Genomic DNA, 144,179 nt, shown 5'->3' with positions numbered 1-144,179 from the left:
GAAACATGAGGAAGGGGGAGGATTAAAACAACCTATTGAGGCTAAGGAAGGAAAATGAAAAGGAAAAGAATCAATTGTTGTCAAGCCCAAGGGAACAAAGAAGATGAAGGTAATAATTGGTGTTCCTAAGGTAAAATATGATCTTAGTAGAGATGTGAACAAGGTTCTCACACCTTTGAAGTGAAAAGTGAAAATCATAACAACATCAAAGAGAGCCTAGCCCCCAACTATGAAAGTCAAAGGAAGTCCATCAAAGAAGAGACTGGTTAGGTCACCACAAAAGATTGTACAAGCAAGGCCAAGGAGAAAAGTAATCATTACACAGGAGGAAAAAGATGATGAAGCGATCAAGTTTGATGAATGAAGAAAATTGAAAATTGTAATGAGACTCCTTCTAATTACTATAGATTAGGTATGTGAAAAGATAAGAGAACCAAAAAAAATTTAGGATTCAAAGATATTAATTATGATTATTTGAATTATGATGATCAAGTTAAAATATAAGAAGCTATGATTGATAATGATGGATAATGATGGTTAGAATTAGATGTACACCCCTTGGAATTAGGAGAGGGATTCCTAATAATTTGTAAAAATGGACAGATTCCAAATGGAAGTTGGCACTATCCACTAAAAAACAAATAAGAGAGGCTATATAGGCACAAGCTATTGAAATCAATTATTCAATTGTATGATTGTCATTGATGTTACACAAATGTCACATTGTAACTGACCTTAGAAGACTCCAATGTCAACCAACCAAAAGTCCAAAGTAAGTCAAGTTCAATAACTTTGTGTAAACTGAGTCACATTGGTTACCAAAGGAGTTCAATGTAAACCAAGTCTAATTAATTACCAAAGGACCTCAGTGGTAACTAAATGACTCAATTTTAGTTGAAGCTGAGTGGCAACATAATATTTTTTTTTTATGTTAGCCAACTTAGTGGATGTTAATTTCTTATTTTCATGTGTATTCAAGCTGACTTGACATTTAATTTCATATATATGAAAGGTCAAGTTTTGGAAGAAGATAAGATGTGAATAAAGAAAGATTTTTGATTAAGGGAAGAATATCCAATGAGATGCAAAGAACATTCTGATCAAGGAGGATCTAGAGGATAAAATAAAATAGAGATATGAATTGGCAAATCAAGTGCTTCATCAATTAGGCTACTCATTGTTACTTTGACAATTGTAGTAGTGAATAATTCTCTTAACAGAGTTGACTTAATAGTCACTTTTTAAATCCTTTAAAAAGGTGACATTTCTAGATTGAAGTGTCCTAAGACCTCTAACAAGGCCACTCCTAATAGGGTGATTCAAATCCTTTAACAAGGTCACATCTAATAGGATGATTCAAATCCTTTAACAAGGTCACACCTAAGAGTGTGTTTTGTAACCTTTAACAAGATTGGCCCCTAACATGGCTCACTTTAGAAGAGTGAAAAATTGTAAGTAGTTGCATTGGTGGTTTTCCCAAATTGGGTTTCCATGTTAAATATTAGTGGCTCTTGTTTTCTTGTTATTTTTTACCAATTTATCTTTTTGCAACTAAGTTATTAAAGGTTAATACACATTTATATCTCAAGATTGGTCTGTAAACTAATATATAACGATTATCTTGTTCTAATCAAATTGTGAAAGGATTTGAGTTAATGAGAAATTTGTATTGACATCTAAGGTATCTAGAATTGTTTTAGTGGTAATTGATTCACCCCTCCCCTCTCAGTTACTCCTCTTATATTTCCAAAAATTAGTATTAGAGTTGTTGGTGCTTGCAAATAAGGATTCAAGGACCTAAGCTAAAGATCAAGATGTCTTACAAAAAAGAGACACATAAGTTGAACACATATAACATCAAAGTATGGAAGGAACCCATGAAGCTTCATTTGGGAACCATTAGAGATACATGCCTATACTTCTTATAGAATAGATATGCAGAAGCTCCTAATGATTTGACTATGGATCGGATGGTGGATAAGAATAATCACAACACAATGATGATTGACATTGCTACCTCTCTCAATTATTCATTATTTTATGAAGTCAAAGACTATCCTACTACCCATGGAATATGGAACAAACTGGAAAAGATCTATGGAGGAGATGAAAATGTGAAAAAAGCCAAAGTAGAGAGTCTAAGAGGCTAGTTTGATTAGATGAAGATGAGAGAAGATCAGAACATTAATAAATATAGTGAAAGAATCAAAACAATTGTGAGTGCAATCAAAGTTGCAAGAGGATCAATAGATGATGTGATAGTAGTTATCAAGGTACTAAGAACTCTTCTTCCTATTTATATGATTAGAGTTTTAGCTATTCATAAGATGAGATGTGATCCCAAGAATGATATAACTTTGGATACACTAGTGGGAAGATTAATAGCTTTTAAGTTGGATAATTTTGATAACTATCTTCCTATGTCTCACAACATAGAATCAGCATTCAAAGAAACACCTACTCTTGAAAAAGGAAGAGGAAACCCAAAAGGAAAATAGTCTAATAGTGAAGAAGAAGAAGAATTAGATGATGACCTTGAATTTATTGAACCCATACTTGCAAGAAGGTTACCAAAAGGAAAAGCTAAATATAAAGGAAAAAATCAATTGATTTATTTTTCTTGTGAAGAAGTAGGTCACATTATAGCAAGGTGTCCAAATAAAGAAAAGAAAGATGGTAGAAAATCCAACAAGTTCAAAGGCAATAAAGATTTCAAGAGCTAAAAAGACTACAAAGACAAAGGTAAGAAATCATGTTGTATTGCTAAAGACTCTGATAGTGATGATGAAGATGAAATGGTATATATTGCTATTAAAAATGATGAGGATGATGAGGATAATGAGAATATGGCACTTATTTCTCATGTTAGCTAGAATGACACATGGATTATAGATAGTGGTTGTTCTCATCACATGACTGGTGATAAAAAAAAGTTTGAACACTTGGAGCATTACGATGGTGGAAGTGTTAAATTTGAACACAATGAACCATGTTATGTAAAGGGAAAAGGATGCATTGCATTGACCAATGAACTCAAATCTAATAATGCCTACTAGGTTGAATGAATGAGACACAATATTCTAAGTGTGGCACAATTGAACAATATTGGATATAAGGTAAAATTCATGAATGGGAAGGCCAGGATGTTGGATGGTAAAGGAAACCTAGCTAGAATTGGAAATTAGACTAAAGGTAATATATTCTAACTTGATCTCACTAAAATTTCATGCTTTTGATACAAGTAGAGGAAATTTGGCTATGGAATAAGAAAATGTGTCCTACAAACTTTGATAATATGGTTACTATAATTAAGAATAGAAGAGTTAGATGTATCCCAAATCTAAAGAAACCTAAAATAACCATATGCAAACAATGTCAAATTGGAAAGATGGGTAAGACTAGCTTCAAAAGTAAGAATTATAATATAGAAGAGGTCTTGGAATTAGTTCATATAGATCTATGTGGACCAATAGGTATTGAAAGCTATGATGGACACAAACATTTCATTTTGTTTTTTGATGATTATTCTAGGATGATGATTATAATGTGCTTGAAAGACAAATCTGAAGCTTTTCAAAATTTCAAATGGTATCTGGCTAGATTTGAAAAAGAAACATGGAAGAAATTTAAAATGCCTAAAGTTAGATAGAGGAGGAGAATTAGTCTCTAATGAATTCAATGAATTTTGAAATAAAAGAGGAATCAAAAGACAAGTATGTGCTCCTAGTATACCTCAATAGAATGGTATAGAAAAAGTAGGAATAGAGACATCATGGATTGTACAAAAACATTGTTGATAGAGAAAAATGTTGCATCCAAATACTAGAAAGAAGAAATTAGTACAATAGTTCATATCTTGAACCAAGTTCAACTGAAGAAAGGAAAAAATAAAACTCCTTATGAATTATGGTATGACTATAAACCTAATGTCTGTTGTTTTAGCGTATTTGGAAGAAAATGTTATGTTTTTAAAGAGACAAGGAAAGGAAAGTTTGATGTAAAATGTGATGAAGGAATATTCCTAGGGTACTCTAACAAGAGAAAAGCATACAAATGTTTGAATCTTGCTCCTAACAAGTTTATAAAAAGCGTACATGTAAAAGTGGATGAATTTGCAGAAAAGAGTGAAGAATAAAGTAGTAAGGAACCTAAAGACCAAAGAAACTTTGTTTACTATGAGCCTGACACCTCACCAAAGGATCAAACAAATGTGATTGGAAAACAATAGATTGCTCCACCCCAACAGATTATACTATCCCAATCACCTAAATCTATAGTGCAACTTGAGTTGTAGTCAGTGCAAGATGAGTTGTAGCTAGAGTAACCTAAGTAAGAGATAGTGGGACTAAATCTTAGATAGAGGAACCCAAGTTAGAGACTATGGGACCCAAGTAGATCTCAAAAAATTGTAGAAATTTGGAACATGGTGAACCAAGTGAATCTTGTCTAGAATATAGAAGAAAAGTACTTGCACTTGCTAATATGTCAGAAGGCATCATGCAACTAAGAAAATAATTAGAGATTAGAAATGAGACATCTAATGAAAGTTGGATAGAGCCAATGAATGAAAAATTTGAACAGATTGAAAGGAAAAAAAATTTGGACTCTTGTTCCTAAACATAAGGATAAAAATGTAATTGGTAGAAAATGGGTATTTAGAAATAAATTGAATGAAAATGGGGAAGTCAAGAAATATGGAAAGGGTAGTATGTAAATGATATGCTCAAGAAGAATGAATAGAATATGGAGGAAAAAATTCTTAATTCTATTGCTAGATCTGAAAGAGTTAGAACACTACTTGCATATGGTACATTTAAAGGATTCAAAGTATATCAAATGGATGTAAAATTAACTTTCTTGAATGGAATCCTAGAGGAAGAGGTTTACATTGATCAATCTAAAGGTTCATTGATCCAAACAAAAGAAACATTTTCTACAAATTACATAAAGCTTTCTATGGTCTCAAACAAGCTCCTAGAGCATGGTATAAGAGGCTACATGGATATCTAATAAAGAATGGTTTTCAAAGAATCAATGATAATAATAGTCTGTGCATCAAAGAAGGACCTCAAAATAAGATATTATTAGAAGAAATATTTGTGGATGATATATTATTCATAGGAGATGACAACTTATCTAAATCATTTGCTGAAGAAATGAGGAAAGAATTTGAAATATCATTTTTTGGAGAAATAAAATTCTTTGTTACTTTATAAGCTCATCAAGTGAATGATGGAATCTACATTACTTAATAAAAATACATCAAGGAGATATTGAGGAGATTTGGAATGGGAAACTCCAAACCATTTTGTACACCTATGTCTATAGAATATAAGCTATGCAAGAATGATGATTTAAAAGAGGTAAATAAGACTACCTACAATTCTATGATTGGGAAACTTTAGTATGTTGTTCACCCAAAACCTGATATAGCATTAGTAGTTGGTATAGTTGCAAGGTTATTTGTGAATCCTTGAGAAAATCATATGATGGCAATCAAGAGAATTATGAGATATTTAAAAGATACACAAGACTATGGTGTATGGTACATGAAAGGAGGAAATTTTGAGTTGAAATCCTTTACTGATGTTGACTAGGTTAGAAGCATTGATGATAGAAAGAACACCAATGGAGGAAAAATCATTCTTGGAAAGAGGTTAATATCATGGAAAAGAAAAAAGCATAATTGCATCTCTCAATCAACCATAGAGGTACAATATGTGGTTACAATAGTTAATTATTCCAACAATCTGGATCAAGAAACTATTATCAAGAATCAAGAAAGAAATTAAGGATCCTGTGGTCATCTATTGTGATAATACAAGTGCAATCAATATATCCAAAAATCCAGTGATGCACACAAAGACAAAACACATTGCAATCAAATATCACTTTTTGAGAGAATTAGTTCAAGGAAAACAGGTAAGATTGGAATATGTTAACACAAAAGAGTAGGTTACTGAAATATTCGCCAAGCCATTACCTAAGGATGCATTCTTGTATATAAGAGGTAATTTAGAGGTTATTCCCTTATATAATGCTCACTAGAGTAAATACTAGTGATGCATCAACCATTCTACATTGAAGATCTATCAAGTTGATGCAGAGTTAACCTCGAATCATTACACATGAATTAGTACATCAAGTACATTGGAAACATCATTGTATAAAGTCTTGGTAATTGATGTCAAAGAGGGAGAGATTGAATATGTGATATCAAAAGAATAATTGAGGTGGAGTTGGCAGAGCTTGATTAATATAGGGAAAGATTGAATTTGTATAGTAGCAAGAGGAAGAACTTGATCAAAGCGAGTCTAGAAATAAGATGTCAGAGGGAGAATCTTATAGGGAGTTCTCATGGATGAAGAATCAAAATTAAACTAAGGATACTTTAATTCTTTCTAATTTCTCTAAGATTTATTTGTTTATGATATGTTGTATTTCCATTAATGTCAAAGAGGGAGATTGTTGAAATCAATTATTCAATTATATTATTATCATTGATGTTACACAAATATCACATTGTAACCAAGCTTAGAAGACTCTAGTGTTAACCAAGTGTAAGTCTAGAGCTATTCAAGTTTAGTAATCTTGTATAAATTGAGTTAGGTTAGTTACCAAAGGATTTTAATGTAAACTAAGTTAGGTCAGTTACCAAAGGAACTCAGTGGTAACCGAGTGACCCAATTTTAGCTAAAGCCAACTAACAAAAAATAGTTTTTTTTTTTTTTTTAAATGTTAGCTGAATTAGTGGATGTTAATTTTTTCAATTTTCAAGTGTATCCAAGCTGACTTGACATTTTATTTCATATATATGAAAGGTCAATTTTTGGATTGAAATATATACAAGTTGTGTAAGAAGATGTGAATAAGGAAGGATTTTTTATTAAGGGCAGAATATCCAAGGAGTTGCAAAGAACATTCTAATCAAGGAGGATCTAGAGGATAAATAAGAATAGAGATTTGAATCTACAAATTAGTTGCTTCATCAATAAAGTCAATCACTATTACTCTCTAATAATTGTAGTAGTGAATAAATGTCATAACAAAGTTGACTTAATAGTCATTTTGTAAATCCTCTAACAAGTTGGCATTTCTAGATTTAAGTGTTCGTAGACCTCTAACAAGGCCACTCTTAATAGGGTGATTCAAATCCTTTAATAGAGTCACACATAACAATGTATTTTGTAATCTTTAACAATGTTGGCTCCTAATAAGGATCACTTCAAAAGAGTGAAAAGTTGTAACTAGTCACATTGGTTCCCAAATTAGGTTTCCAGATTAAATATTGATGTCTCTTGTTTCATGTTATTTGATTACAACTTTATCTTTCTACAACTAAGTTATTAATGGTTAATACACATCAATATCTCAAGATTGCTTTATAAATCAAGTTATAATGATTATCTAATTCTAACTGAGTTGTGAAAGGATTTGAGTTAATGAGATATTTGTATTGACATCTAAGGGATCTAGAATTATTTTAGTGGTAACTGATTTACCCCTCCCCTCTTATATTTCCAATAGAAGCTATGTCAGATTTAGGGAAGACTCATATGTTTATAGCCCTTAAACATTATATAAAGAAATTATGCCAAGAGATAAGGCATACAAAAATTTTAAGAATAAGGCTCATGAAGTTGAGTAGGACAATATTTAGATGTGTAAGGAATTATTTGGAGTGATAACTCCAACTATAGAGATTAGTGAAGGAAGATATGCAATTCAATTAGAGGATGCATATAAAGAAGAAGTTTCTAAATTAATTGAAGAAATCAAGAAACTAGTGCATCAATGTGAACTTCAAGAGGTTGTTACTATAAAAGACATATCTAACACACCTGCTAACTGTGGAAGATATGTAGGTAAAAGTGAAAATTCATGTCACCTTTCGAGTTGACTTATTAGAACAACTAAATTTGAGTATTTCTATCTAAAAATCCATTTTTTTCAAGCATATGATCTATACATAAATTTGTTCTAGCTAAGTTATATATGATCTCACACTTTTCCAATTGAAAATGTCAATTAAATCCATGTTTTATGCTAGTTTGTATCCAATTACTAAAGAACTAGAATTATTTCAGAAAATTGACATTTCAATAACTCTTACTATTTTTAATAGGCAAGAGCCTACAACACAATAGTAACTTGTGAGCCTCTCATGTGGGAGCTCTTGGGTTTGAATTTGGTTAATACATAAGAATAATTAATTACCATAAATAAAAATAATTAATCTAGGCTTCAGTTGTTTACCAATAAAAAAAAAAACTCTTACTATTTTTAATAAAAAAATTAAATATAATATAAAAATCATTTTACAAAGCAAGAATATTCTCATATAGAGTTTATAGTGTTTTAATTAGATATAGTATGTTGTAATTAAAATATTCTACAACCATATATTTTAACACTAAAAAATATGTCAATTTTGAGAAGAAAAAATATTAAATCATATCAAAAAAATTCAAAAATTATATGAAGTTCTAGAGTAGAGAGTCCTCTTCCAAAATGTATAATTTTTCTTTTGGTTAGAATAAATTTGTTTTAAAAAAGGTGGTGGGAGATGAAAACTATCGATTTTAGGTGAGTTAAAATTTGAATCATTATAAAAGCAAAAATATAGGTCTAGAGCTGATTTTTATTTTTGATTGTTCTAGTTATATAGGTTACCTATAACATAGCCTAAGATCAAAGGGAAATAATTTTATTTCCATATAGTTGTGTAGTGGGAACTAGACCCTTAATTTTTAGCATTTTTAGCAACCAAAAATTATTTATAAAAATTAGAAAAATATATCAATTTTATTCCAAATAATTATTAAAAATGATAATATTAAACTTCATCCATTTCTATACATTTCATTAGTTTACTTCATTTTCAAATTCTAAACAATAATACTAGTTTTGTGTAGTTAAAAGGGAACAATTATACTTTTGTTAGCCTTTTCCTTTATGAAAGGGTGACATGGGTTTGTGTTTTTACCCATGTAGGATCTCATGTTAGACACAACTCTACCTTGTACAAATCTAGTTTTATTTTAAGTTGTAGATTATCCAAATATTAAGATTGCAAAGACTGACAAAATAGAGCCTACATCAATTCAAGGGGATACAAGTGTCGAGAAACATGGAAAAGCTATAATTGTGTTTACACATTTAACTTATATGCCTATTCCTCAAACAAAAGAGAAGAAAGAAGAGGATAAAAGCATAGAAATGATAGAATTTTAGGTAACCCCAAAGGAGCAATAGACTTTAGTAGCTCTTGTATAGTTGCTAAGTTCAAAGCCTGCATAATCAATTATTGGAACAGTTGACCAACAAGTTACACCTACTCAAAGGAGACAACAATAGGCAATGGAATCAAGAGAGAAGGGGAAATAATTGTAACTATCACTACCCCATGATACAACTCCCAGATCTCAAGTTTTGACTTAGTCAGATGAATGGGATGATGATTCAATAAGTCTAGATGGGGTAATTACATTACCCATAAATGACTTGAAAATTTTGAAACTTGAGAAGATGTAGGAACAATAAACCTTGTTGAGCCACAAGGAAAAGCAAGAAAAACTAAGAAGAGAGCATAAGAAGAAACATGTACTACACAGTATTAGAGACATTTTGTCAATGCATTTGGCATAAATGACTTAGATGGTCAACATCCAATTTTGGATGAACTAGTGTATATAGTTGACAAAATTTAGGCTGATGACATAAAGACTAATGATAAATTAATTTTGTGGTCTGAAAGAATATATGAACATAAATTTTTTGTGAAAGTCTCTCATGAACTTGTAAATATATATGAAAAGATTTCAAAATTAGTCATAGAATTAGAAACAATTTTGGAGACCATGCATTCATTGTGCATGAAGTTGAGTGATGTTGAGGTTTTTACACTATAGAATCAATTTTCCATTGATTTATAAAATTATAATATGAGGGAAAGTACTATTTCATTGGGAAAGAATGCAATTTCAAGATCACTCTCATATAATAATTTGACAACTAGTCAAAAAAAGTTAACCAAGCTCACAACTAGGGACATTGAGATCATAATTAAATTGATAGCTATCCAATTACTATCCCATTTAGAAATTATTCAGAAAGAAGTGTCTTTTGCACAAGATACTTTTAAGGACACACATTTTGCACACATTGAAGTTATAATTCATCTAGCTACCAAGCTATAAATTAAGTTTCAAGTTTTAGAGAAAATAAGGGAACAATGGAATAAAGGCTACATAGACATTCTAGCAAGCCACAAACAATTTTTTGATAAGCACAAACTACTCCCAGCAACCCCAAGTCATCAATGACAAAAACAAGGGGGAAAGAAGAAGAAAAGGATGAAATATATTGGTGTGATTAAAATAAGGAGGAAATAAGGGAAAGGATAAAATAAAAGTAGAAGTCAAAGACATTAGATGTTACAACATCAAGATTTTATAGATTCAAATTATAATCTCAAGGGAGTATTTGTTAATGCAATGACTATGCATGATAAAGGGTTTTTCCATTAATTTCAAAGGGGGAGACTTTTGATCTCTAAGCCTATGTTGTCTATTAGCATCCAAACACTTAATCATTTACTAAGAAATGATGAATGATCAGCACTGCGACCAAGTCATCTAGTAAAGGTTGAGCATATATAAGAACTTTTTTATTTTGCATCACATGTTGAACAAGTTAGTGATTGTTGAGCATCCTAGTTGGGGGATTTAGTGTATATGAAACCAAGTTATTTGAGTGGAGTCCATGTAAATTGGAAAGACATTTTTTGTTGAGAAAGTTGAGAGCATATGTATATAGAAGTTGAGTGCTAGTACAAATGTCAACAATGACCGAGTGTCAACATATTTAGATACCAAGCAGTTGAGATTTGTCATATGAGTTTCTAATTCTACAAACAACTATGTAAAATGTTTTGGCTGAATTCCATATTATACTTAATATTTGTAGAGATAGTTAAGATTGAGATTACACATCATTACAAAGGTAATGTTCCCAAGGAATACAAATCAACCAATCAAAAAATAAGGAAAAAATGACAAAAGATGATGAATTATAGACTATCAATTGAGATCTATAACTTTCATAGAATAATTATTTGAGGATTCTAACCCTAGAATCATATAGAGAGAGAGTATGTATGTGTAAACAAATGTACCAGTGAAGAAGTGAACAAGGACAAAATATAGCAAGAAAAGCTAGGTCTAGAACCAAATCAAACAAGGGCAACTGAAGTAGTGAAGAAGTGAAAGGAGATATCAAATTGAGAGATCAAATTAGACATTGTACATAGGAGATCCAAAATCATCTTCCTAAACTGAGGGTCAAAAACTAAATCAATTTTGAATTAGGGAAAATCTCTTAACCAAGTGATCCTAATAGGTCTATGCAAACTTCCTAACATAGTCCTTACTTAATTGTAAGTATGAAATCCTTTAACAAGATAGGACTTAGCAATCTTCAAAGTTTTAATAGTGTAGACCCCTCATAGGGTAGATCATATATTATCATCAAACATTGTAACCCTAATAGGTTAACTTTATTGTTGCAACAATGAAGATTTGTTGGTTTCATCCCCACCCTAGTTTTACTTTCATACTTAATTGTTTTTTGGTTACCAAATCATTTGTGTTATGTGTTCAATCTTTTGTGAATGTGATGTATTTTATTTATTATTCAGCATTAAATTTTTAATGTTAGATCTAAGATATAAGATGAATTAGTTATGAATTTAGCAATTTAGTTTTGCAAGAAAAAGATTAAGATCCTGATTCACACACACACACACACACCTCTCCCCCTTAGTATCTTGTTTCCCAATGATTCTTCCAACACATGAGTTAAGACAAGAAGAAATTTAAGGAATGATACATGTCTACTATGTGATTTTGAGTCTAAAATAGTTAAAGATGCATTGGATAATGAATATTGGATCAAACAATGAATGCGGAGATTGATCATATTGAGAAACAAAAAAAATACACACTGGTACCTAGACCAAATGACAAGAATGTAATTAGAACAAAGTGGATATTTAAAAATAAGTTGAATGAGAAAGGTGAAGTCATAAGGAAAAAATCAAGATTTGTTTGTAATGAATGTATACAAGAAGAATCAATTGAGTATGGAGAGATATTTTCCCTAGTTAGAAGATTAGGAGTAAGAACTTTGTTTGCATATGATATTTTTAAAGGATTCAAAGTATAACAAATGAATGTCAAATCTACATTGAGAAATGTGAAGGTTTTTTTGACCCTAGAAAGAAGAACATGGTTATTAAGTTGCATAATGAACTGTATGCTTTGAAAATAAGTTTCTAGAGAATGGTATGAGAGGTTACTTACATATTTCATGAAAATTGGTTTTACAATATCTAATGATAACAATAATATATGTTTGAAGAATGAATCTAAAAAATGAATATTATCTACCAAAATATATGTTGATAATTTGAAATGTCAATTTTTGGAGAGATAGAACTCTTTTTTGGTTTGCAAGTCTATCAAATCAAGAAAGACATGTTGGAATATACAAATGGGAAGATTTCTTTTGAGAGGGGGGGATCAATGAGAAGTAACACACTTTAACCATAAATTTTTTTAACTAAAAATAAATTATATGCATGTAAACATATCAAGTAAACATAAAGTAAATACATGCATCAAGACACATAACACCAGATTTTGTTCACCTAGAAACCCTCCAAAATGAGAAGGGAAAATTGGGGTGGCAATGATACCCGCAAATTATCACTACAACAATATATGTTTGACCACTTCCAATGGTCTGCCCTATGAGATGCCTACCTTGTTAAAGGCTTTACACTCTGTCGAAAGTGGCCTATTCAAAGGATTTACGAACAATTACTTGAAGTGTTACCCTATTAAAGGACTTTTCACCTTGTTAACGCTTCTACAACATATCTATTAAGCTAACCTGTCAATATAGGATTTTCCTTTCTAATACAATTGCTAGAGAGTATTAGATTGAATTGACCTGATAGCTTACAATCCTTTATTGCTGATTTTAGGCTCTTGATCTGCTCACTTTGTTCTGATCTTCTGTTATCTGATGTCAACGCATAACCCTTATGCTCTGTTCTAACCAACTATATTCTACAATGCTAATTAGCTCTCTAAGTCTTGACACCCCTACAATGCTCTATTTTGTAATTTTCTATCTTCAAATTCTCAACCACTCAAAAACTTTCAATCATGGGATCTTTTCCTTCTTATAAAGGCTTTGAAGACTTGGGGTTAGGTTTGAATCCATGAACTTATTTTTCTACTCAAATCCTTGCACTTTTCCTATAGGTTGCATGTATTCTCCATTTTTCTAATTGGTTGCACGTAGATTACATAGGTAATGTAAAATAGTTGATCTTATCTCTAAAATATTTCATGATTCACCTTGAAAATGGTTTACATCTGAGTTTGTAAAGGCACAAACTCATATGCTAATTCTATGTTACTTGACACATACTAATTACTGATGCTCACCACATATAGGAATTCTAGCTTACTCAACTTCTATAGTAACTCTTGCTTGCTCAGCATCCATTCACTAGTTGGCACCAATTTTGACTCAGCGCATATAGATAACTTGGCACCGAAAGTCACTTAACACCTATTAGATTTTTGGCTTGGCACATACTGTAGCTCAGCATGTATAGTATACTCATCTTCAACTTGAAAATTGTTTAAGTGTGTTGACAATCAATTGTCAAAACCAATATGAGACCAATACTCTCCCCTTTTGACATGAGTGTCAAAAAACTTAACTAAGAATTATATATCTGATCTTATGAGTACAATATACATCTTCTATGGCATATGTAAAAAACTACAAAAACTTGTTCAAAATTTTGTATAAGACAATATACCTCAAAATCTTGTAACTCCCCATGAGTTGATGTGCCACTTCTTTATCCAAAAATTTGATACACTTTTTGTTGGATCTATCTCATGCTGATACATCTTTTCCTTGTCTTTTTGTGCCTTGAACAACCTTCTATTTTTTCCTATTCTGCACTTGTTTTATTCAATCTCCCCCTTTTGGCTATCATAGGGTATGTACAATCTTCCCCTTTAGTTATTCTTCCTTAAGTTAATTTCTCTCTTTAAGTTATTCTCCCCCTCTGTTTATTCTCCCCCTATTTGACACTTATGTCAAAGGGTCCTAGGGATGAATTGAGTACTTAGAAAAAATGTTTTATCTACCTTCAAAATAATCTTCAGAGCAGCATCCCAATTGTCTAATGCAATTTGTATAGTTTGAGCTAGATAGATATCTTTGCTACAAGGTAAACAAGGCCATCTAGTGTTGAAAGATTTGGATCTTTCTACAAAACATTCTTAGCATAGGCTTATTCCTCATGGAGTACTTCCATGTGGAGAGTGATAGCTAAATGAATTTATATAAATTTGGCCTTTATGTTATCCTCTTCTATTGTTAATACAACTAATTCCCTCTACATGTGAAGCAATGTTGCAAAATGCTTCTCACTCTGAGCTAGATCTTTAGGTAGCTAGGAGCTAGATACCTTTAAGTTTCCTTCCAAACTCAATATCTTGTGGCTTCTTTCCTATGTGAAATATGATGAGTCACATAATTAGGAGTACAATTAGAAAATGTTCTCAAATACTGTCTTGACCTTTTCAACTTTCTTTACTAGTTTGAATTGGGTTAGTGCTATTTCATTAGATATATTTCATTAACCTTCATTTGATATATCCTCTCAGAGAAATATAATAGTTTGAATCTATTTCAAGGTCTTCATCTTGTATCCGGTCCACTATATTGGACAAATGCTCCATAATGGGCTTGGTTTCATCAAGTACTTGTAGGCTGAAGGCATCAAGAAATATGTCTTTGATTTCCACTAGTGCTTATCTTTGCCTATACTCATTTCTAAGTATCTCCTACTTCTTTCTCTTCTCTAGTGCCTTTTGCACTTCATAAATCTATTCTAAATTTAGTATCTTTGAGGCATAGCTTGGTATGACTATTTCTTCATCCAATTTTGGGTCTCCATTATGAAGTGTCCTTCCTACCTTAGTGGAGCTCAAGCCTAGTGCTAAAATCTATAGTGGTTCTACATTAGTGCTCAACTATTTGGTAAGAGTCCTTGAGGTAGGCAAGTTTTCCAATGTCTATATTGCCTCCTACTCTCTTTCTTTAGGGGTTTTCTCCTCTTCCTTTTGTTCTTCTCTACTTCCTTGATCAATTATAATAACTTGAGGAGGTGCACCTTGAATTTTTGTAGCAAGGACATCTTCTCATATTTATTCCTTTGCTAGCTCCTTGACAGTTATTGTTGTTGTGATTCTATGATCAACCTTAGTAGTTGTATCCTCTTCTTCTTACTCTTTAGGTTAATCTATTGTAGTTGTGGGAGGTTATGAAGGTGGTTCTTATGTGTTCACCTTCTCCCTATTAATTTTTCTACAACCTTTTGCAACTCTTCCATACTCACCAAAACAAGATTTGTGCAAAGTTGTGATTGTAATGTGGTTTGGTGAAGGATTTTTTTGAGATCCTCTATAGTCAATGGATTAATATTCTTACCTAAAGTGTCAAGAACATCCTTCATAGTTATTGTCTTTGTAGGTGTAGAAGTGACATGTGGAGGACTTGGTGGTGGCAATTGGGTGTCTTGGAAACTTTATTCTTCTTGCTACTCTTTAGTTGTTGCTTCTTCACCTTGTTGTGTCTTCTCCATTGTTTCCTCTTGTTTTTCTTTCTCTTTTTCTTCTTCTTATTCTTTCTCTCTTTCTTCTTTTTATTTCTCTTCCTTGTCTTCCTTTCCCTCCATTTCATCATTTCTTCCTTCAAAAATATCTTCCTCTCCTTCTTTCATTGTTTTCAATCCATATATAACTTTCCACATAACTATGGATTTCCACATGACATCTTCAATTTGATTTTGCAGAATTTTAAATACCCTGTATTTGGGTGCAAATTTTCTCCCATGTTTCTTATTTTCTTTGGTTATTTGACCTTTACTAATTTTGGCATTACACTATCCAATGTTGAATCCCTTATTTCCTTTTCCATATTAAGGTAGTAATGTCATTTATTTTCTACAATGGAGTTTAGTTCCTTAGGCATTGAGTTGTCTAGTTCAAGTCGAGTGGTCTTGAACTTAGCCATCATAGTGTAGATGGACTCTTCCACTATGTTTTTTTCTTCCCTTGAAAAATTATTAAAATCAATAGTCTTTAATCTATTTAAATCAATATTATCTCTAATGTTATTATAAACATTTTCCAATTTAGATTTGGTAGAACGTCTTACCAATCTATATTGTTCATTATCAGACTCTGTCTTTTCTTTGTTTGACTTTGGAGGTAAAATATATTTTCTTCTCTTATTTTGATATATAGGACCTCCTTGCTTTTTTTCCTTTTGTTTCCCCTGTTCTTTTGCTACTTGGGTAGTTTTCCTAGTATCTGCTCTTGTATTTAGCTTGGCTTGGCACGGCTTTGTTGATTTCTTCTTTTCATTGGGTTGTATAGCTGGTTGTTTTGTTTTCCCTTCTCTTCTTTGGCTCAACCATGGGTGCTTCTTTCTTGGCACCTTCCTCTTCTTCCACACCCTCCCCCATGCCTTGGGTTAATGCAAGCATTTTGTATCCTTGTTCCTCTTCATCACCTTTTGCTTCTTCTTCTTCTTCTTCTTCTGTTATGCCCTCTCCAAATTTGGCTTAAGTTTCTTTACTAGTCTATATTCTCTTTTTATTATGGAAATTTTCTTCAATTTTATATCAACTTTGGACCTCACCACATCATAGGTTCCAAAATGTGGTGCACTTTTATCTATTTATTCTACAAGAAAGGCTATGATTATTGTAGATGCCTCATCTATGTCTCTCATAGCCAAGGGGCCTCAACAATTTGATCCTTGGAATAGCTTCCTATTTATAAGTATAATCTATATCTACAAGGAAACATATATCATCCACATGCTTTTTTACTAAGGAAACCAATATTCTTAGCCTTTTCTTCATTGTCTTCTTGAAGTCTTCAAAAGAGCTAATCATAAGGGTTTCAAAATTAGCTCCCATTTGTTCAATATATTCATTAACTTGAGCTATGATTGACCTATTTTCTTCACACACAACTTTACCAAAATAAGGAAACTCATTCTGTACATAGAAGAAAATGCAAATCAAAATAGTACCAAACTTGCATTGTGCTCAATTTGTCCTTTTTATTGCTGCTAAATTCTCATTAATTTGTTGTAGTTGTAGTTCTGCAAGATCATAGGTATGATCCATTTTTACCAATTTGTAGCCTGCATCCACTACAGTGCAAGGCACATTGTTAAGTCTATTGGATTGGTAGAACTTATATGCAATGAATCTAACAAAAAAATCATCTAGAGGATCTTGAATGGAGTCAATTGTCATTCCTCTCTTCTTCTACTTGGCACCAGTATTCTTTTCAATTGTTTCTTTGGCATCACTTCTAAGGGTCTTGGGCTAATCTAGGGTTGGGTGCCCTATCACTCAATGTACAATTCTCTTTTTGATTCTCACTAAACCATCCTCCAACCATAAGCTTCCACAATGTATTATGCTAAGCACTAGCCTAATTCATTCAATCTTGAAAATTGTAGGGAATTCTAGGGCGTGCATTAAACCCTTCCTCTCAACAATCCTATATTCTTCCTTCAACACTCCATTTTCACACATTTTATCATAAGCTTCCCACATTTCCATATCTTCTATGGCACCAATCTTGCAATTGTAACATCTCCTAACATCTTGAACCATAACTACCTTAGGGGGTATGATAGATAGGGCTCTAGTTGGGTCATTTTTATATGCTACCTCTAAAATTGGGCAAAAATTAGGTTGTTTCACTTCATTGGACACTAGCTTGACCTCAAATGGCTCCTTCTCCTGAGTTTTCCTAGAACTAGAAGCCATTTGTGCAATCTAGGGTTTGAACATGAAGAAAATATGAAACTATGTGGCTCAGCACAAATGTAAATACCTCAAAATTGATGAAATCATGTTGAATTGCTTAAACACTAGATTCTCTGTTGTGAAGTCACTTTGCACTTCTTTGTCATCTTTTCTCTTCATTCACGATGAGTAAAAATGATTGAAAACAAGATAATATACCTATTTTTATTGCATTTAATGGTTAGTGCTTTTATAGCTATCCACTCAACTTCTAAAGGATTTCTACATCACTCAGCTTCCACAAAAGTATCCTTCACTCAGCTTCCACTACCAACTCAGTTGCAACTAATCATTCAGCTTCAACTATTTTTGATAGTCAACTCAGCATGCACTAGGATTTTACTTAGGATCTAAGGTCAACTCATAAACACTTCTGAGAACTTGAGTTTTTAACTTTGCATGTTTACTTATGTTAATTTCTCCTTTCTAGTACTTGCTTGTCTTGGAACTAATGTATGATATAGCTTTTTATATTAGTCCCATACACCTTCTCTTACTTAGTTAGATGAAGTGTGATCACTTGACTTCTTGGGCGAATTGATCCCTCCATTGGATGTGCTGCCTCCATCTCTCTTTTTCAATGTTTTGTTCACCTCTCCTTTGATATGTTCAACATCAACTTTTTCTTTTCCTTTGTTAAACTTAGAGTTGGGTGCCTTGGACTTGGTTGGACAAAACTTTTTGATGTGTCCTATCTTTATACAACTAAAGCATGTGGTTTGACTCAACCATCTATTATATTTGATACTAAAATATGTTATTATGCAATTCTCAGGAATGTGCCCATACTACTAACAATAGTGATAGCTTTGCCTAGTACTGTAGTCCCAAGTGTAGTGGTGTCCATGGCTTTTAGTCTTTGTTGGTTGGTTTGGTGTTCACATAGGCTTTGATCTACACTCAAAGATCTATGACCATACTTCTTGCAATTGTAATAGTGACCATCAAATCTTGTTGTCCTTATAGTTTTGGTCTTGGAATCTTGAGTGTAGTGTCCTTGCTTATTGCATTTATGACAATGACCCTTGTTTTTGGGTTTGTCCTACTAATTGGCTTTCTTACTCTTGCATACTTTAGAGGTGTTTCCCTTCTTACCACAAAAATGACAAGTGGGTTTAGTTTTCTTACCTTTGTCACTTCTTTCTTCTACACTCTTTGATGACTTTCCTTCTTCAGTGCTAGTGAATCCTAGTCTAGAAGTTTCATTGTTGGATCTTAGTGATTTCAATAGTTGTTCAAAGTGCTTGATGGCTTCACTTGATTTATTGAATCTATTTTTTATCTTCTTCTCTCTTCTCAAATCATTATGTAGCTATTCATTTTGAATTTTTGGTGTGGAGATCTCAATGTCCTTGACATTTAGCTCATGATGAGCATTCATCATTTGGCTAATGGTGTCTAGCTACATGTTGGAAACTCTTGCAAGATCTATTGACTTCTCTTCCAATCTACTAGAAAGGTTTCTTTTGTCATCTTCAATCATTGTCTTATCTTCATTGGCTCTTTTTTTCTATTCACTTATCTCACAAAGCATCATGGCCTATGATTCTTGCTCAATTTTGAGAGAGCTAATCTCTTCTTCTTGAACTCTATTCTTCTCCATCAAGTCTATTACTATTGGATCAAAATCTTGGGTATCTCCATTGGAAAAAAATTTTGTGGTGTCAATTTCCTTGTATTGTGTGTCATTTTCAGCTATGGCAATATCTCTTCTTCTCTTTAAGGATTTTCTCAACTCTTCTCTAGCTTCTTCCAAGTTGTGTAGAGCGAGGTGAATGTTAATCATCTGGTTCTCTATGACCTTCCCAAGTTTTTAGACTTTCATCTTTAGATCTTTTCTCTAATTTTTAAAGCTTCTCCTTGTGAGAACCTTGCTCTAATACCAATTGTTGAAATATACAAATGGGAAGATTACTTCTAAGGTTTGGGGGGGAGGGGGGGTGTTTGAATTAGAAGTAACACACTTTAACCATAAAATCTTTTAACTAAAAATAAATTTTATGCATGTAAACATATCAAGTAAACATAAATTAGAGACATGCATCAAGATGCATAACACCAAATTTTGGTCACTGAGAAACCCTCCAAAATGAGAAGGTAAAACTGGGGTGGGGATGATACCCACAAATTATCATTGCAGCAATATATGGTTCACCACTTCCAATGGTGTACCCTATGAGAGGCCTACCTTGTTAAAGGATTTGTACTCTATCAAAAGTGACTCATTCAGAGGATTTACAAACACTTACTTGAAGTGTTACCCTATCAAAGGATTTTCCACCTTGTTAAAGATCCTACAACATAGTTGTTAAGCTAAGCTATTAATATAAGATTTTCCTTTCTAATAAAATTGCTAGAGAGTATTAGATTGAATTTACTTGATAGCTTACAATCCTTTATTTCTGATTTTAAAATCTTGATCTGCTCACTCTATTTTGATCTGATGTTAGTGCATAATGCTTATGCTCTATTCTGACCAACAGTATTCTACAATGTTGATCAGCTCTCTAAGTCTTGACACCCCTACTAATGCTCTATTCTACAATTTACTCTCTTCAACTAGGTTATTTTCCTTCTTATAAAGGCTTCAAAGACTTAGGGTTAGGTTTAAATCCACAAACTTATTTTCCCACCCAAATCCTTGCATTCTCCATTTTCTCTGATTGGTTGCATGTAGATTACATAGATAAAGTAAAAGATTCAATCTTATCTCTAAAATCATTCATGATTCACCTAAAAAATTGTTTACATCTGAGTTTGGAAAGGCACAAACTCATATGTTGTTGATTTTGTGTTGCTCGGCACATACTAATTGCTAATGCTTGGTACATATAGGATTTCTAGCTTGCTCAGCTCCTATAGTAACTCTGGCTTGCTCAACATCCATTCATTTCTTGGCACCAATTGTGACTTGGTAGATATAGATCACTTGGCACCTAAAGTTACTTAGCACCTTTTAGATTTCTACCTCAGCACATACTATATTTTGGCATGTATAGTGTACTCAGCCTCAACTTGAAAATTGGTTAAGTGTGTTGACACTCAATTATCAAAACTAATCTAAGACCAATAAGGCATATAGATTACACAATCAAAATGGATAAAGAAAATACTTAAGACCTTTGGAATGGAAGACTCAAGACTAGATGGAACACCTATGGCCATTAGACATAAACTTTCAAAGAGTGATGATTTTGTTGAAGTAAATTAGATATTGTATAGATCAATGATTGGAAAATTGTATATGTAGTTCTTAGAAGAATTGACATTGCATTATTTGTTGGGATCATTGCTAGATTTTATGCTAATCCTAAGAATCACATGATAGTAATAAAAAGGATATTGAGATACCTAGAAGGGATAAAAGACTACGAATTATATTACAAGAAGAGTGATAAGTTTGAAATGAAAGTATATGCAGATACTGATTGGGATAGAAATTTTGATAATAGAAAGAGTACAAGTGGAGGCATTTTCTTTCTATCAAAGAGACCAATTTCATGGATAAGTAAGAAGAGAAGCTATATTTTTTGATCCACAATAGAGGATGAGAATGTTTATATAGTATTTAATTGTCCAAATTTATTATGAAACAAGTAATTGTTAAAAGGTATGAAGGAAGAGAACAATGAACTATGGTGATATATTGCGATAACACAAGTGCTATAAACATATCTATGAATCATATGATGCACACGAAGATAAAACACATTGCAATCAAGTATCATTGCAATCAAGAAAAAGAAATGAGATTGGATTATGTAAATACAAAGAAACAAATAGATGATATATTCACTAAGGAACTAGCTATGGATGCATATGATTATTGAAGAGGTAATTTAGGGGTCATTCCCATAGCCGAGGTAAGTTGATCAGAGATGCATCATTGCATATTTATTTTTGAATATAATGTCTTACAAATTGATGCAAGAGATCACACTTTAGGATATGCCTAAAGTTATGAAAAGAAGAGAGAAGGTAAGAAGCATGAATTGATAGAGTTACAAAGACACATGATGATACAATTATGAGAAAAGATGATACAAGGAGAAATTAATTTAGAAAGCTAAGAAGAAGACATTTACATGATAAAGGAGATGTGTGAGATTTTTTTTGGTATTGTCATCAAAGAGGGAGATAGTTATGTACCAAGTCACCATTTCATATTTGTAGAGAGAGATGTCTATGATATATCATAGTGGGAGTCACCAAAATTGTTATCTATAGTTAGTATTAGATAAAGAAATAACATATTAGAGATCCAAAGATGAGAATCAAAATGAAACTAAGAAGATGATATTAGGGATATCATTGGATACTGAGATGAGAATTAGACTAAACCTAAGGATATTAATCCTTGATCTAAGCTTAGTATAACTAGAGGTGTTGTGATAGTAAGTTGACACTGTTGGATTGCATGGTAACTAGAGGTGTTTCTATCAATACTAAAGAGGGATATTGTTGAAAACTACAATTTGAACAAATTTTATGTTGTCATTGATGTGAAACCTTATTGGTAAGACATTTTATAACAAGTAGAGTGACATGTCAATTGATTGATGTAGAAGATTTGAAAAGGAAGCTAACAAGATGACCTAATGAAATCACTTAGTTGTGATGAGTAAGTATGATGTAACTACAATGGGAATTTGATCAATTGGTATTTAACAAGATGATTTATTATTTCATTATAAATTGAAGTGGAGAAGAAAGATGAGTTGAAGTATGGAAGTGATGGTGAATGAAAGATGAGACGTTAAGTATCCATAAGCTTGACCAAGTCACAAAGAATTGCCAAATAGAAGACTAGGAAACTTAAAGAATAAGCCAAGAAAAATACTATATCTCAAGTGTCAATTATGACCAAGCATTAGTTAAAGATTGAGAACGATAGTGTAAGCCAAGAAAGGAACAACAATAGAGACAAAGCTACCAAATGATGATCAAGACCAAAGAACACAATGATGACTGCGTTTCATCTTTCTTATAGTTTGAGAAGGAATGAGGATTCATGGTTGATTTTGTTGAATTTATGACTCAATCAAAGCACACTTTGAAGATATGGATTGATGAACTAGCATATTTAATGCATGAATTGAGCATGTTGAACATTCTAAGGCATGGATTCAATGAGAAGTTCCTAAAGAAGTAGGGAAAAGATAAATGACAGATAGATTTAATGAATTTGATCAAACCCTAAGATTGATGATTAAGCAGAAAAAGATCAAACCTACCTATTTAAGGAGGCACAAGGGATGTTTAACAAGGTTGGTTTAATTTTTGATTGGTGAATTCATAGAGAACCTATGAAGAATGGAGTAGCAGAGGAAAATTGAGGAGATTGGTGTAGTGTGATTGCTTGAAGGGTTGCCAAGCTAATCATAGATGGAGATTATGATGAAGTCTAGTTAATAAACTATCAAATGAGCTGAATTATGATCTATAATTTACAAAGGGAGTTGTGTTTTATCAAATCAATCTATTTTTTACTCTCTAACCATTGTTGTAGTCAAAATCCTTTAATCAAGGTTGAAACTATAATGTGATTTTCTAAAGTCCACTAACAAGACCACTCCTAATAGGGTGATTAAATCCTCTAACAAGGTCACACCTAATAGTATAAAATGAAAGGATTCATCTATTTCGACATAAAATATGACAAGGTACATATATATAAGATAAGCATGACACTATAAAATAATAGGTATCAAACATTCATTCATAGAGAAATGTTGGATCTTTAGGACCTCTATAAAATGGATACCTTTCTTTTAAGAAACTTTAGAGTTGGAAACCCTATAAATAAATATCAACAACTAAAAATATCTACTCTTGAAATGAGCCATATATTATGATGCAAAAAAATGACATGGTGCATGAAAACTAGGCAAACACACCAAAAATAATATGCTTTTTATGAAAGATATGTTCATAGAGAAATGTTCAATCTTGAAATGCTATATTATAGAACTAAAAACATGATTTTAAGAAACTATAAAATTTGAAATCCTCCAAATAGAGCTTGAAAATGAAAATTCCCTTCTCTCATGGCTATTTTGATTCATTCTCTTAATTTGTTATTTTAACATTATAAAGCACTAAAAAACATTCTTGAGGTCATATCAATTATCTACTATTCTCTATCCCTTGTTAGCCACACACCAATCTTCAACAACCAATCATCATTGTCTCTCCAAACCCCTTGAAACACAAAAAGGAGGCAACATAGCATTCCTTATTGTCTTTGGATAGTATAGACCTATTCTTGTAACTAGACATATTTGTTTCTCACAACTTTCCGTGTGTTATCTTCTTATGTCTCGTCAAAATTATGAAATGAAAGGCTAATCCATCACAATGTTTCATTTATTAGTTCCTATCTTCTATATGATAGAGAAGTAATGTTCTTGTCAGTCTCCTCTTATTAATATTTCTAGAAATTTTTTTCTTGAAGCTAAGGTTCCATACGAAGTATTTTAAAATTCATATTCAATATACAAAAATATTATTTTTGATTGATCCATGACTGATTTTCTTGGAAATTTAATAATTTTGGAAAGTGAAAAATGTAGAAAAAGAAATAATTTATTAAATGATTTACATGATCCCTTTAATATTTATCAGGAAACATCTCTATGACATTAATATCTAAAACCTTCAAGATAAAGAGAATTTTTGTTTCTTGTTTGGTGGGATTTGCCTTAGTCAAACAAAAATTTAAGAATTAACATTGAATTGAAATGACTGAAAAAATAATTTTAAAAGTAGTAGTCATAGATCTAACGTTAATGTAAATTTATGAATATTCTCTTGAATTGGGAATGTAATAAGGTTTCTAGGTGCAATAGCTTTGACTCAACTTCAAAAACCATAGAAAGAAAATACAAGTGAAACCAAAACCTTCTTCAATGTATGTGCTTGAAATATTTCTTTATAGAGCATATAGAAGATGCAACAAAGGACCTTGAATATATGAAGGAAGATCTTGAACGTAGAAAATGCAATGGAAGATCTAGCATAAAATCATAAATTGTCTTGAATGCATAAATCTTAATCTTCAATTAAGGATACCTAGAATGCCTTGAATCTTTGTAGAGAGCTTGAAATCTTGAATGCTTGGAAGCAAGATTTTGAAATGTGACATCAAAATATGAGTGTTGTAATGCCCTACCTTGAGATCCCTGGAATTATGATAAATAAAAATCCAATATTATTTTTTTATAAGTAATAAACATGGATTCAAACAACATCAACATGTAACCAATCAAAGATCATAATGGAAGACTTAACCAAACTATCCAAGAAACCAATGATCTCGAAGCATCACTACTTACCAATGCATTGATTAAACAACTATGAAAGTTAAAATAATGATGATATACTTAATCTTTGAATTATCAAGACCTAGGAAGGTGTGAATCCCAATAGGGTATCCAAAACACCCAAACTTGTTTCCTGAAGGTGCACGAAAAGGCTCCCTATCTTCCATGTTAGAAAGTACAAAAATTTAGACTCGTACAAGTGAACGCGTGCAAGGAAAAACCTTAATCATGAGCCAATGCCTTCTTGCATGAGTAAATTCCAGGTCATGCACAAGAGTGCAACTCTTGAGTGAGAATCTACAACAGCCCACGTGAGAGAATGGTTTACTTGCATGTGGAAACACATCTCTAATGCAAAAATAGCTTATAAAAAATATAAAATGTGTAATGGAATTATGGTAAGAATAAATCCTCCACATTCAGGAGTACCAAAAACACATAAATTGAGGCTCAAACACTCAAAAAAATAGAAATAAAAATGATGCGTAAATAAAGGAGAATCAAACATCTAACCATCTACTCCATAGAATCTAATGTAATCATGTGGAAAAGAAACATTGCAGTGAACATACATGTATATAAATAAACTATTTAAATAAAGTGAAATAACATAAATTACATGAAAAGTATACTCTAGAAACATACAGAGAGATAAGTGAGCATCCAACCCCAGAACTAAACATGGAGGAAGGTTAACTTTATACATTGGTCCCCAATAGTATTATAGGTAGCTATGACACTGAACCACATGGAACTTATAGGCCCACTCCCATTGTGTTGATGGATATAGTGATCCAATCACAAGCACATGCAATATAGTCATTCATGGATAACACTAATGCCAACTAGTACAAAGGACTAAGAACAAGATCATGAGACAATGCAATCTAATAGGTCCTAGTTAGACACTCTATGGGCCTACTACATAGGGACTCTAGTGTAGATTAGATCACCTAAGACTCCCAAGCTAAACATTGTGTAGAAATGCTCCCTTGGGAGGCCATCATACTGTTTCCTCGATAAACCCATATAAACACTCACCCTCAAAAACATCATACAAGCACATACCCTTGGATCAACCCTTCTAGGTATTCTCTTTTAGTATCTTATTTTTATTACCCATTAACTCATTTAGTTATCACTTATTAGAAAAATCTTCATGTCAACCTTTTTAGGAACATGACTCGATTTTATGAGAGAAGCCCCTCCATTTATCTACTCTACATACCCATGCTCACCACATGATAAGTTCCTTTAGGCAATGAAGTTTCCCAACTCAAACCCAATGAACATAAATCAAATAGAAGCAATTAGGAGTTTAGGTCTCACAAGGACCCAACAAGTGCACACTCACATTCTCATGTGTGGGCATGCACCAACTACATGAAGATCATAAACAACAGAGTTTGGATGAGAAACAATGAAATAATCAAGTATGAATCACTCCATTGAGCACATTGTCAAGAGTACATATTTAACAAAAATGCCAAAGTAATAAGAATACATCTATAGTTATATTGGATTCCTTATAGATAATTTGATTCTATGACCAATTTTAGTACCAAGAAACACCCAAGAAAAATAGGTAACACATAAATTGAGGTGAAGTCAAAATGCCCAAAAACCAACATTAAAAAAAATCAATAAAATTGAAACCCTAATTCCAATTGGGTATAAAAAAACCCCAACAAATAAAATTTTGGTTTAGAGTCTTTATGCAAAAAAGGCCATAATAATAGTCTAAAACTCCCAAACCCCTCACCAAAAGAAACAAATGCTCATACCTATTCATTCGGCTAAAGTCAACATACGAGAATGGAAGGGAACACTAGTTATATGCCTCCTCACATATTAGTACTAGAAATAGACTAAAAATAGAGCTAAAACACAAAAATGGAAGAGCCCTACCTCAAAAACAAAAGGGAAAAAATAGGAATGCTCGCAATAAAATAATTCCTCCCCAAAAACTACCTAAAGTCTCAAAAAATTGAGGTCTCTTTGAGCCAGATCCAATGAGATCAATCTCACAATGATCCCATGCCTATAGGTCTCACAATGAGTAAAAAGACAATACCTCCTTAAGAGGATTGGGATTTTTTCTCTCCAAATTTCTAGTTTGAAAATGGGAACTTCATAATAACTTAGTTTTGAGGATATATATTCCCTTTAAAAGTGAAATATTAAAATAGGAAAATAAATGGCTCACTAAAATAAATCCCTCCTTAACCTAGACAAAATTGGGTAGTTCCAATTAAATGGAATTCAACTATGGAAAAGTTGCTTGTAAATAAAATAGCAAGATCAAAAATCAAAATGCCCTCAAAACATTAAATCATAGTATTCATTAATAATTTTTTTGATAAATGTGGATATCAAAATGCACAAAGACAATGTTGGTCTCGTGACAAATGCAAATGAATCCAAATTTATTAAATCACCAAGGGGTTTAATTAAAAATTAAACAAGATAGGTTGCACATATAGGGATGACATTTTCTAGATATAAATAGTCAAATCACTAACTAAATGTGTCACTACTGGGGATATAAATCCTCCACACTAAACAACATGATCAAGTGCAATTGCATATAATAATATAGCCAAAGTGATAAATGCATTAAATCATGTGATTAACCATTTATTTAATTACATTGAAATAATCTATTTACATCACTTACTGTATCATAAAACATCTCTAAACAAGAATAAAGTAAATATATGTTGCATCAAATCATAGTATCCTAAATCTAATAAGTACACCATATAATCATAAATAGAGTATATGTCTGAATACATAATAATTAGATACCATCATCATGTAGATATGATCAAACTTAACAACATAGTATCTATTAGTTATGATATTGGCATTCAAAACATAGTATCTGACCATCAGGTCATCTTGAATGTCATCCAATATGAGTATCAAAATATCTCTCAAATCTAAAATATAATAAGGTATAGAATGCAAACATGAGAGGCACTATATCCTCCCCCACTAGATCCTAGAAGCCTACAAAAGGATAAGGGTGCAAATCTCTCAACCATATAACATCCTCCCAAGTAGCACAAGTTTCATCATTTGGGTCCAATTGGCCCCTTACCTACTGTAAATCTCAACCTCTAAGGATTAACCTCTAGCGTTGAAGGACACGAATGGGATCCAAAGAAAGTTACCCATCCTCCAACTATAAAGAATCCTATACAAGTACATGGATCACATCAGGAATATACTACCACAAAATAGAAACATGAAAAACATCATGGATGTGTGATATGCTAGGTGGCAACACTAGTCGATAATAAATAGGATTGATCCTCTCAAGGATCTCAAATAGTCTAACAAAACATGGCACCAACTTAGAGTCTTTCCCATAATTGATGGGGCTCTTCCATGGATGCACTCTAAAAAACACCTGGTCACAAATTGAAAAGTGACAATCCAACCTATGGGAATCATTATACTTCTTTTGTCTATCCTAGGTAGTAACAAAATTCTTCTAATATGAAGAACTTGTTTCTCCATATCCTAAAGCATCTCTCGACCTAAAATTTCTCAATCCTCTAAACAATCCAAACTTAAAGAGGTACAACATGGTCTACCATACAAGGCCTAAAAAGGTGACATGCCAAGAGAATTGTGGTACCCATTGTTATAAGAAAACTCAACAAGGTACAAATAGTCCTCCCACTTCACCTACCTATATCTAACATAATTTGATGAGGGATTCCATGCAATCAAACAATGTCCTCCAAGAAAACATGTGCTATAGATGAAGTTATGTAGGGTGTTCTCATGCAAATAAAATGTGTTATCTTGGATAGCTTGTCCATTGTCACCATGATACAATCATGTCATCATGATGACATAGGCAACCCTGTGATAAAATAAATGGATATAGTATCCCACTTCCACTCTAGAATTGTATGCAAATGCAAAAGGCCCACTAGATTTTGATGCTTTTCCTTCACTCTTTGACACTCAAGACATCAAGCAACTAAATCAACAACATCATGCCTCATCCCTGCCCAAAACTATAACTATCTAAGGTTAGCATGCATCATCATGAAACCAGGATGTATGGAATATGGTGTATGATGTGCTTCCAAAAAAATCAAGGTATTAATATCACCTAATGTTAGCACATAAATGCACCCCAAGTATCTCAATAGTCCATTGGACTCTAGGGAATAACTTTAAAATGTCCCCTCAAGGGTATGTCTTGACTCAATCTCTAAACTCACCTCTTGATACCATGTGTTACTAGGTAAGACCTCTAAGATACGGCCTCATAATTCCACTCCTAATGAAAAAAGTGATATTTGATTCCATCTCCTACTCAAGGTATCCAAGAAAACATTTTATTTCCCTTTTATGTAGAGAAAATCAAAATCATACTCACACAAAAAATCCATATGACATTTTTGTGCATTCAAGTTTGGCTGAGTAAAGATATATTGCAAGCTATGATGATCACTATGAAGCTCAAACATGTGCCCCAAAAGGAATTGTCTCTAGTGTAAAAGTGCATCTACAACTACTGCAAGCTCCAAATCATGAGTGGGTAGTTAAGCTCATGGTCTTTAAGCTTTCTAAATTCATATGCAATCACATGACCATCCTGCAACACTACAACCACACCCTCCATTGACAAATATATGTAAACCATAAAATTTCCTTTAGGATTACATACAATAGGGGTTTGTGCACTGGTCAATTACTCCTTTAGAGCCTCAAATGTTGACTCCTACTGATCTGACCAAAGATACTTCTTTCCTTTCTGCTAAAGAGAAGTGGTAGGATGAGCCATTAGTGAGAAATCCTTCATAAACCGATAGTAGTAACTAGCCAATCTCATGAAACTACAAACCTCAAAAACACTAGTCAATGCCAGCCAATCCATGATAGCTTGAATTTTCTTTAGATCCACTACAATACCATCACTTGTGATGATATGCCCTAAATACATCACTTTGGACTAGAAGAATCCACATTTCCCTAGGTTTTCATACAAATGATGGACTCATAAGTATTGCATCACCCAGGATAAATGGATCTTGTTCTCTTAAATAGTATTTGAACAAATTAATATGTTATCTAAGAAAATAAGGACACACTAATTGAGGTACATGTGAAATACTCTATTCATCAAACTCATAAACAACAATGGCTCATTGGTTAACCCAAAGGGTACAATTGTAAACTTGTAATGCCCATAATGTATACAAAAAAGTTGTCTAATCAACGTCAGCCTCATAAATCTAAAGTTGATGTTATCCCAACTTAAGATCAATCTTTGAGAACACTCTTGGTTACTTCATCTAATCATGCAAGTTATCAATCCTTGGCAAGGAATGTTAGTTCTTCACTCTCACCTTATTCAGTTGCTAGTAATCAATGCATAAATGCAATGACCCATCTTTTTTCATCACAAAGATGACTGGTGCACTCTATGGGGATACACTATGATGAACATGGCCCTTGGTCAATAATTCATCGAACTACAATCTAAGATCACTCAACTCCTAAGTAGTCATATGATAGGAAGCTCATGAAATAGGCCCAACTCCTAAAATTAGATCAATACAAAAATCAATGTCACACTCTGGTAACGTACCTAGTATCTCATTAGGGAATACGTCTATATAGTCACAAAGGAGTGGGTGATCATCCAAAGTTACCTCATAGCTCTCAAGCTCCTCAAGGTCATAGATATAGACTACAAAAATCTAACATCCATATCTCAGACTCTACTTCAACTACTTAGCTAAGATTATCTAAAGTGAGAGTGACCTCTAGACCACTACACGCTCCACCTTCTCACTTGTGTCATCCACACACTACACCAACTTACTTTGGCAATCTATATTCACCTGATGGGCTACAAACCAATCCATAACCAACATAATGTCATAAAATCCTAAGGGTATGAGACAAATATCAACTATGGTGATGAAGGTTCCCATGTCCAACAGACAACCACTGACTATGGAATCCATAGTCACCTTAGAACCTATCGTGCAACCACTAGCCCACATTGTTGAACAAGGGATGGTGAAATAAAATAATTTGAAGCACCTAGATCAATTAATAATATAGAAGAATTACAATGCAACATACCTATAGTCTCAACTAAAGTACCATAGTGCTCAACTTGGTGATTTTTAATTGCTACAAAAGCTCTATGGGATCTACTTGCATCACCCACGATAGGCTCAAACATTTCTACACCACTATTTGGTCTTGAAGATGTCTTTAGAGTTCACTCCACTAATCTATGGATGAGTTTACCACATGAAAAACATGCTCCTCTAAAACTAGAACCAAATCCACATCCACCCTGGGGAGCACTAGAATATGGTGCAATCCATCTACTAGAGTCCTATTGATTATCCTTAGATGGATAACTCTACTGGGACTATTGACCTCAAATTTGAGCACCCCCCTTCCCTCCTGTAGCACTAGAATCTTTCCTACCCTTATGTTAATACTAATGCTATAATCAATCCTAACAACCATGACCGCCTCATAAGGATGTTGACTGGGCTTGGCCCTATCATGTGAAATGTGTCTGAGGAGGTGGTACACTTTTCCCTATGGATCATGTATTATGGCTCTGAAATTCTAGTCTAACATTGAACCCCCTTGCCAAATTACTCTCATCAATTCTTTCCTTCTTTGTGGAAAATGCAAGTGTCCTAGGGTGGTGAAAACGGATATCGCTAATGATAGAGTCTTTAATACCCTTGACAAAATGTTGTGCAAGGAGTACCTCATCATAAAGATAGCTTGAATATTATCTCAACCCAAGAAACTGCCTCTCATACTGATCTACTAACATGTTCTCCTATTTGAGCTCACAGAACTCATCAGCATGGGCTTCTCGATGTTGTGGAGGCACACATTTTTCCCTAAACCTCTTCTCAAAGATCTTCCAAGTGAGATCCATTATACTAATCAGGAGCATCTTGCTCTCTATATCCCACCAGAAAGATACATGGTCTCTCAACTATGTAACAACATAATGGGCTTCAAGTTGCTTCCATAAGCATGGAAGGAAAAGCAACATCCCATATCTAGTAACCCATGTCTCAGCCTTGAGACCACCTCCAAGGCCATCAAACAGTGGTGGTTTAGACTTATGAAGGTCTCTCATAATATCCATTCAAATGTAATCTCTATCAACCCAACAATGGCCTCTCCTATGATAATCACCACCACTAGGTGGTGTGTGAGAACACTCATGTTTGTGCCCACATTCTTCTCCCCTTCATACCTTGATATGTGGGAGTCTCCATGGTCAGATACCTCTTCTTGGCCATGATCATGTCAGTTTTTCTCAACTTAAGCTCTAAACTAACCTATAATATCCTCTAACAAAGGTATCAATGCCTTAGTAATAACTTGATTATTATTAGCCCATCCTCCCACATCATCTTGACACTCCTCCTCATGATGTTCTTCTTCATCATTATTCTATCAATTATTCCTTTGAACACCAATCCTACATGTAAGAGGCATCTATAAGGGAGAATGAAGATAAGGGTTAGAGTCATACACAAAAAACATAAGTATCATAGCATAAGCCAAAATAAGATACTATTATGTATAACTAAAATGATTTCATAGTGGGAGCATAACACAGAGATCCCGATGTTGCAACATGGGCTTTGATACCATATGTAATGCCCCATATGAAGATCCTTGGAACAAGGATAAATAAAAAGCCAATTTTTTTTTAATAGGTAACAAGCATGGATTCAAACAACATCAACTTGCAACCGATCAAAGAACACAATAGAAGACTTAACCAAACTATCCAAGCAACCAATGATTTCCAAGCATGACTACTTACCAATAGATTCCTTAACCAACTATAAAATTTTAAAAAACAATAATATACTTAATCTCCAAAATAGCAAGAACTAGGAAGGTCTCCATCCCAATTGGGTATCCAAGACACCCAAACTCACTTTCTAAAGGTGTATGAGAAGGATCCCTATATTCCATGCAAGGAAGTACAAAAAGCTAGACTCGTGCAAGTGAACAAATGCTCACACAATAAAGTATCATGCATCACATGAGGAATTGCTCTGCTACACAAGTAAATAATCAATCGCATGAGAGAACACTTCATCGTGTGAGGAAACACCTTAAGTGTGAGCTAGTACTTTCTTACACAAGTAAATTATAGGCTATGTGCAAGAATGTGCACTCTCACATGAGCATATACCATGGCCCATATGAGAGAATGCTTTCCTCATGTAAGGAAACACATCTCTAATGCTAAAATAACTAACATCAAATATAAAATGTGTAAATGTAAGCATGGTAAGAATAAATCCTTCAAACTCAAGAGTACTAGAAATACATAAATTGAGGCTCAAACACTCAAAAACATGGAAAAGAAAATGACATGTAAATTAAGGAGAATCAAACCATCTACTCCATAGTATCTAATGTAATCTTGTAGAAAAGAAAAATCATAATGAACATACATGTGCATAAATCAACTATCTCAATAAACTAAAATAACATAGATCACATGGAAAACATACTCCAAAAAGATACAGAGAACCATGTGAGCATCCAGCTCTGAAACTAAATATGGAGGAAGGCCAATTGTGTATGTTGGTCCTCAACAGTGGTATAGGTAGATATGCCTACCAATGTCATGGAACTAGTAGGCCTACTCTTGTGATGCTGATGGAGATAGTGATCTAACCACAAAAATACACAATATAGTCTTCCATGGCTAACACTCATGCCAAATAGTGAAAATGACTAAAACCAAGCTCATGAGACAATGCAATGCAATAGGTCTTGGTAAGATGCTCTATGGCTCTACTACATAGGGACTCTAGTGGAGTGTAGATCACTTGGGACTCCCAAGCTAAATATTGTGTGGAAACTCTCCCTCGAGAAATCGTCACACTGTGTCCTTGGTAAACCTATATAGACACACCCTCAGATCAACCCATACATGTATTCCCTTTTATTATCTTATTTTTATCACCAATTAATTCATTAAGTTATCACTTATTAGAAACTTCTTCATGTCAACCTTTTCAAGAACATGACCCAAGGTTATGAGAGAAGCCCCTCCACTTGTCTACCTTACATACCCGTGCACATTGTCGATGAGTACCTATAGGAAATATAGTTTCCCAACCAACCCTAGTGAACATAACTCAAATGGAATTAATTGGGAGTTTAAGTCTTGTAAGGACTCGATAAGTGCAAGCTCATGTATTCATGTGTGGACACACCAACTACATGAAAATAATAAACAACAAGGGTTGGATGAGAAACAATCAAATAATCAAATATAAAATCATTCCATTGAGCACATTGTTGGGAGTATGAATTTCACATGAATCCCAATGTAAGAAGAATACATCCATAGTCAGATTAGATTCCTTATAGATAATTCGAGTCCACAACTAATGCCAATGCCAAGAAACACCCAAGAAAAATAGGTGGCTCGCAAATCAAGGTGAAGTAAAAAATGCCCAAAAAGTAATGTTGATGAAAACCAATGAAATTGAAACCATAGTTCTAATCAAGTATAAAAACCCCATATATAAAATAAAAGTTGGGTTTAGAGTTTGTATGCAAAAATGACCAGCATAATGGTCCAAAACCCCACACCAAAAGCAAAAAATGCTCATGCCCACACAACCGAGTAGAGACAAAATATAGGAATGAAGGGGAACACTAGTTCTTTACCTCCTAACATGTTATTACCATAAAGAGACTCAAAAACAAGGCTAAAAAACAAAAATGAAAGAGCCCTACCTTACAACCAAAAAGGAAAAACTAGGAATGCTTGCAATAAAATAATCACTCCCCAAAAATTTCCAAAAGTCTAAAAAAATTGAGGTCTCCCTGAGTTGGATCCAACGAGATCAATTAGACAATGATCCCACACCCACAGCTCCCATAATAAGTAAAACAAAAATACCTCTTTAAAAAGATTTGGGATTTTTTCTCTCCAAATTCCCAATTCAAAAGTGAGTAGTCCATAATAACTCACTTTTTGGGATATATATTCACTTTAGGAATGAAATATTAAAATAGGAAAATAATTGGTTCACTAAAATAAATCCCTCTTTAACCTAGACAAAATTAGGTAATTCCAATTAATGGAATTCAACTATGGAAAAGCTATTGATAATTAGAATAATAAGATCAAAAACCAAAATACCCTTAAAAGATTGAATTGCAATATTCCTTAATAATTTTTGTGGCAAAATGTGGATATCTAAATGCACAAACACAATACTAGTCTTGTCATAAATGCAAATGAATCTAGATATTTTAAATAACTAGGGGGTTTAATTAGCAATTAAAAAAGATAGGTCACCCATACAAGGATAAATTTGCTAGGTATAAATAGTTGAATCGGTATCTCCATGTGCCACTAATGGGGATATAAGTCTTACACACTAAACAACACGATCAAGAGAAATTACATATAATAATATAGTCGAAGTGATAACTATATTAAATCACATAACTGATCATTTATTTAATTACATTAAAATAATCTATTTACATCACTCACTGCATTAGAAAACATCTCCAAAAAAGAACAAATTAAATATATGTAGCATCAAATCATAGTATCCAGAATCCAATAAGTCCACAATATAATCATAAATAGAGTGTATATTCAAATACAAAATAACCAAATATCATCATAGAGAATCATGCCACATCAATAAGTATCATCATGAAAATATGATTAGATTGAATAACATAGTATCTATCATCTATGATATCGAAATATATTATATGACCATCAAATCATCTTGAATATCATCCAATAGGGGTGTCAAAATGTCTCTCAAATCCAAAATATAACAGGGTATAGAATGCAAACATAAGAGGCACAACAAGTGTGGATGAGAAATGGAGAAAATGGAGGGGCTAATATAGACATTAGAATTTATTAAATCTCATAGGTTGGTTGTCTTAGGTGTTAACACACAATTATCTGAAACATAGAATCCAAAGAGAAAGGGCTAAAATAGGGCTTCATCAACGGTGCATTGTGCCCCTAATTGGTCCATCATGGGTGCAATGTGTCCTTGATGCATTAACAACACAATTCACCTCTAATTATAGGTGCACAAACCCCAAGCATAATCTAAGTACCCCAAAATAGGTTTCAAAACCTATAAATCATGTTCAAATTCCAAGGAAACCCTATTTCAATGCCACGAGAAGATTCCAAGTTGAAAGATGTATGTAATGGAAGGGCCTACAAGAAATAGATCATACCTTATGTTTATCACCATGGAAATAGGAGTTTTAAAGAGGATCTATTTGGTTTTACCCTAATTCTATCTAGGAGAAAGGATACAAAATGGAAAAAGAAATTAAAGAGAGGGAAAATGGTGATCTTTCATTAAAAAGGTGTTAAATGCTCATTAAATTAGAGTGCTTCCAACTTAAGATGATACAAATACCTCAAAATAAGTTAAACATTAATGACATCCAAGACCTTTCAAGCTATTATAATTTGATGAGTTTATATCTCAAAATACATTAGATATAGAAATGGATTAATAGATTGAACTCCATCATAACCATTTACAAGTTTTGATACCCTCCAAGGAAGAAGTCTTGGATAAGTTTAAATGTGTTCTATGATATCAAACTCGAATGAAGTAGAACTACGGATAAAGGAGAATATAGAAAAGGGATAAAGATTGTCGATTAACTATATACAAGTTTAGGTTTTTAGATTTTTCCCTCTTTAATATGTCATCATGAAAAAAAGTGGAATAACATATTAAATATTATTATTGGTTCAATGAGAGAAAACTAGTAGCATGATTATCCAGTCATTGGAGAGATATGATTCATTAAATATGATATTGAGAGGAGATAAAATCATGTCCCCTTAATAGGATGAATGAGTTCAAAGAATGTGGGTGTCATCTAGAAATCGATAAAAGGTTAGATCATGGATATATGAGACACATGTAATTGATAAGAAGGTGGTGAGAGAGATGGAGGGAGAGTCATCTTGTAGTGGTATGATAAACCATAAATTGGTATTATACTTGATGTTATGGACAAATTTATAAGGAACTAGGCTTACAATATACCAAGTTGGTGCCAAAAGGTCAAGTGAAAATGTGATCCTTCTAAATTTATAATATAGTCTACCATGATGACCTTATCATGATATTGTAGAAGGATCTTTATAAATACACATAATAAAACTACACATAAGAAAGCATATAGAATAAAGTAAAAATAAACCAAGATTTAACCCCTAATCAACCTAAATATTATTTGACTATCAAGATGATGAAGATATAAATTTTAATAATAATAAAAATCACATATCTAAAATTATTTTTTTCTCTACAATAATGAGTATGTATCAAGAATGAAAATGATATGTCTATATTTTTATAATTGGATTAATCATGATCAATGGATTGTCAACAATTGTTAGAAAGAGGGATTACTAGTGGGGGGGGGGAGGTGGTGAATCAATATTCTACAAACTTTTGTCGCCAACTAGATATTATTAATTACTTTGAATCATGCATAGAAAAGTAAACAAGTAATGTTGAATAGTAATAATAACCATACATAAACCATATTTTTTTAACTAAGAAAACCCTAACCAAGGAAAAACCTCGGTGGGGATGACACCCACTAGATGATACACTAATGTATATGTTCCTTGTTAGAGGATGGACCCTGTTAAATGAGAAAATTCAATGTAAAGAGTCCATGTTAGGAGACTTTGAATCCCTATTAGGAGATTCCAACACTATTAGGAGTTGTAGTACAATAGATAAAAGAAGAGCTTACTGCCCAAAAAAGTAACTAAACTTTAAGTTCCTCAAATACAAATGTATAGATGCTATAATTTCTTCTAGGATGATCTCTAACCTTAGTTCAATCTAAAATTACAAAATTAGGTTCTCAAAAACTTTTTATATATCGCTTCACAAAATGTTCATATATCACTTTTTATATCACAACAGCATACATCAAAAGCATACTTAATCTCGCAAGATGTCCTTTGCATAAATACCATACCTTTTTACAAATTATTGAAGGGTTAGCTAAGACCATAATATATATACCAACTTAGAGTAAACATTTAGGATGTCAACCCTAATTGGTCAAGTAATTATTTTGTAAACAAAATAATTCATTTACCTATAATTACATTGTTATGTTTTACTAGTAAATCATGAGTATCTCTTTTTTGTACTATCTGTACTAATGTATGAGATTATAAACATCATCATCAACATGTATACTATCTCCATCTAACTTCACTAGTCATAAAATAATGTCAAAAATATTTTACATATAAAATAATTTATTGTTGTTATACATGGTGTAAATGTGTATTCATGAAACCTTGGTGTAGAATGCAAATGGATTAATGAAAAACTAAACTAAACCCAAGATATCATCGTTAGAATGTAATCTCTATGAGTGTCTCATGTTTCCATAACTAAAACTGCTAAAATAGCTCTCATACCAGCATCTTAGTGATAGTTCTAGAATGGGAGAATGCTTAAAATGCAGATTTACAATGGATACGTGCAAGATCTATGATTGAAATGTAGATTATATTCTATTAGGATGAATATGCAATGAACTAACAAGTAATAAACAATGCTAAATAACACAAAATAATTCTTAAATGCTATGAAAATGCTAAAATGATAAATCAAAATGTGCCTATAGTGCCGATGCCTAAGACTTGGGTCCTTTGCTTCTTGGATTTCCTTCTTATTTATAGGATCTTAGAAAGTGTTGGGGTAAGAATCATGATTTTCACCTTTGACTGGGGTGAAAGTAAAACTAAAAATATCTCATAAGAGACTAGGTGGAAGAGTCCAACAAACTTGGTTTTGAGGATAATTGAGGATATCTTTAATTCTTTTAAAATTAAAAAGGGAGATTTTCCTTTTTGTGAGGATAAATGATTTTGTTGATTTAATAAATGTGTAATTTACTTTCAACACTTTGTCTTTTCTTCCTCCTTTTTTGAATTTCATTTTAATGAATTTGAATTATTTTTCTCCTATTTTAAAGTTAATTTAGGTCTTGTGAATTTGATAGGTGATTAATGACCTGATGTGATTTTTGATTTGAAAGTTTATTGTGTCTTTTCTAATTTTTCTCTTTAATTTGCACTGATTAATCAAAACTACATGATTTAAGTCTTTGTCAATTTTTGGCTATCTACAAATGCCCCTCTTTAAGTTAATATGTGAAGCATATTAGTTCAAAGACCATCTTGATTTTCAAAATTTAGGTCTAATTCTAAGGATTGGATGTCTATTTGTTGATGATATGATGTCTGATCATTGACAATTGGATGTTTTGATTGTCATTGATTTGATGATTTGATGGTGATGTTGATTTAATGATTGCAATGGTTTTGGTGGGCTTGATGTTTTAAAAAAAAAATGTAGCTGGTCTAGGACATTTTTTATATTTTCCAAAAAAATTGATGCCCCAGTTTGGTATAGATATATTGCCCCCTCAGAAATAAAATTGGAAGAAAATATGGAATTGCAAAAGTTGAGTAGGTTCTAATTTTATTTCTGCAATGTTGATGAGAATAGTTGGTAGGGAATATGTAGTCACAAAGTGATGAGTAGAATCAATCAAGTAATGTTGATATATAGAAAAAGTACCCCCCTCAGGATAAAGAGTAGGGAAAACTAACATGCCCATCTCAAGCTATAGAGTAGGAAAAATAACTGGGTCAAGATAGAACCATTAGCTAAATAGCTAGATGTTGGGATTTGATTGATGTAGAATGATCACTTGTGATAAAAAATTGATGTAATTGTTTGGTGTTCAGTTGTTCAAGATGAGATGGGTACCCCTAGTAAGTAGAGACCTTCGAATTAGTCATAGAGAGATGATGTATGTGGTGTGACATAGGGTTGATTTCTAGAGCTTAATTTTATTGGCTTATCATGTATGTCATTTATGATGAGGATCCTTTTGTGTTGAGATCTTCTAATGTTGATGATTCAATCTTTTTGATATATAAGATAGTTGAGCTTTTTGATGTTTGGACTTGTGCATTTGATATATCATGGACTTATGTATGCATGTGATGGTCCGATTTGATGATTATGGTGGTAGTGGATGCATTTAGCTACTATAGGTCTATGTCATTTCATAAGTCTTTAGGAGAAATAAGGGTAAAATCTGCTTAATAGATTCAGGGATATGTTTGCACTAGTATGGTATCAATTGAATCTAAGGTCTACTTGCCTAGGTTTAATAGAGCCTAAAGTAGAAGAAGGATCATGCCTTATAGTTGGCCCGATGTCTAAAATAGCATGTTGAAAATGGGAGTTAACTGCCCTTAGATGTGTTATATTCTCATTGGGATAATTGAAAACCCTCCAGCATTTTCAAACACCAACAAGATGGTGACTCCGCTAGGGAGATAAGATGGGCAATAAATCTTGTTAAAAGGACAAGAGTCTCTGGAGTTCATTGAAAATTTCAGTCCTACTCTCAATTGGGTTTCTCCCATCCGAGTCACCAACAAGATGGTGACTCTATTGGGGACTGCATATAGAAGAAGCTAAAATCTCTGGCATGAAACAGATTAGATACAAAAAATATATAGCAAGAGGTGTTTCTTATTTCCTTGCTGAAGTTTCATGCACCCTAGTAAGTTTTAATCCATTTACAGTAGTAATTTCAAGGTTGAATATAGATTATGTTAGTAAGTTTTATTTCCAATCAATTCAACCAGTTGTGGATTTCATAGTACTACTATAATTTTAGAGTCAAAATTTTTTTAAAGTGGTTTCTCTCTTCAAGGTGTTTAAAGTTTTACAAAGTTCTACAAAGTGAATTTCTAGTTCAGATCTATCATGTATGATTTATATTAAATCTTTCTCACAATCGTGAGTGGCAACTCTCTCTAAAGGATCTATGTACCAGTATAGATCGGTTACCTATAATTTTTTTCAAGAGTTTTCAGTTGACCTAGGTAGATTTGAAAGTTGTGTCAAATTTTTAAAACAAGAAGAGAGATATATATGAATTTCTAACTAATAAGTTTAGAAGTGTTGTTTGATCTGTTGTCATAAGTTTTGAAATGATAAAAAATGAACCAGAGTTGTGATTTCATTTAATTCCCCTCAAGGAGATGGTGACTCTACAAAGGATATGATCAGTGGTGTGAGGAATTGAGATCAACACCAGGCCAATCAGCAGATCAAATTTTCATATAGAAACACTTGAGGTATTTCATTTTCATGATGTTTTTTTTGTCATGAAAGAAAGTAGGTTTTACACATGTGTTCTCCATCAAGTGAGTTTCAACACTAAGAAGAGGACAATAGTTGTAAGGTTTCATACACTTCATTGATTAAGCTTCAGCTATTGTATTTAAGTTTTTGAAGTGTACTTGAAGAAAGTTATTTAGGCAAGATTTTTCGTATTGAAAGTTTGGTTCAAAATTTACAAGTGGTAAAATAATTTCAAAATATTTCTCATGAAGTGTAAGTGGTGACTCTTCAAAATCTCTGTGCCAGTGCATGTTTTGTTTTAATTTCAGAGGCTTTCAGTATTTGTGGGTAGATCTAGTTTGTTGGGAAAGAGAAAGTATATGTTTCTTGATTAATGGTTTATGTGGTTGCTTGTATCTGCTAAAGAAATTCATTTCAAAGGGTGAATCACTGCTGTGATTTCATTTTCCTCTTCAAGGAGGTGGCGACTCTACAAAAGATTTTATCTATGGTGTGAAGGATTTCATATTTACACCTATGCCAGTCAGCAGATTTGAGATTTCAGAAAGCAACACATAAAGGTATTTTTAGTTTTCATGTATGTACATTTTGTGAAAATTGAATGGTAAAAATGGATGCCTCCATCTAGTGTTTCAGCACTAAGAAAATAGAGGTAGGAGTTTTTGAAACAAAGAGATGGATTCTGCGTCTAGGTCTGAAAATAATGTGCCAACCCCTAAAAGTGTTCGTGCAAATATTGCTAGATTGAAAAGAAGGATTCATGATAAGATTGTTTTAATGTTAAGAAGTACAATTGGTGATATTAAGGGTCTTAGTGGATTTCAAATTCACATGAAATTCAAATCAGTAGTTATGAATCTTGATGAGTTTTTTACACCTGGGGGGTCTTCCTGGCTAGTGGTACTCTTAGAAGTTTTTATGCCATGTTTAGTTGATTGGCCAACCAAGATAAGATTAGATAAGATGTGTGGAATCCAAGATTTTATCATGGAGGTTGAAAATGTTTTGAAAGCTAATGAGTCTAATGTTAACGAATGTAATGAATCCTTTGAAGATGATATGGAAAATGAAGAGTCTCGATTTTATGAATCAGAGAATAGTAATCAGCAATTTGATAATAGCCATAATGGGGGTTCATCTTCTTATGATAATGAATATAAAAAAGAGGAACAGTCTTACAGTAGTAATAGTCTTCCTTCTAGTGATGAATGTGATTGTTTTAGGATGTCGGTTGTTGAGGTGTTGTCAAAAGAAGAAGATCTATGGGATAATCAAAATTCTAATTTTTCAAAATATGTTACTAATAAGTCTACTATTGTAATTTTGCCAAGCCATCCAAATAATAATCATAGCCAAGGAGAAGAAACTAAGGATGGAGTCTTGTTAAGCGTTGATGAGATTTCTGATTTGTTGGCTCATGATTTTGAAAGGTATGCTATTCTATCTAAGGATGCTTGTGTTTTACCACATTTTGCATTTCCATACAATGAATTCATTTCCCCTAAATTTTATGCTGAAGAGGATATAGTTTCAGAATATGCTATGTCAAGTTTGGGAGGTGTATGTGATGGTAATTCATGCATCAATACACATGACGACTTCTATGTTGAAAATGAAAATGTAGAGATAAGGTCTATTGTTGATTCATTTTCTTCTTGTTTTCATGAGGCCAAGATACATTCAGATTACTCATGTGATGAGAAAAGTAGTACTAATGAAGTGGTTTATCCTAGTGAGTTATTCGAGAGGAAATTTGATATGGATCAACATATTTTTAGAAGAAAATTTCATGATATTTCTTGTGATTTGGGATCTAATCATTTATTTGAGTGTGAATAAAATGTAGCATATGTTTAGTCTAATTTGTGGAGTTGTAATGACCCTAGCTATAAAGGTCAGTAAATCCCAATAATGTACTGTGGCAATTCATCAAATAGTTTGCAATAGGCTCTGATACCACTGTAATGACCCTGACCAAAATACTAAACTTTGTCAATGTGTTTATGCTTGCCTAGGAAGCATTGTATGTGATTCCTCCAGGAAACTCGCCACGTGAGAGGCCACCAATGGATGAAATATTAATAATTGAACCTCCTTGTCCTGTATCACGCATGTGTCTTCCCATAGCCTTAGATACCAACCAAGCTCCTCTCAAATTTGTTGTAACAACTTTGTTCCATTCATCCTCTGATAAATCTATAGACTCATGTACATCACCTTTGCCCACCAAAGCTTAATCTCCACACACTTCCATGAAATATTTAAGAAATACTCCGAACACTGCTCTAGGTAATGCAAAAGCCGCCAACAAAAATATGAAACCCGCATGAAACTCGCAGTCGCGGGCAGTGGGCTTGTATTGCTGAGACAGCGGTTACTTACTGACGAATGCTGGCGTGATGGCCTAAACTCGCACAAGTCTCTAACACTTCCGTGAACTTAATGCCCTTCAAAATGGTGTCCCTGTAATCTTGTGAAGAGAGATCGACCCATTTGCAGAGAGCACAATATTTATGTTGACAGCACAATTGTAGAGGAAATCGCACTCCAATCTCAAGTATCTATAGTCGTGCATTCACTCAATTTATTTGAGTAAAAACTTGACTGTTCACAGAAATCGCACTTCCCGCGTGTTGTCTGTTGCTAATGGAAAATGGAGGGTAGGACGGCCTAGAATCTGCCCGCGATCTGTTCCTATCAGCCCACTCTGAGTCTTTGGAACTATATTATTGATGGAAACGGATCAGAGAGATGGGTCTGGACCCGACTCTGCTTGGAATGACAATAAGATATGCTACGATCTGCGATGCATTTATTACTCCCTACTCCACGCTATTAGTCTTATACGAAATCGCTGCTGTAATGACGGAGGGAAAGATGGGTTTATCGATCTTGTTCACATGTAAGACCCAATGTTTCCTTGCCCGCGTGATCCTGTTCTTTCAACTTGTGCTCTTGGGTTCCAAGCTTCTTTACATTCGATTTCAGAACGGTGGCATCCACCAAAAAGTGCGTTTTAAATAATTATCAAATGACTCTCATGAATCTGAGTTGGTTCCGTAATCGTTGGAACGCGCTCATGGAATCTCTTTCAAAGCTGGAATTTGGAATCTGTGCAGACTTGGCAGCCACGGGACATGAATCTCATGTTTATTGTATTTATCGTTATTAATCAAAAGGTCGCTTGCTCCCTTAACTCCATCATCGCCTAGATTCCATCTTGGTCTTCAATCTGTTTATCTGAACATTCAGAACCGATGGATCTGAATCAAATCATTCAATGAACAAAACTACAAATTGGCCTTAAGCCGCAATTAATCACCTTGATGAAATGACTGTATCGTCACCTCCAATCTGCTATAATTCAGATGATATTTCACACCCTCAAAATTGCATACCAATTGAGAGTTATCGTTCTCAATGGCCAGTTGTGACAATTGTAGAAACCCTAGGTTCCACAATGCACCCGTGATTGAATGACAATCTGAAAACAAGAGAGATAAAACAACTGCCTGATTCGAATGGAGCCCCGGGGTGCCTATTTATTCTTTTTTCTCCATCCTCTCCAGAGACTTCTAGAACATTTTTGATCTTATCCCTCAAGTGACTTTATTAAATATTTTCCAAGTCACTTTATTAAATACAAGGTCATCTTTTAATATTTATTTATTTAATTAAAATAACTAATTAGTCGTCCTTGGACAACCATTAATTAAATTAATTAAATTGAACTGTCACCAAAAATTGGGGACATGACAGTCCGCCCTTCCTGAAATTGCTTGTCCCCAAGCAATGGCTAAACCATGAACCAATCAGTCTGCCTGGATCCCAAATGTAAACCTGTGTATCATCCCAATCCGCATCATACTCCCGTGGAGAAATCATCAATACCTGTAGCTGAGAAACTATGCTCAATATCCAAACAACTAACAACTCTAAGGGAATCATCTGAAAACCAACTCTAGATGCCTGTAGAAGAAAACATTCTGCGGAACTCAAGCCAACTGAAACATCAAATCTATCAAAACTCAAGCCCCCGTCAGAATGACACTTGCACCCAACTGCACTGTAGATATGACAATAGCTATAGGTACCTGAATTACTGCCAGCAAATCCAATCTCTGAAAAACTACTCCGAGCGTGTCGATGCGGCAAGCCGAGTAACTTGCTACTACCAGTTTTATCTTCAAAAGATGGTGCCAATCTATCCCCTAATGGATGATAAGAAACTGGAGCCAATCTACATCTGCATGAAATAAAATCTTCTACCTCTGTGTCAAAAGAGAAACGATGAGCGTACCCTACCGTATAATGCCGGTAAGAACCTCCAAATTCTGCTGCTAGCTCATCATCACTGAACTGGTAATCAACATATGGCTCCATTTTCTGACTCCGAGTGACTGTACGCTGGATAGGATCCTGTGCATTCCGCTCAACAAACCCTTCCTCGAGATCCTTGTGAGGTAGCATAGTAGAAAGGACCTCTATAATCTTCTCAACCAATCTGCAAATAACACTAGTATCATGGATGAGCACACCTTCTGTCACTTCATGCGAGTCCAAATGAACACATGCACTGTCGAGCAAATACTCCATGAACGGTTCAGTGCAGTAAAAATTATATGAGGAAACATTAACATACTCTCCTTTACACCACAACTGGTCCTCCTAAAAGGGTGGCATACTCAGCTGTACCACACTATCAACTATCTGAGTAGAACCAATCTGGAAACTGGACTCTACCGGTATCCCAAACTCATTAAGACCAACTTCCTCCAAACCCTGAACATGTGTGTCAGTCTCAACAATAAGCTCCTCAAAAGCAACTATAGGAGTGTACTTACCATCATCTACCTCAATAGTCAAATGAACTGGGTCTGGGGCTGGTTTTGACCGCAAATGCTCCAATTCCACGGTCACCTCCTTCAACTGAAACTGCGACTTTTGTAGATCCTGCCGTGTGTCCTCTAAAGCCTCAGTAGTCACTATGAGCTCTTGGGAAAGCTCACTCACTCCTCTTCACGATCCAAGAGTGCCTCATATGCTGTACTTCCCCATTCAACCAAGTGATCACGGTCGGCTACCAATTGTAAATAATCCTGCTTCAAAATCCGAACAGCTTCACGCAAGGCATGAATCTCTGCCAAAGAAAAGTAACCACTGTTGGACTCATCTGTCATAGAAGTACCCCAACTAGTAACAGCCAACAACTAACGAACAGTATCAAAATGCTCACAAGCGATAGCAATGTCTCGCTCACTAACTTTCAATTGGCTAATCACATGATGGCTCTGGCTAGACCGTCTTTTATAAATTCCCTCTGACACATTGTCTAGAGGAGTGTGTTGAAAGATACTGGTCTCTGGATTATTATCATCCATATTTTTTGAATCAACTTTAAAAATCATATCAACATCCAGAGTGTCAAAATCTGTAGTCCTGCTGTCAAGCTCTTCTGTACCTAAAGAAACTGTCAAGGAAGCGAAATCTTCAAAACTGTTCACTTCATTCTCCCGGATGTCATCAAGGTCAAAACGATCCTGTGACTCATCTGTACATGCTTCCAAATATGAAAAACCTTCAACACCTTTCAGCAAGGATGGTCGACTGGAAATATGAACCAAACCCAAAAACGGTGCATAAAAACTAATACCAACATCGGATGTTCTGCTGGCACAAGGAAAGATAACACTGTATATTCTGCTAATCAAATCCATGATAGTACTCAAACAATCATGGCTATCATAAAGTGCTAAAGATCTTCGGTTGACTAAATCCCAAATGATGTTGAAACATTCCCGAATCCATATGCAAGAAACAACTGGTAACTCAAGCAAACTACTTACCTGAGTAATGTGACCAATACCAGCTAACTTCACATACCTGTCTGCCATTGTCCTTGTATCCTGGATGTGAATGCAAGATGAACTCGTAGCATTATCAGCTACCATATATGATCCGTCAAATGTAGAAAGCTGAGTGCAAGATGAACTCAGCTCCATGTCGTGTTTATTCCCATGTCTCTCCCAGTCCTGTAATGCCAAAGTTGCTCGAGTGTCCTCAAGCTCGCAAGAAAGCTTGACAACTTCCTCCTCCTTCCTCCTCAAGGCATCTGAATAATCTTTGGTAAGGCTAAGAAGATAGTCACGGTCTGATAGAAGATGCAAATAGCTCAACTTTGTCGTTCCCATTCCTTCACCAATTGCATGTAAGTCACAACAAGAAGATTTTTCTTGAACTCCCTTATGTCTTCCTTGTAACTGAATCATCTGGATGTGTTCTTCTAACATCTCCCGCATCCTGTCATGATGAGATAAAGAAGCCATAATACTATCTTTGCTCACCTTCAGCTGGCTGGACCAATCATGTGAAGTACCACCAATTTCATCCTCATGTGACGAAGCATCTAACTGAGCCTGGTACTCTTTGTCAGCAAAATCATAAATGCTCGATGTCTACTCATTTTCACCAAGTATCTCATCATCATGCACAATGACATCTTCATCATCATCTGAACTCACTTTACTGAAATCATTGCTTGTCGGAAGAGTACATGAGACATCACCCTTGGAAAGCTCGTATTCAACTGTCTTAACTTGAGTGTCAAGTTGACAGTTACTATCCATCAACATAATGTCCTTCACCGCTTCTTCCTGTGACCGAACTGAAACCTCTGACCGGTTGTACACTTGTTTCTCGAACTCCTCATTAAGGTTCCCAGTAACATCTCTCATTGTATCAGTCAATGCTTTGTGAGAAGATGTGCCAAAATGAAATCCAGTTGATTTATTCACCTTAGCTGGGACGGACAGCCTGTCAAGCATACGGTGGTGTTTAACCAACAGTTCAGACATGTTATGTTTGATTTTTCTGAGCTCATCCTGAATGTCTGAATAGTCCTCCTTTCCACAATTCCGACTCTAAATACTGCGTCTATTACTTGTCCGAGATTGTGTCCTTGGAGACTTGGTGTTGTACCTATCCATCTTGGTTGAAGTAGAGTGCTGATCACTCATGTAATTCGGTTCTCACCCCACAGGATGGCAAGAAAACGGCTCTGATACCACTGTAATGACCCTAGCTATAAAGGTCAGTAAATCCCAATAATGTACTGTGGCAATTCGTCAAATAGTTTGCAACAGGCTCTAATACCACTGTAATGACCCTGACCAAAATACTAAACTTTGTCAATGTGTTTATGCCTGCCTTGGAAGCATTGTATGTGATTCCTCCAAGCAACTCGCCACGTGAGAGGCCACCAATGGATGAAATATTAATAATTGAACCTCCTTGTCCTGTATCATGCATGCGTCTTCCCATAGCCTTAGATACCAACCAAGCTCCTCTCAAATTTGTTGTAACAACTTTGTTCCATTCATCCTCTGATAAATCTATAGACTCATGTACATCACCTCTGCCCACCAAAGCTTAATCTCCACACACTTCCATGAAATATTTAAGAAATACTCCTAACACTGCTCTAGGTAATGCGAAAGCCGCCAACGAAAATATGAAACCCGCGTGAAACTCGCAGTCGCGGGCAGTGGGCTTGTATTGCTGAGACAGCGGTTACTTACTGACGAATGCTGGCATGATGGCCTGAACTCGCACAAGTCTCTAACACTTCCGTGAACTTAATGCCCTTCAAAATGGTGTCCCTGTAATCTTGTGAAGAGAGATCGACCCGTTTGCAGAGAGCACAATATTTATGTTGACAGCACAATTGTAGAGGAAATCGCACTCCAATCTCAAGTATCTATAGTCATGCATTCACTCAATTTATTTGAGTAAAAACTTGACTGTTCACAGAAATCGCACTTCCCGCGTGTTGTCCGTTGCTAATGGAAAATGGAGGGTAGGACGGCCTGGAATCTGCCCGCGATCTGTTCCTATCAGCCCGCTCTGAGTCTTTGGAACTATATTATTGATGGAAACGGATCGGAGAGATGGGTCTGGACCCGACTCTGCCTGGAATGACAATAAGATATGCTACGATCTGCGATGCATTTATTACTCCCTACTCCATGCTATTAGTCTTATACAAAATCGCTGCTGTAATGACGGAGGGAAAGATGGGTTTATCGATCTTGTTCACATGTAAGACCCAATGTTTCCTTGCCCGCGCGATCCTGTTCTTTCAACTTGTGCTCTTGGGTTCCAAGCTTCTTTATATTCAATTTCAAAATGGTGGCGTCCACCAAAAAGCGCGTTTTAAATAATTATCAAATGACTCTCATGAATCTGAGTTGGTTCCGTAATCGTTGGAACGCGCTCATGGAATCTCTTTCAAAGCTGGAATTTGGAATCTGTGCAGACTTGGCAGCCACGGGACATGAATCCCGTGTTTATTGTATTTATCGTTATTAATCAAAAGGTCGCTTGCTCCCTTAACTCCATCATCGCCTAGCTTCCATCTTGGTCTTCAATCTGTTTATCTGAACATTCAGAATCGATGGATCTGAATCAAATCATTCAATGAACAAAACTACAAATTGGCCTTAAGCCGCAATTAATCACCCTGATGAAATGACTGTATCGTCACCTCTAATCTGCAATAATTCAGATGATATTTCACACCCTCAAAATTGCGTACCAATTGAGAGTTATCATTCTCAATGGCCAGTTGTGACAATTGTAGAAACCCTAGGTTCCACAATGCACCTGTGATTGAATCACAATCTGAAAACAAGAGAGATAAAACAACTGCCTGATTCGAATGGAGCCCCGGGGTGCCTATTTATTCTTTTTTCTCCATCCTCTCCAGAGACTTCTAGAACATTTTTGATCTTATCCCTCAAGTGACTTTATTAAATATTTTCCAAGTCACTTTATTAAATACAAGGTCATCTTTTAATATTTATTTATTTAATTAAAATAACTAATTAGTCGTCCTTGGACAACCATTAATTAAATTAATTAAATCGAACTGTCACCAAAAATTGGGGACATGATAGGAGTACTAATAATACAGACAAGGAGAAATCAAATTTTACATTCTCTTCACACCCAGAGACACAAGGTGAGTTACAATTTGATTCATATAACTCATTGAATGAAGTAGAGTACCAAGCTTTTGTGTTTCTAGTTGAAGGAATCCATGATTCAGCCAGTGGTGATCAGTTTCAATTTGATGTTAGTTTTTATGATCATGTTGAATCATTTTTTCATAGTGAGAAAGATGAGGAAAATATGTCTGATTTTTATATGCACTATGGAAGTAGTGATATTAGTTTTGTTTTGCCTAATGAGCTGATTGCAAATGTTGATATGTTTGGTGAAACAAAAAAGAATGAGAATTTTAGTTTATCTCAAGAAGATGTAAATGAAAATTAAGTGCATGACAGAGGTAAGGATTTCTGAAACTTTTTGGTGGCCCAAGGCCATCACTTGTACATAGTAGAGGCAGTTGTTTTTGCTTTCAATAAAGCTGTTCGAGAGAGCTTTTGTTGTTCAGGTGTGTGGTCTGCTTCTCCTAGAGATCTAAAATCTTACCATGCCCACAAGGGGCATGCATCCAAAGACAGAGCCACTTTTGGGACTCAAAATTGCATTCTCATTTTGACCGTCCATTTTGAAAATTTTGAGAAATCAAGCCCCGTAACTACTTTTGATGAGATTGTACCTGGCTGTCAGTATGAGGCCTAAGTGGTGTTTAATTTTTCTAACACCCTTTATTCAATGCATCTAAGTGTTCTTTGAAGTGAAATTGACATTCTGAGTCATTTGGCGAAGTCCTGTTTTGAGCTAGTTTCAAATCTATAGTTTCACCCCAATTGTCAAACAACGAAAGGAGGTTGTGTTTGCACCTGAATATCTCACACCCAAAATTATATCATGACCTGATCCTTTGAGAGTATCTAATAAAAATACTTGAGAGCCTATGTTTCATATTTTGAGTCACTTTGAGTTCATTTTCCTAGGTTGTGAGTCCCTCAAAGTTGGTCAGTTACTGTTTTCCTGCATTTTACACTTTGCACCTAATTCTGGGAAGCCCTGTTTGATGTGCTATAACTTTTGACCAGTTGACCCAAATGCTAAAATTCCTTTTGAATTCCTTTTTAGATGTCAAAGACTTGTTGTGTTTCAAGTTTCAGCTTATGAAAAATCTATTTGATCAATTTTCAAATGCGATTCCAAATGCAATTTCTATCTTTTTACTAGTGTTAGCATTTGCAAATTTGTCAAGACCCCTGTTCAAGATGTTATAACTTGAGATCTGTGATTTTTTAGATTGAATGGATTGTACCACTATTTTTCCCTATTAAAATACTCCAACTGTGTCAGTTTTTAAGTCTTGATGAATCCATATGCACACTTTTCCAAGTCAATTCCATTTTCAAAAAATGTTTTCTGTCAGTGTTTCTAGTTTACAGATTCCAAGTAGCTCACTTTGACCACTGGCCATTTGTGTCCTGTTATTTTTCATGAGCCCAAATCATAGATCCATATTCTCCTCATGACAAAGAACCAGTGCCCCAATTTTTGTCTTCCCAAGTTTCAGTTTACCAATTTTTGAAGCCAATTCCGAACCCGGTTTATTGTTTTCTGACATGTTCTCTTGTAGGCAATTCTGAGTGAGTAAATTTAATAGCAAATATCTTTTGACTCTGAATTTTTCATAAGACAAGATCTGACAAGGTGAAAGTATGTAGAGCAAAGATTCAATGTGCCAGTTTTTAGGGCCTGGTCAGTTGTCTGGGTTAGTTTTTAAGGCTAGTCAATTGACCTCTTGACATGAAATTCATAGTTTGCAGATCAATGGTAAAATGGGTTCTAGTTTATTAATCAGTGGTTGAACTTGGTTTTAATTAGTCTAAGATGTTTAGTTGGTCAGTTTGGAGTATCAGTTGTCTGAAAATGAAAAAAAAATTAGCCAAACCCACTTTGGGGCCTGACTGATTCCATCAGATCGATAAGGCATTGGGAGATTTTTGAGATAATGTGGAAAGGGATTAAAATTTCATAGTCAAATAATGATGTAAATGGTGTTGATAAGATTTTGGGAGAAGATTTATACCAAAACTACTCTATTAGAAATGTGATTAGGTATTAAAGTTGTACCAATTCTTGAACAGATAGAGGAGCTGAATCTAGTGATAAAAACTAGTAGAGTAGTGAAGGCTTAGCTAGTAATTGGACCAAGAGCCAAGTTTAGCACCAAGCATAATGGTCACTGGTCTAGAACTCCTAGTGATAGTGGGAAATTTGGACTCAACATCAATAAACTTGTTCAAGTTTTGCACAAGCTCAGAAAAGAAAACATATTGCAATGCTTGCAATTGCTTCATTTTCACATTGGTTCTCAGATATAATCTATCTCAACTATAAAAGATGTCATAAATGAAGTAGGAGCCAAGAAAATAAAGAAACACAGGCAAAATATGCAGGTATAGTGAGCAAAGTCCTCCATACAAGAGCCCACAGCTTGAGACAAAGCAGACCATCATCTAAAACAGAGGAAGGCATCAGAGTTTGAGGATGCCATCAGAGCAGTCCCATGCAAAAGTCAATAACACATAGTTCATGTTGAAGACTACTCCCAGGTAATGAAGGAGGTGTCCATCACTAGAGGCTAAAAAAAAAAAGGGAGATGCTGCTTTATATAAAGCATGTAGCAGTCAATTAGAAGAGGAGACTCATGCATTAGAAGTCTACGCCAACCAAGAACGCATCCATGCCAGTACAGAGGAACCAACCATGGAGAGAGAACACCAACAAGGAGTACCCATGATGAGAGAAGAGGTTGCAAGGTAGTGACGGAGAGCAAGTCCGATGGGGTTTTGTTGCTTTATCCCACATTGTGGATGTGGCAGTTTAATAGAATATTGAAAAGATTCAAAGCTCAAACATAATGTGTCTTAAGGCACATAATGCTTAAGGAAGCCATTGCTAACATATTGGGGCCTGCTTGCGGCCAGCCTGGCAAGTACCAAGCATTTTGTTTGAGTTTCAACGCCAACAGGATTTCCACATGGAGTAATTCAAAGGTGCTCAACGTATGTTCAGGAGCTATTTTCAAAGACCTTACATTGCTACGATTACCCCATAGGAATGTAAGGAAAATTTTCAACCATAGGAATGTGAGGCAATTTTCAAAGGCTCACGCACTTACAATAAAGGTAAGCCCATGTGGGTGTAAAGCAATTTCCAAAGCTCTCTGATGGTACACGAGTTGACGACCCCGTAGGCTAGAGAAATAAATTTTGAGCTTCTTTGATGCTACGCGCATGAATGTAAAGATGTAAAGGCAACATTCAGTGGATGAGTGTAAATGAAGATGTTAAGGGTTCCGAATTTACATGATTAACTGTAAGAACATAAAGGGGTTTGAATTCTCAAAAAGCCCATGTGAGAGAAGAGATAAAATGAAAGCCTTCCGGGGCTACATAAGGGGAGGATTAATTGATGAATTAATTGATTAATTAATTAATTAATTAATTAATATTTCAAATTGATGGCCTAATGAAAGATTGACATGTAGCGATGGAAAATTGAAGGAGAGTATAAACATCAAATGAAAATTGAGAGGATCAACACATGAATGGATTAAAATGAAAAATGAAAATATTCTGAATTTTTATATAGTCCAAACTATATACTTTTTTTAAAATTTTCATTTTTAATGCAAAGCCACAGTCTAGGCCAGGTCTAAATTTTTCAAATGGTCATATCAGGGGCATTTTTTGTTTGAAATAAGCCTTATAATATACCATAGGAATCGGGAAGAAGCGAATTTTCCAAATTTGGGGTCAGATTTTGCACAGCTATCCACCAGTTTAATCTATAAGAAGATTTTTAATTTATGGGGCATTCTTAGTAAAAATGAGTAGAATTCATCGTGGGATGTTAAAATCAGTTTAAATGCATATATAAAGGTTTTTTGAAATCTAAATGTGAAAAAAATCAATTTCAAAGGGTTTCTTGGCTTTTAGAAGTCATTTTTAACTGATTTTCACTTTTACTTTGGGTAAAGTTTAGGAATCAAAATTAGTTATTCTCCAAATATCTGAGATATTTTTGCACTTGTAGAAGCCTAATGATGCATATTTGATTCACTAGTTGAGGGGAGAGATTACAGAGTATTTTTTAACCTGTTGAGAAGGTTTTCCAAGTGGACAGATGTCATGTTTTGATCAGATCCAAGAATAAACTCTTCTCATATATCTTTCTTTCTCTTATGTATTGTAAGGGTTCCAATTTTTTCACTGTGAGACCATTGTTGGTAGGAAAGTGTTAGTCATTATGTGAGACCACTTCTTTGGATTCAGAACTGTGATTCCACCTTCATTCTTTCAGCATATTCTCTTTTGTATGAACAACAATAGGAAGATTAACACAAATAGTTTAGATCTATTATGTTGTTTCATGTCTTTCATTTCATGCATATGACTGTATAATTTCAAGGAAATAATACAACTTAGAGCAGTAGATGATTGAGTTTCAATTGAATCTTGTCTCCATTCTCAGTGAGTTGTAATATTTTATGACCTTTGAACAAAGAGCCTAGGTCATAGTTGTAGTCCCTTAAGGTTGTATCTTGTTTCATTGTTGCTGATAATTCAAGGAATTGTGTAAATGCTTCATAGAAATCAACAAGGTTGCAGATTTATTCAAGAGGATATCAGGTAAGAATGGGATTTAAACTAAAAATAGATGTTTATTTACAAGTTGAATAGATAGATCAGATATCTAAAGATGCACATATGTCTCAAATATTTATATGTATGTTTGTGATTCATGGGAATGTCCAATGGTTAAGGCACTGATCAGTTACAGGATCATTAGGTCTTATTACTGCATATCTAAGGTTTTGTTGAAATCAACATTATTAATCAAAAGTGTTTTCACCTTTCATGTTGAAGGACCTAAATGTTTACCCCTCACTCAGCTTATGAGGTTCATAGCTTTGCATTTAGCTACTGTAGGTCTATGTCATTTCATAAGTCTTTAGGAGAAATAAGGGTAAAATAAACTTAATAGATTTAGGGATATGTTTGCACTGGTATGGTATCAATTGAATCTAAGGTCTAACCACCTATGTTTAGTAGAGCTTGAAGTAGAAGAAGGTTCGTGCCTTATAGTTGGCCCAGTGTCTAAAATAGCATGTTGAAAATGGGAGTTAGCTACCCCTAGATGTGTTATATTCTCATTGGGATAATTGAAAACCCTCCAGCGTTTTCAAACACCAACATTAGCTATAAAGAGTGCAAGCAGAGAATGCCAAACAGGAGGTCACCTTTTTGCTGAGATTGATGGAGAATGTGTGAGAGGATGGGGCAAAAATAGAGGTAAGACATCTACAAGTAGTGGTGGATGTAGAACATGCATGAGCATAGTCACTAGAGATAGAGTTGCATATGGAGCATTCACGGGTAGAGGGAAATAATGTAGGGATGTGGGTGGAATGGTCATGAGCTCAGTAGTTATAGGAATCACTGAAGATGGAACAAGTGGGTTTAGAGAGTGCTTAGAATGAACTAGTGTTATTGTAGTAATAGTTAGAGTCCTTTAGAGAAGTGATTGTGAAGGAAAATTCTTTAGCGTTGAAGTTACAGGAGCAATTAGCATTGAGTGAGGGGAAGGTGAGGCAATTGCAACAACATTTGAGTGAGACAAAAATGCATGTGGAATGATGGAAAATAATGAATAATCAAATGCAATAAGAGTAGAATGTGGCCCAATAAGTGATCACTATATGGGGGTAAGCAAGTTGGAGGAGAATGTATTCATGGAAATGTGTTAGACCAAAAAGGTACACCAAGAAGCTGCTTATTTGATGTGACATTATTATCAAGTATTTCCAAATGAGGACTAGTGAGAGATATAGTTCATAGATAGGGAATTTACACATCTGCTAAAAATGCAATTACATGGTGGGAGGTTTTCAATTCCCATGGATGTAGTGTGGGCACAGAGGGGGTTGACACCAGGGGTTTCTTCGTCTGGAGCTACACCAAAAGAAACACCATTGATTGGACACCCTATTGTGCCACCTTATCCAAGGAGCCTAGAATAAATAAGCCACTAGACACTAGTTAAATGTAATGTTTTCATTGTTGTTGTGGGAGAATAAAAATTTTGTGCTTGTTATTTTGGCAACAAAAGGGACAACCAATTGTGATCATAATGTTGTGTCATGCTTATTTTTGGTATTTTGTGGAATATATAAATATTTTTGTGTTTTGTGGAATATGTAAATGTTTTTGGAATTTTTGATAGATATGTGAATGCTTTTGTATTTTTGTGATAAATAGTGGAATGGTTTGACTCTTATAAAAGTGGGAACAATACAATCCATAAAGTAAGGGTAACCATGATTGGTAGGTAAGAATGTCTGTGTATATATTAATAACTATGATAGATAATAATAAGGCCAATGTGGGGACTTCTCTCTAAGTGTATGATGAGATGGACATTTTTGAGGCCAATGAAAAGGTGTTTGGGGCCCAAAAGAGGACACTTGGGTCTCAAGAAAGTGAAATAGGGCCTTGAAAAAGGTGCTTTTACCTAGAAAAGGAATGTTGGGGAGCCCAAAGGATGTTGAGGCTTTTGAAAAAGGTGAAACAGGGCCTTGAAAAAAGGTGCTTGAGGGGCCTAAAAAGGTGCTTCAATGGAGGGGTCCAGAAAGGATGCTTGGGCCTTGAAAAAGGTGCTTGAGAGGCCAAAAAAAATGCTTTGGGCTAAAAAAGGCACTAGAGGGGCTTGAAAAGGACATTTGGGCCTTGAAAAATGCCCTTAAGGACTTAAAAATGTAGGGGCTCGAAAAGGACACTTGGGCCTTCAAAAAGGTGCATGAGGCCTGAAAAATGTGTTTTGGGCCTAAAAAGGCACTAGAGGGGCCCGAAAAGGATAATTGGGCCTTGAAAAAGGTGCTTGAGGCCTAAAAAAAGGCATTTTGGGTCTAAAAAGGCATTGGAGGGGTCCAAAAAGGACACTTGGGCCTTGAAAAAGGTGCTTGAGGCCTGGAAAAGAATGTTTGGGCCTTGAAAAAGGCACTTGAGGGAGGAGGGGGGTGGACTCATACTCTTACACTTTCTTATTCTATGCCCCTAGTTGAGTGAGGATAAAAGAGTCCAATGGATATCTAGGCTTTTGGGATAGCATTGATATATTTGTTGAAGGGGGCTAGACCAATCATGGCCATGCAACATAAATAAGACTAATCATCCATTGGGAATTGTTGTTCCTTACAAGAGGGGGAAAGAAGGCGCCACCAATGCCTTTTGCACTATTTGCATTGTGCTAGATTTTTCAAAGCCTAATTAAATGTTTTAGGACATTACTACTACTTCTTAATACCATTGAGGTTTTTCATATGTCGTATACCCTATTTGAGCTAAAGTGAACCTAGAATTGATAGGAATTTTAGGGTGTTGTTAATTTTTTGAGATCTTACAACCATGTTTGGCAATTATGAACTTATTCGAATGTTTTTGGAAAATGTGGCAATTTTTTAACTCGTTTTAATAATTTTAGACAAGTTTTGAAAGCTTTTGGTTAGTTTCGGCAATTTTTGGATTTTTTTGATATTTTTGGAGGACTTTTAAGTTTTTTTGATAATTTTTGGATTTTTTGATATTTGTGGAGGACTTTTGAATTTTTTTTTTTAAAATTTATTTTGTGCTAATTTTTTAGTAATTTTTGGATTTTTTTTTATATTTTTGGAGGATTTTTGAATTTTTGGGGAATGGAGTGAGGATGTGAGTGAGATTTGTTGGAATACGAGGGGTAACTAGGACAATGTGAGGCACCTAAAGAGGTAAGGAGACCAAAATGGGCCCAAAAGGTTGAAGCATGGGCATGAATGGCTATGTTTGGGATGCAGGGGGAGTGTTGGATATCAAATGAGTCAAAGGAGGGCCAAAATAAATAGTGGCGAGCATTGGTCAAGGTGGATAGCTAAGATGTGCATTGATTTTTCTACAAGTCGTGTCTATGGTAGCTCAATACATAACCTGACTCCTTATTGCCCTCCATTTTTTTACTATTGTCATGTTGGCTATGTCTATTGTTGTGAACTATATTTGATGCCAAAGAACCATAGAGCCATAACCCACAAGTGTGTCTCAATATCTACTACTCATACTTCTAGTTCTAGTTTAGTCTTTGCTACTTTGCATGGACAGGGGTTTTTGCATGAACATAAAGAGTTGTGGATGTACATTCAATCAAGCAAAAGAGCTTTGATTTGCTCTTGATATTGTTATTGTTATTGCTCTTATAGGCTCTGTTTTCCTTGCTCTACTAGTACTATCATACTATTTGTTTCTACTACTATGAACCACATTTGATGGAAAAAGACCCTAAAACAATAACCCGCAAGTTTTTCTCAATTGGGTATGTGTGAAATTAACTCGACAGTGCTTGAAACAAGCAAAATTTGTCCATAGACAATTGCTTGAGGGTTTGTTGTGACTTTTTTTAGCATTGAAGGACTTGTGTTGTGAAGGGAAGTCCAAAGGTGTTGTCTCTTGCCCCTTTTGGAAGCCAAATGTGGCATCCTCTATTTTATTTTTAGTATTTTTTATTTTATTTTTCTATTTTTGATGTGTTTTCTCAAAGCTTTAGATAGAAAATTGTTTGAGATGGATGTTGTTGATGGGTTCTACTAGGTCTGTGCCATCACAATCTAAAAGTCTATAGGTACCAGTCACAAAGGACTCTGTGATAATATAGGAACCAATCCAATTGGCTTCCCATTTTCCTTTCTTTTCCCTTGCTGCTTGGTTTTTAGCGTTCTCTCTGAGCACAAGGTCACCAATCTAAATCAACATAGGTTTTTACCTTTTTGTTGTAATGTCTTGATAGCTTATTTTGATACACTTTGAGGTAGTCATGTGTTTCACATTGATGTCCTTCTAACAATTCTTTTTCTATATGGGCCACTCTATAATCCTCATCTGATAGGACATCTTGAAGAGTAACTCTTAAGAATGGGATCTCAACCTCTAAAGGAAAAATAGATTTACAACCATAAACCAAGAAGAAGGGTATCATGCCCACAGGTGTTCTAACACTCATCCCATAGGCCCAGAGGGTGGGGTTCAATTGTAAATGCCAATCTTGACCAATGCTATTGATAGTTTTCTTGAGGATGTTGATAATGATTTTATTGGTGGCCTCTACTTGGCCATTGCCTTGGGGATGATAAATTTATGAGAGTGGTGTATAATGGAAAATTTTTCACATAATTCATCAATTATTTGATTTTTAAAGTACAAGGCATTATTCATAGAATGGCATGGGGTATGCCAAACTGACAAATGACATGGTTTAGGATGAAGGATGAAATTTTTTTTCCCATATAGTTAGCAAGTGGCACTACTTTGACCCACTTGGTGAAGTATTCAATAGTGGTGATAATCCATATATGTCCACTGGAGGAAGGCAAATGGATGACTCCAATCAAATCAAAACCCCACTATTAAAAAGGACATGGTGTGGACAAAAGGTTGAGTTCTTGGGTTGGTGCATGAACAAGATTACCATGGATTTGACATTTTTTGCATGTTTTTATGTAGTTGATAGAATCCTTTTCCATGTTTGGCCAAAAATAGCCCATTCCAAGAATCTTCTTTGCTAATGTGAACCCACTGGAGTGTGACCCAAAAATCCCTGCATGGACTTCCTATAGAGTGACTCTAGACTCATGCTTTTAAGGATATCTAAAGAAAGTATAGTCAAGACCCTTCCTATACAACATATCAGCCACCAAGGAGTAGCATGAGGTTTGTCAAATGAAATTTTGCTTTTGGTTACGTGAAAGTTTATATGGGATGGTGTTATCACAAAGATGGGTAATGTTGGGGTTATACCAAAGGGAGTGAGGAGCATCTAAGTGGAAAATGATAAGGGAGTCAAGTTGAGTAAACATGGGTTGAACCACCTCTTCTACTAAGAACTCATATTGCTCGTGTTGCTCCAAGAGTTGGAGTAAAGAGGCCAAAGTGGCCATAGCATCTACTACTCTATTCTTCTCTTTCAAAATTTGCTCAAAAGTAATGTGAACAAAACACACCTTAAGTGTTTCAACCATATGTTTATAAGGCAATAATTTTTCATCCTTGGTCTAGTATGTCTTTATAAGGCAATAATTTTTCATCCTTGGTCTAGTATGTCTCCATGACCTGATTGATGACCAACTAGGAGGCTCCATAAACCTCTAGTGCTATTAATTTCTATTCTAAAGCAAGCTTGAGACCTAAGACCAGAGCTTCATATTCTACCACCAGTACAAGGGAAGAGTAGTTTGTAACATGTAGAGATGGTGACACTGAGTAGTGTGATGAAAAAAATATCGGCACCTGATCCAAGGTGTTTGTAGGAACCATCAATAAAATTTCCATGTTACTAGCTCTATCTAGAGAATGTGCATATTTGGAAAGTCAAATAGGATAGGATTGGTACTTTCTATAGGTGCATCTACCAACTAATTGACAATGGCTTATCCTTTTATTGCCTTCCTATCAACATATTCAATGTCAAATTTTCTTAGAATCATCACCCATTTGACCAGTCTACCTATTAATGTTGTCTTACTGAGAAGATATTTGCAAGTATCAATTTTGGAGATGAGCTTGAATTTTTGTGTTAGAAGATAATGACATAGTTTTTGGGAAGCAAAAACTATGGCTAGGAAAGCCTTTTCAATGAAAGAGTGGTTAAGCTCATACTTGACAAAGGTACGACTCATGAAAAAAATAACTCATTCTTTTCTTTGGTCATTTTCTTATGCTAGGAGAGCTCTGATGGATTTATCCATTAGAGAAATGTACAATTGTAATGGTTTGTGTGATACTAGAGGTACCAACATGGGTGAATTCATCAAATAGGTTTTATAGTGTTTCAAATGCCTTCTGACACTAATCATCCCACTTAAAATTTATGTCTTTATGTAGCAAGTGTGTGAAAGGTATACACTTTTCCACCAACTAAGAAATGAACTAATTGAAGCCTACCTTGAAGTGAGCGTAACTAACTTGGGTGCTTTGGAGGTTGCATACTAATTATGGCTTGTATCTTTTTAGGATCAAGTTCTATCCCTTTGGCTGAGACAATGTATCCTAGAAGCTTGCTTGATTTGATGCCGAAAGTGCATTTCTTGGGTTTGAGCCTGACTTTGAATGCTTCTAGATGGGTGAATATCTTGGACAATATAGGGTGACGTTCTTTGCAGCTATGGGATTTGGGGAGAATGTCATCCACATAATCTTCCATAAAGATATGCATCATATCATGAAAGATGGTGGTCATAGCCCACTGATAGGTGGCCCCAACAATTTTTAAATGAAAGCACATCATATTCCAGCAAAATGTGCTCCATTCACAAGTAAAATTAGTTTTCTCCTAATCTTGTGGTGCTATCTTGATCTGATTATACCCTGAAAAATCATCTATGGGTGAAAACATGGAATGACCTATTGTGAGATCAACAATGGTGTCGATATTGAGGAGGGGAAAGTCATCTTTGGGACATGATTTGTTTAAATCCTAGAAGTTGATACAAATGTGTATGTTACCATTCTTTTTGGATATGGGGAAAATGTTGGATATCCATGATACATACGCTAGGGGCCGGATGAAATTGATGCTGATTAATTTTTCCAATTCTACTTTGACTAATAGAGCTATATGGGGATACATCTTTCTATGTTTTTGTTTTATTGGCTTGACCTTCAAGGAAATGTTAAGATGTTGGAGGACTAAGATTGGGTCTAAGCCGAGCATGGCTGCATAAGACCATGCAAAGTTTATCTATCTTTCTTTGAAGAAGTCAATGAATGCCTTCCTTTCTTTTGTACTCAAGGACTGTGCCAAATAAATGACCTTTGGTTCTCGTTCTATGCCAATGTTGACCGGTTCTATCAATTTGATCAAAAAAGAAGATCTCTCTTTGGAATGTTCATGTACACAATCCGTAGATGCCACAATTGAGTTTTCACCTTGGGATGCATCACTTCTCTTTATTTCCATATTTTTGTCAAGATTAGCCACAACTTGGTGGCGGTCACTTAGGTTGTGCGATGCTTGCCCTGCTCTAGTGTTATTGAGGTGATTGATACTAGACCTAACTATATCCTCTTCTTTTGTTCATCATTGATGAGATGGTTTGACCATGTTAAGGTAGATGAAAACATCATGTTCAATGTCAAAATTAGGGAGGTGGTGAGGCTCGGTTGTATCCCAGTTAATGAGTTTGAGATTAACTAGGGAAAGTGATTTATAGCATGGGAAAGGTTCAGCAAGGTCTCAAGACATAATTTCATTGGATGGCTCATATGTTGTATCCATTAGATCTATGACATGGACTTCTTCTACAGTATCAAGAAAAGTAGAGCTTGTGAGAGGCTCATAGTAATCATCTTCAACTTCTACTAGGAAGAAGTCAAGGAATAAGGTTTGAAATTGAAATCCTTTAATGTGTTCAGCATCTTCTAAGCCATCGTGATGTACTCTATTTCTTGGTGAAGTGGATCTTGAACTATGAGTTGTTCTTTGTGTAGCCAAACTGTCAGGCATGGGTATGTGGACAACATCACATTCTTTATTATGGAGAGACTTCTTAGATAGTGACTCAAATTCCCATTTAGAAAAATCGTCATTGTTTTTGTTATTAGAGGTATTGATGGGTGGTTCCTCTGTAGAATGTGAACTTGAGAGGGAAAAATTCACATTTATGATGTCAATTTTTGTCGGGATATAACTTTTTTTTTTGTTTAGGTGCCCAAACCAAGGTAGAAGAGGAAGGATCATTATTCTTTGGCTGAGCTTTGAAAGAAGTTTGTACCTTCTCCTATCTACCATACTCTACCCCTGTTCTAGACTTGTTGGACCTAAACTATGCCATTAGAGGTTCGATGATGCCTATCCCTTTCTCTAAGGGACCATCTCTTGTGTATCCCATCTTTTTCATTAGGTCAAAGCCTTTCTCGTGTAGGTGGGAGGAAATGTCAATATTCTATTGACTAATGTCTTCCACTGAGTTTGGAAGTGTGTCACTTTGATAAAATGTGCATGATATGGCTTGGTGGATAATGGTTTTCCATGAGACCTTAGAGAAAGTGGAGATCAAATAGGGAGACTGAGTACTTGCCTACCCCTTTACGGTGCAACTTACACTTTATATCAAATTATTTCATTAGTTTATCCATTTCTTCATAATGTGATTGTTTAGGATCTATTGATGATGCGGGTGGTGAAGGAGTGGAAGGACCCAAAAAAACCACTTTCTCTTTACCCTTAGTTTATGTTGATGAGTGGTTGCTCATTTGATTAGTAGAGTGTGAAGTGTTTGTAGCTATTGACTAGTTATGTCATCTACTAGTGTGGCAGTTTCTTCCCTGTTATGAGGGACAAGTGAGTTATAATAATAGGAAAAGTGTTGATCTCCAAGTATGGTCACCTCTTGACCCATGTAAGAAAATTTAAGGCACTAGTGGTAGGTGGAGGGAATGGCTTGCATGTCATGAATACATGGTCTTCTCATTAGGATGTTATAAGTCAATTGTAGGTCTAAGACCTAATAGACAGTCTCTTTTACAACTAGTCCTACTCTGATTAGTAATATAACCATGCCCTTGGAGGGTCTTTCTTCATCACCATAAGCTTTGATGGTAATTTTTTTCTTGGGTCAACAAAATCCTCTATGTACCCTAGGCCTTTTACTAAATTAAGTGTGCAAATATTGAGACCAGCACTACCATCAACCAATGCTCTCTTAACTCAATTCCTATGGATGAATACTTCAATATGCAAAGGAGAATGATGGGGACACAACCCAAGCACAGAATGGACACAACAGAAAAAGGGAAATTGTATTAACTATGAAAATAAGCTAGTACATTTAGTACAGAGAAAATAGACTTCAAAACATGCCCTAAGGGCTTACAATAGCACAAAACTGGAGATAATTATTCCTTTTGGTACCTCCTCTCAAACTCCACTCCAAACTGCCTTTTACAATGCCAGTAATGTCCTTAAATAGACCTTGGAGGGTTAAGGACTAGGAGTGCATTCTAGAAAGTGCTAGTAGGCATCCACCAACCAAGTAGAAGGCTCTAGAAGCCACATTAGAAGTTGGTGCAAATCTAGAAGAATCCAAAACTGGTAACCGAACTTCTGGGAGGCATAACTTTTGAATCGTAGCTCCGATTGATGAACCGTTTACATTTTCAAAAAGCTCTCAAAGAGTTCTATAGACCTATGGATGAGTTGTGCTCCTCCCCCATTTTTTGGCCCTTTTTGAGGTCATTTAATGCCCCTAACCTGACTTTCATGCATTCTTAGGAGGTCTCCAAAAATTGAAAAACTGCGATAACTTTCAAACCATGGGGCCTTTTGACTTGATTCTTTTTCTAGAATGCTCTAAATTGCAATTACATTTATTTGGCCAATTTACACCTCCTAGTTCACCAAAATGATGGCTCAATTACATACTCCTATTTTTTTTGCATTTACACGTATCCCAAGGTGTTCAAATACTCTATCCTAGAACACTGGTAGTGGAACTGTGAGAGTTGGAACCTTTATTTGACCCAAATGGGTATCCAGAAATGAAAACACATGAAATAGAAACTAAGTCTAAGTACATATTTTTGGGTGACACAGGATTGCCCTTATACCTCTAGATGCTCCTGCATCAGAGAATTTTGTGGTTGGATGATAGACATGTCATCTTGGGCTGAAAAAGACATGTAGTAAGGGGCAACTAGATTGCTAACCATGTTTTGAAATCTACTCACATCTAGGTCATTTGGCACTAAGTCTTTGGTGATTATTTCTTTATGCTCTGGGGAGATTTGAAATAGTTCAAAAATAGAGATGTGGGCTAGAGTCTTGAGTAATTGGTTAACTAGGTTGTACTTGGGCATGGAGGAACTTGGATCTACTTGGTTGGGATTTTTCATAGGTCTTAGTAGGATAATTTTAGAGGCTTGACCTCGGGTAACAGCGTTGGAGGATTATTTTTTGTTTTTATCTTTAATTATGATGATATGAGCATAATTAACCTTGGTTTGAGGAGGTGCATTTTGATTGGCCTTAGAAGTCTCCCTCTTTTCATGACTCATGAAGGGGTTCTTGAAAGCTGTATGGTCTTAATTGTTGTTAAGATTGTTTACTTCAATTGTTCCATCATTTATTAATTTTTGGATGACCCCCCTTAAGGGTGAAACAATTGTTTGTTAAGTGCCCCCAATTTTGATAATAGGCACAAATGTGTTTTTTGTTCCACTATATCAGCTTGACTTGGGGTTCATATGGTTTGGCCTCAGGTAGCACAATGAGTTCATCGACCAAGAGAGTTTGTAAAGCACTCTCATAAGACATCCCTATGGGTGTATAATCCTTAGGTATATCAAAAGACTCATATCTTCATGGGGGAGGAGCTTGATTATAAGCAAGTTGTTGATTAGATGTAGAGGGAGTCTTTGTGTTACATCGGTAAAATGGGTAGGAATTATTTTGTTGAGGTGTGATAATGGGACCAATCAATTGAAAGGGGGTTGAGTTTGAGTTTTGACATGGCTGGCTTCAACCCCCCCATTATTTGTGGTGTTTTGTTATTGTTTCTCCACCACAATTTATATTTGTCAATAGATCGATAAGAGAAATTGTGCATATGTGTGGAATTATTGGAGAGGCCTTTACCATCTTTAGATAATTTAAATATGTCATTATTTATCAAGGTTTCTTCCACCTTAGTGATATTTTCTAAGGTGGTTTTAAAATCTTTAGGCCCTTGGAGTTGGAGCCAATAGTTCATTGGTTTTGAGAGACTATTGATGAAGATATATGTCTTCTCTTTATCCGGTATGTCTCTATGATATTTGGCAAACACGCGCCTCTATCATTGTAGGAAGGCCTTGAATGATTCACCTGGGAGTTTTTTTGTGTTACATAGATCAACCATTGTAACTCACCTTTTAATGTTATAAGAATATTGAGTAATAAAAATGGAGGCCAATTGATTGAAGGTTTTAATATTAGAGGGTAGTTTGGAGAACCACTCCATGGCTTGCCCCCCAAGGCTCCTAGGAAATAGGTGCATTAGGTATGTTGTGTCATGGATAAACTCCATACTTAGCATATAGAATTTCCTAAGGTAATCTTTTGGATCTGATATACCAAAATATTTATCATATTCTGGTATCTGTACATTTGGAGGGAAAGGTGTGAAGGTGATGCTTTTATCAAATGGTAGGGGACACATCTTTTCAAGGCTAAACTCTATGGGTTGTATTTTTTCTCTTTTCATCTTTCCCATTTCTAGTTGTAAATCTTAAAATTTTTGTGTGAAAATGTCTAGAGGTGACTCTTCTTAATCTCATTTCAGATTGGTCACATCAATGTTAGATGGAAATTTTGCACCTTGTTGTGCTAATGTGAGTATATCTCCAATATCTTGTCCATGATATCGACAAGTTCAAGATTTTGCTGAAAATCTTCAATTTTAGTTTCAATACTTTTGTCATCCCATGCATGAGATGAACCCATTGTGGCTAAGAATTTTGAATTTTGATTTGATAAAGGTGACTTAGGAGTAACTATATTGTACGTGCACTTTGTTGTTGTAGTGGATTCGAGGAGGTTTAGAGGTGTTGTGCATTTGATGGTTCTACTTGCTATCCTAACACTCACTCATATGGCCAACCATTTCAATTTTCTTGGTACACCTATTTTTTAAAATGGCATGAAAGGTGAGTTGGATTCTTTTAGTTTTTAGGTATTTTTCAAAAAGTGAAGGTTTTCATTGGCCATGATTTGTTTGTAGCAACAAGCTAGATTGGACAAGGTGTTTGCCAATTTTGATAGGATAAGGTTCAATTTTGCAAAGTTAGGTAAAGGGATGGATGTGTGTCTCTGAACATCCCTGGCTTGATGTGCAAAGTGAGGTAATGGTAATGATTGGGTTAGTGATGATGTTCGTAGCTTGCTTGTTTTGAAAGATGTCTTCGGTCAGACACTAAAATTCTCAAATTTTATAAAAATCCAGCAAGGAAAAGGGTATCCAAATTTATCATTTGTTCACAATTATTATGTAGCTAGATGTCCTCTATTTTGTGTGTTTACTGAGATGCATTGTAGGATTAATCATATGTGTTGGTCTATAGGCATATGCATCATTACAGAGATCATTAGCATTATAGGAATGTTCAAAGGTGTTGTTTCATGTAGTATATGTGCCATTTTAAGATTTGTTCAGCAATGTCTTGGTTTTGAACTTGATTTCTCGATATTAGTTTAAAGTTCTTCTTTCTAGAAGGATTATGATTCACACTAGTGTTTGTTATTAAGTTTTAGAGAACTTCCAAGCATAATGGTAGTAAAATCCAAAGAAAAATGTAAAACTACAGGCACCTAGAAAATGGAAGAAAATAATTTCCTGACAAGGTTATCTAAAGGCTGGTGACTAGTGGGTTTTAGTATTTAACTATCTATGTTCAAATTTACATCTCTTATGGCAAGAGAGCCTCCCACCAATGCTAAGGATGTTTGGCATAGTCCTTTATGGTACTACTAGAGGAAAATTACATTTTAAACATAGGTGGCTTGAATTTTATTGGGAATCCAAGCTTTGGAGGAAATCCCTCTCATTGACCCTGCTAAGGCAACTTGGGAGGTAGCATTTTCTATGGGAAGATAAACCTACCTAGCGAAAAGTAGGAAATGGAAATCACAATAGGTCTAGGAGTCTGATCACTCAAGGAGAGTAAGAGCATATTGATGCAGAGAATCTTATAAATCAACCAATTAGTAGGATACATGCTGATCCATTTAAAATATATTAAATAAACTCCATAAGTATAGGAATCTTATAAGTTAAAAAAAAGAATTTTCCAACATAAAAATATCAACCTTTCTCCATTCACATATCCTGATTTCTATATCTTATTCCATTGTTCATAACTTAAGTTGTAATTATCTTCTTGAAAAACCCTTTACTATAGTTATTCCAAATTAGGAATACTAAAACATATCCAAAGATGAGACAAAATAAATAAACCCATTGAAATTTATAGTCTCTATACTTAGACTCATTTTCTCTGTCATAAACCAAAAATAGAACTGGTAACCCTTGCTAGGGAATCAAATAACTTTCTCAAGATAATTCCAAATAATATCAAACCAATTTCCACTCAACCTTATATGAGTCTACTTTCAGAATATATAATAAATTAATTTTTACAATGCATAAATCATTCTATAAGGACCAATTGTGTTTTGTAACTTCAATGGAGATCTATAAAACCCAATCTTCATTAAAGTGAACATAACTTACACAAATTTGGATGAAAATAACTCAAACAAATTGGAAATAAACCTTTATTCATATATCTATCCAATTAATATAAAAATTATTTCTTATTCATTCAAAAATGATCATTCCAAATATTTAAATTTGATTGTAGTTGGGCATCCTCAAATCTGCAATTTATAAGTTTTGCCAAAACTTTGATAACTTCTTCATTTTTAAATGAAATAAAAACAAACCAAATCCAAAAGAAATTTTATTCACTACTATATCCAAATATACAACATTTAAATGATTTCCAAGCTATACATAGCTATACAAGACCTGGAACCAACACTAAAACTAAAAAACTAATCAAAATGACAACAAAAGATATTACAAATTGTGTTTCAAAATGTATCTCTTCCTATCATTAATGCTTTGGTTCAACCATGCATCCATTTTTATAGATTTTTTTGGTTGTTTATAACTTCCAAACCACCCTTTAAACCAACCCATTACATTCTTTTGACCTTTTTTTCATTTTTGACCACATTTTATGCACTTTATGCATTTTTGCATTACAACTTTCATACAAACCCAACCTAGACCAAAATTATGACTCAAATGACTTTATACAGATACCAATAGATCCGTTCAGCTATGAAATAAATATTTTGTCATATTTGTCATATTAAGACCTCCTCTTACAACTTTGACAACTTATTACAAATGGCTTCTCTAGCATTTATATCTTGAATCAAAAGACTCAAATATATAATAAATGGATCACACTAATTGAGCATATGACTTAATGACTCTAAACCTCTTTTTTCTCTTGAAATTTGGGTGCCCCTACACCACATATCCCTATTGTTTCAACTTCCCAAACACAACAGACATGAAGTATTGATTATCAACCCTTACACTACTATAGACAGAGGGGCTCCTAATTAGACTATGTGTTGATTCTTTCCATGTTCAACTATGACCAATCTTTACAAAAGGTTAGGAATTTTGATCAACTCAAAGGAGTTTAGAGCATAGGCCTACTTCTATTTTAGATTAGTGAGATTGAACACTTCTATTAATCTATGTTTGAAACTTAGAAATTCCTCACTCTTAATCAATGAGAGCCGAGGTCCACTTACTTGATTCAAAGCTAGCAAAATCTGGGAAAATTTATGAGGGTCTTCATTCCTATTTGTGCACTATCTATAATTTGAGAGCCTCTTTTTTGACTCAAAAGGGACCTGTAAGCAAGCAATATGCAGATCTGGAAGTTAGATTCAGGAATCTATAAATTTTATCAGATACACTACAAGAATGCTCATATGCATTACAGGAAACCTTATATGCACTATTTTATCATGAAAATGCAATATAAGAAAATCAAATGCGCTATAATATACCTTAAATGAACTGTAGATATATTAAATGTGTTACAGAAGTCTTCAAAAGTGCTATAGAAAAGTGCAAATGTGTTGCAGAACTATGTAAATGCACTATAGAAATATGTAGATGCATTATAGAACTATGTATATGCACTACAGAAAGATTAAATGCATTAAAATAGATTTCATAAGCATCAAAATATCTCTCAAAAGTGTTGTGATAGATCTCAAAAGTGCTAGAAGGCTCAGATCTAGCCCTTGTACACTCAGGAAAGATTTTGGAATGTTGTTCTTGCTGATATGAGGCCTCCCAAACATTGTAGAACCTGTATTTGATTAGATCTACACAAGAGAATAGTGAAAAACATAGATCTACACTAGAAATAAATGATTAGACTGAAAATTTTGAAAATAAAGAGACTTTGTGTTCAAGCCCCACGGTGGGCGCCAATTTCTACATGGTGTAAATGTGCATTTGTGAAACCTTAGTGTAGAATGCAAATGGACTAAGGACAAACTAAACTAAACCCAAGATATCATCATCAGAATATAATCTCTATGAGCATCTCATGTTTCCCTAACCACAACTACTAAAATAACTGTCAGATAGAATCTTAGTGATAGTTCTAGAAAGGGAGAATGCTTAAAATGTAGATCTATGATGGATACGTGCAAGATCTATGATATAAATGTAGATTATATGCTATTAAGATGAATATGCAAGAAACTAATAAGTAATAAATGATCCTAAATAACACAAAATAATGCTAAAATGCTATGAAAATGCTACAATGAGAATGCTAAAATGATGAATCAAAATGTGCCTATAGTGCAGATGCCTAAGACTTGGGTCCTTTGCCTCTTGGATTTCCTTCCTTTTTTAGAGGATTTCGGAAAGGGTTGCGGTAAGAATTAGGATTTTCACCTTTGATAGGAAGAGTCAAATAGAATTGGTTTTGAGGATAATTGAGGATGTTTTTTATTCTTTTAAAATGAAAAAGCAAGATTTTCCTTTTTGTGAGGATAAATGATTTTGTTGATTTAATAAATTTGTAATTTCCTCTCAACACTTTGTCTTTTCTTGCTCCTTTTTTGAATTTCATTTTAATGAATTTGAATTTTTTTCTCCTCTTTTAAACTTAATTTAGGTCTTTTCAATTTGATAGGTGATTAATGATTTGATGTGATTTTTGATTTGAAAGTTTGTTGTGTCCTTTTTTATTTTTCTCTTTAATTTGCATGATTAATTGAAACTGCATGATTTAAATCTTTGCCAATTTTGGGGTGTCTATAGTTGTAAACCAATTTCATACTTAGACATTTTTTTGAGTGCCAAGAGCTAAGTATCTTTATTCTTGAGGTTTACTACAAGTATGTACATCATGTGTTTCCATTAATGACAAAAATTGCATCGCTACATATAGCCAATTGTCAACAGTCTCCCCCTTTGGCATTGATGGCAAAAAAGTTTTAAAAAATTGGCTAAGTGAAAAAACCTTAACAAAAACATACAATACTTATCATCTATAAATTAAATATACTTCATATTATGGATGCTAAATTTCTTAATTTCTCCCCCTTTGGATATGAGTACTATATCCATAAATTACTACACAATTTTCTTTTATAACTTCTTCCCCTTTGACATCAATGGAAAAGGTCAGAAAGTCCAAAAACTATCAAGAAGTTATTTTTCTATTGTCAAACACTATCTTTCTACCACAAGCTACTAATATCTTCAGGCAATCATCAACACTTGTATTCAAACTATTCATACCTTTATCCCAAGTGTCCTTTTCTACTTTAGTAGTGGTGAGCATTGCACATTAGATATATGATGCAATCTCAACTGCATTAAGGTCATAGTAAGAGAAGTTTTCATAAGTGTCCTTCACTTTCACACATTCTTCCAACTGTCTCTCAATGGTTGATATCTTCAGAGAAATAGATTCTCTAAACTCTAATGGTCTTCTAAAAACTAGGTTCTTTTCAAGTTCTAGTTTCCTGATGTCTATGTGAACATTGACAACTTGTCCTTCCAAATCATCAACTCTATAAGAGGTTTGCTACATCTAACTAGTTAAAGCTTCTAGCTCACTCAGCTTCCCCTAAATCTTTCTATCCAAATCTTTGGTCAACATATGAGATAAAGTACATTTTATGTATAGTACCTTGCCAATTTTTTGACATCTTTTGAGTTTCTTGATACAACTATCAAGACTCGTCAAATCATTCTAAATATTCTGATGAATGGTGCTAAAAAGATTAGCATCATGTGAAATTTGAGCCTTAGACTTAGCAATGTTCAAAAAAAATTTAAATTCATCATCAAATTATTTTACAACTTCTTGAGCTCTTTGTTAGGGGTTTTCTTCAATGTGTTTGGTTGTGAGGGTACTGTGCAATCTGTTAGTCACCTCCATTAATGCTCTTTATAGACTTTTCACCTTTTTGTTCTTCTCAATCAATTTTTTCAAGGATTAGATCAAGTTAGATTGATCATCATCATTACTTGTAAGGTTAGCAAGATATATAGAAGAGGATGACCTAAATGCTTTCACCTCATCTTCCTTTTGTTTCTTCTATACTACCTTCTTTGATTTTCTCTCTTCTTCTTCATTCTCTTCTCTTTCTTTTCTCTTTCTTCCTTTTCTTTTTCTTTCTTTTCTTCTTCCAAATTTTTCTATTTTTCTTTTTCTCTCCTATTTTCATCTTCTTTTTGCTTCTTTTCTTCTTTAAGCAATTTTAGCATGGCTTTTTCAATCTTCTTCTTTTCTTCATCTAGTTGTCTTTTCTCTTCTTGAATTAGTCTTAACTGATCCTAAATATCTTTGGAATGGGGCTCAGGTTGATTGAACAGATCTTCCTCAATGTTAACAGTAACATTTGTCTGATCAATTTGCATAGTATCACCACTTACTAATACCTCCAAAGTTTTCTCTAATTTTTCAGGTTCTTCCTTTAACTCACTTATCATTTGATTGATGGTTGTTGTAGTTTCACTTCTTATAACACTCTTTTCTCCTCCCATGAACAAAAATGGCCTCATCTTACTTTGCAAGTAAGGTGCTAATTTCTTCATCAATTTCTTGATTTTATCTTCATCGTTTATCTTGAACATAGTTCTTAGCATTGACTTCCAAAGTTTCATGTCTTCTTCATGAATTGGTTCCCTTTTATTTACAAGTCTGTCATAGACCTTTTGATTCATCATGCCTTTAATACTCTCAAGTTTCAAGTTATTAAGAATCATATATCTCCTAGTAGAGATATCTATTTATTCCTTCTCAATGTCATTATATAGACCATATAACTTGTTCATTTGCAAAAAATTTCCTTCATTGAAAATGGTTGTGTTGATTTTCTCTATCTTAGGTTTCCATGGTTTCCTTGATTTACCTGCTAACTACTTGGAAACAATGACTTTCTTTTGTTGTCTTTCTTCTTGTTCCTCTTCTTCTTCTTCATAACTAGACTCCTCAATTGTCAATAATGTTTTTTTCTTTTCTTAGGTCCAATAACTTATTGCTTAACTCTTTTAGACTTGTGAGTCTCTACTAACCTTTTAGACTTCCTCTTAGGTTCACTTGGTTGCTCGGCTGATATAGCAGCATATGGGATGCTCTATTTTGTAGGAGTTTCTATAATGGATACACTAGATGCTTGGCCAACTGATAGAGGTGTCACATACATTACACCTTGTTCACCAGTTTGTTTCAGTCCAAAGATTTTTTGTCTAACTGCTTGTGATTCATCTTTTGACATGCCGGCCTCAAATAGTGTTTTCTTCATTATAGATGCAATCTTATTATGAGATGCCTTTTCTAATGATTCCTAGTAGGATAACTGGCTTATCTCCTCATACATTCCAAATCTATATGATGCTTGATCTCTATTGGATTTCAATATTAAATCAATATAACTAATAGCTATATCACCACTCAGTTCATAGCCTAGGGGATTAAGAAATGTTTCCCAAGGTTTTACTACTTCAATATGTTAGTGTAGTTTTTAATTTTTCCTATTTTGCTAGGTTTTTTCTACACTTTTAATAATCTCACTTAGGTTAATAAAGCATGCCTTATTAGGTGAATAGTTGTGAGGTGTCACCTGCCTACATGTGAGCATCCATTAGCTATCTTGAAAATATACTTTGCTATCTTTAGTCTGATAGATGGTTTCTCCTCATTGGTTGGTGTTGCCACCTCCTCACTCTTCCTAGCCGATATAAGCATGCTACCTGGCTTGTATTTGCAGCTCTTCTTTTGCATCCTCTTAATGCCATTTTGCTTCTAACATTTGCATTACTCTCTTGGAGACTAACTCTATGTTGCTATTTTGATTTTGTATTATTTGCTTTCATAGTTTAGATATTTATTCTTTGCACTAGTTTTCTGAGTTATCAATCTTTTCAGATTCTAACATGGTATCAGAGCTTTTCTATGTGCAAGAGTAGATTTTAGTTTCCTTATTTGAAAGATTCGGGGGGGGGCTAATAAATTTTATTCTAGTTTTTTGAAGAATGAAGTATGCTCTTCTCTTGCATCTTTGGATGATCTTGAGAATCAGAAAAGTTTTGACAAAAATAGTTTTTCTCTAGGGTTTTAATCTCAAATCTGACAACCAACTTGCATATTTGGAGTTTTCAATCAGTATTACAAGTTCTAGCATGCCATTGATGGACTTAGGAAGCCGATCTAGCATTTGAATGTCATATTTTGGTTGCTGGGGTTATTTCTTGATTTTTGGAGCCATTTTTTACTATTAAAGGCATCTAATTTATACTACAACAACATCTTCTATATATCAACAATAAAAATGCTTTCTGGGTTTTGTTCACGGCACCAAAAAACCATCTGGGTATCTTTTAGTTTTTTCATGCAAGCTGTATATTTTATAGAATCGAGCATGAAATGCTACAGCCATACTCCTCTCCATTGGCAGTCACAGATTTGAATGTAGTTTTCAAATGTCTCGTTCTTGCTCATACAAACTCTGGTTTTGATGATTCTTGTTATGAACTTGGCTATTTTTTTGTGCTCTATCCACTAGTGTAGTTGTCTTTTGATTTTCATGCATGAATTCTTCAAAAATTGCAGATTCTCGGTAGTGACTATGCACAATTCTCATTTTAGAAAGTTCAAAGGATCATAACTTCCTCATACGATCTCATATCAGGATGATTCATTTTTTGAAAGTGCATGATTTTTTGAGTAGATCGCAGTGGTGCTATTTGTTTCCTTTATTATTGTGCCTAAGTTTCACTTTCAACATATACTCTTCATGAGGGTTTGCAATGCATTGAAATCAAGACCACTAAGTATTTCTTTCTAGTGGTAGTTGTAAATGCACTAAAATAAAGTTTCAAATCATATTTCTTTGGGGAGGGGGGGGAGGTTCTTTGATTGAGTAAAAAGGGGGGGGCATTGTTGTGGATGAGTTCTCTTCTTTTTAGCATTTCTTCTCTACATTTCTTCATCATGGATCAAACAAATATGCCCATCCTAACTCCATACAATTAGTTTGAGTGGAAATCATGCATGACAATTCACTTAAGAAAAGTTGGATTAAATAGGATAACAATGGGACTTGAAACTGAACTTGCTAAAGATGAAGATAAGCCTAAGTGGTTTAACAAATGTGATGAGGCATATGGAACATTGTGTTTGTCTGTTTCTCTTGACTTTGTATTTCACATTGAGTCTTTGGATACACCAAATGAAGTATGGACAAAGCTAGAAACACTATTTGGCACACAAGATTCAATGAGGGGTCATATGTTGGAAAATGAATTAATTAGTTTAAGTCCAAGAAATTTCAACACAATCCAAGATTTCTTCACCAAATTAAAATCACTAAGGTTGTAGTTAAAACAATGTAGAATTGAAAAGAAAGATGAACAACTAATTCTTAGTATTCTCTCTAAGCTAAGTTCAGAATATTCTGTGTTTGTCTCTACCTTCTATGCTACTAAGGGTGCACTTGGTACTCAATTCACCATGCTATCTTTAGATGATTTTTCTGTCAATCTCACTCGAGAATAGGACAAGCTATTCCATATGGGCACTCTTACGTCCTCTAAGTCATATGCCTTGGCTACCAACCAAGGCACAAAAGAACAACAAGGACAAAGTAGTAACAACAATAGTAAGGACAAGAAACAAAAGAATAGCAAGGAGAAGAAGGATCAGATACCAATTTCTTCAAAAGAAACTATTGATACATCATCTTCCAAGGGCGATAAGCCTAAGAAAGAAAAGGTCAAATGTGCCTATTGTAAAAGACTTGGTCATGATGAACATAAACGTTTCCAGAAACAACTTGATCACTTGACATACATTCTTGAGAAGAATAATATCAGTGTTCCTGAGTCTATCAAACAAGATTCTAATGAAGGTTCTAACAAGGAAAAAGAAAATAGCAAGGGGAAAGGAAAGGGCAAGGCCCTTTTTGCAGCTGCTTCCTCACCATCCACTTAGGTTCTTGATTTTGGTGCTTCACACCACATGGCTTCATCTAAGGAAGAACTTGCATCCTTGGAGCCATGTATTATGCCTTCTATTTTGATGGGTGATAACACTCTCGTTGAGGTGTGTGGGAGAGGGTCCGTTGATGTGGGGAATGGCACATTCCATGATGTTCCTTGTGTACCCTTGTTGTCAACTAATCTCCTATCGATATACTAGATCACTCACACAAGTTTAGGCAAGTGGGTTGAGTTCACTCCTGATTTAGTGGAGATATGTGAGTTGCAAAATGATTCTACAATTGTAGTTGGGAAAGCAGATCATCAGTCACGACTCTATATGTTTTCTCACTTTGTTCCTAATCCTCCTTTGACTGTTTTGCTCACTCACTCTAATGATGTGAGTTGATTATGGCATGAGTGGTTTGGCCATCTTAACTTCCACTACTTGCATCAACTTAACCAATAGAGCATGGTCATAGGGTTGCCTTCTACTTTGACATTGGAGTCACTTGGAATACATGATAGATCTTCTGATGGGTCAGATTCACTTGAGCAGTCTTCTACCTCCACTTTTGATGTAGAGAGTGATTCAGAGGACTCACTTCCTTCCTCTCCTAGTCATCATTCATAGGTTGATGATTCTCCTCTAGATTCTCCATCTTCTGGTCCAATTTGGGCTAGACGGACCTTGCAGTTTGCAAGTGATTGGGTTGGGGATCCATCAGACACCAAGTAGACTCATTCACAATTCCAGGATGCTCTACATATCTTCATTGCTACTACCTCAAATCCACAATCCTTTCATGAGGCTTCTGGTATTTTTGAGTGGGATATAGCTATGCAGGAAGAGTATAGTTCCTTGATGAAGAACCGGACTTGGGATCTTGTCCCTTTTCCTAAGGGAAGAAAACTGGTTCGATGTAAGTGGATCTACCAAACAAAATTTGTAAGCTTTGCTGGGGGTGCAAGATGCTTCATCTTTTTGGGGGGCCTCTTTCTCTCACTTGGAGTCCTAATTTTCTTTGGAGAGTATCTTTTCTCTTTCTTTTGGGGGAATTTTATGTACATGGGTACCTCATTAGGCTTGACTTGTCGGGACCCATTTCTACATCCACCTAACCTTCACTTATGAGGGGGGGTGGGGGGGGTGTTAGTGTAGTTTTTTATTTTTCCTATTTTGCTAAGTTTTTCCTACACTTTTAATAATCTCGCGTAGGTTAATAAAGCATGTCTTATTAGGTGAATGGTTGTGAGGTGTCACCTTCCTACATGTGACCATCCATTAGCTATCTTGGGAAGATACTTTGCTATCTTTAGTCTGATAGATGGTTGCCCTCATTAGTTGGTGTTGCCACCTCCTCCCTCTTCCTAGCCTATATAAGCATGCTACCTGGCCTGTATTTGCAGCTTTTGTTTTTGCATCCTCTTAATGTTATGTTTCTTCAAGAATTTGCATTACTCTTTTGGAGACTAACTCTATGTTGCTATTTTGATTTTGTATCATTTGTATTCATAGTTTGGATATTTATTCTTTGCACTAGTTTTTTAGATTATCAATCTTTTCAGATTCTAACATAATATAAGTTAGGTTAGTGTCAACCATAAAACATATATCACTCTTAAATCTATCAACAATTGTAGGGGCAATTTTGTATCTTTATTTCATTTCATTCTGAAATGTCCTCATAATCAAATTTTTGTTGTCCAATATTTTCTCTATAGGATGTCATCTACACACATCTGTTATCTTGTCCATAGTGTATCTTTCATTGCTCATAATATCAATCACTGATAAAAATGGAAATCTCTTGAGTACATGAAAGAAAATATGATTAATTAGAGACTAGAATCTGAATACACCATTCTTAGTTCTCTTAATTTTCTTCAGATTCTCAGGAAGTTGTACTCTTAAAATCTCACTTAAATTCACTTGTTCTTTCTCAACACACATTTATAAGCTACACATATGAAGCTTGCTGACAACTCATCACTTTTATAACTTGCACAAATAGAATTTTCAATGATTTTTCTCAATAATCTCACACCATGTTGTCTAATGGTGTTGATCACCATTGTTTTACCATTATAAACTACTTTAGTGTAACTTTCAACCTTTTTCTTAACTAATTTCTCACCAATAGGTACATTGCCTTGTTTACTAATACAAGTGACCTCATGAATAAGGTCAACAGAGATGTCAACTACACTGTCTCCCATCCAAATCTTTCCATTATGAATTCTACTCAATATGATTTGAGTCCATTCTTCATTATTAAGTTTTTTGTAAAAATGAAATCTGACTAAGTCTAAGTCTTTCAAATTTTCATATTTGAGCTTAATAGTCATATCATAATTGAAAACAATTTCCATATCTTTTTTCATGAACTCACTTCCAATGGTTTCAAACTTACTACACAAGTAGCTTCTACATCTTCAAAGAAAACTACATTGTTTGGTGTAATTGATAAGGCCAAATTAGGGTTTTCCTCTAGGGATTTCATAGGAACAACCTTTTTTTTGGGTCTCTCAATATTATCAACATTTTAAAAAATTGACATATCCATTATTACACCGAGTAAAAATTTATTGATGAATTTATGTGTGGAAAATGATAAAATTCCTTTTTTCAAGTATGATTTTTCTCAAAATCAAATTGCCAAATTGCTTTTGGGTGCTCTAAGCTTCTGAGATGATTGCAATGTAGAAATAATAAAGTTTGTACTTTACTTATTTAGCCAAAACTTTCATTAATTATGTACTTCACCAAATCAGAAGAGTTATTTATTTCAGTCTGAAATTAAATATCTACTTAAGATCATTTGTCCAATCTTCTAATGCTATCTAAGGTTCACCATAGATTTCTTTCATCATGGCAATGCTCCTCAAAAAATTTCTCGACAAATTTTGCTATAGAAACATAGATTTCATCTTCTATCACAAAGTAAATTTTCTTTGTTATAATAGTAGCTCTTATTTGCTTCCAAACTTGATTTGATAAGCTCCAAATTGCAAGTGAGCTTAACTATAATCCAAACTCATTACAATACATCTTCTCTCAACCTTGCTACTCATAGCTCGATCTTTGAATGAAGTTTTCAATTATGGTGTTGTAAACAAGCTTAATTCAACTTGGTTGGATCAAACTCGATTGCTAACTTCAATTTTCCTATCTTAGCATCATCTAACTTTTCCTCTAAAATATCTAATACCTTTATAAATGACTCATTAAGTTCTTCTCAAAGTTCACTGACTACATTTGTTTATTCTTCATTTTCTTTCTTAGCTTTGGAGTTACTTTCATGATTTCTCTTGTTACTTCTAAAGTTCCTTCCATTATTGATTCTATTTCCAAAGTTCGTTTCGTGATTCCTTCTATCATTTCTAAAGTTCCTTCCATTATTTCTTTTGTCCATTTTTTAATGCTTTGTTTTATGTTTGAAGTTGTTATATAACTAACATACTAGGGTTTTACTTCTAGTATTTTTTTGATCAATAGGTGCTTGACAATTTTGGGCTATGTGTCCAAAGTTGTTACACTTACAACACACAATATTATTTCTTTCTTCATAAGGTCTACTTTCTCTTGATGTTGTTTCATTAGATCTTCTTCTATCTATAGGGTTAGTGTTTCTAGGCATTCTACTATTTCTTCTATCATTATCATATTTAGGTTTCCTACATTTAATTGCATTATGACCAATACCATGGCAGTTATGAAAATAAAATTTTGCAACATGATTAAATGACTTATTTGTACAATCTCTTTTCATATGACCTATTTCATTACTTGAAAAACATTTACCTCTAAATTCATACCTAGTTTCCTTAGGAGATCCCACTTTCTTAGGTTCATCCAATTTCTCAATTTCTTTCTATTGTCCAACTTCTTTGTATTTATCATAAGATTCACTGGATTCAATCTTATCATCAAATTTATCTTTCTCTTTTAGATTTGATTTGTTTCCAGGTTTCTTTGTAGACATGTTAAATAGATAATCAAGACTAGTCTTATTATAAGTAGGTTTTTTTATTGACATTGATTCATCAACATTCTCTCTGCTAGTATAAATTTTTTTGAGTTGTTTCTTGTAGTGATTTAGTTCACCTTTCACAATAGTATTTTACTTATGAAGTTCTTCATGATCTTCTTTCAATGTTCAAAATTTAGATCTCTTTTTTGCTAGACTCACTCTAATATCTAAATTTGTAGTCTTCAAACTAGATTAAACTTTGCTAGGATCATTCTTCAAACTCAAATTTAGAATGGTAGTATTTGATTCATGCTTCAATATCATGTACTCTATTTTCAATTTTGAATACTCATCATCATTGGTTTCAGATTTAGTAGATTTGGGCTTCAATTGTCCAATGTATACTATGGAGTCTTCATATCTTTCTTTTAGCTTATCTCTTTCTATAGTAAGGAGATCAATTTGTTCAAGTGCCTCTTTAAGGTTGTTCATCAACTATGCTATATCCATAGGGATCTTACTCAAGTTGTTAAGCCTCTTCTGAGTAACTATACTTTGATAATAATTGTTAGAAATCGAGAATATTGCGGGGAGGGGGGGGGGGGTGTGAATAAATATTCTACAAACTTTTGTTGCCAACTAGATATTATTAGTTACTCTAAACCATGCATAAGAAAGTAAACAAGTAATCTTGAATAGTAATTATAACCTTACATAAAAGGAACTCGTAACTCCATATTTTGTTAACTAGGGAAAACCTAGCCAAGGGAAAACCCAACTGGGGATGATTCCCAGTCTGTGATATACTAATATATATGTTCTTTGTTAGAGGATGGACTCTCTTAGGAGTCAATGAGAAAATATAGTATAAAGAGTCCCTATTATGATACTTTGAATCCCTATTAGGAGATTCCAACCCTGTTAGGAGTTGTAGTACAATGGATGCAAGAAGAGCTCATTGTTGAAACATGTACTCCCAATTACAAGAAGAGCTCACTACCCAAACAAGTAATTGAACTTTAAGTTCCTTAAATATAGATGTATAGATTCTATAATTTCTTCTAGGCTAATCTATGACCTTAGCTTGATCTTAGATTACAAAATTAGGTTCTCAAAAACTTCGCATATATTTGCTTCACAAAAAAATTTCATATTGCTTTTTATATCATAATAGCATACATCAAAAGTATACTTAATCTTCCAAGATGTCATTCGCATAAATACCATGCCTTTTCAAAAAAAATTTCTAGGTTAGCTAAGACCACAATATACTTTACCAACTTAGAGTAAACATCTAGAATGTCAATTCTAAAGTTCCCACTAACCCAAGGGTTTTGCAGGATGATATCCAGGTGCAGAAAGCTAAGTAGGAAGAAATAAAGGTAGAAGTGGGGACCGGGGATGGGACCAACAAGCTGGTGGAGTGGTATGCCAAATTGGCCAAGAGGATTAAAGCTTTGGAGGAAGGGTTCTTTACTTTCTCCAAATTTTCCCTCAAAGTCACCCATGCCATAGCCACCACCCTCCAGCTATTGGTATAGGAAAAGGAGGATATCGATATGGATATGAAGTATCATAAACTGCTCTTCAAGTTCCTTGCTAATGACTAGGCCCAAATCCTATTGGCTATGAAGGGGAAGGAGAAAAAAGAAAATTGAGTGTTTAAGTTTCATGGGATCTTTGGATCCAAGACTTTTTTATGGTTTACTACTAGTTTTGGTTTTGTAGGTATACAACTGTAACTAAGACTTGGGTTGGCTTATTATGCTAACATTTATTTTGATGAACTTCTGTAGTTGGTTAGTTTCTTTAGATTTTTATTTTAGTTTAGTTGTTCTTAGTTTATGCTCGTTAGTTGTAGACATAAGATTACAATGCTTAGGCAGTTTTATGTTTGTTGGTGGTTTCTATTGGTAATGTGTTGGTTACTAGCTTTTCATTTGTATGCGGTGACCCCCTTGTTTTGGTTTCCTTTTATTTCAAAAACATCTAAAATGTTAGCCCTAATTGGTCAAGTAATTATTTTGTAAACAAAATGATTCATTTACCTATAATTTCTTTGTTTTGTTTCACTAGAAAATCATGAATATTCTTTTACATACTATCTATACTGATGTCTTAGGTTATACACATCATCATCAACATGTATACTATGTCCATCTAACTTTACTAGTCATAATATGACAATTTACATATAAAATAATGTACTGCTATAAACCAATTTCATATTTAGACAATTTTCTAAGTATCAAAAGCTATATATCTTTATTTTTTAGTTTTACTACAAGTGTGTACATCATGTGTTTGCATTAATGACAACAATTACATCACTACATATAGCCAATTGTCAACAAATTTTAGATCCAAATTAATGGATTTCTTGTTACTAAGTTAGATTGCATGGATGTATACATGAGTTAGGTTTGGTTTAATTTAGTTGGACCACTTTTAGACATTTTTTATTTTCTTAGATTATAGGATAGTTTTATTAGAGGTTGAGGATGAACATTTGAATAGTTACAACTAGATCATTATAACCAATGAAATAGACTAACTAATTATAGAGAAATGTGTAAAATGATGAATTCACAATGAGATACGTATTAGGAAATGGGCACTGGTTAAGTAGACACCAAAATAGAAGGCATACCAAGAAGGATTTTTACACTTCATTTAACAAAAAAGTGTTTTTTGTTATGTAATCTATTTTCATGGCTACACAACCACTACCATAGGAAATGAATGTAATATATATGTAGATAGATAAAGAATGTCTATCTTATGGAGGATAGGAAAAAGGAGGGCAACTAAATGAGAGTTAGAGGAAGAAGTATAGTATCCAATGGATGAGTAGTAAATAAAATAAGCCTTATATCAACACAATCAAGTATCTCCTTTTAGTCCATGTTTGCATGTGTAATCTCACTTTGCATCCTACAAGTTCTTATTATGTTCAAAGCTTTTGAAAGGGGAGGGACATTCTATTTGAATGTTTATGTAAGTTATTAATTTTTTAAGGTTTTTCTTATTGGTATATGTGTCTATATATGGGTAATCATCCAAAGCCTAGATTATTTATTATTCATTTTATTATTACTATTAAATTAATTATTATTATGTATTAATCTAGAGTAGATTTGAATCCAATACCTCCTCGATGAGGGGATCACAATTTACTAATGCATTGTAGGCTCTTACCTTTATTGGCATGTATATATATCCAACTCTATTTTCTCTTTATTCTTGTTAGGGTATTATACTTCTCTATTTGGAGGTATGTTTTCACACACAAATGTGTGTGTGTGTAGATATATGTAGATATATGTTTGTGTATGTGTGTGTATATATGTATATATGTATATGAATATATATGTATGTGTATATATGCATATATGTGTGTGTGTGTGTGTGTGTGTGTGTGTGTGTGTGTGTGTGTGTGTGTATTATATGTGTGTGTATATATGTAATTATATGTGTGTGTATATGTATTTATATTTTTTTCAATGATAATCACCTGTCAAGGATTGCCTCTATATAAGACTTAGGAGGGCTATTCAAAACTATTAAATACTAGGGACATAGATCACATGGTACATGGATGGAGGTGACTATCACTGGCATCAAAGTGCACAATGGAATGGCATGATGTTGAGACAAAACAATAAAAAAAAACAACTAAAATAAATGGAAACCAAGAGTGTAGTTCACATTGAACATTATGTTTCACTTTGGTGCAGAAGAATGAGAAGTTTTCTTTTGGGCCTTATTGAGATTAGAGTTTCTTAATAAATAATAAGATATAAAGTAACTAATTTTATTATTAATATAAAATACTCATTAGTATGACCAATCAAAATATCTAGAAGGCAACAACATTCTTATATATTGCCAGGTACAATAGAGGAAATTCATGCCCCCCCACCACCCTGCCGCCATGCCCCGCCCCCCCCCCCCCCCCCAAAAAAAAAAAAAAGAGAGGCCTTGTACCTATAAAAGTTGTGAAAACCAACTTCACAGTTCACCAAGAACACTTGTATGGATATAACTTGTTGCTAAAGAGAAACTAGAGAAGGAAAAAGCACAACTTGGAAATCTCAATGGGGTGAGAGAAAAATGTATTCCAAGATAATGAAAAAGAAAATACAAGTGTTCAACTTTAAAGGTGAACAAAACCCTAAATCCTAAGAAAGCTAGGTTGCACATTAATAACTAATATAAGGATTAATTATTAATGCACCTAACAGAAAGCTTAAGCATTAAAGAGTATTAACTTGACTAATTAAATCAAAATGATCTATGTAGTAAGAAAATAAAATATTACTCTAACATCCCCCCTTAAGCTAAGAAAAGGAGATAAGCTAACCTAGCATAGCTATGAAAGCAAAAAATGGGTCCAGGCAACAAGGCTCGATTGGGTACCCAATACAAGGATATCCTTGTAAACCAAAGACAAAGGAGAAAACCTAGTAAGAAAAACTCCTCTCCAAAAAGAGATAAAAGAAAGAACAAAAATAAATGGCTGAAGAGACTCTCTCAAAACCATAAGTACAACCAGTACCCCCCCCCCCCCCCCCCCCAATGAGAGAGAGAAGAGACACCAAAGCCCCCATAGAATGATGGAGCCCATGTAGAAATGATCAAACTAATACAACTCCAATGTGGAAGAAACAAGGACACAAAACAAGGAAACCCCTAAGTGAGAGGTGAAATTGGAAGGCCTAACTGATGCTCAAAGGAGAAAATAGGAGGATCCTCAAAGGAAATCCCCAATGTAGGTGTGTTGACACTGTCATGAAAGAGGAGATGAATATCCTTTGTAGAATCCTCAACAAGTGCATTTGGAGGCTCAATGAAAGGAGTTGGAGGGTTAGGAAAATTTGAAAATGAAATCCCACTAAAGAGAAAAAAAATCAATTTTATGTGGTGTGGTAGTCAAAATAGTGATATTGGGAACAGTACAAAGGTTCAAGTGTCTTGACAGGATGCTCTCGCAAAAGAGAAGAGTTGTGCTCTAACAATGGAGATGGTGGACCAAAATGTGAGAAGGTGTAGAGATAGGTGGTATGATTAAGTGTCCCTATAGCAATAAGGCCTCATGTTGCACTATCCTAAATGAAGATTGAATCTGTAGTGAACTTAACTATCTTCCTTGATTCACTATGTGTAATCGGATAAATCGAGAGAAGGTTTGCAGACAGAGATGGAACATACAATACATCATTGAATGTTCCACATTGAATTCAAATTGAACATTTCATGTACACTATTAGGGTAGTGTTATTCCCCATGATAATGTGAGGAATGAAAAAAGCTTCAATAGTAGAGAAGACCCCTTGAGAAGATGCCATATGGTGAGAAGCACCTGAATCTAATATCCAAGGGACTTGAGAAGGGGATGCAATGGATGTCTATAATGCATGAACCTATCCAAAATCTAGTGTAGATGTAGAAGAAGACCGAAAAGTAGACCCCTATGAGGTAGAAGAGGATGGAGAAGAAATAGTGATCTTCTGAAGAAGAGCTTACAAATCAGCAATCTATTGCTCATAGCCATCAAATCTCTTCTAAAAATAATGTGACTTGTCATGAGGTCCCTTCTGACAATAGGAATAGGTAGTGGTCTTAGTCTTCTTTTTCTCCTTCTTAGAAGAAGACGATGAACCAGTAGAATGTTGAGAAGAGGAATTTGATATTTGCTTTAGCTTCTACTTCTATGTATCTTGAGGTGAATTCGCAAGCAATGCCTATGACTATGAAATTGTACTTGTGAATCCATCTGATTGAGCTTGGACTAGTCAAAATTTAACCTATCATAGAATTTCTCAAAAGAGGGCATAACATGTTGTGCACCTAGTGCATCCATAGTGGAGTAGAAGGTAGAAGTGAAAATCTGATAAGGACCTTGAAGCTTTGAGAGTATTAGAAATATACACTCATCATCTGACTTTGTCTTTCCAACAACCTGTAAAATAGATCGAAGAGACTTGAATTTCATCAAGAAGTCCTCAATTATACTGAATGATTGAGGAACCAAGGAGATGAACTCTGCATCTACCTATAGAACCTTGAACTGATTCATTATGCCAAATAAGGTGGAAAACTTGTCCCAGATAGCCCTAGGTGTAGTCAAACCATCCAAGTGAAATAGTAACCCATCAAAAATATTTATTGGAATGAGGCCCATTGCCTCATCCATCTTATTGTACTACATAAGAACCTCATAAGGCCTTTGTAGAACTATAGGAGCCACATTGAGGCATGACCATAACCCCTTTTCCATAAGTAATTTGGTCATCTATCATTTCTAAGTATGGTAGTTGTGAGGTGTAAGGAAGGCGACAGAAGAGTCCACCATTGAGAGAAGAAGATGGAACTAGAAGGGTCATTTTTGAATTTAAATGACAAAAATGAAAATGCACCCCCACAATGTATAAATCTATCCCTTGTAAACCAAAGATCCAACTAGGGAAAGCACAAAAATTGAGAAGAAAGCTTGGACACTAGATGCAGAGAGGGAGGAAACTAAAACCTCCACTTTAATGTCAAAAGAAGGAGCTCAAATGGCCTTGTAAGAAAATGAAACCTACATCATCATATTTGGCTCAGAACCATCTTTTTGACACTTCTTTCAGATCAAAAAAAGACATCTGTATGCTCAAGTTATGGCCAAAAAAACAAACCGCTCCTCCAAAGAACCAGCTCTTTGGAAAATTACAAGCACTAGAAAAAAATTGACAACTATATGGCCATCAAATAACCATCTACCAAAAAAAATTTGGTCACCAAAAAATGACATTAGCATGATACAAAATGATGTCGACGAGCCAAAAAATAAAGTCGACAACCTAAAAAAACTTGTCAACTAGAATGATGATGTCACTATTGGAATGATGATGTTAGTAGTTAGAATGTTGATGCAGTTAGTGTTCAGAATACTGACATCACCCCATTGGGAAGTGACATCACTTTTCTATTTTTCTATGGGTGGTAGGTTGGCAGTGGCTACAATTGTTGGGTGGGGATGTGCTAGCAATAATGGTCTTTAGGCAATTTTGCAATTGTCAGAGGGTGGCCCACCAGTAGTGGCTGGGCATGGGTTGAGGTACTAGTTGTGTGCCAACTACAGTAGGGTGTAGGTTGGGTGTGGGGAGTGCATTGATGATGATGGGGTGGCACATAGGTGGCTGCCAGGAAGAGCACCCCAAACAAATGATTTTTTAAATATTTTGATTTTTTTCAATTTTTGCAATCTATATGGCTCCCTGAGGCCAAAAAAATTTTAGAGGCAATTACGGTCAAAATTTGAAAATCTTATATGAATTTTCACTATACTAGGCCTTCTAAGCATAATGGCAGCATTCATTTTTGCCCAAAGTGCACCAAAAAAGGTGGCTCCACTAAATTGAAGAAGAAAACCTCAAAAAAGTTAGGGTTTGTGTCTTCAAATTATGGCTTCAAGATCTCCAAACTAGGTAGTAGCAAGTGCTTTGATACCATGTAGAAGTTGTGAAAATCAACTTCATAGTTCACCAAGAACAACTACATGCAAATAGCCTGTTGCTGATGAGAAAACAAAGAAGGAAAAAGTGTAGCTTGGAAATCTCAATGGTGTGAGAGCAAAATGTATTCCAAGATAATGAAAAATAAAATACAAGCATTCAACCTTAAAGGTGAATGAAACCCTAAAGCCTAAGAAAACAAGGTTGCACATTAATAATTAATATAAGGATTAGTTATTAATGCACCTAAGAGAAAGCTTAAGCACTAAAGAGTAATAACTTAACTAATTAAATCAAAATGATTTAAGTAGTAAGAAAAAAAAATATTACTCTAATAGTATCAACACCACATAGAATCCTCAAACTAGATATCACGCAACACGCAATTAAGATTTGATTTACTTTTGAATTTTTTTTCTTACTATTGTCAAGTTGAATATTGTAACAAAATCCATCTTTGTTGGAAAATCTAGGTTTATGATATAATTCTCTTACAAAACTAAGATGGAGCTAGTATTTTAGGGGAAAATTTTATAAATTGCCTAGAAACGGGGACATAGTGATTCTAGAACCATTTTTAATGACAATGACACGTCATGGTAAGCATTAAAATTAAAAGTGAATGGAAGTGTTGATTTTTACCTACATAGCTACACTGTCTAGATTTTGAAAAAAAAAAAGATTCAAGGATTCAAAGAGTTCATTTAAAAAATCATTAGACAAAAGAAGGCTCCAAAAAATCCATATAATATTGTGTCAATATACATACTACAATTGGTAATGAATTCTACAGAAATGACCCTCCATCCAAGTGTATAGATCCAAATAATATGAATGATTCTTAAAAACACCTAGAACCAATATTCATCACTGCCCATGCTAATTGCTTCCCACTGACAATCTTCCCTCCTATATATATCAGATGTGCATTCTACACCTAAGGACTACAAATGAATCAAATTATATAACAACCATGCAATTACAATTGAAATATTCGCTAAATCATCATGAAAGTGCAATGGCACTCTTGACCAATGCATATCAAATATAGCATCCATTATGTCATCCTCATTATCTACTATATCATGCAAAAATTCTTTCAATATGATTCTCATCCCTTTTTTTTCCTTCATTTTTGACTAAGGGATAATTCCTGCCACATATGTGTTGCCACTATACATGTTGTATAACTTGACAACCTCCTCTAAGTATTCTCGATAAGGAATTATTTCTTACCATAAGCCTATGCAATTCATCTTAGGTCACAAATGTATTGCAAAAATTCCATGCACTGTAATAGAAAAATAGGAACAAGCTATAATGGATTAATGCATCATCTCTTCACGTAAAGAAGGTCATCCCAAATGACTACAATGATACAATATTGAACATTCAAGAAATGTGTGTTTTTAAACCAAACCATAGCATAATCTTAAGACAGAGAAAACACTATAAGTTGTTCCCATTTCCTAATTAGGATCCTGATATGGTTGTTTATGGGATTCAAAACCATTGATCTACATAATCAACCAATATAGTAAATCTGATAATTACTCATATACAATCACACAACCATAGATAAATAGAGATTGTAATCTCCAACACAATGTGAGGCATAATAATATAAGGAATTTTTGATTACTTGTAGTGTATTTAAAAAATAAAAATAAAAAATTATAAGATGGGGATACATGGTGTAACAAAACAAGTAGGAAAAGAGACATTCAATAGTGCAAAAACATAAAATAGAAGCATGAAGGAAAACACAACACCAAAAAAAAGTACATTATTTATGAAACATTCATTCACATCAAAATGTTAGAGCTTCAAGCCCTAGGAAAAATAGTTGTAAGAAACTTTAGAGTCTAGAACCCTACAAATAGAGCTCAAGTACAAAAAACCATTGCTCTAAAAAATATCCATCCTAATGCAAAAAATGGCATGGTACATGGGGAAATCCTGCAAAAAAATAATATGTTATTTATGAAACATTTATTCATAGAGAAATAGTGGTGCTTAAAACCCTATAGAAGATTGATATGTGGCTTTAAGAAACTGTAGAGTTTAAAACCCAAGAAATAGAGGTCAACAACTAAAAATGTAATGCCCACCCATAGTTTATTTTTCTATTATATTTATTTCATGCATGTGTTAGTTTCAAGGATCTTCGATTTATAATTATGAAATTATTTCATGACTAGGATTACATGTATATCAATAAAGAATTACTTGGTTTATTATATTTCACATGTTGATTGTTGATTATGATTACTAGTGCATTAAAAATGCTTTAATGGTTCTTAGTTAGTAAATGTGGTTGCTTTCAAGATGATGTCAAATGATGAGTTTTTATGTTTGAATATATGATTATTTATACCCAAGATTTATTATAGTACTTATCCCATACTTGCATGTGTATGGTGTGTGTGTTTATTTTACTTTTATGTCTAACATGTCTGATATGGTTAAAGAAGGAAGTCATAGTCACCTCCTAGTCAGGATCTACATGATGTACCACTCCCCATCATTGCTTATTTAGTTTAGATATATATGCATGTGTACATGTTCAAAGTTTTTGCAAGATTGCAAGTACTGGGCATCGACTTCCCTTAATTTTTAGGATGAGCGTGCTCTATCACAATAACTCAATGGTAAGAATGAGGAGATAATGTTCAAGTTCAATCCCAACAATAGCCTAAATACTTGTCTTGCAAGGAGGACTCATAACTGACTTTTCAGCCTTTTTAAAGTACACAAGTTTATCTTTGTCTATGTTGTTTGATTTTATGTTTTGGTATGCTTTGGTAAGATTGCTTTTATGTGAATTTGGCTATGTGATTTATCGATAAATCATTTAATTATAATATTTCAATTAATCATATAATATTGAGAATTATTAAATATTATTTGATTAAAAAGAAAATATTAAAGTATGAGAATATTTAATTGTTAAAAAAACTAATTAAATATATGCTTTAATTTAGAAGTCTAAATTTCACAAATTAATTAAAGAGAAATTAGAATATGGTGATATTTAATTATTTATAAATTAATTAAATATGTAATTCAGTTTAAAAGATTAAATTTAAAAGTCTAATTTAAGAAGTTGGACAAAATGAGAGTTAAAATATTAAAATATTAAAGATTTAATATTTCTTTATTATAATTATATAATTAATAATAATTAAATTAGAGTTACATTTAAACAATGAGCTTTGATCATTATTATTTTAAATAATAAACTATGTTGTAATTAGTGCTTGCAATAATTAATAAACTGGAAGAAGATAAAATATAAAAGAATATTTTAATTAAAAAATTATTTAAGTGTGCATGAAATGATTAAATAATAAAAGTTTATTTTAACAAGAGTTCTTTGCATGTTTGAAAATAGAAACCGTAGGTAGAGTTAAACTCTTTATTAAGAGATTTGAGCTTAGTTCTACACACATAGGTTTTGGGGAGCAAAATTCAAAATTGGATCAAAAAAATTGTTGAGAGTTTCATAGGGTTTGGATTTGCATGCATTGGCAGATTGTCTCATATTTAGCTGTGGTTTTGAGGTAGTGTTTCAAAACTCATTGTAGAATTTTAGTGAATGATCGGTCTACTTCATGTCTCCTTGGGTGTTTGTATATTGCTTATTAATTTATTTTAGTGACTGTTCAATAAGGAATTATGTTGTAGATTTTGAAAAGGAAAACTTATTAATCAAGGAAAATTGACTGAAGAAAATTATATTAAAACTATAGAAAATTATTATGACTATGTTCTTTTAAATCCATTTAGATAATATAGGGAATATTTGATTATAGAAATTTGGAAGAAAATAATAAATTAGGGTCTCAGTTTTAAATTTGTCATTAGAACTATGTGATTATCATGAAGTGCCTAAATATAGATGATTATTCTTCTTACATCTAAAATAAATTGATTGCAATATTTATTTGGAATGAAAAAGATTATTTGAGAGGAAAGCACATTCTAACTAAATGTATACATGTATGTAAAAACAAATATGTTAAAAATAGAAAGCTAAGTATAGTATGGTTACATGCATGTGAAAACAAATATGCTAAAAATAGAAAACTAAGTATAGTATGGTTGCATGATTTGAGAGATCAAAGACATGTGAAAATACTAATTGCATGTGTATTTTTATTTTTATTTTTAGATTTATTTATTAAAATAAAAATTATTAATTTCTAAAATTAAATAAATATTATTATTTTAGTTAAAGTGAATGTTAGTACTAGTGATTCTTTAAGTTTAGTTAAACTCTTAGTGGCATATAAATAATTTAATATTTATTAATGCAAGAGGGAAGTTGATAAATAAATATTTATAATTTTATTATATTTTAAGAGAAGTTGTGGTAGAGTTCACTTTGTAATCATTTAGCTATTAACTATTTGACTTTATGAGAGAAATTATAAATAATTAAATTAAATTTATAATTTTCTCTCTAATTGCATTATGAATTAAAGGAAAAGTAAATGTTAATATTGGACTCAAATAGAAGTCAAAAATAATATTTTAGAAATAAAATTGATATTAATATTTAATCTAATAATATACATTTATGTTATTAATTAAATCATTTATTAAGATTATTTAAATTTAAAAAAACATAATAATATTGCATGATATTTTATATGCAAAGAGATTGGATATTTAAATACTTATTGATACAAATAAGTCTATTACCATAAAAATTTATATGTATATTCTTATTTTTCTTCTAAACACATCCTTATGACCTAAACTAAACAAGAGAAATTGATGGAATTAAATCATGTGGCTGAAAACTATGCATTTTGTAATATTATATTTATTGTCATGTGATGTTTATTTTCATGATGGTTTTTCTTTGTGGGTTGTTTAGTTGGTTGTTAGGATGTGCACTAGAGGTGCTTTTTTGAGATTTCTTTTATGATTATTTGATTGGATGTAATGATGAATTTTATGATTTGAGTTGAGATTTATGTTTTGTGAGCTTTATGTTATTGAGATGGGTTTTCAAAATCAATTTTATTTTTTGGGTTGCTTGTTAAGGAATTGAGCACGATCATTATGGGTGTTGTGGTGTGGAACACAAATATGGTTTTGTTGGAAATATTCAAGACTAGCTAGGTTATTGAGAGGGAAGAGGTGAATTAGTAACCTAAAAAGCTTGATCAAATTCAAATCTTAATTGCAATAACCCAATTACCATTTTGTTAATCAAATTTGATCTAACTGCATATATGAGAAACTGAAAACATAAAACATCCATAACACTTGAACACAATAATTTGGTGACTCAAAAACCTTCCAAATAGAAAGTAAAACTAGGGTGGGGCTAATACCCACAAAACTTCAATATTGCAACATAAAGTTGGCTAGTTAAAGCTTACATTGATCACTTCTAATGATCTTCCTTGTTAGGAGCAATTAGGACTGTTAGGTCCACCTTGTTAGAAGTTTTACAAACATACAATGAAGTATGCACTCAATAAAGAGATTTGAGAAAAGACTATTAAGTTTTTCTTGTTAAAGGATTCGAAGCTAGTTCACCTATTAGGATGAAATAGTAGATCTTTGATTTACAATCAAATTTTTGATAGAGATTCCTTGAAGTACTAATCACCTCTATGTGATAGATATGACTCTACTGCTCCTCTACTGAAATGGCCTTACAATACACTTTGTCTACTACTGATTCACATTCGCATGCTTCCTTTTCACATTACATTCACTCATTGTCACACTTGGATATGATACAATATATTACATATATATTAATCCAAATTACATAATTACAAAGTTAGCCATCATACATGTTAACACCAATATTATAAAGTCAGCCCATATGTAGATACTCAAGTTTTGAAGACTGACTTGGTGAAGTTCTGATACTCAGTGTCCACTATGATTACTTGACCTCATCATGCACTCAATAGAAGTAGAAGCTTGGTCCATACTAATCACTTCAATGTAATCTCAAACTTAGTATATACTAGTGACTCGATAGAAACTATGTAACTCAATACAAGTTGAATTATTTGTTTACCATGACTGCACTTGGTAAACACAAATCTCCATATAGCTCAATTAACACTGGCTTCACTTGACATATATTGCTAACTCGGTAGAAATTACAAAACTCAATAACCACTGAACTACTTGGGTTGAATTGTTAGACTTCACACTAACTAAATTCACTTGGTAACCACTAGAATGCTTGATATGAACTATAGTGCTCAATGGCTACTGAATTACATGGAAAACATTTTAGACTCTTCAATGAGCTCAGTAGCCATACAAAATCTGAATAAGTGTTGTCACTAATAAAAAACTTGACTGAATGTCAATAATCTCCCCCTTTGGCATTAGTGGCAAAAATACTTATTAGCCAAAACTTATATACATCACAATGTAATACTAGCTCGATATGGTACACTATTTTTGAAATTTTTCAAAATTTGTCTTTGTAAGTATATACAATATACTATATCTATAAAAATATCTTCTATATGCACTTTCTCCCTTTGCATGATTCTCCCTCATACAATAGACATAGCATAGCAAGTCTTTCACCAATATATAGCATATTGAGTGTCTCTCCCCATAGTATAACAAGTATTTCTCCCCCTTTTTAACAGTAATGCCAAAGATTTATTCACAATTTATTTACATAGAGACACCCAAATGTGAAAGAAAATTAGAATCTGCCTTAATAATGAGTGTTAATATCTTATCCTAGTTCTCTTGCAAAAATTTGCACGTATGTAGAGCTACTTGAACTTTTGTAGATAGTTGGATCATGTGATCTATAATGGAGACGTTGTTGTCATGGATCAATATTTTTGAATAGACAATATGCTTTTGCATTGTACCCATGATGGGAAGGATCATATTTTGAATATCTATCAGTGTAGACTGAATCATTGCTTCCTCTTTCAACAAATCTGCCTACATATCTGACAAGAATATGACCTTAATATGATGTGCAGAGCTTGAACTTGGGTCAAGTTGTGACTGCTATGCACTAGCCTTAAAATCTTGATCAACCTTGTTATTTTGCTCTTTATTTTCTTTGTGAACTTGGTAACATCACATAGCTTTCCAAAAAGTGATGTTACATTTGTGCAAGAGGTTTCAAGATTGGTCAAAATTGAGGAAAGCTCTACTTCTTGGATAGCTATTTGCTGAGAAATGTGCTCAAGCGCGTTATTATCAAATTTCTTCTTTTCTTTCTTAATCAATTTTTCTTGACCATTGGTATCCTCATTAAACTTACTAATTACCTCTTCTAGTTGTAACAAAATGTATTGAGAAGTATCAACTTCAACACCTATAGCCTCAGTTAAAATGTTCTTGGCATCATCTATAATTTTATACTCTCTATGTCTCTCCTCTCTAAGTTTTTTATGTTTTTCCTTATTTTGGAGGAATTCACCGACTATGTCCCATTTGGGAATTTCAATATCTTCATCTAAATCTATATCCTATTCTTTCTCCTTTCCTTTACTCAAAAATCTTGTACTCGGTTGAATCTTAGGTTCAACTATCCTTGTACTTAGTGCCTTTGAATCCAGTATAGAAACAATAGTAGAGATAGTAGGACTAGTAGTGAAAATTTGTACAGTACCAATAGATGGAACACTAATTGGTATGCTTATTGAATCCAAAACTGTAGTAGCCAAAATTATAGAGTCCAAAATTGTACTTAATGTAGAATAGCACAAAATGGTAGAACATATTATATCCATTGATGTTGATGCTAACTCGGTGGCTGAAGGATGCTTTAGCTTAGTAGATGAAGTGGTAGACACTCAAAGAGTGATTCAACATTTTATGTGTTAGTAGTTGCCACAATTAAACTTGTTGAAGCTATCTCCAAGCTTGATGATGTTGCAAGTTAAGCTGGAGAGTGAGGAAGTGAGGAAATGACAGTCATAGCTATCTTGAATGGGTCAGTCTCCTCGTCATCTTCCTTGACTTCCTCTGTCACTTCTTCCTCTTTCTCTTCTTCATCATCCTTCATTATCTCTTGATAATCAACTATGATAAATTGAGTGGAGTCTACATCATTATCTTTGTCCTTGTCATTGTCATCATCATCATCTTTGATCTCCACTAGATACTCACTTAGTTTGTGAAGATGAAACACATTTCTCCATGTGTTTGTGGCATTCCTTGTGACATACTCTAAAATTTTCATTAGAACTAAACAAGTATTGAACTTAAGAGTCATTTTGTTCTCATTTTCTTTTGATGCCTTACTTACTTTTGCATCAGTTAAGGTGGGTAGCAACTATCTTAAATTTTTTTGCAAAAATGTCTTTAATAGTCTGCTTGGTATTCTCCCATCTTACCTTGATCTTTTCTAACAAAAATGTAGGGATTTGTGATGGTAGTTGGTCTGGAGAGTATTTACATTGGCTCATCTTGTCCATGACCAAATCTTCAACTTTTTTTTTTCTCTATTGGAGTCCTTATCTCATACTTTATAGCTTTAAAGTTATGCACTCCTACTCCTTCTCTTAGAACCTTGAGTCTTTCTTGAAATGTAGATGGAGGTCAGTTCAAGATAATGTCACAACCTTCTTTACCTACCTTCTTCCTAGATCTTCTAGTAAACACTGTAGTGGATGACTTAGGTGGCTTGGTGATGATCACCTTGCCTTTCTTCTTCACTGGTTCTTCTTCCTTTTTTGACTCCTCTTCATCCTCTACTTCTTCAACATCTTCTCCTTTTCCATTAGTCAAAATAAGAGGTGTGGATGTTTTCAATTTTTCTATCCTCCTCTTACCTTGGTTAACCACCTATGGAAGCTTGATCTCAAGCTCTATTCTTGCCCTTACCTCATCATAGGTTCCAAAGTATGATGCCTTTGGATCAACTAACTCATTCACCAGGGCTTCAATGATATTTTTTGTTTCATCAATGTTAACCTCACAGGGAAGAGGTTTTACCCATACAACTCTAGGTCTCAATACCTAAATGTAGATTTTGTCACTATCTACCATGAAACAAACATCATTATTGTAGTCTTCAACCAATTTCTTTGTTATTCATCGTTTCCTTGAAGACTTAAAAATAGTTATCCATAATGCTAACAAAATTTTCTCCCATTTCATAAATATATTCATTGATCTAACATAATATTGGCACATCTTTTTCCCCATACTACCATGCCTTTTGAAGGAAAAAACTTTTGTACATAGAAAAATAACCATGTCAACAATGAACCAAGTTTGCAAGGATTTTTCTTGGAGGTTCTAATGCTTTCCATATTTTTGTTGAACTGGTTCAACAACAAATCTGCAAGGTCATATGACAAATTATTCTTCACAACCTTGAAGGCTAGGTCAACCACTTCACATGACATTCTATTGAGATGGTTTGAACTATAAATCTTGTGGGCTATGACATGGATACCAAATTTCAAATCTGCATCAGTCACACTACTGATTTTCATGCCTCTGTTATCCCACACGACTAGAGTTTTCTTCTCCAACTCCACCTGACCTAGGGTTTTAGTTACTTTGGCCTTGGTGAGCATGGGAAGACCAGTAATGCGATGAATCATCTTCTTGGTGATTATAACTAGTTGCTTAAGCCATAACTGACCATTGTGGACTCAGCTTAGGATGTATCTAATCCATTTTATTTGGAAGCTTCGAGGTAGATGGGGAATGTGATTCAAACACTTGTCTTCCAAATGTTCATGTTTAGGCTTAGGAATCCTGTTAACATAGAGTTCACCTAGGGCATGATCCATTTCTACAATTCTAATCTCTTGAATTATGCACTTAAGAAGTACCTTGGGAGGGATCTGTGACAATGCTCTATTCAGGTCAAGGGTTTCAGCAATTTCCATCACAAGTTTCAAATTAGGTGCTTTCCATTCAACTCGTCAGACCAACATCTTTGATGCTTTCCTTTCCTTCCTACTACTACTTGATGCTACTACCATGGCTAGTTGATAACCTATGAAAAATTTCAAAGAACTTAACTACAAATTCTTCTTAAAGTCACTTGATTGCTTTGCAAATCTCTTCTTTGCAATAACACTTAGAATTCTTGGTGAAAAATGAATTTGATTTCCTACCTTTGTTAAGAATTTTCCATTAATGCTTGGTACAATGGTAGTTTTGATGACAGTGCTTGACATTATGCATGAAAGCCTATCATCGACTATCTATTTGGATTGCTCAATAAATGTTTTATAACTCGGTAACCAAACATGTCCATTTAACTCCTTATTTTTCTCAGTAGAGTCTATGATCCAACCTTGCTCAGTAAAGAAGTCAACTTGGTGATAACTATTACCGATCTCACTTGATGATCCTTTTGTATCTTGAATATTGATCTAGATCTTTACTTCCTTTCAATTAGAACTATCAGGATATGATCTTGACAATGTAGTTCCAATTCTTTATTAAGAACTTAATTAGAAATGGTTGAGTCACCCATTCCTTGAGTGACATGACCATAATTTCTTGAACTAGCATGCTCAGTAGATTTAGGAATCCATTGTTGTCTCATCTACTTCCTGATGTTATCTACTTTTGTTTTCTTGTTATCTTCAATTCTACCTATTGTCAAGTAATTTTTACCTATATGACCAAGTTTGGTACAAGTGAAACATCTTAAGGTGGTATCTCTTCTTCTCATGTGATGTTTAACATAGTTCATGCCAATGTGTCCAAATTCTCGATAGTAATGACATATATACCAAGTATTGTAGTCCCAACCAAATATTTCTTTCACAATTTTTTTTGTTGGATTGAATGACTTAGATTTGCATTCAGATGCCTTGTGACCTTCTTTCTTGCATTTGTGACACTTGCCGTCAAATTATGGTTTCTCTTTGCATTCATTAGCTCTATGACCATGCCGACTGCAATTGTAGCATTTTCCATTAAATTTAGCTTTCTCATTACTCCAACATTTATTTGATGCATGACATATAATACAAAAGTCATTGCAAGTAGGGTTTTTATTCTTTTGGGCACCTTGTTTGGAGGATTCACCTTCTTCTTTGTATCCAATTCTTGCTTTACCCTTTTTCCTATAGAGATTCTGCTCATTTAGTTGATTCAATTGATCCATGTCTACTTGGGATTTCATTATCCTTTCATTGAGTTTCTTTTAGAATTTGGATCATTCCTTAATCTTTCATTGATTTGTCTTTCAGAATTTAGATCATTTGTTAACCTTTCATTTTGAGATCTTAAGCTTATGATTTATTCATTTACATTGGAGAGTTGATCAATAAGGTCTTCTTGCTAAAGGAATTGATTGTGAATTTCATTGTTCCTTCCATCCAATTCTTCTTTTTCTTCTCTGTTCCAAAATTTCACATAATCTTATTGACTAAATTTCTTGTTCTCTTTTCAATTTCCTTACCTCTTCTTGTATCGACCCATTCTTTTCTAGTTCTTTGATTACATCATTTTCCTCATTTGAGCTGCTTGAAGGGAAAAAAATCTTCAATTCTCTCTTTAATATACTAATGATCATCCATCTGATTGGCAAGTTCCTTTCTTCTTTTTAGAGATTGGGAAAGATTCTATTTTTCTTTCTTGAGTTGGGAAATGGCCATCTGTAGATCTACCTTTTTGTTGTCAATGGCTTTGTCAAGTTTGAATATCTCCATTACCCTTTGATCTTTGCTCAAGCTGTCAAACTTTATCCTAAGAACCACAATGCTCTGATACCAATTGTTGAAAATATTCAAGACTAGCTAGGTTACTAAGAGGGGAGGGGTGAATCAATAACCTTAAAAACTTTATCAAATTCGTATCTTAATTGCAATAACCCAATCACCATTTAGTTAATCAAATCTGATCTAACTACATATATGAGAAATTGAAAACATAAAACATCCATAACACTTGAACACAATAATTTGGTGACCCAGAAACCTTCCAAATAGAAAGTAAAACTAGGGTGGGGATGATACCCACAAAACTTCAATACTGTAGCATAAAGTTGGCTGATTAAGGCTTACATTGATCACTTCTAATGATCTTCCATGTTAGGAGAAATTAGGATTGATAGGTCCACCTTGTTAGATGTTTTACAAACATACAATGAAGTATGCACTCAGTAAAGAGATTTGAGAAAAGATTGTTAAGTCTACCTTGTTAAAGGATTTGAAGTTGGTTCACATGTTAGGATGAAATAGTAGATCTTTGATTTACAACTGAATTGCTAATAGAGATTCCTTGAAGTACGGATCACCTCTATGTGATAGATATGACTCTATTGCTCCTTTGCTGATATGGTCTTACAATACACTTTGTCTGTTGATGGTTTACATTCACATGCTTCCTTTTCACATTACATTCACTTTTTGTCACACTTGGATATGATACAATACATTACATTTATATCAATCCAATTTACATAATTACAAAGTTTTCCATCACACAAGTTAACACCAATATTACAAAGTCAGCCCATATGTAGATACTCAAGTTCTGAAGACTGACTTGGTGAAGTTTTGATACTTGGCATCCACTATCATTACTCAGCATTGTCATGCACTTGATAGAAGTAGAAGCTTAGTCCATACTAATCACTCCAATGTAGTCTTAAACTTGGTATACACTAGTGACTCAATAAATACTATGTAACTTGGTAGAAGCTTAATTACTTGTTTACCATGACTACACTTGGTAAACACTAATCTCCATACAACTCAGTTAACAATGGCTTCGCTTGACATATACTGCTAACTTGGTAGAAACTGCAAAGCTCAGTAACCATTGAACTACCCAGGTTGAACTATTAGACTTCACACTGACTGAATTCACTTGGTAACCACTGGAATGCTCAATATGAACTGTAGTGCTCAATGGCTACTAAATTACATGGAAAACATTGTAGACTATTCAATGAGATCAGTAGCCATAACAAATCTAAATAAGTGTTGTCACTAATAACAAACTTGACTAAATGTTAACAGGTTTATGTGCTTAGGAGAGGTTGTCTAGGTACATGTCTTTCGAAGTGGCTTGCAATAGAGGTTTGGGACCCAAAGTGGTCAGTACCAAGGTAAGCTTTTGTAAGTTGTTTAATAAGTGATAACATAGTAATTAAAATATCTTGCCGAGCCCTTTTCCTTGAGATACATTTGAAAGATAAGTTAGTGAAGTGCCTCACCTAGGCTTGAAGTGCTTGTATAGGCTAAGGATGGGAATGGAGTATTACCTAGTGAGAGTTATGACTAGTTTTTCTCATCTTCATGAGAGGGTATTCTGGTTCCACATGTGTCACGTTGATGGTTCGGGGTCTCTAGTAGCTAGTATAGGGTAACTCAACACTTGAGGGTTTGGGGTCTAGTAAGAGACTAGTCCATGGTAACTCAAGTAGTTTGATCATGTGATGATGCTCATTAATATGTAGCCTAATTCTCCTCCATATATTTTTTATTTTCCTTTGGTGGTGTATTTTTTGGTGATGTACTTGTCATTGGTGTACTTATTGTTGGATGTATTTATTATTTGTGATTTACTTTTATTGATGATAGTTGTTGTCTGATGGTTATTGTTCATTGACATGTGGCTTTTGTCCTAAGGTGGATATCTTTTGGGACTAAATATTAGGATTTTGGCTTTTGATTTCTACTTGGTATATGCATGTTGATTTGATTGCAATGTTTGTATTGGATTAAGTATCCATTCTATTTGGAGTATCTTTTCTTCTTGACTAGTTTGTGTACCTTAAGATAGATTTGGCTATTAGGATTCCTTGCCTAGGATGTTACATGATTTCATTATCTATTTTTGGATCATACATTATCTCTCCTACATGGTGGGAGTGGGAGCCTAATTAGGTGACGATACAATCAGGAGGTAGTGTCTTCTTACCATTTGGGTCTAGCTTACATTACTAGTTGTTGGATTCTCATTGATACAATGGTACCATTATCTTTCTTCCTCTTATCTTGAAGACTTCTATTCATTTTTTGTATCTATGTTTCATGTGTTTGGAGATCTTATAGGCTATCGTATTATATGTTGATGTACTTGTATCTATTTTCACATACCCTGTGACATGTGGAGTGGATGTTATTCATTAGATGTGCTTTCATATTATTAGTTGTACTTATGAATTTTATTATATGACTATGTATGTGTTTATTCATTATGGACATTTTAATTGAGACTTAAACTTAATAAAAATTTCTTAAATGTGACTCAACACGAAGGGACCCTTGAGGAATTGAAATTGTATTTGTAATTGATTATGTGTTCTTGATGTGTATGTATATATTAATTTCACATTATTGTTACTTTGATGTAATTTAAATTTTTTTTAAAATAGCTTAGTAAAATTTGTAACATATTAAGTTTATTTCTTTTGGGTTCCCAAGAGGGGCATTACACCCATGCACTCTTCAAAGTAGTCATTCATTCTGATGCAAAAAAATGACATGGTACATCGACAAAAGGAAAATATGATACTAGAAAATAATACACCTTTTATGAAACATTGATTCATAGAGAAATGATGGATCTTAAAACCCTATATAAAACTAATACCTTGGTTTTAAGAAGCTTTAGAGTTTGAAATCCTAGAAATAGACCTCAACAACTAAAAACCCCTACTATTTAAAGTAGTCATCTATTTTGGCACAAAAAATGACATGGTACATGTATAAAAGATAAACATGACACTATAAAATAATACATATGAAACATTCATTCATAGAGAAATTTTGGATCTTCCGTCCCTATATAAAATTGGTGCCTCTCTTTTAAGAAACTTTAGAGTTTGAAGCCCTAGAAATAAAGCTCAACAATTGAAAACCCCTACTCTCAAAAGGAGCCATCTATTATGATGCAAAAAAATGATGTGGTACATGGAAAATAGGAAAACATGACACCAAACAATAATATGCTTTTTCTAAAAAATATATTCATAGAGAAATGTTTGATCTTCATATGTTATATAGAGCTAAAAACTTGATTTTAAGAAACTAAAAAATTTGAAACCCTCCAAAATAAGGTTTGACAACTAAAAAACTGTTCTCTCATAACTATTTTCATTCATCCTCATAATCACTATTTTAACATTATGAAACATTAAAAAATGTTATTGGGCTTATATTTATTACTTGGTTTTCTTTAACCCCTAATGGCCACACACCAATCTTCCAAAACCAGTTGTTGTTGTCTCTCCAAACCCTCTTGAAACACAAGAAGGGGGGCAACACAATGCATTATGGAAAATAATTAGTCTCTTTTAACATAATATTCTTAATTATCAGTGGTGAAATCGTATCTAGGTAAGTGCATCAAGTTGTGGTGCCAAAAGGGGTATAAGTGGACACCTTTTCCTGAAATCTGCAATTTTTGAACTTCAACAAGAATTTGAAGATAGTTGTCAAAATTTTAAGATATGACAAAAACAAAATTCATAGTTATTTGAATCTAGTTTCTAAACTACTTTTTTTTTTTTCAAAATGGTTTAGTTTTAGGTCCTCAAAAAATGGGGCAACAAAAAGTGGTACTGTTTATTCCAAAAAAAACATAACATAGTACAAAGTGTGGCCCCCTAAAATTTTAACTTTTTTTCTTTTAATTCTTTAATCGCTATAGTCAAAAGTTACTTAACACTATGTAGTTTATCCCAAATTTTTTGGATAATTTTATAATGTGTATTTTTTTTAATGAATATTTTAACAAGACACATCCCAAAAAAATGAATTATTTGTGTGCTCCCCCTAGAAATAATTGAAAACTAATCTTTAAAAAAATAATAATAATAATAAATTCAAAGTGTGTAGAATAGAGTCTAGTTTCTAAAAAACTAAGTTGTTACAAAATTCAATGAACAAGCTAAAATCTATAGCCCAATTAGTACATGGTGGTTTTTGACAAAAAATGAACATACATTCAAAAGAAATTATAGATGAAAGACTTGAGATAGTTCAAATTAAAAATAAATTATATGGTTTGATAGCTAACACAGAGACCTACAATGTCATTTAACCTAATCTTATTAATACCCAACCATGAGAAATCTTGAAGGAAAGCACACAAGAAAAATCAATCATTTTTTGTATGTTTACTGGAAAACATGTCTCAAACCTGTTTATAAATTCCAAACCTTTGGGTTGGATCTCCAAGGCAAAACCAAGCCTTAGGCGTGGTTTTAATGGAAAGCTTTCAATAGCACATACATCCTATAGTGTGCACACGCTACTAAGCATTTGAATTCTCAATAGTGCATGCACGCCATAATGCACATGCACTATTGAGACCTAAATAGTACAGAGATGCAAAGAAAGAGCAAGAGAGCAAGGGGGGCTATAGGGGAATGGCTATGTGTGTTTGAGAGAGAAAGTAGGGGATGGGAGAGGGGGGAGAGTAGGGCATGGGAGAGAGAGGAAGTGACAAAGAGTACAATATGGGAGATAGGAAGTGAGAAAGAGTAGGGGTGGCAGAGAGAGTACGAGATGGGAGAGAGAGGAAGTATGAGAGAGAGTAGGGGTGGTAAAGATAGAGTACAGGATGGGGGAGAGAGATTAAAAGTAGGGGATGGGAGAGAGAGGAAGTGTGAGAGAGAGTACAGGGTGGGAGAGAGAGATATTAAGAGTAGGGGATGGGGAGAGAGAGATTGAGAGTAAGGGATGGGGGGGAGAGAGTAGGCAGTGGGAGATAGAGTGGGAGAGGGAGAGGGAGAGAGGAGGATGGGAGTGCATGTGTGTGAAAGAGAGAGGGTAGGGAACGAGAGAGGGGGAGATAGAGTAGCTTGAGAGAGAGTGGGGGATGGGAGAGAGAGTAGGTGATGGGAGAGGGAGTGGGAGAGGGAGAGATGGGGGATGGAAATGTGTGTAAGAGAGAAAGAGAGATAAAGTAGGACATAAGAGAGAGTGTGAAAATGTGAGAGAGAGTAGGGGGTAGCAAAGAGAGAGTGAGAGTGAGAGTGAGAGTGAGAGTGAGAGAGGTAGTAGGTGGTGGGAGAGGGAGTGGGAGAGGGAGAGTGAGTGAGAGACAAAGTAGGGGATGGGAGAGGAGAGAGAAGGGATGGGTGTGTGTGTGAAAGAGAGAGAGTAGGGAATGAGAGAGGGGAGAGAGAGAGAGAGAGAGAGAGAGAGAGAGAGAGAGAGAGAGAGAGAGAGTAGGGCTGGGAGAGAAAGAGAGTAGGCAATGGCAAAGGGAGTTGGAGAGGGAGAGAGAAGGGGGATGGAAGAGAGTGTGAGAGAGTAGGGGTGGGAGAGAGAGAGAGAGAGAGAGAGAGAGTTAGAGTAGGGGATGGGAGAGGGAGGGAGGGAGTGAGAGAGAGAGAGAGATAGTAGGAAGTGGGAGAGGGAGGGGGAGGGAGAGATAGGGGGAATGAAAGTGTGTAATAGAGATAGAGTAGGGGATGGGAGAGAGTAGGCAGTGGGAGAGGAAGTGTGAGAGGGAGAGGGGGGGGAATGGGAATGTGGATAAGAGAGATAGAGTAGGGGATGAGAGAGAGTGTGAGAGTTTGAGAGAGAATAGGGGGTGGCAGAGAGAGCTCATATGGGATGGGGGAGGGGGAGAGAGAGAGAGAGAGACAGAGACAGACAGAGAGAGAGAGAGAGAGAGAGTAGGGGATGGGAGAGAGAAATTAGCGAGGGAGAGAGTGCTTGAGAGAGAGATAGTAAGTTGTGCAAGAGGGAGTAGGAGAGGGAGAGAGGGGGGATGGGAGTGTGTGTGACAAATCTAGAGAGTAGGGGATGGGAGAGGGGAGAGAGAGGGGTTGTATGGGAGTGTGTGTGTCTGTGAAAGAGAGAGAGTATCAAATGGGAGAGGGGGGAGAGAGAGTAGGCAGTGCGAGAGGGAGAGAGAGGGTGAATGGCAATGTGTGTAAGCAAGACAAAGTAGGGGATGGGAGAAAGTGTGAGTGTGAGAGAGAGTAGTGGATGGGAGGGGAGAGAGAGAGAGAGAGAGAGAGAGAGAGAGAGAAAGAGAGAGAGTAGAGAGGGAGAGAGAGAACTTGAGAGAGAGATAGTAGCCAATAGGAGAGGGAGAGGGAGAGAGATAGGGGGGATGGGAGTGTGTCTGATAGATCTAGAGAGTAAGGGATGTGAGAGAAGAGAATGGTGGGATAAGAGAGTAGGGGATGGGAGAGGGGAGAGAGAGAGTAGGGGATGGAGGATAGAGAGTAGGTAGTTAGAGAGGGAGAGAGTGAGAGTAAAGGATAGGAAAGAGTGTGAGAGAGAGTAGGGGATGGGAGAGAGTAGGGAGAGGGAGATAGAGAGAGGGGGATGGGAGTTTTTGTGCGTGTGAAAGAGAAAGAGTAGGGGATGGGAGAGAGTGTGAGAGTGTGAGAGAGAGTAGGGGGTGGCAGAGAGAGAGTATGAGATGGGAGAGATAGAGTGAAAGGATGGGAGAGAGTGAGAGATTAGGGGGTGGCAGAGAGAGAGTACGGGATGGGAGACACAGAGTGATAGGATGGGAGAGAGTGAGAGAGAGATGAGGGAGTGGTAGAGAGAGAGTATGAGATGGGAGAGATAGAATGAAAGGATGGGAGAGAGTGTGTGAGAGAGAGAACGTGATGGGAGAGAGTTGGGGATGGGAGAGAGAGAGATAGTAGGCGGTGGGAGAGGGAGTGGGAGAGGAGAGAGGGATGGGAGTGTGTGTGAGAGATCTAGAGAGTAAGGGATGGGAGAGGGGAGAGAGAGGGGGATGGCAGTGTGTATCTTTAAAAGAGAGAGTTTAGGGGATGGAAGAGGGGGAGAGAGAGTAGCCTGAGAGAGAGAGAGAGAGAGAGAGAGAGAGAGAGAGAGAGAGAGAGAGAGAGAGAGAGAGAGAGTAGCAAATGGGAGAGAGAGACTAGGTGGTGAGAGAGGGAGTGGGAGGGGGAGAGAGGGGATGGGAGTGTGTGTAAGAGAGAGCAGGGGATGGGAGAGAGTGTGAAAGAGAGTAGGAGGTGGTAGAGAGAGAGAGAGAACTGGATGGGAGAGAGAGAGTGAGAGTAGGGGATGGGAGAGTGAGAGAGAGAGAGAGAGACTAGATAATGGGAGAGAGTGTGAGAGAGTAGGGAGAGGGAGATAGAGTGAGGGGGATGGGAGTGTGTGTGACAAATCTAGAGAGTAGGGGATGGGAGAGGGGAGAGAGAGGGGTTGTATGGGAGTGTGTGTGTCTGTGAAAGAGAGAGAGTATCAAATGGGAGAGGGGGGAGAGAGAGTAGGCAGTGCGAGAGGGAGAGAGAGGGTGAATGGCAATGTGTGTAAGCAAGACAAAGTAGGGGATGGGAGAAAGTGTGAGTGTGAGAGAGAGTAGTGGATGGGAGGGGAGAGAGAGAGAGAGAGAGAGAGAGAGAGAGAGAGAGAGAGAGAGAGAAAGAGAGAGAGTAGAGAGGGAGAGAGAGAACTTGAGAGAGAGATAGTAGCCAATAGGAGAGGGAGAGGGAGAGAGATAGGGGGGATGGGAGTGTGTCTGATAGATCTAGAGAGTAAGGGATGTGAGAGAAGAGAATGGTGGGATAAGAGAGTAGGGGATGGGAGAGGGGAGAGAGAGAGTAGGGGATGGAGGATAGAGAGTAGGTAGTTAGAGAGGGAGAGAGTGAGAGTAAAGGATAGGAAAGAGTGTGAGAGAGAGTAGGGGATGGGAGAGAGTAGGGAGAGGGAGATAGAGAGAGGGGGATGGGAGTTTTTGTGCGTGTGAAAGAGAAAGAGTAGGGGATGGGAGAGAGTGTGAGAGTGTGAGAGAGAGTAGGGGGTGGCAGAGAGAGAGTACGAGATGGGAGAGATAGAGTGAAAGGATGGGAGAGAGTGAGAGATTAGGGGGTGGCAGAGAGAGAGTACGGGATGGGAGACACAGAGTGATAGGATGGGAGAGAGTGAGAGAGAGATGAGGGAGTGGTAGAGAGAGAGTATGAGATGGGAGAGATAGAATGAAAGGATGGGAGAGAGTGTGTGAGAGAGAGAACGTGATGGGAGAGAGTTGGGGATGGGAGAGAGAGAGATAGTAGGCGGTGGGAGAGGGAGTGGGAGAGGAGAGAGGGATGGGAGTGTGTGTGAGAGATCTAGAGAGTAAGGGATGGGAGAGGGGAGAGAGAGGGGGATGGCAGTGTGTATCTTTAAAAGAGAGAGTTTAGGGGATGGAAGAGGGGGAGAGAGAGTAGCCTGAGAGAGAGAGAGAGAGAGAGAGAGAGAGAGAGAGAGAGAGAGAGAGAGAGTAGCAAATGGGAGAGAGAGACTAGGTGGTGAAAGAGGGAGTGGGAGGGGGAGAGAGGGGATGGGAGTGTGTGTAAGAGAGAGCAGGGGATGGGAGAGAGTGTGAAAGAGAGTAGGAGGTGGTAGAGAGAGAGAGAGAACTGGATGGGAGAGAGAGAGTGAGAGTAGGGGATGGGAGAGTGAGAGAGAGAGAGAGAGAGACTAGATAATGGGAGAGAGTGTGAGAGAGTAGGGAGAGGGAGATAGAGTGAGGGGGATGGGAGTGTGTGTGACAAATCTAGAGAGTAGGGGATGGGAGAGAAGAGAGAGGGGGGATGGGAGTGTGTGTGTTTCTGTAAAAGAGAGAGAGTAGGTGATGGGAGAGAGTGTGAGAGTGTGGGAGAGAGTAGGGGGTGGTAGAGAGAGAGTACAGAATGGGAGAGATAGAGTGAAAGGATGGGAAAGAGTATGAGAGAGTAGGGGATGGCAGAGAGAGAGAGAGAGAGTATAGGATGGGAGAGACAGAGTGAGGATGGGAGAGAGTTTGAGAGAGATTTGGGGATGGGAGAGAGAGAGAGAGACAGAGAGAGAGAGTAAATATAGGGGATGGAAGAGAGAGAGTATAGATGGAGAGAGAACTTTAGAGAGAGAGAGATAGTAGGAAATGGGATAGGGAGTGGAGAGGAGGAGAGAGAGGGGGGATGGGAGTGTGTGTGAGAGATATATAGAGTAGGGGATGGGAGAGGGGAGAGAGGGGGGGATGGGAGTGTGTATCTATAAAAGAGAGAGTTTAGGGGATGGGAGAGGGGAGAGAGAGATTAGAGAGAGAGAGAGAGAGAGAGAGAGAGAGAGAGAGAGAGGGAGGGAGGGAGGGAGGGAGGGAGGGAGAGTAGTGCACTTGACCTTTCCCCAAACATCTGTGTCCTGGAAACCATGGTTCTCTACAAGTGAAGCAAAGCTTTTTCCTTCGTAATTCACTCCTAGTCTCTTCATCTACCTTCTTTTTTGCCACATTTATCACATCTTTTGGTGGTAGTGTTGGAAAATTCTTTTTCTAAAAATTCTCCTTATGTTGCCAAAGATTTGGGGGTTCTTGATTAGTGACTGGTCTCATAGGCACACAAGTTTCAAGTTGCAAGCTTCTTCTGATAGCTTCCTGTAAGGTTGAGGGTGAGAAAGCCTTAACCAAACCCTTAACAAAATCTTTCAAACCATCAAGAAAAAGATAAACAATCCTCTTTTCACTCATATTAGGTACCATAACACCCACTTTTTGAAACTCTTCTATATACTCATTAACTGATTTGGTTTGCTTCAACTTTTGACAACTCTTTAAAATGCTCTTCATCATGCTTGAGGTCAAATCTATCTATCACTCTTTGACTAAAATCATCAAATGTAGTTACTTGATCATGACCTTGAGTAGTCATTCCATGATACCACCAATCATAGGCTACATCTTTCAAGTGTAGACTTGCAAATTGAACAACATCACTCTCCTTCATGGGGTTAAGTGTGAAGAATGTCTGTAATTTATGTAGCCATGCTCTAGCTGAAATTTTATTTGTTCCATGAAAAGTAGGTGATGTAAACTTTCTTATTTTATTTTTGAGCTCTCTTCCACTTATTTCATGCTCCCTCCTATACTCTTTCTTGGGCATCAAGGTGTTCATCATATCCATGTATTCTCTAAAAGGAACTGAACTATGAAAATCATCATCTAAGCCATTGTGAGTAGCTCTTAATGCAATCAAGTTACTTGTAACCTCTTCCGCAGGATTAAGGGCTAGATTTGGCACTGGTGGCTCATTTGTAGGTAGAAAAATAGTTTTTGTTGATTTAGAGGGTGTGGGTTTCAGATTTCTTGTCTCCTCTGAAGTGCTCCCTTTCTCATTAATAGATGCAACTCCTTGCAATTTTTTTGTCAATATTTGTAAAGCCTCTCTAGTTTCTGCCAAACTATCCACTGTTTGTTTCTAAGTATTTTGGATGTCTTGGAAGAATTTATTTTCCATCTCATCTAGATCAGCCATACTTTTTCCTTCCTTGGATTTTGTACTTTTACTTTCAACTAGAGGTTTGATCAAAAAAAATTTATTCTTTTCTCGCTACAAATATCTCTTTTCTCTTTCACTTGGTTGCATGCAAACTTCTACAAACCCTTAGGCTGGAAAGATCATAGCTCTGATACCACTGAAATGTCCTTTTCTCTAATTTTATATGATATTTCAAGCCTCTAATCAGATTTTTAAAATCAAACAACCAATATTTCAAAGATCCACCAATTTCTCAATAAACCCCAAATCGGGTATACTCGAAATAGTGCCAAAAACTTCACATATTGTTAATAAATATGAAAGTGGACATTTTTATAGAAATTTTAGCAGCATAATAGCCTAAAAAATGACATTTTTAGATCTGTATAACATTTACACAACAGCTCCCAAATGGAGGACAAAAACAATGCTCATCGGGCTCCCGAAAATAACACAAAATAGCTCGAAAACACCATAAAACACTAATAATCTATCACAAAAGTTTAACCATGATTCAATATATATATTCAGCTCTATTTTAACATCTAAATGTCTGAAATATAGCAGCAACAACTCTATTTTAACATCTAAATGTCTGAAATATAGAAGCAACCCAAACTGATATGAAATACTCAACCGGAAACACCAAACTCTTACAAAAACCACACCCGAAAACCCACAAATCTGCATTGTTCAAGACAAGGGAAAACTCTATATGAGCTTGCACATGGAATGACTTTAAACTCCCATCCTTAGCCTTCCTGGAAACCTAAAAACTCCCATCCTTGGGTCTCCTTCTCCACAAGTTTGGCAACCTTTGAAGAACAACAAAGCAATGAGCAAAAATCAAGTTCTGGAATGAACCCAAAATGCCTCCAAATCCATTAAAAAAGGGCATAACCCTAACTCACATCCAAGAGGGGTTAATAAAACATATTTTAATAATAATTTCTCATTTATTAGTCCATTGGTTTCCAAAGATTAGCCCCCTTTTCCAAAACTTCACCTTTTTAGGTCTGCCTACCTTAGCAAAGATTATTATTTTAATTATTTGAAAAGGGGACATGACAAACTTTGGGGTCCATTTCATCCATTCTCTTCTTTTGATCTATTGTGCACTCTATTATTCTGATAGAAATCATGTGTTTCAACATAGCAAACACTATTTCAACACTTTTTGAAGCTAGCAAACACCAAATTCAATCATTGGATATGCAATTTGAAGAGTTTTTGAATATTCCTTGTATAGAAAATGTTAGTGCAATCCATTTTAAATATTGTTTGTTGATATATAGACACAAATTTGATTATAATTTGACATGTTGTTTAATATATAGTGAATTCATTGAAAATTGTATGTTTGAATGAATATTATTTCAAAATGGTTAGAAATTTGACAGATTATTTGATATATATTGTGCATTCATTCAAATAATTATAATTTTTATATGTATTTGAATAATTCATAATGTACACATTGTAAGTAATTTAGATGTTTGAATAATTTGATATGTAGAAACCATCATCATGCTAAGGAAGAAACTAAAAACTCAAACAAATGAAGACAGGGAGAGAGATTTGGCAATTAACAGAGATAAAATGAAACTACTACGTGAACAAAGAATATTGCAAAGCAATAATGAAGATTTGACTTTAAAAGAGGATCAAGAACCACCAGTACAAAGAAACAAAGCGAAAGAATTCCGAAGACAAAGAGAATGAATGAGATTGTTATGCTCAAGAAGACAATTGAATTGTGAAGCTACACCATCTTCCAATGTTGGAGTCATACCATCCTCTCATGTTGAAGAGACACTAATTTGTAGATCTGATGATGTACACACTCCATCATGTCATGTTGAAGGCACAACATGAACACATCAAGTAGGTGATATTTCATCTTATTAAGAAAGCACATCATCTTTGATTCAAGGTATGCAATACACTCAACCTTATGTTGATGTTCAAAATGTTGAGGGAATTGAAGAGATTATAAGACCTTCTAGAATTCATTCTAGAAGACCAAAATATTTGATTGATATTGATACTAACATTTTGAAATCAATGCTTGAAAAGATTAGTAAGTGTACTAAAAAAAGAAAAGTTAATCGTATGTTTATATTATTTTTTGAAGATTTACACATTATAGGTCAATGCCAATTATTTTTTGAAATGATGACTAATTTGAAATTTAGGCCTATCATGAAGATTCTTGAGCTAATAATGATGGATGATTCAAATGAAAAAAACATTGTAAAGAATTCAATGAGTGCTTATGACAAAGTGGGTTCTAAATCACGCACCAAAGATAGTAATATCACAAGATGAGTACTTAAATTGACAATAGTAAGTAGCCAAATGAAGAAAGCTCGACTCATGAGAAAGACAAGAAAAACATTAAAAATTGGTAGAGGTATTCTAAGGAGAGACATGATAAGGTGTAAGAGATTGGAAGATCCAACAGAAAATGAGTTATGGACATTTAGCAATAGACTATCGCAAAAGGATAAAGAAATTAGTGAAGCTTTGAAATCATTGATCGAAGATTTTTGGAAAAATAACACACATGTTTCCCCTAATCAAAGAGATTTTGTAAGAAGAAGGAGGAAGATTTTTGGAAAAATAACATGTGTTTCCCCTAACATTTTACCTGCCTTTTAAATTAATAAAATCTATTGTTTTTTTATTATTCTAACTAATTTTTTCGTATAGTATGGCTTGAAAGGACTGGAGAATGAAATTTTTTGCATTGGTTAGCTAGTATTGTTTATTTTGGAGTTTTGGAGTTGGTTTCAAGGTTCCATCAATCTAGGAGTTCAAGTTATAGAATTTTTTTGGTCACTGCCTGAGAAACACTCAAAACAAGGGTTTGGCCAAAGAAATGGCCCTAGTTTGAAACTCCACCATTGGAAATTCTTCGAATTTTACATGGAGTAGGCTAGGGTAGTGTACTATCATATTTCAAAGGCCTAGAGACAAGCGATTGCAGCAGAGGTTTATGAAGGCAAGCCCTAGGTCTAATATTACCCATGTATTAGACCTTGCTTTTGCAATTTGATGGAGAAATATGAAGAAAAGGAGTTAAGGACTTGGTGAAATAGTGAACCACCTTAGGAGAACACATTGGAGTTGGAAGACTCATCCCATGAACCTATTTCCTGATCATTGCCTGGTAGACCATGCCTAAACTTGCTAATTAGGCCTAAGTGCATGGTTGGGATTAAGACATGCTGGAATGGAGTAGGGTCTTATAACTTTGAAGTCCTTTAATACTTCAAAAAGGGTATCTAAAACTATCTTTGGTTTGCCAAGTCCTTTGAAATAGTTTTTTGTTATTGGTGGAAAACAATGATAAGAGACCTAATAGCCTACTAGGTCTATTACAACAATTTGCATTGTAGATTGTTAACAGGGGTTCCAATCAATTTTTTTACCTTATTTTAGTTGTGTTGAAATTTCCCCAAACCACTTTTGGTGTTTGGAGGTCTTGGAACATCAAAAAACACTTTGTTACCTTGTGGGAAGAAGGTCATTGTTGATCCAATAAGGGGAATTCAGATTCTTGTCTCTCTTGGGTGAGTAGAGCTTGTAACCTATTGGAAAGTTGTATTATCTATGCTATATTCATTTGGAAGTGAGACATAACCCTTGTTTAGTCCTTGTGGAGTTAGGAGAATTTGGGTAGTAGGTTGATTAGTTTGGTGCTTCCTTATGCATACTATGCGTCATCCCCCATCTTGAGTCCTTTCTATGACATGCAAGGGAAATCTTACATAGTCCAATTCTAACTTTTTTAAATATTTAAATTGTTGATTAACACTCTTCTTTCATAACAATTTTAGAGTTGACTCAATGCATGTTCGTGCAATAATTTGTTATATGTTGGTAATACAATATATTAATTTGATAATATTTAAGATTAACTTGAATAATTAAATTTACAAATTTTTTACATAGAAAGAATCATTTATGACCATTGCATTGTACTAAAATGAATCTAATCTACACATTAATCTAGGACACCTACATGGTTGATTATTGTTTGTATGAATACAAAGTTGGTGTAGTTGAAGAATTTGACCTTGGATAACACAAGATAACACAACTCTTGTGATCTAGTGATCCCTCACAAGGTATTTTCCATACCACTAATCCTCACAAAAAACTTGAGACATTAAATATATGGGCAAAATAGAGGCTAGGAGCATAGTTATAATATCACTTTGTGCATTGAGTTAATACTATAAAGGGTAGGATTTGTGCAATGTTGATTTGTATGTGATACCATTATAGATCTTGCATTGTTACTATGCTTATTGGGGCCTACATTATATTATCAACTCTTTTATCTAATTCTCAGTGTATTTTGAATTTGATTGCTTCAATTTGGAATAAACTAGTAGTAGATATTATTTTTGTTAAGTGAAGTGTTAGGTATATTACATTAATGGATTTCTTTCCAAGGCATTTGATCCTTTTGTGACTACCTCTGAAACAAGTCAAGCTATCAAATAGTGTGTCTTAAACTTTGTGAGATTGATCTTGAATGATAAAGTTTATTGCTAATCAATATTGTATCAAAAATTCAAACTAATTAGGTATTGAATTAAACTTGATAAACAAATGACAGAGAAGGAAAACTTTAAACATGAACAAGATCATAAATCATATGACGATGACATATTGGAAATGATTAACTTATGCTTAAACAGTGATAAATTTTATTGTTAATCAATATTCTATCAAAGTTTTGAATTGATTAGTTATTGAATTTAATGTCATACATGAACATATCTAATTTAATGTCATACATGCACATATCTAATTTAATGTCCTACACGAACTTATCTAATCTAATGTCACACATGAACAAACATATAATATAAAATGATAACCAATAATGTCATACATGGACACACATCATATATTAACCAATAATGTCATAAGTTGAATAATGTCATGCATCAAATATAAAATGTCATATATACATCAAATGTATATCAAATATGTCCATTGATGCCTATATATATATACATGTCTATCAACTATAGCTTTTCATTCCCACAAGGGGAAGGAAAAAAATCTCTCGAGGTATTCTATCGTTGTGTAGAGGGAGATGGTGGGGATGATGGGGTCCTCCTAACATGCTTGCTTGTCCTCTTGTTGAGGCTTTTCTCTAAGTTGAGTTGATAAAAACAAAGTATATATGACTCAATAATTATTATACATTGAAATCAAATATATGTACACACAAAATTAATTATTTTCTTACCGCCATCAAATAGTTTCCCTGCAAGTCCACCTCGAAGGATCGTGGACAGTCAGGTGTAACAAGACCCCACAATAATTCAATCAATATAATCACTTATAAATAACATTATAAATTTTGATACTATCTATTATAAATGACTAAAACTAAGAAAATTCTTTCATACCTCAGTCAATGGCTATGAGCTAGCCATAGTTGTGACCACTCCATGATCGACAAACTGTTGGAGATGAGGAGTGTCCGATGTCATGAATTACATGTCATAAAATACGCATTACATGTAACATGTAACATGAAACATGAAACAAATATAATCAAATGAATTAAATTAACATGAAACAAATGTACCTCTATGTAGCTCATATGATGTCTATGCTCAGAGTCCATAGTAAATGTTGAAGGTCCTATAGAGAACTGATGCACATGCATAATTTTTTTTGTCAATCCTTAATATGACTACTTAATAAATATATTTAATAATTTAAATGATTAAATTGATGCATACCTCTAGACTCGTGGATGGGAAAAAAAATGGGGCTAGGGGATCATTGCTAGGCCCGCCAACACTCTGACCCTAGATTTTGAACAATGTCAATAGATGCTAATTAATTAATCATTCACTATACATATGAAATGTGATCAAATTAGTAAATTATAATTGTAATTTACCTATGTGTCAATACCAAATGTGTCCTTTAGGAAGTGATCAGCACTAAGCCCATCATCTACACCATCTCCAGCATGAGTGCCAAATGTGCATAAGGATCCGCATGACGTGCACATGTGACCATGATGCACAGAAGGCTCCCCATCAACTAATGGGCTCATATAATGGATGAGGGTCTGCGTCAAAGCATTAATGGTCCCTTGAGTGCTGGCCTCTACATGTTCCTTCATAATTGAAGGAATAGTCACATGCTCACCCTGTGGCTTGACAACAGGTGCCCTAACTACATTAGGAGTCTAATTTATCAAAATAATTGGGGATCTCCCCAAGGAAAAACTCGCAATATAATTTCTTTAAAAAATACACGGGGACCTCCTGATTGTTGCAAGGAGGGGCATCAAAAACCATCCACCATCTATCCCAAAAATTATTTCTAATAGTATCATGTATGCATCAATGGATGGGGAACCATTTAGTACCCTCTCTAATAGTATTTTTCTCACTAGGTTTTCTAAATAATAAACATATTGTACCTTTTGGTATATATATTTTAACATCCTGATATGACAATTTATGTGCATAAAATCTTTCTTGTACATCCCTCTTAACTCACCAAATATCTAACTGACTGCTAACTGAGGCTATCTGGATCTTAATGGATTCGAGGGATGATGGCAATTGATCCCTCATTGGATTGGTCTATCCAAATTCTTTCAACCAACCAATAAGTCCTGCTAATTCAGTTTTGCCTCTTTCTATTTCATTTTTTATATTTTCTTGTGTGTCAGGTGGAGGTCTTGCAATTGGTTCAAGCTGCAGAATTTGTTATTCTTCTTGGGGAGGGTTTTTGTTTTGATTTTCTTTAGGGTTTTGAGCATCTTGGGGATTTGCCAATTGATTATTGACATTTCCTAATAAAAAATCAATTGAAATCTAAATAAATAAACAAATCTAAAGAAAAATTATAAAAACCCTACAAAATAATATAAAAAACATATCAAACAATGCAAAATGAAATTTAGATCAAATACGGTGTAAGTGTGCTCATGATCTCAAATTTTGTCGGCAAGGAGGCATATTGGCAAGGTAGGTGGTGGAAAGCTTGATTTTATCCAATTTGTGTACGTGTTGTTGCTAAGGAAGGTTTAAAATAGAGTTAAAATAAATTGGTTGTGGGTATGCAACCCATTTATAAAATTTTTCTTTTTTTAAAAGCACGAACGCACTATAGCTTGGGTTACCCAAGCCATAGCGCGTACATGCTATAGTGTGTACGTGCTATTGAAAAATGAAAAAAAAGAAAAGAAAAAAAACCAAAACTCGATGCACTTACCCATCTAGTTTATAGATCTTGCAACTAGCCATATTTATTTTTGACAACTTGCCATGTGTTATCTGTTTACATCTCATATAAATTACAATTTAAGGCTAAATCCATCATGGTTTTTCATTTATTAGTTCACACCTTATATAGGGTAGAGAACTAATGTTCTCATTGGCCTCCTTTAATTTTTCTAGTAGAAAAAATTTGCTTGAAGCTAAGGTTTCATAAGAAGTGTTTTTAGATTCATTTTCAACATTCAAAAATCTTTTTTTTTTTTTTAATTTGTGACTAATTTCACAAAAATCATAATTTTAGAAATCGAAAATGCAAAAACAAGAAAGAAAGTATTAAATGATTTACATGATGTCTTTAATGTTTATTAGGAAGCATCTCTACTACATTGATATTTTCCTTATCTTGGTCAACAATGTTGCACCCATCCTAGCTTTCAAATATAGTATGCAATCTTAGGGAAAATAAAATGACAATTTTTTTTCTACTTATTTTATTTATCGTGTGTTGGAGTTTTGGTCAAACTTTTTAAATAGTGGTTTAATTTTTAATTTTAAAAAAAATGATTTAAAGTGTTTTTATATTTGGTGTCTTTATTTAAAATGATTGGAATTTCTATGTAATAAAAATAAAAATTATATTAATTGTGTCTACCTTTTGCTTTTCTTATTTTTAAGATTTAGAATTTTAATTAAAATAATATTAATTATATTAGCTTTCAATTCACTCACTTTTTAGGTTTAGAATTATATCAAGAATATTTTTATTCGGTTTAAAAAATAATTTAATTTATTTTCATCATTTCTTATACATAATACCATAATGAATCCTTAATATTAATACTATTTAATGTATTTTAAGTTATTTATATGTATTATTTTTAGAATTTATATTATTTTTAAGCCAATAGGCTTATTAGTATCAGAATTGCTCCTAGATTATTATGACAATCTGGTGGTGTTGGACATGTCAAAAAGGAAAATCTTACGTTATAAAAATGGAGAGTGGTGCCATGAAATAGTCGGTCATCAACACAAGTTGGATACAAATCCATTATGACAAGGGACTTTCTTTGTGCAAATCGGCCCTCATTGACTAAGCTAATGTTGCCATGTGGTATTCAAAATGTGTTTTGACACTTGCATGTGAGATGAGTGCCGCATGGGCCAAAGCCATACAAAATGGAAAGAAGAGAAAATGTTCATTGCATATAACACGTTTTCCCTATCTAACAACCCTTTCACAGTTCACTCAACATCCCAAAATGATTTCTTACCAAAAAACATCTCTTAATGGCTGAAATGTCCAGAGTCTAATCAAGAAGTTCTAAGTGATGCATATTCTCTTTCAATATTATGAGACATTTCTCCAGATCACTGTATTAAAATTTCCGCCACATAAGCTATCTTTCAACCTAGCATAAATTCCATATATAATAGTAGAAAACTATATTTATTTTTATTACCTTATACCTATGGTGTTGAATTTTCAAACGTAATTCCTTAGGCAATGAAATCGGCCCCATCCACTATTACACTTGCACACCCAATTGTAATTCCAGTCATTCCAGTCCCATTAATTTTTCCATCTTGCATTTACCAATACATAACATAATCTATGAATTCATATCATTATTGGATTCAATTGTGTATACTTTGTGCAGATAATACAAAACTATATAAAATATATTTCAATCACATTCTATTAAATTTAATTTAATTTATAAAAATTAAGTAAGATCATATAATATGGTGTATTATCATTACAAAGGTATTCATCGATAATGTGATTTAAAATATTCATGTGAAAAAAAATTGAATTTCAAAAACTTCTATAGATGATTATCATAGATTGTAAGAATCTCTTTTCTTTTATATAAGATTTGTTTTGAAATAACCTTTATATCACCCTCTATGAACATTGTCAAAATAATAGAATTATTTTCAGTCACGGATTATGAACATCATAAATAATAGATAGAATGTCATAAGGTTGTAGTTTATGTTTGTTCTATGCAGTTTGATTTGAGAATATTAAAAATATTTTTCTCATAATATATAAAGAAAATATATATTTAATATATGGTAAATATTATTATTTCTAAAGTCTTCATTCTTTATTTTCATCCTTTTGACAAGATTTTAAATAAATTTATACTTTGGATTTTTTTTTATTAAGTTATAAATATCTTAATAATAAGTAAAATTAATTTATTTTTTTAAAGATTAAAGTGAAAAGAGTATTTTTCATAATTAATAAGTAAAATTAAATTTACCATTAAGTTCATCAACATAAAAAATGAATAAAGAATATTTTTATACAAAACTGGTGTTCAAGGGTGAGGGGGGGGCATGTGGGTTGTGGGGGTGGGGGCGAGAGATTCAATATCAAGTAGTGGGTAATTATGAAGGAGACACAAAGCGAGAGAGAGAAATGCAAATAGTGAGGGGGATATGAAGTTATAAAATAATGATGATATATGACATGATATATATATACTAAGCTCCATAAAATTGATAGTCATCTACAAGAGGCTTTTATCCATCAACAACAACTATACTTTGGAGGAGTATCAACTTCTTCTTTTATGGGGGGGGGAGGGGGGAGGTGCGCTTTTAATGACTTGTACAAATGTTGGGGCGGGGGAGATTCAATATCAAGTAGTGGGTAATTATGAAGGAGACACAAAGTGAGAGAGGGAAATGCAAATAGTGAGGGGGATATGAAGTTATAAAATAATAATGATATATAGATACTAAGCTCCTTAAAATTGATAGTCATCTACAATAGGCTTTTATCCATCAACAACAACTACACTTTGGAGGAGTATCAACTTCTTTCTTCTTCTTTTTTGCGGGGGAGGGTCCAACTTTTAATGACTTGTACAAATGTACACTTAACTTTATATGAGAACAAAAAAATTGATAGATATATACATTTATTTATTACTAATGAAGCAGTAAAACTATACAATAAAAAGATCTAAAAATCATTGAATCTCTAAGTTACAACAAGTACAATGATAAATTATGTAAGAAAATACATGGTGAACCACTAGAAATATATACTCCTTTGTATAAGGTGACATATAATGCTTACAACAAATGCTTAGAAGCGAGACTTGTTTATGGAAAATATTGGTGAGATAATTGACACCCTTTACAAGTTAGGTCGTAGGCCACTAGACATGCTCGTGTATGTTGTATCATCTTTTGAGAAATATAATGGGTCACCATGGAGCCATTAAGATCCTAAATGTGTACCAATAATAACTATCAATTTGGGAAGTTAGATATAACTTCCAATCATCGTGTCCTGGGCTATCACTATACATAAATTCCAAGGGCTTATGCTACAATATACAATGGTGGATATTGGAACAATTAATAGACAAGGACCAATTTTTATAGTGATATCTAGAGTGAAATCAATAGACAAGAATTTTATTTGACCCACTTTCAACTTTGACAAATACTCCAAAATGTAGAGTAATCCATATAGGATTATATGGAGAAAAGAGCAAACTCGTCTTAATCATATTGCACTTCAAATTTAAAATGTAATTATTCCATCTATAAAAAGATAAGCTAAGATAAGATAATATTATTAATGTCCAACTGAAGACCACAACGAGGGTCTATGGGACTAGAAGCTTACACCGAGAAAATAGCAAACAAACAAAGTACCAAATAGTGTCCACAAAAGAATAAGTACAACAAAAGAAGAAAAAAGTAGGAGACATCACAAAAAATATTAGGTATCTATCCTTATAGGGAAAAATTCCAACAACAACTGATTAGTGTAGCTACCAAAGGCCCTATGATGAAGTTGAGTGCTACAAGAGGAGTGTTGCTAGCAAAGAGGACCCCTATAGGGTCTCACATATATGGAATGGTTCGTACTAGGGAAACTGTATGGATGCTTCACACCTTGAACAAGAGTTAAGGGTGAGTAGAAGGTCATAATAAGTTATGTCTGGGCCTGATTCCTAGGAAATTAAAGCTATAAAGTATGATTACAAAGCTACAAGGGCTCACAGAGATAGAGAGCAATGCAACGCTGATCAGTGTACTTGAAAAAATCTGAGAGGGTTCTGCAATCTCTAAATAGAAAATAAAATCTCCCTCTAATCTTGTATTATATGGGGTATCTGAAAAGAAAATGAGTCTTAGATTCTATCTCAGCTAAGGTATAGACTGTATACACCCGATCCTCTCTCGTAATATGGTGATCAACCTAGATCCAAAGTTTGTACATAGGGCGTGTGTCTAGTATCTGTGTAAGTACTCAAGGTGAACAATAATTCCATTCTAAATATCTAAGAAGTGCTTGGTGTAGAAAGCAATCCTCAGACATAGTCCCCATGGAGGATCCACCCAAGTCCGTATGATATATTGCCTGTAAATGTCAAGTTTGACATGCCCGTTCAGTTCCTATCAAGAGGGGAGTAGATGAGCAAGAGCATCTAATGTGAACTAGTATGGAGGGAGACAATCAATGTCGATCCCAACTGAACTCTATAGGATAGTAACCTAAGCATACCAACAACAGGATCTAGTAGCTAGATCAGAGTCTACAATAGCAATCGACAAGAAATAGGCTATGTAAGGGTATTTGTGTTGGCCTTCAGCCAATTCTACAAAACCATGAAGATAGTATAGAAACTAGATCAGGTCAAAAATGGCTACAAGCTTAAACGGATGAGCTCCAAACTTAGCCAAGATAATACTACGGGGGTTAGATCTATGATATTTGATAATTCGATGAAGGAGAAAATTCTAGGTACGCTTGATCATGGCTCAATCTGAGTCTAAAAGGAAAAGACCTCAAACCACCAAACCATAGAGCACTGTGGGTCTTACTAAGGAATCTAGGAGGGATAGCTTAGAAGATGTGTCCTAAAAGTGGTGTCTAAAGCATTATCTCTCGAGCATGGAAAGGGAACCCAACCCTTTATTGATCTAAGGCTAAATGGCTGATCTTAAGCTAAAATGAGGTTTGAAAAACTTAACCCCAAGGTATGTGTAAGATGATGTAATCTCAACTTCCTGACCTTGGAAGTGAAAGTGGAGATTTGAGGTCTTCAAACCATTGAAGACCATTACAAGAGTCTTCTCAAGGTTCATGACCATTTGTCTCATGTCACAAAAAGTTGCAAGTCTATCCAAAATCCTCTAAAGATCCTTAAGAGAAGAAGCAAGAAGAACCACATCATCAGCAAAGAGAGGGATGGAGATCAATACCTAGTGTAGATGAAAACCATCACCTAGAAGCGAGGAGTCATTGAGAAAAACCTCGAGCTCATTAATATAGATCCCAAACAAGGTAGGCGAGAGAGGAAACCTTGCTTCACCCCATTGGTACTTTGGATAGGGTCAGAGAGGCCCTCTTTTGTCCTACGTCTACCAATCACTATCTTATATAACCTCTTGATAGTCGTCAATAAGATCTCAGAAATACCAATATCTCTCAGTCTCTAAAAAAGGGCTACTTTGGGGATGGAATCAAAAGCCTTACAAAAATCTCCAAAACAGTAGTAGACTTTCTTCAAGTGGTGTTGAACCTCCTCAATAATAGCCCGTAGTGTAAAGATATGATCCATGGTCTAGTAGTCTATCCTAAATCTCGCTTGACCCTTAGCCCTGCAATTCCTCCTATCGAGCTCACTAGATAAAATAGTATTCAATGGTGTACCATAAAGTTTGGCAAATGTATGCCCAATCATGATGGTCCTATAGTTTTTGGGGTCGGAGGTCAGCCTAGACTTATGGATCGAGTGAATAACATGTCTCGATCAAGATTCCAAAAAACCAAAACAAACCACTCTATTAAAGAGTGTAGAGAGATAAGGGCCTAGGATTGTGGTGCTGAGCTTGAAGAGCTCAGCTTGAAAACCTCCTCATTAACCACCCTACTACATCTTAGAAGTTTGATGGCTTCGTAAATGCTAAAGGTGGAGAATAAGTGACAATGGGGGAGTGGATTGGGAAGGGCGGATTGGGGTTGGCTACGCCGGGGAAACATGATGCAGCAAAACAACTTGGGATATTGAATAAGCATGTCATGGAGGGATCTTCCTTGTGAAGCAATAAATAATCGCTTCTTATGGTGAAGAAAGCGTTTGTAGGAGAGTCGTAAATTGGTGAAAGTGGGGGAATTAGTATCAAAAGCCAAGTGTAAGGAGCGGTGAAAAGTTTTACAAGCATCATTAAGCCACTGGTTCATGGGACAAGTATTTCGTCGCTTGGATCTAGGAGTGCTAGGAATGGAGCAATGAGGGATAGAGAGGAGAGCCAACTTCCAAATTGTGATAGCTAGTGAGTGAAACATGGTGGACACCTAATTGTGATCCGTGAAGCTAGCAAGGCAGAGGAATCTTATCAAATGGAAAATGAAGAGGTCTTGATCACTATCCTCAAAAAAAAAAAAGGCTAAGGGGGTGGATTTGGGGAATTTGGCTAGAGATGGGTGATAGAGGGTGGGAAGAAATCCAAACTGAAAGCCTAAGGAGGGCATGATCCACCAAGGAAGAGGAGAGATAGTAAAGTTTTGGATGGAGGGGAGGAAAGAAGAAACAATGAGGATATAATCAGCCATGCTCACACCCCCACTATGAGGCCAACACATAAAAATCTTAGAACCTAGGAAGCGAGAGAGTCCATTTAGAATTGCTAGATCAAAGGACTCACAGAGCTGGAGAAGGTGGCAACTATAGCAAGTTAGAGGTCCACTATGATCCTTAGACAAACGTTGAAACTCCATACTAGTAGGATCCCTCTTAGTAGTACAAATCAAGTCGGACCCACAATCATATTGGGGGGTCTAGAGATCTTTAGTCTGTGCATTAAAATCTCCTAAGATGATGATGTCACCCATAGCCCCAAACTTGGAGATGCTCTTGAATAGATCTGTAAAAGGGTTCCCATCCTTAGTATTGTGAATGGCGTAAGGTGAGGAAGTCAGCAAAAAGTAACAAACGACAATGAAGATATCTCTCTAATGGTGACTGGTGCCACCAACCTAGATCCACATAAATCTGGCCTAAGTGTCAGAAAGAACCAATGTAGTAGTACTGAATAGATCATCTCTAATAAAACAAGCAACCTTGCTAGAACCATGCACACCACCTGAAGTACGGACCTCCTCTCTGCAAACTAAAATCGAAATGTTCCATCAAATATTTTACTGAAATTACAAGACTTAATTAATGGTAGTAACTATTCAAGAACATCATAAAAAATATACAAGACTATCGACTAAACCCTTACACCCTTCAAAGGTACAACCGTACAACTGCTAGTAATAAAAATAATATAAAACTTATAATATAGAATAATCAATGATATTATAGTCTTCTAGTCTTGTGTCTATTCCCCACTTTTCATAAGGCATCTCGACCAACGTTCTTGTATTTCAACTAATTTCAAAAAAAATTCCCGCAGATTTTCCGTCAACCAAAATCTCCCTAATCATCCAATCTATCCAATGTTGTGCAATTGTGTAATCCATCGTTAAGAGCATGTTCTCATGCTACTGCTAGGCTTATTTTGGCTAGCAATAGTTGCTCAATAATTTTAGGAGTAACATGTGGAGCTGATGGCCCCATGAAAACAAAAATTTCTCCTTAATTTTAAGCATTGTTCTTAAATATATATTTTAAATAAAAAATTAATATCATTTGTTATAAATTAAATATATATGCAAAATGTTAGGCCAATGAAAAACAAGATAATTCTTTTTTATGAAGTCCCTTTTAACTTTTTTCAATAAACAGTTGCTGCTTGTTTTAAGCCCCTCTTTTTCTCCTATAGCTTATTTTCAATTCCTAAACAATAGCTGCTCCACTTATCTAGAAAAAGATTCCAATTTTTCCCTTTCTTGAAATTAAAAATTTACATGGGAACACTTATGCTGCTTAAATTTAAACAGAAATGACATTTAAATAGCGGCATGGAAACATGAGATAAGCTTATCTCTATTTATCTAAGCGCATCTTATTTCATTAGAGGAATCAAGTCATATATTCTGTATATGAAACGTGTTTTTTTTGTGTTCGAATAGCTTTTACGATTTTTCAACCCGAAATTCTGACCCTACCATCTGCTAGGAGGTAGCATGTTGGTGTCAATTTCTTCTCCTATTTTATTAGTTCCTAGAGGATTCTTTTATATTTTCCATATTCATTCATATTTACTCTCTTTGTTCTTTTTAACAATCTTTAAACAGATAGTAAAAGATAAAGGGAGAAAAAATTATGGCAGACCTGTTCCTGCTGCTGTTCCCTTATGGTTCTGTACTCACTTACCTCAGTTTCTGACATCCACTGATTTCCTGGTTATATCACCAAAATCAGCCACCTCTGAAACTTCTCATTAAAGGCATCTTTAAATGCCCGAAACTCTGATAATTTCCTTTCTTTTGCATTTACTCCGTCATTTGGTACTAGGTGCTATCTACTCTTTCAATCATGGCATCTTGTTCATCACGCCACAATCTTAGTGAAATTGGAGCTCAATGCCAAAGAATGATATCATCTGCATCCACAAAATTGTTTGATGTATTCATCAACCACCGGGGCCCCAACGTTAAAGAAACCTTGGCTCTTGAACTTTACTATTCTCTACGCGAGTTGGGGTGCAAAATATTTCTCAATTATTATGAGATTGAATGGGGAGATTCATTTGATTCTACCATAAAGAATGCCATCTACTCTGCTTCAATTCATAATGCCATCTTTTCCAAAGGATATGCAAAGTCCTCTTGGTGTTTAGATGAGTTGGTTCTCATGTTAAAGACCAAGGCTAAAACTATCCCTCCATTTTATGACGTGATGCCTTCAGACCTTCGTTACATAGAAAAGGGAATTTATTCTGATGCATTTGTTCAACATGAAAAGAAATTCAGGTACTTGAACCAGCTTGAAGTGTGGGAGAAAGCTCTCTACTCTGTTTCATTTATGTATGGCTACGAATTCAGCAGATGTAATTAGTAGGACTTCTTTCATGTGCTTTCCATTAGACCTTATATTGATCAATAATTTGCCTTCAAAACAGACTGCCTCCATAATCTTAATGTGCCATTGATTCTCTTATTTACCCCATCTTTTTATGGGGTTTTTCTTCTTTTTAATCCATTTAATCAGAACATCTTTCTAATCAGAGTTGATTTTTCCATTTAAAATTTTCGAACTTCACTTGTTACTTCAAAATCCTTGTTTACCTTAGTCAGAAGATCTTTCTAATCAAGGTCTTTTTTCCCTATTTATTCTAAATTCTCAGTGATCCGATTAAGCTGTGTAAAAATGTGGTGTCAGCTGTATATAAAAAGCTCCAAAAGATAAAGTCTCTAGATGTTGTAGAAAATCCACTGGGGCTTAATGAGCTTGCGGAAGACTTTGAAAGGTGCTGCATGCAGAAAACTGATGAATCAGTTCAGATCATTGGTATCTCTGGGATGGGGGGAGCTGGAAAGACAACTTTGGCCAAAGAAATATTTAACCGCAAGCAATGCGAATATGAAGGGTCGTGTTTTCTATTTGATGTGCGAGAAGCCTCTGTCAATAATGAATTGCCTGCTTTACAAAGTAGGCTTCTAAAAGATATCACCTGCCTTCAGGATACACCACAATTTCATAGCACAGATGAAGGAAAGAGCTATCTCAAGTCTCATCTTCAAAAGGTTAATTCTTCACGCTTTCTTATTGTTCTAGATGATGTTGATCACAAAGACCAATTAGATGCTCTATTGGTTAGAAATGTCCTCAATTTTTGAAAGTTTGGTAATTGTCACAACACGTGATGAGAGGGTGTTAGTACGTGCCGGAATTAACTTTCGCTACAGGATGAAAGAAATGAGTCGAGAGCATAGCATAGAGCTCTTCTGCTGGAATGCATTTCACCAATCATATGCTGCTAGTGCTTACGAGGATTTGATCGAAAGGTTTGTGAACGTGTGTGGAGGTTTACCTCTCTCTTTACAGGTCTTAGGCGGCCATGTTTTTGGTAGTTCTGACCGCCATTATTAGCACTTAGTATTGAATGAAGCTCGTAAGTCACTGCCCGAGGACATCAAACGGAGGGTCAAAATAAGCTTCGATGCATTGAACAGTGAGCAAAAATAGATCTTTATGGACATCGCTTGTTTCTTCATTGGCAAACCCATAAGTATGGCAATAAGAATATGGGAATCCTATGGATGGAGTGCTGAGCTCGCACTTCAAACCTTAAAGACCAAATGCCTCGTCGAAATGGTGTGGTGTTATTCCAAGGAATTTGACGACAAGGAGCTTTCTTTCAGAATGCACGACCATCTTCGTAATTTGGGGAGAGAACTGGCGGGTGAGTTCAGTCCACATCGCCTGCGGCGCCCTCAACATCTGAAACATTTGGTCTGTTTCTTCCTCCTTGAGATTTCTGACATGAATATACCGAAATCATTTGGAACATTTTTCAGTTATTTGATATCCTTCTTCGAATTGCAGAAAGATTTGACCTTCATCTGTGTATACAGGAATCGAAGCAGTTCAAAAACATCCTCACTGAAACAACTGGCAGATGTCTCCTCTCAATGTTTGACTGGTTTTTCGGTGCCCAAATTACATGCTTTTTAGGGAATATGGATGATTCTGCTGAGGCGCCGATTGTTTTGATATGGCTTCAGCTTGACCTGTCTTGGAGCGTACACACAAGCATTCCCTCGTGGGTTCCTCTGCAGAATTTGGAATGTTAAAGAATAGTTGATGGGCGTCTAAAAAGATTATGGCAGAACGACACAGAGGTATTTTTAATTATCCTTCTTGGAATGTCAGGTCTTCATAAATGGTACTCAATGAGTTTTGGGAAACTATTATTGTCACAATTGTTCATGATTAACAAATAACCATTTGAAATTTATTGGGTCCAAATTTCAGGTGCCCTATCAGTTGAAGGAGTTACTGCTTTATGGTACATCGTTGGCTGAGTGTACCATCTCATTAGAAATGTTAACTAATTTAGAAAAGCTAACCATAAGAAGACTTGATAATGACAGACTAAAGGGGAGCTTCTTATTAAAAAGTTGGAAATCTCACTCGCCTTAGGAGTTTGGTTTTGACACAATTGCCATTATGGGGAGAAGTTACTTTGAATAGTAGTGGGGGATCAACTGTAAAGTCTCCCATGAGTAACATAGAAAATATAGAAATCAGTGAAGTAAAACATATGTGGAAGATTTCAATTAGTGGAGATCATTGTCCAAGCCTTGAATGTCTTCGCATGCAATCCATGGAAAGTCTATTTGTAGTTGATCCATTTGTGGTAAGAACACTGCGTTATCTTGAATTAAAGTCTTGTACACAATTAAGAGAGGTATCAGGGATATGTGATCTGGAAAACCTTGTAATATTGAACATACATAAATGTCCAAAGCTGATCCAGTTGTCAAGTCTTGCACGTCTTAGTTTCTTAGAGAGGATAACTATTGATGGATGCGAGAGGTTGCAAAATTTAGAAGGTAATGAAGAGCTGAAAGGATTGAAATATCTACATCTTTCATCTCTAGGTCGTGATGTAATAGCAAATTACATTTGTAAGTTGCAGGTAATGAAAATTTGTCTGTTGCAAGATTTATGTTTGTCATTTTGACTGAAGTAAGGATTTATCTGCTATGGACCTCGTGTTTAGTTACTGGTCTGTCAAAATATTGACTATAACTAATATCTAACGCACATAATCGCAAATTTTTGTGCAGTGGTGTTGTTATGAACGTCTGTTGAAGGACTGGAATTGTTCTTTTTTATTTTATTCAGAGATTGCCGTCAGAATTCACAAGTATTACTGGCAGGGCAGCAAAGGAAGCCTCGTTGACTTTGACAGAAAATTTATTTCTTGACCTGATTAATGATGTAGGAGATGAAATCAATATCATTGAAAATGCCATGCCTGAAGCATCATTGCAAACAGTTGAACACTTGTGGAACATGATCATTTTATGTACTGTGGTTCAAAGTGATTACGGGGAAACTATACACATTCCTCTTTCTGCTTCTGATTCAACAGAAAGTTATATTGGAGTGGGAGAATGGATAGTTACGTTTGTAGTTACTGCCATCTTGGATTGGATTCCATATATGTCATTTGCTGGGAAACTAAAGAAGGGGTGTCTGGTAATGGCGAACAATGGTGAGGAAGGGAATGCCTTATGTATATTGAAAAGAATTATTAGTCGAGTATATGATCCCTAATTTTCTTTTGCGGTATCCATTTTCAAATCATATTGAGAAGTGACAAATATTGAGGGATGGTTTTGCAATCAAAATATAAAATAAGCATGGATCAATTTCTCTATTGAGAATGAGGCTCCTGGACTTTTTAATATTTCTGTAACACAGAATCATGGTCCATTTCACCTTCTTTTATTCTTTGTAAATACTAAATTTTGTATGTTTGGAGGTAGAAACCTTGCCTGCCAACCCATTCTTCAGCACTTCCCAATAAGCATTACCAGATTGTGTATCAGTGCTTTCCTAGTGACCAATGATGGCATCGATGCCTACTCCCATGTCCTAAGCCTCCAGTTTTCATCAGCCCTTGCTCTTTGTGGATTTTCTTTCCCACCACAAGGCTATTTGGATTGGATTTTTAACGTTGTTACCGTAGAATGTGTTTCCTGCATAATTTGAACCATCCCGGAAACTATTTAACACAAACATTATATGTTAAGGTTCCATAATGTATATAAGCGTCTTTATCAATGTTTTCATATTAATATTTAAATTTTTTCTATATATTTAAAATTTTCCCTAACTTTTATATAACTGTTCCCATTGCTGTCCACTTCTCCAGGAAGAGAAAACCGTCCCAGAAATCTTTTTCCCCTTCCCCTTGTTCTGGAGACTCTGGGTAACATAGTTTTTTAACCACTTTTATTGGTGATGGGCTGCTTCAATTTTTTTATAGTGTTTTAGTTCCTTTATTTTGAGTAGTGATATCAAGTTTCCATAGGCTATAATAGATTTGATTATGTTGGAGTTTCACATCAATGTTTTGGATCACACTACATGATCCATTAGAATAACACAGAGCTAAAGGTGAAGAAAATATTAGTTGCAGATCAAAACAAGCTGAAAAGAGAGAGGGGCGAGGGGGAAGGTTGCACATGGTTTGAAGAACAAGGATATACTTTTGGAAAATAAAATAAATGCCAAAACATATGGCAAGGCAAGAGCAACCACTAGACTTTTTAAAAGCTTCCCAAGGATGCTCACTTCCTAGATTTTTCTTAACCACTTGTGTCGGTGTTGATCTACTTTCATTTTTTTTTATCAGTTTAGTTCCTTTATTCTTCTTTCGTAAGATGATCTCTTCCCAGAACTCTTAAACACTTGTGCTGGTGTTGAGCTGCATCATTTTGTTTGTAGTGCTTTAGTTCCTTTCTTCCTAGAATGTTTTCATTGTAAAACTTCCTATTATCTGGCTTCCTTTACTTGTAGAATTTGCTACTGTATGTGCTATCTTCTTACAGTGCTTTATTCCTAAAAACTTTCTTAACCAATGTTGCATTGCCTCATTTCATTTTATTTCCTGCGGTTTAGTTTTTTATGTTCCTTTCCTGGGATGTTCTCATTCTAGAACTTTCTACTTATGCATACATAAGTCCCATTGACCTAACTTTAGTTACTACTAAAAATTAGTATACTTATGTAACTACTCATATAACCTTTTACTCAGAGTTGGTCCAGACCATGGACTTCTGACCAAAACTTTGGCTTTAATCCATTCCCTAATGATGGGATAGCAAGAGCCAAACGCCGAAACTGTATTAAACTATGCAGTTGATCCCAAACAAACAGTCTAATACAAAGCTTCCTCACATTGACATGATCACCATACCTATGTGGTTTTTGACAACCACAACAAATGCATGTAATATAAATTTAATTCTTTAATGAGAGCTTCAACTTATAACTTTATCATTGAGAAATGTATCCTTACATGTTCAGTAAGTTGGTGGACATGCTTTGTCAAAAACGTGACAATACCCATTAAGGGGAAAAAATGCATTATTTACAGAAAGGTCAAGTACTTCGGTTCCTTTTTGCAGTGGCAAAATGCTAGATTCATGTTGTCATTTGTAGAGCAAGGTTGCTGATGTCCAGCAAAAAGTATGGCTTGCCTACCAACTTCCAGCATAAATCGTTTTGATAAGCACATGCAGAAGACAGAATTTTTTTTTTTATCTTGTCATTCCTTGTTACAATTTGTTCCTGATTTTTCTCTTCTATGTACTGGTTTTACTTTTAATCCCTTTTCAAGTTAATCTGCAATAGATATTAGATGATGTAGGAGATGAGCTGCAGAAGAAAATTTAGCATTTAGTTTTTTTCTCTTTTCCTTATTGTTTCATCTAAGCTTTCCACAAGATGCACAGAAGTAGCCTGCCCATCACTGCATGTTCCAGATCAGTGTTGGAGACTGAAGGTGAATTGTGAGATGCAAGAATTATCAAGTGCCTCTTGTTGTTAAGGCTCAATAGAATCTGTATATAAAACATAATCAGTCCACATTTTCTGATACTTGGCTAGAAAATTACACTCAGAAGCTGTGACAGATTCAGAAATGTATATTTCATGCAAATTACAGTTACAAATCATTTTAAAAAAATCTTCAGAGTGTTGAATATTAAATTTAAACTCAGAAAGAATTTTACAAAACATTTGAAACAAACCTGTAGAGTGTTGGAGAAGTATATTTTATTAAATTTAAATTAAGAAAGAATATACTGTCCTTTCATCTTTCATCTTGTCAATACAAAAACCAATCGTATGCAATGAGTCAAATGAGGATAGAAAATCATTGTCCAAAATCACAATTCCATGCAATTTAGAACTTATATTTCTCTTTCTCCCTATATAAATTCAACTAATGGTTGGGATCCTACGCACAATTGCACCTCCAACCTCAAACTAGAAGGTAATGATTCCTTCTTACGATCACCACGATCCTAAAAGATGATGTCATCCAGTCCAATTCCACTTGCTTGTACGTGTACTTCTGCTGCACCTTTCTCTACTTGCCTCTCAAATTCTACAATCTTATCTTCTATAAACATAGGAACCCATCTAGGACAGTCCAGTCAATGCATGGATTAATGGCATTCAAGTCAATTATCTCATAACTATCTATACATTCCTGTTGATTTCATTGAGACAATTTTGTGTCAATTTGTTTCATTTCGTATCAATGGCATCAAATGAGGTCCAACTGTACTCAAATTCAAATTGAAGATTTCAAAATTTTACACCTCAATCTTGCCATCAACTTCAAAGAAAATATTCTAAATCTATAAAGTAACCTATAATTGCTAATATTAAATAATGGCAGTGAAAATAAGTGAAAATTAAACAAAATTGTTCCCCAATGTTTAGTTAATAGAAGACCCTCCCCTTTGTATGCCACTTAGCAGCAGTTCTCCGATAATTAGGTCCTTCACCTCTTCCTCAAGTTCCATCTTCCGTACAGATGTTGAAGTCATCGTTACGTTAACCTAAAAGTTGTTTGTGTGCACACGTATGCATGTGCATTTATGTGTGTGTTCGTCTTTGTGTGCTATGTGCGTGTGCATGTGCATGTGCAAATGTGTGTGAATGCGGGTGGGTGTGTAACTACCTAAATAGATATCTATCTAAGCAAGTTTAGCCTCTACTAGATGCATATAATGCAATAAAATAATTAACTAAATGTAAAAGTAAAATAATGCACCAAAACCCCTGCCAGAAGCATAGCTCAAGAGGAAAGATGAATGTGTCCCAATGAATATGTTTTCATGTTAAATATCCATGAACACTATATGTCCCTCAACAAGCTGGGAAGTGTAAAAACCTGTACAAGAGAAGCCTCCCCAAATAAAGAGACAAGAAGAGAGAGCTATAAGCCTGCTTTAAAAATGCGGTCTCATGTCAATGTTAGATGCTTGATTATGAATGTTGATTTGTGTGTTGAGGTTAGGTAGTTCCAGGAGCTATCTACATACTTATGTTGATGACATCAGTATCTCAGTTCTTCTCTTTCAAGGCGTGTTTTATTCATTTGCTTGGAAACGGTCATTTATCAACAGAATTTGTCTCCTATCATGTTGGTTGGCTGAAATGTATTTTACAACAGAGGCAGCAAAGAGTGTTTAACTGCTTTCAATTGAAAAGCCACATGTGTACATGGCTGCTAAGTCGGACAACTAATATATAGCATTTGTAACAAATGGTTTTTCATAACAATTTTTTTTTTTATTTATATATAATTTTATCCAACAAATTATTGAACAAATAACTGAATTCCTTTTCATAGGACATTAACTACTTTAACTATCAACGATTAATTGAAATAACCATGTTCAACTGAGATAATTATATCAATGATCAATTGAAGCAATGATCAACTGTAATAACCATATTAACGATTAACTGAAAACAACTGTATCAATGATCAATTGAAATAACTAGAATAACGATTAACTGAAATAATTGAATCAATGATCAATTGAAATAACTAGAATAATGATTAACTGGAATAACTGTATCAGTGATCAATTTAACTAAATTTAATTATAACTATAATATAACTATCTTTTTCTACATACAAGTAAAGCAAATGCTTAACATGAAAAGAAGAAAAAGAAAAAATATAAGTATTATCCCATGAGTCTTTAGTTGGTTGTGCAAGCTTCGGCTTTCGGTAAGAGGAGAAACATTGACTTAGGCTTAACTTCCCAACCGTGGACTATACTTATCCCCACACAATCTATTGAATTAAAAAGGCCCTCCCTACCCTGAGATTGGGCTTGGGATACTTTTAGTCCAACCACTTGAGTATTCTAGTGTTTAGAATGTCCGCACAGTTATGGACGGACATATTTGAATAACTCGCACCACTGACATCAAGTGATGTTAGATGACAAACATGTCTTTAAAGGACTTTAGCCAAGATTTTTTTGATGGGTTCAATGACTCGATCACCACCACTCGACTTGACAATAAGGGAACAACAATAGGGAGAAGAATGAGCTATCAAGTAAAAATCATTTTAGATTTATTGTATCATATCTGATTTCACTTCCATGTCATTGCAAATTCCATCTCACCTCTTCACCTTTTGCATTGCTATATAGCCGATGAGTCCTAAGTGCTCGAAATCTCAAAACTATTTGGCTCTATATGTTGATTCTCAACTATATCATGAATATTATATGTTTTCAGCTTTTTGCATTTTGTGATTTGAAGAAATATGTTATTTAAGACTTGTAGAAAATATCATTTGGTTGTGATTATCAATGTCATTTATAAAACATGATTCTATGTCATGGATACTTTACTACTAATTTGACGACAACTTCTTAAGAGGGTCAATAGTTGATAGTTAAGCATGATGATTATACAACAGCTGCCTACTACTAAGGAGTTCGATATACAGTAGTAGCTGATAATAAATTTCATAACAATATAGGAGGTTGATGGACCACATAACCTGATATAATTCAGGAAATGTTTGGAGTCTTGCTAGACAACTATGTATCATCTTTTCTTTTTTTTACTTCCCAAGTGCAACCACAGTGTGTGAAAACAATTACGACTTCAGCAAGGAAAGATTAATATAAGGGAGATTGTAACAAGAATGGTATTGCTAAAAGAATGCAGAGGTTTTGAATGGAACTTGCAGAAATTCAAATGGTATTTGCAGAGTATCGGCTTGTAGATGGTAGCCAGAAATGAGCAAGGAAAATGGAATTAATGTTTCAATATCGGGTTATTAATGTTTCAGTATATGACTATGCTTGGCTATTGAAGCGATAATTTTTTGTGAATTATACTTTTAAAAGGAAGTGATTGTAATACTTCCCCTTTGACTTACAAGTTTGGGTGATCATTCTGTAGCATCGATTTGATGCTCTCTATGATAGGTATTCTTGGAGGACACATTTGTGTGTTTTACTACAAGTGTTGAAGCTGTCGCATTTGGTGTTGAATATTATTGTTTCGTAGAGCATATGATTATTTTCTGTTGGAGATAGTGTGAAGTTTGTTTGTTATTATTTCCGTAGCATTAATTTGGAGCATTGTAGAAAGCTTATTATTTTGTAAAGGGAGTTCTATGAATTCTTTAGTGGTGTGAAAGCTCAAGAGTTTGTGAGCTGTATTCTTGGACAATGTTATTATTATTCAACAAAGGATAAATTTTTGGTGTGGCTGGGTTTTTTCCTAAGTAGAAAGGTTTTCCTAGGGTATCTCTAGTGTTCTTGTGCAATTCTAGTTAGAAAATTAACATGGTATCAGAGTGGGTTTAAGAAAATATCTAGAACCAAATTTATTTAAGCATTGAAGTATTCTTATCTTCACTTTTAGTTTGATTCTTTCAAACTTCAAAATGGTAAATGGACTCAAGATTGAAGATAGCTGGATGGTGCATGGGATTTCACATCACGAACATTCAAAGTTCTAGTTGCAATAGAAGAAAATGATCTTCTGAGCTATGCACAAAGAAGAATAACATTATGATAAAGAAGATAATGATTAACTTTATAAAGGATCATCAGGTTCCTATTATATCTAAATTGAGTTCTGCTAAATAAATGTTTGGGATTCTTCAAAGCTTGTATGAATTCAATAATGCCAGTAGAGCTCTGGCCTTGAGACGTCAACTATTCCATATAAATTAGCTAGAGAAGAATCATTTATCTCCTCCATGAAAATTACAAGATTGAGAAATCAACTTAATGCCGTTGGAGATTCAATTGAAGATAAAGACCTGGTCATGTTGGCCATAAATGTCTCCCTCTTTCTTGGGAGTCTTTTATTTAAGGCATTAGTGGAAGGGATGAATTACCCAAGTTTGATCATCTGAGAGATGACTATATTGAAGAGGAAATCAGGTTAGAAGCAAGAGGAAATGGACTGAAATCTCATCATAAAGATGATCATGTTCTTGGTGCTCATACATTTAAATGGAAAGGAAGAGAAGAGAGAAGAAAATATCAAGAGAAGTAGAGATAGGAATTCAGATTCAACTCTTGAACCGAAGAACAAGAAGTCTCTCTATGGAATTCAGTATTTCAGATGTGACAAGTATGGTCACTTTGTCAGAGATTGTTTAGCAAGATCGAAACATCAAGTTGTTGTTGCAAATGTTGATGGTGCTTCACCTCACAAGGATTCTAGTGTCAATTGGGTTTTTATTTTAGGTACCAAGATCAAGAAAGAACAATTTGGTGGATTAAACAATCAATGAGATAACTATTTTATTACTACAGTATTCAAGTTGTTGCATATTTAAAGATTTACTCTTTAATGCTGGATAGTTCAAGTTTAGCGTTGTTCTTTTAGTTTATGATATATTCAATATTATGAATATTTAACTGTGTCTACTTATTCTACTATTTATGAAGGTAAGTTGCCTTAATACTCTCATATTGAAGATTAAAAAATGCAAACACCAGTGTTTCAGAGAATTAAACATAATTACTATTTATTGGAGAGAATATGAAGATGTCAACTAAGTGGGTTACAGTGTTGCAGAGAACATAATTTTACAATCAATCTAGATTTGACATTTGTAGCTTTGTAAACTTTCAGTATAGGGCAATCTCGGATGAGATTGCGGAGGACAGTCTTAGAAATTAGCATGCCAAAAGTTATAGAGTTGTGTGTTGAGTACAATTTCTCTAAGGAAAGCATTTCTAGCAATCTTTGAACAAGGACGTTAGGAGGTTGATGCAAGTGCTTGAAGATTCAAAAGGATCTTGAGTGATAGCTGGAGATTGCTAAGTCCTTTGCAGAGGATTGGCAAGCTCGAGCAACAGTGTGGTTTCAAAAACTTATTGTTTGGTCAAACATTAGAGCAAATTGTAATTTATTGTGATAATTAAAGTTGTGAGAATGTTGTCCTTGCTTTTTGAAATGTCCCTTTTCTGATTTTACATAATATTTCCAACCTCTAATCAGATCTTTAAAATCAAACAGCTAATATCCCAAAGATCCACCAAATTCTTCAAGAAACCCCAAATCGGGTATGCTGAAAATAGTGCTAAAAGCTTCACAACTTCACAAATTATTAATGAATCTAAAAATGGAAATTTTTACAGAACTTTCAGCAGCATAACAGCCTACAAATTGATGTTTCCAGATCCGTATAGCCTTTACACAACAGCTCGAAAATGTAAGACAAAAACTATGCTCATCGGGCTCTCGAAATAGCACAAAATATGCCCGGAAACACCACAAAAACACTAATAATCTATCTCAGAAGTTTAATCACGTCCCAATATATATATTTAGCTCTATTTTAACATTTAAAAGTCTGATATACAGCAGCAACCCAAACTGATATGAAATACTCAACTGTAAACACCAAACTCATACAAAAACACACCCGGAAACTCACAAATCTACACTGTTCAGCACAAAGGCATACTCTGTATGATCATGCACATGGAATGGCTTCAAAATCCTGTCCTTAGCCTTCCTAGAAACCTGCAAACTCCCATTCTTGGGTCTCCCTGGAAACCTGCAAACTCCCGTTCTTGGGTCTCCTTCTCCACAGGTTTGGCAGCCTCTGAAGAATAACAAAGAATGAGCAAAAATCAAGTTCTGGAATCAGCCCAAAATGCCTCCAAACCCCTTAAAAGAGGGAATAACTGTAACTCATGTCCAAGAGAGGTTAATAAAACTTATTTTAATAATAATTTTCATTTATTAGTCCAATGGTTTCCAAAGATTAACCCCCTTTTTCCGAAACTTCACTTTCTTGGGCCTGCCTGCCTTAGCAAAGATTTTCTTTTTTAATTATTTGAAAAGGGGACATGACAAGTCCTCCCCTCCCAATCATTGCTTGTCCTCAAGCAATGGCTGAACACTAAACCAATCAATCCACCTGGATCCCAAATGTAGTCATGAACTATACTACTACCAATTAACACAGGCTCCTGCAATATCCTCTGCAATATGACCAAGAGGAATCCATAATCAAATTGACAATTATAGCTCAACCAAACTCCGAAATCACCACTACCACAATCAAAAACCCATGAGGCACAAACTCTTAGAACATCAGAACCCAAGTAAAGTGGACAAATCAAACTACCAACACAGTAAATACCATCAACGCATCCCACTGGCCTATATGGAATGTACAATCCAACTCTGCAACAATGGTGAACCCTCTCGAATGAAACTATACCAAGTATGGAGAATCCACACACTGTACAACTCCTGCAGTCAACACAACTCTGCAAATCATCGGCCACTATCTCATAACCATAACTCCCATACACTGCTGATGGTGAAAAGACATTACAAGATAAAGAGTAAGAAATGGAATCCAAACCAAATTTGTCTGCCATCAACTCCTCAGCACAAGGATCAAATGCTAACTAATTTACATACCCTGCAATATAATGTTGATAAAAAAAACCAACCTCAGTCAACAGCTCACCATGAAGAAGTGATACAACCCACTGTGACTGATCACCAGCTAAGTCAAGAGATGTCATAGCCAAAGGAGTAGAATCAATAACAACACCTGCTGAAGCATCACTCCAAAACTCCTTCTCTAAGTCATGTATTATCAACTTGTCAATTGCAGGACCTATCACCATGTCATGCCTATCACAACTCTTATCCCGAGGCATCAAACTATCCCATAACTGATGATAAGCACTAGGAACCAAAGTACATCTCTGTATCATCATCTCATCAACATGGTCATCAAAGGTAGATAGATGAGCATACCTCACAATGTAATGCTGATAGAATGCACCAATCTCAGTCAGTGGCTCAGACTGCAATCCAGATGTAACTAACTGCAATCGATCATTAACCAAGTTGGAACTGACTACTACCTCTGAAGACATTGCGAAGGGAGTAGTATTACTAGTAGGAACCATGCCAACTATCAGCTCACCAACATCACACATGGTCTTTGATACAACATCTCTAGTCTTCGTGCCATTAGTACTAGAGGTCACCACCATGTCAGGCACACCACAAAAATCTGCTACAACACCCAACTCAATTGAACCTGACTCTAGTGGGAATGAACCTGATATGCCAATATTAGTATCAAGGATGGATGCATCCCCATCTCCACTGTCTCTAACAATCTCGACCATGGACATCCTCGGATCACCAAACACCACAGCTTGTGACTATATAGAATCAGGTAAAGACTGTAGTTGCTCTAACTCCATGGTCACCTTAGCCAAATGAAACTGTGACTCCTTGAGAGCCAACTGTGTACTCTCAAGAATCTCAGAAGTCACCTCAAGCTGCTCAGTAAGCTCACTCACCTCATCTTCCTTGGCCAACAATGCATCATATGCTGTACTGCCCCACTCCATAAGATAATCTCTGTCGGCTACCAACTGCATATAATTCTATCTCAAAATCCGAATAGCCTCCCATAAAGAGTGGATCTCTGTCAAGGAAAGATAACTTCCTCCCTGCTCATCACTAGTAGGAGAACCCCATCCATAAACTGCTAACAACTGACGAGAAGCATCGAAATGTTGGCAAGTGATATCAATGTCTTGGTCACTAACTCTCAACTGATTAGACACATGATGGCACTGGTTTGACTGTCTCCTACAAACCTCCTCTGATGCACTGTCTGAAGGAGTGTCCTCAAAGTTACTAGTCTCTAGAGTATTACCATCCATATCTTGTGAATCAAATCTAAAGCTCATATCAACATACAGAGTATCAAAAACATTAGCATTGCTGTCCAACTCCTCTATACCCAAGGAAACTAAGTCTTCAAAACTGCCCACTGCATCCTTCTGGATGTCATCAATGCCAATATGATCCTGGGACTCATCTATACACACTGCCAAATATGAAATATCACCAACACATTCCAGCAAGTATGGCCGACTGGATATATGAACAAAGCCCAACATTGGTGTATAAAAACTAATACCAACATCAGACAAGATACTGGCACAAGAAAAGAAAACACTGTGTAATCTGCTAATCAAATCCATGATAGCACCCAAACAAACAATGCTACCAAAAAGTGTTAAAGATCTCCAGTCAACTGAATCCCAAATGCCAATATAACAATCTCGAGTCCATAATCGTAAACTAGAATCAACTGGTAACTCAAGCAAACTCCTCACCTGAGTAATATGACCAATACCAACTAACTCCACATACCTGTCATGATGAGATAATGAAGTCACACTACTATCTTTGTTCACCTTCAGCTGGCTGGACAAATCATGTGAAGTACTACCAACCTCAATCTCATGTGATGAAGCATCTAACTGTGTCTGGTACTCTTTCTCAGCAAAGTCATGAATGCTCAATGTCTGCTCATCTCTACCAGGTATCTCACCATCCTGCATAACAACATCCTCATAATCATCATCTGAACCCACTACACTGTAGTCACTGCTTGTTGTAACTATACCATCCTGAATACCTGTGGCATCACCCTTTGACAACCTGTAAACAATTGTCTCAATTTGAGTATCAAGTTGACCGTTACTATCAATCTGTGTAATATCCTTTCCCACCACCTCCTGTGGCAGAGTAGAATCTGAGACCTCTACCTGGCTATCAGCTAGTTTCTCAAACTCCTCATGCAAGTTCTTGGAAATTGTGTCATCTGTCCTATGAGAAAATCTGCCAAATAGAAATCCAGTCAACTTATCCACCTTAGCTGGGTCAGATAACATGTCATTTATACGGCGGTGCTCAACCAACTATTTAGACATGTCATGGCTTATTTTCATAAGTTTATCTCGAATGTCTAAATAACCATCCTTTCTATTATTTTGACTCTGGCTGTCAATTGTCCAAGATTGTTCCCTCTGAGACTCTGTACTATACCTGTCCATTCTGGATAAAGTAGAGTGTAACCCCAATAGGATATAACTTCTTCAAACACCAAGATCTAACATGCAAATGATTAGAAGTAGCATGAAACCATAGATTTGGACATGCAACTGATTAGAAGCAACATGCAACCACCAAATTATGACATGCAAGATCTGGGTAGTTGTCAAAACTGACATGCAAACTTCTACAACCACCAAATTCACCAAGAACTAACATGCAAATGATTAGAAGTAGCATGAAACCATAGATTTGGATATGCAACTGATTAGAAGCATGCAACCACCAAATTATGACATGCAAGATCTGGGTAGTTGTCAAAACTGATATGCAAGATCTGGGTACTTGTCAAAATTGAAATGCAAACTTCTACAACCACCAAATTCACCAAGAACTAACATGAAAATGATTAGAAGTAGCATGCAACCATAAATTTTGACATGTATCTGATTAGAAGCAACATGCAATCATAAATTATGACATGCAAGATTTGGGTAGTTCTCAAAACTGAAATGTAAGATCTGGGTAGTTGTCAAAACTGACCTACAAACTTCTACAAACCCTCAGGCTGGCAAGATCATGGCTTTGATACCACTGAAATGTCCCTTTTCTGATTTTACATGATATTTCCAACCTCTAATCAAATCTTTAAAATCAAACAGCTAATATCCCAAAGATCCACCAAATTCCTTAAGAAACCCCAAATCGGGTATGCTGAAAATAGTGCTAAAAGCTTCACAACTTCACAAATTATTAATGAATCTGAAAATGGAAATTTTTACAGAACTTTCAGCAGCATAATAGCCTACAAATTGACATTTTCAGATCCGTATAGCCTTTACACAATAGCTCAAAAATGTAAGACAAAAACTATGCTCATCGGGCTCCCGAAATAGCACAAAATATGCCCGGAAACACCACAAAAACACTAATAATCTATCTTAGAATTTTAATCACGTCCCAATATATATATTCAGCTCTATTTTAACATTTAAAAGTCTGATATACAGCAACAACCCAAACTGATATGAAATACTCAACTGTAAACACCAAACTCATACAAAAACACACCCGGAAACTCACAAATCTGCACTGTTCAACACAAAGGCATACTCTGTATGAGCATGCACATGGAATGGCTTCAAACTCCCATCCTTAGCCTTCCTGGAAACCTGCAAACTCCCGTTCTTGGGTCTCCTTCTCCACAGGTTTGGCAGCCTCTGAAGAATAACAAAGAATGAGCAAAAATCAAGTTCTGGAATCAGCCCAAAATGCCTCCAAACCCCTTAAAAGAGGGCATAACTGTAACTCACGTCCAAGAGAGGTTAATGAAACTTATTTTAATAATAATTTTCATTTATTAGTCCAATGGTTTCCAAATATTAACCCCCTTTTTCCGAAACTTCACTTTCTTGGGCCTGCCTGCCTTAGCAAAGATTTTCTTTTTTAATTATTTGAAAAGGGGACATGACACTTTGCTAAGAGGGAGTCTAAACATTCAGTTCTTATTATGTGCTATAATGCATATTTCTCTGAGATAGATAAATTTGAGATGAAAGCCCTTGTAATGCATTTTTCTTTGAGACAGAAAAATTTAAGATGAAAGCCCTTTTAATGCATTTTTTCCCCTGAGATGGAGAATTCTGCGGTGAAAGCCCTTGTAATGGATTTTTCTCTGAGACAATGAAACTTAAGGTGAAAGTTCTTGTTTCTCTTTCCACTCATGGGAGTAGCCATAGTGGATGTCATGTTGAGAGACTCTGTGACAACATCGCGTTGAGTGACCCCGTGATAGGAGCTTGTGTTTATTTCACACATGGGAGTAGCCATGATGAACATTTTAGAGTGACTTCATGATGCTATCACGTTGAGAGAGTTGCTGATAAAGTTTTAATTTTCTTTTAATTTTCTTCAGAATGGGTGTAGCCATTATGACTGTCATGTTGAGAGACTCTGTGACTTGAGAATCTGGAAAAAGATATTTCCTCTGTTAGGAGGGAGTGTTAAATTTGGGTAGCTGCAGGAGCTATCTGCATACTTGTTTCGACAACATCAGTATCTTGGTTCTTCTCTTTCATGCCATGTTTGATTGATTTCCTTGGAGACAATTCTTTCTTTGTTGATTCCCTTATCATATCACCAGAATTTGTCTCTTATCATGTTCATTGGCTGAAAGGTACATTATGACAGAGGCAACAAAGATTCTTAACTGCTTGTTACTGAAGAGCCACATGTGTACATAGTTGCTGGGTCAAACAACTAATATATAGCATCTCCATTATTGTTACTAAAGATGTTTGTGGTTATTGTCATCCTCTATGCTGAATGATTCATACACACGTCAGGTTCCACCCTTTGATGTCATTCATTGACATCAATAAAGAAATTGAAGTAACACACCTTGGGAACTGTCATCGATTCATGCACAGGGGAATTAGAGATGCAATGACTTTCATTCTTGTTTGAGGGAATTTTGAGTATTGCAAGTTATGTAAATGTAATGTGCTTCTGATGTTCAGAAGTATGTGGTCATTCACTAGGTTTTGGTTATTATCATTTGAGAGTGTATGATTGTGTTTGGCTATTGAAGTGGTCATTTTCTATGATTATTATTTTTGAAAGGAAGTGACTATTATAGTGCGCCTTGACTTATGAGCGTGGGTGACCATTTTGTAGCATTGATTTGATCTATGATACCTATTCTTGGAGGACATTTCTGTGTG

The 144,179-nt window shown here is 34.8% G+C and overlaps 1 pseudogene; it reads left to right on the top strand.

The window, feature by feature from the left end:
• Positions 1–49,775: 49,775 nt before the first annotated feature.
• Positions 49,776–129,929, top strand: LOC149545601 (disease resistance protein Roq1-like; annotated as a pseudogene).
• The last annotated feature ends 14,250 nt before the right edge of the window (positions 129,930–144,179 follow it).

This window comes from Cupressus sempervirens, chromosome 7 (assembly GCF_028749045.1).
Source record: "Cupressus sempervirens isolate cs-2001-9-10 chromosome 7, ASM2874904v1, whole genome shotgun sequence".
Taxonomy (NCBI): Eukaryota; Viridiplantae; Streptophyta; class Pinopsida; order Cupressales; family Cupressaceae; genus Cupressus; species Cupressus sempervirens.
Note: the sequence above shows the minus strand (reverse complement) of the source record. Positions and strands in the feature narration are given on the sequence as shown.